The sequence below is a fragment of the Poromitra crassiceps genome (assembly GCF_964638095.1).
Source record: "Poromitra crassiceps genome assembly, chromosome: 4".
In the NCBI taxonomy this organism is placed as follows: Eukaryota; Metazoa; Chordata; class Actinopteri; order Beryciformes; family Melamphaidae; genus Poromitra; species Poromitra crassiceps.
The window spans coordinates 59,088,399-59,213,398 of NC_139626.1; the positions used below are offsets into that span (position 1 = coordinate 59,088,399).

Genomic DNA, 125,000 nt, shown 5'->3' on the forward strand with positions numbered 1-125,000 from the left:
GGCCAATTGAAGAGCCCTGCTCTAATATCATCATATCGCACCACAGCATGTCTGGGCTTTGGATGGGCGGAGCGCACAAGCGCGAGGGAAAGGGGTGCGCTGGATTTACAACACACGACAAAACGAGAGCAACATTGCAAAAACGGAATTCGGCACATTTGATCTCAATTTTTGATTCTCTTGTTTTCATGATTGTCGGAAGCCAAAATCTTGATCACGACGAGTAATATTCGATCAAATGTTCAGCCCTAAATAAGCGTGATATTGACTTGAGGTCATATCGCCCAGCCCCTACATCAGAGTCTGAATTACAGAGTCTGACTCTGAACTTATTAAGGAGAAAATGAAACGGCGACTCTTGCTTACTCGGACAGCGACAACACAGTTGCAGAGCTCCTCCATGTCCAGGTCGGTCTCTGTGTAGTTGCCCTCCTGGGTGAGGCTGGGCCAGAAGCGGGCGCTTCCCTCAGACGACACGGCCAGCACAGAGATGGACTGAACGGCTGCTGTGTCCAGAGGAGCAGAGGAGGCCAGCGCCACCAGGTCCGCTGTGTAGGCAAACTCACTGCCAGGCAGCTGCAGCTCCTTACACACCGACAACTGCAGACACACACACACACACACACACACACACACAGTTCGTTACACACTGACAACTGCAGAAACACACACACATAGATAGATAGATAGATAGATAGATAGATAGATAGATAGATAGATAGATAGATATAGTATATATATATATAGATAGATAGATAGATAGATAGATAGATAGATAGATAGATAGATAGATAGATAGATAGATAGATAGATAATAGATAGATAGATAGATAGATAGAGCACTATGGTGCCTCATGTGTCATCATAATGGTCGTGTGTTTGTCCCAGAACAGTAACAGAACTCATAAGGTGTTGCTGTGTCTAGCATTTGCCCTTAGACTAGACTAGTGATTCTCTTTTTAGAGAACTGCATATAAACTTGTATTGTCTTTCTCTCCAGGCATGAATGAATCTTTGATATGGTTTTGCTTTTATACAATAATCAAGCTTTCTGTACCTTGGCCACAGCAGTCTGGCAGATCTTCCAGATGATCAGTCTCTCTCCACAAACCATCCATGCCCAGCCGCTCTCATCCACCTTGACTGAGATCTGCTCATCGGCTGGAAGGACCAACACACACGCACACACGCGCACGCACACGCGCACGCACACACACACACACACACACACACACACACACGCAGGCAATATTATTGGAACAGCATGCTTTGGACAAATCCTCAGCAGCCATCAACATTGTCTGCCAAAAACGAAGCAGGGATGCAAACAGAAACAGAAAAAGCAGAGGGGGAAAAGTAATCATCTAATCCTTCTTTACCATCAGCCATGGTCAGCGCCTCCATCACTTTGACGGGGAGCGACGAGCCGAAGGTTTGCACGTCGAAGTTGACCGACTCCGCAGTCGTGTGGCTCTGCACCCGGGTGGGCGTCGACCTGGAGGACAGAATATCAGGATATCCAAATAGAGGTGCAACGATGAATCCATCAGTCGATTAACAGAAAATGAATCAACAACTATTTTGAATCGATTTATTTTTTCGACTTTTTTTTTTTTTTTTAGAAAAATAGGTTAAAATTCTCTGATTCCAGCGTAAATGTGAACATTTTCTGGTTTGTCTACTCCTCTATGACAACGAAGAAATCCTGCGGCAAAGTCTGATTGGCTGGGCTGCTGTAACGTAAGTTACACCACGAGGTCCGTGGTTGGTCAATTCATTTTCTCTCAATGCAGCGTTACACACCTTTTTTTTGTCTTAAGGGGCGGTCCTTAACCACTTTTAGTTGTGCTCCAGACATAGATGTATCCATGGCTGGCTACTGCGAGACTAGTTGCGGCCCTATAGAGACAGTCGGCATGCGCGGAACTGGGACCGCCCACAAAATGTTATACGGCTGGCGCGTGAGTGGGTGGGGTAAAACCGCCCATATATCTCAATGGGCTGACTCACCAAAGGTCAGTGCTGCGGCTCTAAACTACAGGTTTGGGGGTTCTAGAGCAGAACACAAGAGACGTCTGCTCAGATGTGCGTTTACTGCGGTGGTCAAATCCCCGATCGTGTCTGCCTGGGCTGGGCTAGCAGCTAAAATCTAACTTTGCTGAACGGATAGAACGAGGGATTTACCCCACGCTGACCACGCCCCCAGCCAGGCTGAGCCAGCTAAACCCAGCGTCTATTACGAGACATCGCCTCAACCTACACTGACTGAGCTGCTCTTCCCTCCGTCTAGAGATTCTAGAGGTGTTCTAGAGTTTAGAAAATTAAGCTCTCAGCGGTCACAGGTCTTGAAACTCCTTGAACCTGTCTCCTCTCCTTCCTTCATCTGCATCAGTGGAAGCCAACCATGTGCCATCGACAACCATCTGAACTAGGGATGTTCATCAATTATCGAAAATCGATAATTGATCGTTAAGGATTGGAATCGATCCTGTGGCATTTGGATCGATTTTTTTAATTATTAAAAAAAAAAAAAAAAAAAAAAAAATTGACTAGGTTTGGGTGGAATTCGTTCCTCCTCGCCCCACTCCATTGCACAGCCGACTAACGTGAGGTGGAGCTTCATATAGTCTCTAGTTTTCTGGCTGGGCACAGGCCTTTGTGCCAACAAAACTGTTTTAAACATGGGAAATTCACACCGGCATGCGCCGGGGACAGCAGTGTTGGAGAGGAGACACATTGAAATAAAGAGTTCATTGAGGAGAACACGTTGTCTTTCGTATTTTCTGCCATAGGCATTCATTTTGTAAAAAAAAATAAAAAATGAAAATTTTCTAAGTATTAATATGATCGATAATCGATAATTGATCGTTAATTTTCACCGATTATCGATTTTGGAAAATTTTCAAAATGAACATCCCTAATCTGAACGCAGATTTTCATTCCAACCAACTAACCAACCATATTTCTTCTATCAGCTAGTTATAATGGTCCTCCTCTATGGGAGAAGTTATCCTGTATTCATCCCCATGGGTCAGCTGATGTCGTGTTTAGTTGGAAAGAACACCTGAGGTTAGGATTAGACGATACTGTATTATCAGGACAATACTGGCCTGTTATTAAATACCACATATCAGCTGCTCATGTTGTCCACTAGGCCCATAACGTGAGGCCGCTTACTGTACTTACTGTACAGCAGTCGGCGCCACACAGCGTTAGAATCCTCAATAGGTGGGCAAGGCTGTTCAAAAAGCTCTCCTACCCGTATCCCACCTCCGATTGCAGATCCGAAGATATGATCGCCAGCCTAGTGAAGCCAGTAAGTTCGCCGGTGCGGTTAAATGATACTGCTGCGTGAAACAACCGTTTAGAAGCAGTCTTTGCACAGCCTGTGCCGTATTGAGGACAGGAGAAGCTTCCTAGTGCCGACAGGAACCTTGGGAGTTTGAGTATTTCATGACATGTTTTGCTTCCCAGGTGCGCTGGATTTGCGTTGATCACTGACAGCCGCATGTGTCCTTTGCTCGCAAGCGGTGCACCATGATGGTGAGATCAAACACACCCTGCTGTAAATTCAGTGCAGGCTGTGCAAAGACTGCTTCTAAACGGTTGTTTCACGCAGGCAGCAGTATCATTTAACCGCCCCGGCGAACTTACTGGCTTCACTAGGCTGGCGATCATATCTTCGGGTAGGAGAGCTTTTTGAACAGCCTTGCCCACCTATTGAGGATTCTAACGCTGTGTGGCGCCGACTGCTGTTACAGTAAGTACAGTGAGTGGCGTCACGTTATGGGGCTAGTTGTCCACCTCGTATGATGAAGGCATTTGGGGGCCATCTACTGTAGCTACGTACAGGGCCGTAGCCAGAGTTCCGAAATAGGGGAGGTCCAGCAAGGGGAGGCGGATTCGGCGGCGCCCGTTAGGGCGCCGCCGAAAAAAAATTTAGGTTTTTTTCCCCCCTTTTTAAGCCATATTTAGAGTAATATATCATTTTAAATCAACATTAGGATTATACTGTTGTGATGTCATTATTCAGCGTTTGAAGCTCAATTTGGGCTGTTTGAAGCCCAATTTGGGCCGTTTGAAGCCAGATTTGGGCCGTTTGAAGCCCTATTTGGGTCGTTTAAAGCCAGATTTGGGCCGTTTGAAGCCTGATTTGGGCCGTTTGAAGCCCAATTTGGGCCAAGTCCAATTTTACAATGAGATGCACCCACTTTAAACCTGAATAAAGTAATAAAACCACTAGTAAACCAGTAGGCGGCGCCTGGCCTGCTGTTCAGTGAGTGGCCTGGCCTGGCCTGCAAAAAAAAAAAAAAAAAAAAAAATTTTTTTTTTTTTTTTTTTTTGGCAGGCTGAAATATTAGGGGAGGTCCGGACCTCCCCGTCCTCATAGCTAGCTACGGCCCTGGCTACGTAGCTTTGGTCAAAATTAGACACCATAGTGTCGTTTTTAGGTGGCTAGGTTTTTAGGATCCTGGTGAAATCATTGCTTTTAAACATACTAATTCATCAATATTAAATCGGCATGCTCTTCAGGATGTAAGGTCTCGAGTTTTCACTAAACACCTATCAGAACCCGTTTGAAGTTCATCGAAACGTGACCCGCTGTCACACAGCTTTTCACCTGGACCGGCCTGGCTGTCAGTGTGTTAACGGTACCGGGCGGCTCACCTGCCGGGGCCCAGAGACGTCCTGCGCGGGGAGAAGAGCAGCCCGCTCTTCCTCCCGCTCCCCGACACCCTGGACTGCTGCCTGCGGCCCGAGCTGGCCGTGCTGCGCGGGGTAAACATCACTGCGGTGGCCCCGTGCTCTTCAACTGCCCACAAATATCCACAAAATCCACAAATTCGCCGTAAAAAATGCACCGTTTCTCTCCTCTCTCCTAAAACTGTGAAACCTCCTCCAAACAGCGCGCGGTGCTGTCGCCTGAAATATACGTCATAGCCCATCGACTGAATCACTGTTAAAGGGACAGTTCACTCCAAAATCAAACATGGTGCTGCTAGGTCTGAGACTGTGGGCCTCCCCGACCAGACAAAGCTTGGAAAAAGGCGCCCCCCCCCCCCGCCCCCTCACTCGGTTCCTGGAGGCCTAGATCATGATTAGTTATTTGATCTCATAGACACTCAACAATTAGGCCAAGATAGCCTGATATTGCTGTTTGATATACTTCTATTCAGACTACAATAAAAGTGTCTGTCTGATGTTTCATGGCATTTAAGTTGTGTGAAGGTGGGAAACACAGTAAAATTCCCCCAAACTACTGACTGTATCTGCTCTATCTTTAACCAAATCACACACATTTAAGGCTATTCTATGTGATCTCCTTTTGATAACTAATGTAATTTGTTAGTGAAGGTGGTTAATAACAGCAAGATGCCACTGCCTTCTAGTATCAATGGCATTACTGAACCTGAAAATATTGCAGAGCTCTGGAGGAAACACTATGAGAACATTTTTAACTGTGTCAAGAGTGATGCGTTTAATATTGGTGAAATATCTCACAGTGATGGAGTAGCTATCAGGCCAGATGAAGTGTGCTACGCCATTGAGAAACTTAAAATGAACAAAGCCTGTGGACAGGATCAAATAACAGCGGAACACCTGAAATATGCTAGCCATAGTATTTCTGTGCTACTTGCTTTATGCTTTTCTGGTTTAATGATGCATGGAATACTGCCTGGATCAATGTTATCTGTCCTGCTGGTACCTGTAATCAAGAACAAGACTGGTAAATTAACTAGCATAGATAACTATAGGCCTATTGCACTTGCAAGCATACTATCCAAGGTACTAGAAATTATCCTTATGGATAGGCTTAAAGAATACATAGAATCCACAGATAATCAGTTTGGTTTTAAGAATAAACATGGCACTGACCTGTGTATCTATGCACTTAAGGAAATTGTCCACAAGTACAGAACATGTAACAGCACAATATTTATGTGTTTCCTTGATGCGTCAAAAGCTTTTGACCGTATCAACCATGGGAAACTGTTTGTTAAGCTACAGGAGCGTGGTGTCCCCTCATACTTAATCAGAATACTACAGTTCTGGTACTCTCACCAAACTATGCAAGCTAGGTGGGGGAAGAGTATGTCCACACCTTTTCATGTGTCCAATGGGGTGCGCCAGGGTGGAATTCTTTCCCCGCAACTCTTCAATCTATACATGGATGACTTATCTAAAGAATTAAAGGAGTGTAGAACTGGCTGCTTGGTGGGGGATAGCCTCATTAATCATATGATATATGCTGATGATCTGGTGGTACTGTCTCCATACAGTGCTGGCCTACAGCAGCTACTCAGAGTATGCTCTAGATATGGCATGATGTATGACATCAAGTTTAACTCTAAAAAGAGTGTGGTGATGATTGCTCGAACCAAGGAGGACAGGAAGCTCATCTTTCCCTCATTCTCTCTGGCAGGTGAACTGCTAGATGTAGTGAGGAAGGTTAAATACCTGGGCCATGTGATAATGGATGATCTCTGTGATGATGACGATGTGCAGCGTCAGTCTGGTAAACTGTATGGCCAAGCCAACATGCTGGCACGCAAATTTCACATGTGTACAAATGATGTTAAAGTAGCTCTGTTCAGAACGTACTGTACTCCACTATATACGGCCCACCTGTGGTGCAACTATAGTAGTAAGAAAATGAAAAAACTTAATGTAGCATATAATGATGCTTTCAGGATACTACTCAAACTCCCCAGGTGGAGCAGTGCAAGTGAAATGTTTGTGACTAGAAATGTACCTACTTTTCATGCTGTTTTGAGGAATTTTATGCATAGATTCATGTGTAGACTCACTGGATCTAAAAAATAAAATTATTGTGTCCCTAACTGACATATCACAGAGTGACACAAGGTACTTGTCTTGCTTCTGGCACTGGACCCGCAGTCTATATGTTTTTTAAAAATACACTGTTTGGTTTTAATTTTAGCATAGGTGTCTGTGCTGATGCTTTGTCTGCATCTCTTTTGAATGTTTTTGTATTGCTTTTTATGTTTTGTATTGTTTTTCTATGGACCAATGTGTCTGAAATAAAAGGTGATTGATTGATTGATTGTTATATATTTTCACTCCCATTCACCGAGCCTCCCCTGAAACTGCTTGGAGCCCCCAGCGCTGCTGCTGCCCATTTGGGTGCCATATAAGCATAACTTTTTCGTGGTGCCCCCCCTCGTCCCGAGATATATATATATATATGTGTGTGTGTGTATATATATATATATAATATATATATATATGTGTGTGTGTGTGTGTGTGTGTGTGTGTGTGTGTGTGTGTGTGTGTGTGTGTTTGGGTGCCATATAAGCATAACTTTTTCGTGGTGCCCCCCCTCGTCCCAAGAAAAACTCACAAATGCATATATATATATATAGGCTATATATATATATATATATATATATATATATATATCAAACAAAAGAAGGTACCACCGCACACTGAAGTCAGGATTTACTGTGATTTATTCAGCAAACGACGCGTTTCACTGTAGCAGCTATCTTTCCACTGGCTGTGCGTGGGGACTCTCCTTTCTCTTCTTATATATATATATATATATATATATATATATATATATATATATATATATATATATATATATATATGTGTGTGTGTGTGTGTGTGTGTGTGTGTGTGTGTGTGTGTGTGTGTGTGTGTGAAAGTTAGTTACATTGTTGTCAGAAGTAGGATCTGTTGGTAGCGCGGTCATCGGAGTCTCAGGCCCCCCGGTTGCATGAGGGAGGGGAAGGGCGCCATGAACAGGATGATTGGCTGGAGAGCACGTCAAAGAGCAGGGGCTGTGCTGCCCACAGGGGGGCAGTGTAGCGATCCAGTCTCAATGGAAAAAGCGAGCACGTTGGTCCTCCTAGGCCAACGGGATTGTCCCTTTGATCTGATGGTTGCACTTGTAAATGATAGACCCGGGTTCAATTAATCATGACCCGGTTACTCAAGATAATCCACAGACCTTCTTGTGAGCAGTTTCATGTAGGGACTATTTTCTCTTGAGCTCGATTTTCGGGTCAACTGTCTCTTTAAGTAACCCCCCCCCTCTAATTAGCATTTATTGACCATTTACACCAGAATGTAACTAATCTGTTAAGCCTTTTCTCTACAAGAGGTGAACGTCTAAAATCTAAAGGTTTAAATGTAACCAGCTCAAAAGCATCACCTGCTTTAAATGGATTTGCACACCGATAAATCAAATCAGAGAAGTTTAGGATGAATGTTAAAACACAGATATAAAATATGGACACAAGCATAAGAAGAAGATATTTAATCAATAGCCTGTAATAGTCTACATGGATGTAGGTCTGTACAGGTGAGATGGAAAAAGTCCTGGTGAAAATATCTCACCAATGAAAAACAACAACAGAAAAATGCAACTGACATATGGAGACAACTGGGCAACCAGGGGGCGGGGCTGTGTGTTGTGTTGCTAGGGGTGACCAGGGGGGCTGTGTGTTGTGTTGCTAGGGATGACCAGGGGGCTGTGTGTTGTGTTGCTAGGGGTGACCAGGGGGCTGTGTGTTGTGTTGCTAGGGGTGACCAGGGGGGCTGTGTGTTGTGTTGCTAGGGGTGACCAGGGGGCTGTGTGTTGTGTTGCTAGGGGTGACCAGGGGGGCTGTGTGTTGTGTTGCTAGGGGTGCCCAGGGGGCTGTGTGTTGTGTTGCTAGGGGTGACCAGGGGGCCGTGTGTTGTGTTGCTAGGGGTGACCAGGGGGGCTGTGTGTTGTGTTGCTAGGGGTGACCAGGGGGGCTGTGTGTTGTGTTGCTAGTGGTGACCAGGGGGGCTGTGTGTTGTGTTGCTAGTGGTGACCAGGGGGCCGTGTGTTGTGTTGCTAGTGGTGACCAGGGGGCTGTGTGTTGTGTTGCTAGTGGTGACCAGGGGGGCTGTGTGTTGTGTTGCTAGTGGTGACCAGGGGGCCGTGTGTTGTGTTGCTAGGGGTGACCAGGGGGCTGTGTGTTGTGTTGCTAGTGGTGACCAGGGGGCCGTGTGTTGTGTTGCTAGTGGTGACCAGGGGGCCGTGTGTTGTGTTGCTAGGGGTGACCAGGGGGGCTGTGTGTTGTGTTGCTAGTGGTGACCAGGGGGGCTGTGTGTTGTGTTGCTAGTGGTGACCAGGGGGCCGTGTGTTGTGTTGCTAGGGGTGACCAGGGGGGCTGTGTGTTGTGTTGCTAGGGGTGACCAGGGGGCTGTGTGTTGTGTTGCTAGTGGTGACCAGGGGGCCGTGTGTTGTGTTGCTAGGGGTGACCAGGGGGCTGTGTGTTGTGTTGCTAGTGGTGACCAGGGGGCCGTGTGTTGTGTTGCTAGGGGTGACCAGGGGGGCTGTGTGTTGTGTTGCTAGGGGTGCCCAGGGGGCTGTGTGTTGTGTTGCTAGGGATGACCAGGGGGCTGTGTGTTGTGTTGCTAGGGATGACCAGGGGGCTGTGTGTTGTGTTGCTAGTGGTGACCAGGGGGCCGTGTGTTGTGTTGCTAGGGGTGACCAGGGGGGCTGTGTGTTGTGTTGCTAGGGGTGCCCAGGGGGCTGTGTGTTGTGTTGCTAGGGGTGACCAGGGGGGCTGTGTGTTGTGTTGCTAGGGGTGACCAGGGGGGCTGTGTGTTGTGTTGCTAGTGGTGACCAGGGGGCCGTGTGTTGTGTTGCTAGGGGTGACCAGGGGGGCTGTGTGTTGTGTTGCTAGGGGTGCCCAGGGGGCTGTGTGTTGTGTTGCTAGGGGTGACCAGGGGGCCGTGTGTTGTGTTGCTAGTGGTGACCAGGGGGCCGTGTGTTGTGTTGCTAGTGGTGACCAGGGGGGCTGTGTGTTGTGTTGCTAGGGGTGACCAGGGGGCTGTGTGTTGTGTTGCTAGTGGTGACCAGGGGGGCGTGTGTTGTGTTGCTAGTGGTGACCAGGGGGCTGTGTGTTGTGTTGCTAGTGGTGACCAGGGGGGCTGTGTGTTGTGTTGCTAGTGGTGACCAGGGGGCCGTGTGTTGTGTTGCTAGGGGTGACCAGGGGGCTGTGTGTTGTGTTGCTAGTGGTGACCAGGGGGCCGTGTGTTGTGTTGCTAGTGGTGACCAGGGGGCCGTGTGTTGTGTTGCTAGGGGTGACCAGGGGGCTGTGTGTTGTGTTGCTAGTGGTGACCAGGGGGCCGTGTGTTGTGTTGCTAGGGGTGACCAGGGGGGCTGTGTGTTGTGTTGCTAGGGGTGCCCAGGGGGCTGTGTGTTGTGTTGCTAGGGGTGACCAGGGGGCTGTGTGTTGTGTTGCTAGTGGTGACCAGGGGGCCGTGTGTTGTGTTGCTAGGGGTGACCAGGGGGGCTGTGTGTTGTGTTGCTAGGGGTGCCCAGGGGGCTGTGTGTTGCTAGTGGTGACCAGGGGGCCGTGTGTTGTGTTGCTAGGGGTGACCAGGGGGCTGTGTGTTGCTAGAGGTGACCAGGGGGGCTGTGTGTTGTGTTGCTAGTGGTGACCAGGGGGCTGTGTGTTGCTAGAGGTGACCAGGGGGGCTGTGTGTTGCTAGGGGTGACCAGGGGGCCGTGTGTTGCTAGAGGTGACCAGGGGGCTGTGTGTTGCTAGGGGTGACCAGGGGGCCGTGTGTTGTGTTGCTAGAGGTGACCAGGGGGCTGTGTGTTGCTAGGGGTGACCAGGGGGCCGTGTGTTGTGTTGCTAGGGGTGACCAGGGGGGCTGTGTGTTGTGTTGCTAGTGGTGACCAGGGGGCTGTGTGTTGCTAGAGGTGACCAGGGGGGCTGTGTGTTGCTAGTGGTGACCAGGGGGCCGTGTGTTGCTAGAGGTGACCAGGGGGCTGTGTGTTGCTAGGGGTGACCAGGGGGCCGTGTGTTGCTAGAGGTGACCAGGGGGACTGTGTGTTGCTAGTGGTGACCAGGGGGCTGTGTGTTGCTAGAGGTGACCAGGGGGACTGTGTGTTGCTAGTGGTGACCAGGGGGCCGTGTGTTGCTAGTGGTGACCAGGGGGGCTGTGTGTTGCTAGGGGTGACCAGGGGGCTGTGTGTTGCTAGCGGTGACCAGGGGGGCTGTGTGTTGCTAGGGGCGACCAGGGGCCTGTGTGTTGCTAGGGGTGACCAGGGGCCTGTGTGTTGCTAGGGGTGACCAGGGGGGCCGTGTGTTGCTAGGGGTGACCAGGGGGGCTGTGTGTTGCTAGGGGTGACCGGGGGGGCTGTGTGTTGCTAGGGGTGACCAGGGGGGCTGTGTGTTGCTAGCGGTGACCGGGGGGGCTGTGTGTTGCTAGCGGTGCCCAGGGGGGCTGTGTGTTGCTAGGGGTGACCAGGGGGGCTGTGTGTTGCTAGGGGTGCCCAGGGGGCTGTGTGTTGCTAGGGGTGCCCAGGGGGCTGTGTGTTGCTAGTGGTGACCAGGGGGGCTGTGTGTTGCTAGTGGTGACCAGGGGGCTGTGTGTTGCTAGCGGTGACCAGGGGGGCTGTGTGTTGCTAGGGGTGCCCAGGGGGCTGTGTGTTGCTAGCGGTGACCAGGGGGGCTGTGTGTTGCTAGGGGTGACCAGGGGGGCTGTGTGTTGCTAGCGGTGACCAGGGGGGCTGTGTGTTGCTAGGGGTGACCAGGGGGGCTGTGTGTTGCTAGAGGTGACCAGGGGGGCTGTGTGTTGCTAGAGGTGACCAGGGGGGCTGTGTGTTGCTAGGGGTGACCAGGGGGGCTGTGTGTTGCTAGGGGCGACCAGGGGGGCTGTGTGTTGCTAGGGGTGACCAGGGGGGCTGTGTGTTGCTAGGGGTGACCAGGGGGGCTGTGTGTTGCTAGGGGTGACCAGGGGGACTGTGTGTTGCTAGTGGTGACCAGGGGGCTGTGTGTTGCTAGGGGCGACCAGGGGGTTCCAGGGCTGTTTGCGAGATGCTCCCTCCCTGTCCTTCTTCTCCAGAGGTCTCAGATGGCAAGACAGAACTATGTCTCTGACAGCGCAGACACAGAGGCAGACAGACAGACAGACAGACAGACAGAAGACAGAGGTTAGCTTGTAGTATAACATTTGTCAGATGGATATAACAAGCTAAATAAATGTGCCTCACTTATGCTGCTATAAATAAAGAAGCCAACTAATTGAGCTCTGGATAACTATTTATTTCAAGACCTATAGTGCATCCAGAGGAGCTGAAAAAATAAAAGTCTGCACACTGAAAAGTCGGGCTCCCCGGTCAGTTTAGCCTATTGATGTTTCGACCAACTAAGGATTAGAGGTCGACCGATATGGGTTTTTCAATGGCCGAGGCCGATATTTCGAGAGCAGGGTGGCCGATGGCCGATATACAATCGATAAAATACGATTTAAATATAATAATGAATGAGAGTATTTGGGTAAAAAAAAACAAGGAGCCTATAACTCCCGTTGTATTTGGTATGAATGGATATTCATGCACATTGGAAATCTAATATAACAAATACATCTAATATAAGACGGTTATCTTAGCCAGTGACATGCTTTAGATTAATTCATTTATTAATGAAATATAAAAATACACTGGGTTATGCGGTAGATTTCAGAAGTGACTGATGCGCTGTTTAATTTTAGAGTCTGCTGAGTGTGAAGGGAGCCATGAGCAAAAACGTAAAAACAACAACAAAAAAACATAATTCCTCTGCATCATCTTTTTTGCAATACTCAGCCTTAATAATCTGCCTTACTAATTGCCATTGTGAGTGCAGGCAACAGCCAATGGCGATTAATTAAGAATGCCAATAATCGGTGCCGATTAATTGGTCGTCCCTCTACTAAGGATCTTCATCAGAATGAAGCAGGAAGTAGGAGGAGCACTCATATACAGCAGCCAGGATCCCAACCCAATTGGTGGAGAGAAAAAACAGGGCAGGTGAAAACACTTAACAATCAAGGATCAGACCAATATTACAAACATACATAATAAGTCTATATAAGTACAGAGTGTTTAGGCTTCACTGCAGAAGGCTGACCACAAAAAAATCCACAAATACAATCCCAAGATAGAAAAACAATCAGATAATTTCAATATACAGTAGATATACTATTAGATCATGTAGGAAATTGAATGGGGCAAATAGATTTTATTTATTTTTTAGAAATGTAAAGATATTTAGAAAAAATATATAGGCTATAAATATTATAAATCAAGATAATCAATTTCCCGGACCTCCTAAAGGAGACCCTTCGAAAGATGATCGAAACGTCAATAAACTGACCGGGAGCTTTGACTTTTCAGTGTGCGGACTTTATTTCTTTATTCTGGCTGCATAGGGTCCCGTTATAAAGGCTGTAAAAAACATAAAACATAAACTGCAATGTCTCAAACAGTACAAACGATAAATTAAAGTTGAATTAAGGTGATCAAGCCCTAAAAGCGGTGACTCGTTTCAAGTTTAAATGGAGTGTCTAGCTTAAAGTGTGAAGGAGCAGTTAGAGGTCAAAGAGGTCATGGTTTCACCCAGGCGCGGACTGCATAAGCGGGCACGTCGGGCAAATGCCCGGTGGCCTGGCCTGGCCTGGCCTGCAAAATTTTTTTTTTTTTTTTTTGGTGCCCGCAGTCAGGCCACTCACTGAACAGCAGGCCAGGCGCCGCCTACTGGTTTACTAGTGGTTTTATTACTTTATTCAGGGTTAAAGTGGGTGCATCTCATTGTAAAATTGGACTCGGCCCAAATTGGGCTTCAAACGACCCAAATTGGGCTTCAAACGGCCCAAATGTGGCTTCAAACGGCCCAAATTGGGCTTCAAACGGCTGAAATTGGGCTTCAAACGGCCCAAATCATGCTTCAAGCGACCCAAATTGGGCTTCAAACGGCCCAAATCTGGCTTCAAACGGCCCAAATTGGGCTTCAAACGGCCCAAATTTTTCAGCATTTGTGTGTGTATCCCTTTAAGACCCTTTAAAGGGATACACACACAAATGAGGGCTATACACGCAAATGCTGCATCAGGTATCAATGGGTTAAAACGAACAGCAGTTGCACCCGGAGGTCTGCTGACGCTGTTTCTTTACCAACATCCTGATCCCTCATATAAGCAATTTGCCTTTTTGGCTGGACTGCAATGGGGGGGGGGGGGGGGGCAGCCAGCCCTACAAACGTGAATGTCGCTGAGTGAGTGATGAAGTGACACCATTGGCCGGCCGGAACATGTGGCCGGCGCCGTCTGGGTGGGCCTTGAAACCCAGGCCCACTCAACCACAAAACTGAACCCATGTAGAATGACATCATGTAAACAGTCCACTAAGTTTTGGTTGGACTCTCTCCGCCTCATTCTGCACATGCTCATTTGACGTACTGTAAGTAACATCAATTAGGCCCACGTTTGCTACGTCCACAGCCAACGAGTGGAGAGAGTTCGTCAGCAGGCTCCGCCCCAGAGCAATTTGATTGGTGTTATGCATGATGACAGTTGACAGAGGCTCCGCCCTTCTCTAACCATCTATAGAGAGCCGCAGGAATGAGTCCGGAAAGCATCGATGCTAACACTCCTGGTTCTTCACTGTTTCTGCCTATGGGGATTTTTGAATGGGTCTTTGGCGCGATGCTTCAAATGAGGTCTGTGGTTAACGCAAGCTTATTCAAACGCGAACCAGTGTTCAGCAGGATAATCTTCACACTACTTTTATGAGTTTTGAAGCTTTTACGTGCCGTTAAACGGGCAGCTAGCTAGCAAACGGCTAAATGAGACTACACTGTTGAGTCGACGGGGATATTATACATCAATAACGTCATCACTTCAAAGGACGAACACGGAAATTCTCTTTCCCTCACCTGGTTCCGTTCAGCCCGGGGAAATCGGTGCACAGCAGCGCACACATCAACAACACTCCAGGTTGAGTGGTGACGTGACGTGGAAGCCTATGCGACACTGTGTGTAGTTCTGGATTAGCTTAGCACGAGCTTTTTACTTCTAGGGCTCGCATTTACGCTTCAAAACTCATGAAAGTGGTCCTCAGGTGTGAAGATTATCCCGCTGAACACTGGTTCGCGTTTGATTAAGCTTGCGTTGCCCAGAGACCTTATTTGAAGCGTCGCGCCAAAAACCCATTCAAAAATCCCATAGGCAGAAACAGTGAAGAAAAACCATGAAGTCCGGGACTTCCGCGTTCTGACTACAAAAATACGTCATCCCTGCGGCTCTCTATTCTTCTGGATCATTTCTCCACGCCTCCAACTGTTCAGAGGTCTGGGGCTACATCGGACTAAACATTAAAGCAAAGCTGATGCCACATAAAGCTAGCTCAATAACCAAAGCTACGGTGGTGCTAAACAAACACTAGCTAGCCAGCGGCAGCTCTGGTACCTGAACTCCTGGTAGGAGGCGACTCTCTGCCCCTGCACGGCTCTGAGCTTAGCTTCGTTTTCTCGCCGGCTCCTCCGGTCACCTTCCACGGCTGCCTGAAGCTCTCTCTCCAGCGCCGAGAAGTCGATCACATCGTCTGCCTCTGAGCTTGAAGCTGCCATTGCTTGTTGGATGTTTCCTTGTAAGATTAGGATTGATGTATTTAAATAGGTAGAGTGTATATTAAAGGAACACTCCGCCCATTTTCAACCAGCTTTGTATCATTAGAACATCAGTAGTATATCAGAAAACTGTAAACGGTTTTGAAGTCTGTCATTTAATTTGACAGTTATTGAGTGTTAAAGTGTGGACCAGTGACATCACTGGTCCACACTAACTCAAATTAATAACTCATTAACTCAAATCAACTCTCAATAACTGTCAAACTATTCATCATTCATCTAGTTTGACAGTTATTGAGAGTTGATTTGAGTTAATGAGTTATTAATTTGAGTTAGTGTGGACCAGTGATGTCACTGGTCCACACTTAACACTCAATAACTGTCAAATTAAATGACAGACTTCAAAACCATTTACAGTTTTCTGATATACTACTGATGTTCTAATGATACAAAGCTGGTTGAAAATGGGCAGAGTGTTCCTTTAATGAACATTACAATCAAATGTAAATGCCAGATTTAGCCACCTGGCTAATTTTCATGTTTTTCCTTGCCTTGGTATATAGGTTGATGCCACCAGAGATGGGAAATGCTTTGTTACTGTACTTAAATAGGATTTTCAGCTATCTGTATTTTACTGAGGATTTATTTTTCAGAGTTTTAGGCGGCGTTCACGCAGGACGTGTGTGAAAGCTTTGGAAATCATGTCGAGAGCGCTTCCATTGCGCACAAAACACAGCGGACGGAGCGTTTTGTGTGCGCTTTGTTTTGTTTCCCGCTGCCGTCGCGTGCAGTTTAGGACAACAACGACGACCCCACGGACAGTAGCCTGCTGGTTTTGTCTGTTTGATGTCGTTCACTGTCAACATGAAAGCCAGATTATTGCCAATTCTGGCAGCAGCGGAGGTTGAAGATCCCTCTGGGAGGAGAAGAGGTAGGAGGAGTGGAAAAGACGAGCAGGGCGCTTTTCCCTCCAAATGTTCAACTTTTTTCATCTTAAAGCGGCCAGAGCGCTACGCCAAAAACAAACGATGCCACCCAGCGTTTAAACGCCAGGTGCGTTCCTTGAAAGAGGAGCGCGCTTAGCGCGTCCGTACATAAGAGAATGAATTGCAGAAAGACGCCGGCGGCTCAAATGAGCGCGTTGTGTGTGAACGCCGCCGTACTCCCTAGGTTTGCAATTGTGATGTCATCTGTGATGTAACTCGAGCGATAGTGATGTGTCATCGGTGAGTGATGTCATCAGTGGTGTCACTCGATAAATGTGTCCCTTCATAAAGCCTTCCGTTTGCACGTCCTGGTGGTAGAGTGACAGCACTGAAGCGATGGCTGTTGGAGGAGGGCATGATGACTGGCAGCTCCATGAAGCCGCCTACGCAGGAGACCTGGACCAACTGAGCGCCCTGCTGCAGCGAGAGCACTCCAGGAGGCGGCTCAGGGCTGAGCGGAGGCCTGTGGAGGACGGACGTGGCTTCTCACCTGCTGGGTGTGGTGCTGTGGTTTTATACTCGATTACATTTCAGAGCTTGTCATTTGTTTACTTGTACTTGAGTACACAAGTTGAATCAGTACTTCTACGTTGACCTCGGGTTGTGGTGGTAGGTTCACTGTGTCACATGGTGTGAGCAAAACAAATCTGCAGCTCAACGTGACAAAGTCAAAGGAACTGGTTGTGGACCTGAGGACCTGTTTCCATCCATGCGGTCAGTGTGGACATTGTGGAGGACTACACGTACCTGGGAGTTCAGGTTTAAATAAATAATAAACTGGACTGGGCAAAGAACACTGAAGCCCCTCCCTACAAGGAAGGACAAAGCCGTCTCTACTTCCTGAGAAGGCTGTGAGGTCCTTCCAACATCTGCCGGACAAAGGTGAGGATGTTTTATGAGTCTGTGGTGGCCAGTGCCTTCCTGTTTGCTGTCGTGTGCTGGGACAGCAGGCTGAGGAGGGGCAGCGGACGCCGACAGACTCAACAAACTGATCCGCAAGGCCTGACAGCAGTGTCAGAGAGAAGGATGCTCTCTCTAAGTTACGTTCCATCATGGACAACATCTCCCGCCCCACTCCATGACGTGCTGGTCCAACACAGGAGCACCTTCAGGAAGTCATTCCTGCCTGTGGCCATCAAACTCTTTAACTCCTCCCTCAGAGCACCAGACACTCTGAGTCAGTCTGTTAGGTCGCCTGGGACTCACTCCCACCCGTCCATAAATCAAACCATGCAATAAAACTCAATATGCAATATTGTGTGCATGTAAGTTGTCAGTGTGAGCAACTGTGTAGCATGATTCAATTTCCTCTCGTGGATCAATAAAGTTATTGTGATTCTGTCTTCTACTTGAGTAAAGAATGTGTGTACTTTTCCCATCTCTGAATGCCACACACAAAAAATAATAAACTCTGCGTGCGTGCGTGCGTGCGTGCGTGCGTGTGTGTGATAATTTTGGCTATGCCATTTTATGTGCGATCGGGCTGAAACTTTCAGGATAAAGGGCAGCCCGTGCGGGTGACCTGATGGAACCGGATTTTTTAATTAGGTGATTGCCCGAATGATTTGATGTCATCAGTGATGATGTCATCCGTGACGATGTAATCACTGTGATGTCATAGAGCAGGCGAGGCCGCATAGTGGCTGAGCTGCGCATGCGACGCGCAGTGGACGAGCTGCAGGGCGGGCAGCCTAGGAATCGAGCATACGTGCACAGACACGTGCACACACACAAACGCGCGCGCACGCACACACACACACACACACACACACATCGGTTTTCCCCCACGGCCACGCTCACACACACACACACACAGGCTACCGGAAGTAACGTGACAGACTGTATTACAGACTGTGTTACACAGCACAACCTCTTCTAAAGCCACCTATTTCTGAAGAAAATGGTGAAAACGACATACCCAAACTAAAATGCTTACTGTGGCTGAACCGCTAGGGTTACAGACAACTGCCTGACCTTTTCTGAAAGGTAAGACTAAGTTTCTGTTCCAAGTGTCAGAATGACTCGATGTGTTACTGACCCTGAGTAACACCAGCTCAAACACAGTGGTTGATTCTCGCCTAGAATAAAAAAACACTTATAGAGTGTAAACAGTTACCTGTGGTTGTTGTATTTATGGCTAGAAACCCAATGGAGACATAGCCACAGGCCTTACCACATCCCAACTCAAAGAAGATGAAAGAATACCAAAACATATGAGTATTTGGCAGTGGTTTTTGTAGGGAGATACCTAGGTGGATTTCCAAAAAGCCATTTGAAAAAGCCAAATAATCTGAAATGTTGTCTTTGTCTTTGTACAAAGACAGCTATAACTTCTGCTGTGTTGATCTGATCTGAAAAAGGAAGACATGGTTCGATGCGCAAGATTCAGTCGGTTAATTTGGTATGTAGCATGAACAGTATTGTTCAGAATTAACTACCTAATTAATCACATAAATGACAGATGAACAGCAGAAAATCAGAAACGTAACGCCGGGGTTACGGTGCCACCAACACAGGCACTCACAAGAAATCATCATAACCACTCAAATGAATTGAGTAGGCCTACATCAAACAGCGCAGAGTAGCCTACCTGCAACGCACTCTCCCTCTTGGTTAGGTTTAGCTGGTATGGGATTTCAAGCAATAGAAGTAATAGAAGATCTATGGCTGGAACACTCTGCTTCATCTGGATAAAACAACAACAAACGTCTCCATAGCAACCAGCAGCTTGGGCGCGCTGCCGATGCGCGCACACGGCATATAGCAGATCAGTCTGTCCTTGTTTTCTGATTGCCGTAGGCTACAGGGAAATGCATGCAACAATTGTACATGCCCGAGAATCTAATTAAAACAGACATGCACAAGAAATTGCCACCAAAGAGAGAGGGCGAGAGAGATAGGGGCGGGGGCGGGGTAGATGGGATCATAACCACTGCCGATAAAGAAAGAGTTGAAGTGGTTCCTAGCTGCACCCAATCTGCACTGCACCCAAAATAAGTAGAACCTCCTTGGAATAAACCCTCACTATCACTGAAGTTATGAACCAAATCCATAACAAATTATGTACTATTCACTTTCAGGCAGAGGTAGTAGATCAACGATAGAATCACCACGATCCAGGCGGGTGTAGTTGATCATCGATAAATTAACCCACCAAGATGAAAGCGGTGTGAGCTTTAGAGCTAGCCCTAAAACCGTGTGATGGAGGTGGGTGCAAAACCACGATGGAGTGTGTGGACGAAAGGCAGCGGCGTAGCTTCAGCTCGAAACCAAGTGGTTGCATGAACATCTGATCATCTCGCCTGCAGTAACCGAGTGACCGCTGAGAGGAGAGGAGAGGACAGCACGGCATGCAGTGAGTAACCACTCTACACAACACAACCCGATTCACGCGCTAATCCCGCTAAAAGTTTGGACTGGCCAGGCCCATTCCACTGCCAGCTAGCTAGCTAGCTAGCTAGCTTAATGCAGCATCCTGCTCACGAAAGAAAGCTGACAGGCTGACATCACTTATGCCATGGTACCCGGGGGATTATGCCGTTGCATTAGCTGGCATATAGCGTTATATCTCAGGCCAGCAGGCGTTTCCCCATGCCTCTGCCTCAGTGAGACATTTAGCGTGTTAGCTTGCTAGCTAGTTAGCTGTAACGTTAGCTGCCTACTCGTGAGATATGTTGAGGTCTGTGACTGTGAGGGCTAAGTTTTCCATGGAGATCCTGAATCAGAATGTGAGAACTAGACTGTAATGGACCTCGGTGTTGTAATCATTTGTATGAATGAAGTCAGTGGAAAAGCTGTAGTGATCTCGTGAGTGACAAGATGAGAAAGCAGTTGTGTTCAGGTGTTCTGTCAGAAACCTCCACCGCTCGCTCGCTCAACTGTTTAACTGTGTTTTGGACCTCCTCCACCTCTCTCAGCTGTTTAACTGTGTGTTATGGACCTCCTCCACCTCTCTCAGCTGTTTAACTGTGTGTTATGGACCTCCTCCACCTCTCTCAGCTGTTTAACTCTGTGTTATGGACCTCCTCCACCTCTCTATCAGCTGTTTAACTGTGTTTTGGACCTCCTCCACCTCTCTATCAGCTGTTTAACTGTGTTTTGGACCTCCTCCACCTCTCTCAGCTGTTTAACTCTGTGTTATGGACCTCCTCCACCTCTCTCAACTGTTAACTCTGTGTTATGGACCTCCTCCACCTCTCTCAGCTGTTTAACTCTGTGTTTTGGACCTCCTCCACCTCTCTCAGCTGTTTAACTCTGTGTTATGGACCTCCTCCACCTCTCTCAGCTGTTAACTCTTGTGTTTTGGACCTCCTCCACCTCTCTCAGCTGTTTAACTCTGTGTTTTGGACCTCCTCCACCTCTCTCAGCTGTTAACTCTGTGTTATGGACCTCCTCCACCTCTCTCAGCTGTTTAATTGTGTTATGGACCTCCTCCACCTCTCTCAGCTGTTTAACTGTGTTATGGACCTCCTCCACCTTTCTCAGCTGTTTAACTGTGTTATGGACCTCCTCCACCTCTCTCAGCTGTTTAACTCTGTGTTTTGGACCTCCTCCACCTCTCTCAGCTGTTTAACTCTGTGTTTTGGTTCCTCAGGCCATGAAGCGTGGTCGCACAGAGCAGATCCAGTATGCCGTGACCCAGTACCTGAAGCGGAGGCAGTATGTGGACACTGACGGCTCCCTGAAAGGAGCCAAACTCTTCCAGTCAGCTGAGGAGATGGCCGCCAACCTCACAGGTCAGGAAGGGAAGATGATAGTTGCTCTAAATTGGTCAGATAGAGAAAGATGCACACGATGCGAAAGCATCCGATGTGCAACCCACTGAGAGCCAGGAGAGAATGCACTGTGTGCTGTGTTCCTAGGTTCAGTCATTCATATGAGTTGGACTTGGAGGCTGCCTTCATTTAGTGAAGGAACCAGAATATGTCTTGGTGACACTGGTGCCAGCGGTTCTCAAAAGCCAAAACGTGTTCACATCAAGGTCCCCTAAACTGATACAAAATAAATTACCACGGACCCCCATTTGATAAGATTTGTCCCAGGGTCCTCTATCTGATAATATTTTTGGTTTTAGATGTTTTATACAGAACGTGTATGAAACCCATGACCAAAACAGTCATACATTCTGTCATTGTGGTTTATGTGTCATCTGTAGGGCATCGCTATGGCGGGTCACATTTGCAACTTACATCTGCAGCAAATCACACATATCTTAATCCGTCAGTGGAGAAGCAATACCTCTCGTATAAAGTATTCTGTATGATTAAATGGGTCTTTCTCTCCTGAGAGCCCCCCTCGCTATAGAGACACTGCACGTAATAGGCCACGCCCATCACGGGGGAAGAGCTCCGTTCATTTCCACACACCAGCGTCATTTTCCTTGAATTAAACATAGCTAAAAGCTCTTGTGTGGTGGGCTGCGCAGAAAACAAATGTAAAAAATCGCCAGTTAAAGTTTTTTTGTACTCCTGAGCGAAACAAGGAAGCCATTGAGAATTGGCGAGAAGAAAAATGTGGATCTAACCGTCAAGAAGTAAGTTGGAGTGTTCATCTTCCGTATATACAATCTTTTGGTGCAACACGCAACCATGCACGTGACATAGGAGAACGCCAGGATTGGACAGGAGTTTGTGTTTTCCCCCGTCTTGGGCGTGGTTTCTGAATGATGACGCGTTACGCAGTGTCTCTATCCGACGGGCGGCTTCCTTGATAGGCTTTTCTTCCAGAAAGGGATTGGCCATTTCCAAACTGCTGATGTTCGAGGAAGCTCATTGGTTCGTGGGCGGTGCCTTTTTAGGTTTAATCTTATCCTTGAAATTTCACCTGCTCCAGACCAGAGGGCTGTACCACGAATGTTGTATAAGAAGATCCAGGATCTGTCCCTTGATCTGGTTTGGCTAAACCAGATAATTGCCAAGAAGCTCGATTGTAGTTAACTCGTACTACGAATGTAGTTCGCCACTCGTTAAGTGGATCCAGGTTTTTCTAATCAACTTGAGAGCGCGTGCACATAATTTTTTTTTTTTTTTTTTTTTTTTTTTTAAATATAATAATAATAATAAAATGCCCGTGCACAGGAGCTCGTGCCTGCAAAAGAGGCGTGGTTTAACAACTAGCCAATCACAATGCAATATGGACTGCTCCAGCTCAGAGCCGTAGCTTTTACAGCGCCAGACACGCCTATTTCCTCATTCATTCAAAGCGCAAATCGTGAAGCTTTACTACTGTATGTCAGAATCAAAATCCGCATTGGATATTATTAGTCTGTTCCCGAATGACTGTCTAAAGTTACCACTTTTATTCACATCAGTCATTTCTTTGAAGAGCGGTTTCTGCCTCCACGTAACCTACAACAGCTCTATTCACCCTCTCAATAAACTCAATAAAACCGGCATGTCTTTTTTGCGAGTGGAAGCAATGTGTAATCTATCGAAGTCCAAAATCCGTATGTATAGATCATTTAGGCTCAATGAATAATAATAATCTCATGATGTATTTAGTCGCACTGATGGAATAATTCCTATAGGCTATTAAAAAAAGAATTATAATAAAATAAAAAAAGGCTGCTGAACTGAATCGACACGGTACATGCGGGCATAGATTTCATTTATAAAAAATATACTATTTTGTGGTCACATATAGGCTATTGGCAGCAGTTGCATATCTCCATATTTCATACAATGACTATGCTGGAAATATGAAGTTCAATCACATCATACAGGCCATTTCCAACCCAACGTCAGCCTCTCCGTTGCGCACACGGCACCGTGCGCTTTGGAGACGTTTATGTAACTTTTTTTATGCCGGTTTAGTGATATTTCTCCACTCACCATTCAGCTGCAATCGATCAGTGGGGTCAAACCACGTATCTAGGCTACTTGAGAGCACAAAAATGAATATATAAAAACATATTCCAAAGTTGTAAGGCTTCAGTCCTTGATTAATTCAACAGGAGCCTTTTTTTTTCTTTTTTCTTTTTCATTTGAATGCAATCTATTTTTCATATGGGGACCATATGAATGGTGAAATAAATAAATAAAGGCCGCACACTGTAGCTCCCGTTTGCTTTTGTTTTATTCTTCCAGGTGTTACGTTTCGAGCTTACGCTCTTCTTCAGACATAAAACACACGTATACAGACGCCATCTTATATAACCCCTCACCTGTCACATGACTCACCAGGTCATCATGTGACATCTAGTGTTAGAAACACGTACTGCGTTGACATCAAAGCAGTGCTATACAAGTATGTACAAATATATACATTCATTCAAATATAGGACCGGGCCTCAGAGCACATAATGAAACTTCTCAGGCCAGAAGGCCGTCATATCTAAAGATGGTCAGATAAACCAGGAGGCATCTCTATATTTAAAATAAGTGGAAAATGTCACTAGGACATTTAGGAGGACAACAACATCCATGAGGACACAACTGAGCATCGACAGTGTAGGGAATAGCCATACAATCATCATATACATACATATATACAGTATATAAATATACATACATACACATATATATACATATACATACATATATATATACATACACATACACATACATGTCTCACAGAAACGGTCTAATCCTAAAGTCCTCATTCAGACCTCTGGGGGCGAGTGTGTTTAGTGTATAGATCCAAAACAGCTCTCTCCTCAGGAGTATGGCATCGACATCCCCTCCTCTCCAAGGGCATTTGATGGCCTCGATGCTTTTTAGGGATGGGCATCGAATTTCGAATTTTCGAATACCGTAAATTCCGGACTATAAGACGCACCGGTCTATAAGCCGCGGGACCAAAATTGACTATTTTTTTCTTCTATAAGCCGCACCGGACTATAAGCCGCGGGTGTTTTGATGTTTAATTACCATGTGAAAGGGTTCGTGCACAGAGAGGAATGTCGGGAAAGAGATCGCTGTTTGGGGAAGCTCCCATTTATTAACATTTCAACAAAACAAAACAAAAGTCAGGTCACTAATCCCCAGACAAAATCACACAACAATAGGCTACCGTATATGTGCAGCAAACCTGTAACCAGAGAAGTCAAGTCACTAATCCTCGTCTTCCTCTTCTTCCTGCGTACTGAAACCACCAAAGTCCTCATCTTCAGTGTCGGAAACGAACAGGTTCAGGGTGGCTTCGTCAACCACTCTCCTCTCTCCTTCATTGTCACTCAAAACCAACGAACTCCTCTTCATCACTGTCGGCATCGAACAGCCTCTGAAGCCTCTGACGGCCCTCAGCGCCAGCTGTGGCGGCGTCATCCTTTTCATCCCGCAGCAGTCCAGCGTTTTGGAACCCGTTGGTGATTGTGGATGTTTTCACACTCCTATAATATTCCGTGATCTTCCTTTGTGTGAATTCGCCGAAGTTTGTGATTTTCTCCTGGTAGTCGGGAGGGAGTTGTTCAGTAGTTCTCCCCCGGACGGACAGTCCCTTTCGTCTCATGAATCGGTAGCACCAAGATGGCCCACCTCTGAAATGTTCAATTTTCATCTCGGTGGCGATTGTTTTGGCCTTCAGTCGGATCTGCACCGTGGAAACGTCTCGGCCGTCTCCTCTCTGGGTCAACACCCAGTCCTCAAGGGAATCTTCAAGTTCCGGCCATCTGCTTTTGTGGCCTCTGAAGGACTTTTTTGTCTTATTACACTGAGACAGTTCCTGCTGCTGCTGCTTCCAACGTCTCACCATTGACTCATCGATGCCCAGGATACGCGCTGCTGCTCTGTTTGTTTCTTTTAGTGCGAGTTCGACTGCTTTCAGCTTGAAAGCTGCGTCGTGTGACTTTCTGCGTACCTTCCCCATGGTAAGTGAGAGAGAGACTGCTTGTCTTGTTGTGATTCCGGGCTGATGAACTTTGCTTACCGTAATTACCATATGTAAGGGTTCACGCACAGAGGGGATTGTTGGCTGTTTGAGGAAGCTCCCATTTACCGTATTAGCGTAACATTTCAACAAAACAACATAACACAACACCTTTGTTTATTTCGACAGTGCACACAGTGTCCGCGGTGTGGTGAAAAGAGGGCAACAGAGGAAATTAAAACAGAAGTGGATTTATAGGTAGAAAGAGTGCTAAAAAAGAGAGATTTTATTTGTAAATATAGTGCCAGAGGCCACTTACTTGTGCAGTGTGGTGGCCTCAAGCAAATCCAAGGCGACACTCGTTGAGGGAGGTAAGAGGAAGGAAAGTAGGAAAAAGAGAAAGTTGCCTACGCGTTTCGGCCGCTGTGGCCTTCGTCAGGGCAAATGTTGTGTGCTCAGGTGTGCACGTAACTTGTAGTGGTTTATGCTTCCGGTTAGGAAAATAAGTGTTTCCGGAATACGTGAAAAAATGATATCCAATTTCAAAATAAAAGTATGGAAAAAATTGCGTGAAAGAAATTAAAATTGAAAATATTTTTGGTAATGGGACAGTATTTATAAAAAAGGTCTATAATCGATCTCTTCATTTAAGCCAGGGAGAGCCATAGCATCAAATTTGAAGATCCAGAATGTTTCTCTCTGAAGAAGTTTCTTGAGGCGATCCTGCCCTCTTGTGGTCTGCTGTATATGTTCAATTCCCTCTGCTCTGAGTAAAGTGTCATTACTGTCATGTGAGTCACTGAAGTGCCTAGCCATAGGGTAGTCTGTGTTCTTGGATCTGATAGCATATTTATGCTCGCTGACGCGGTCTTTGAGTCTACGTTTTGTTCGTCCAATATAGAAAAAGCCACAAGGGCAGGTGAGACGGTAGACAACATAAGTAGTGTTACAGTTAAAGAAATGTCTATGTTGGTAGGTGTGGTTGGTTTTCAAGTCTGTGAAGGTTTTGTTACGTATGATGTTGTCACAGTGATTGCAATGTCCACATCTATAGTTGCCCATAGGTCTTCTGAGCCATGACTCTTTTTGTTCGGCCGGCAGGTAGCTGTGTACAAGTTTATCTCTGAGGGAGGGAGCTCTTCTGTAGGAAAAAATGGGAGGGGTGGGAAAAAGTTGTCTGAGCGTGCTGTCACAAGTGATGATGTTCCAATTGGATCTGATTATTTGGTTGATGTGAGGGGCCTGGGTGCTGTATGTTGTAGTGAAGAAGGTCCGGTTCTCATTCTCCTTGGTTGTTCTGGTGCTATATACTAGTGTGTCTCTGTTTAAGGTGGTAGCTGACACTCGTGCTCTTAACACATGGTGAGGTTTGTAATTGCGTTCAATAAAACGCTCTGCCATGTTGTGAGACTGTATAGTAAAATCTTGATCTTGATCACATATCCTTCTCAGTCTTAAGAACTGGCCCTGTGGAATATTTTTCTTGAGATGGGGAGGGTGGAAGCTGTCTGCATGTAGAATGGTGTTGCGGTCTGTAGGTTTTTTGTAGATGGTGGTGTGCAGCTGTTGATCTTCTCCCCTGGAGATAGTGAGGTCCAAGAAGTTAATCTTTTCTTTTGAGTATTCGAGGGACAGTCTGATGTTGTTGTTGGTGGAATTCAGGTATTTATGGAAATCTAGTAGATCAGACTCACTGCCTTTCCACAGGATAATGATATCGTCGATGTAACGTCCCCACCAAATAATGTTTTGAAAGTATTTGTTTTTAGCTGGATCCTGTATGTATTCCTTCTCCCAGAGGCCGAGAAAGAGGTTGGCGTAATTTGGGGCAAAGGCCGCCCCCATGGCTGTGCCTTTAAGTTGTTTGTAGTACTCGTCTCTGAAGAGGAAAACATTGTTGTAAAGAACCCAGCGGGTGAGGTCAATGATGAAGGAGTGAGGTGGGGAGGTTTCTTCATTCATGTTAAGGAAATGTTCCATAGCACGGAGGCCCTCGGTGTGTTCGATGTTGGTATAGAGGGAATTCACATCACAGGTAATGAGGAAGTCAAAGTTAACCGTTTTAAGGGAATGTATTTTCTGCAGAACCTGGTTTGTGTCTTTGATGTAAGACGGAAGGAGTGGGACCAGAGGTTTAATGAAGTGGTCAATGTACTGGGAGGCAGGTTCAGTGAGAGAGCCATTGGCGGAAATGATTGGCCGACCAGGAGGATTGTCTTTGGGTTCCTTGTGCACCTTGGGCAAGAGGTAGAAGGCAGCAGTGGTAGGGTGTTCACAGTTTAAAAAGGAGAATTCATGATCAGAAACCCAGCCCTCTTCTTTAGCTACTGTAAGAAAGTTGTTAAAGTCAGTTTTCATGGCTGGGAGGGGACTCACTGTTAGTTTCTGATAGTAGGTGTTGTCGTTGAGCTGACGGTGTGCCTCCAGTATGTATTTAGTTTTGTCCAATACAACTACTGCTCCTCCCTTGTCAGCTGGTCTTATGATGATGCTGTCATTCTTCTCCAAATCCTCAAGTAGGCTGCGTTCCTTGAGAGATAGGTTGTTGTGGGTGAGGGGCCTATTTTGTGTTTTAGCAAACAAAGTTTCAATTTCATGATCAACTTTCTTAGTAAAGGTAAGTAGTGTAGCATTGTTGCATAACGGACTGAAGGTTGATTTGGGTTTGAAAGGTGTAGCTGCTGGTGTATAACTGATGCTATTGGCTACTGTTGGCTGGGGTTGAGAAGCATACCATGTTCTTAAATGCAAATTACGGTAAAATCTGAAAAGGTCTATTTTGGTCTGAAAGAGGGTAGTTGAGTGCATGGGACAAAACGTTAAACCTTTAGACAGAACTAGTTCGGCATCTTTTGACAAATAGGTGGTAGAGAGGTTTATTACCTTTGATAGGTTTGGCTCCTGAGCCCCTCTCGGCGATTTAGATTTGCGCCGTCCTCTTCGTATTTTTTTCGACGTTGATTTTTGGGAGCTGGTTGTGACAGTTTGGGCCAATCGTCGCCTAAAAAATCGCTCCTTCCTCCGGTGTGTTCCGTGGATGTAGAGGACATGTTGTCGGTCTCCTCGCCACTCGAGAGGTTAAACGATACCGTTCTGGTGCGGCTGGGTGCTGGTGGTTGGAAACGGCCTCGGGGTTTAGCACCCCAGTGGTAAACTTTGCCTCGTGCATAGTCATCCTTGTCTCGGTTAAGTTTCCCCAGTTTGAGTTGTTTAGTAAGCATGACTAGTTTGTCTAAATCTTCCTTGAGTTTTCCTTCAAAGGGGAGGGTGTTTTGTTCATTACCAGCAGCGGCAGCTGTGATGGCAGACTGTACGTCCTTTATTTGTGTTTGTAAGGCCTCCTTCTGTTTTTTTGCGTTTTCGATTAACAGCAAAATCAAATCCATAGAGCATTTGTTTAGAATCGATTCCCATTTTTCTTTAAATGCGTCGTCGTCTGAGTGGAAAGCTGGGAATTTCTGTATTCTCAGGCCTCTCGGTATGTGGCTCTCACGCCAGTAATCAGAGAGAGATACGATGTCCCAGTGAAGTTTCACATCTTTTTCCATAAGTCTCCGTAGGTCAAAATAACGTTGGTTCAAGTCAGAAGAAGTGTGCGGGAGGCTAGCTGTGCCTCCGTATAGAGACTCGGAAGCAATGATATTTCTCCCTTCCTCGGCAGAGTAGGCGAAAGTAGACATATTGCAGGTGAAACAGACAAGTCAAAACACGACAAAAAACGCTCGAAAGCGGAGCGAACGCCAGAGGCAAACCTCCCCGTGGGTTTGCCGGCAAAACACTAGAGAAAATGGGGGAGCTGGCGTGCTCTGTCGTATGTGTCTGTTTGTTTGTTTATTTGTTTGAGGTGCTCTTGGTGAGGGAACTATTAATAAATATAGTGCCAGAGGCCACTTACTTGTGCAGTGTGGTGGCCTCAAGCAAATCCAAGGCGACACTCGTTGAGGGAGGTAAGAGGAAGGAAAGTAGGAAAAAGAGAAAGTTGCCTACGCGTTTCGGCCGCTGTGGCCTTCGTCAGGGCAAATGTTGTGTGCTCAGGTGTGCACGTAACTTGTAGTGGTTTATGCTTCCGGTTAGGAAAATAAGTGTTTCCGGAATACGTGAAAAAATGATATCCAATTTCAAAATAAAAGTATGGAAAAAATTGCGTGAAAGAAATTAAAATTGAAAATATTTTTGGTAATGGGACAGTATTTATAAAAAAGGTCTATAATCGATCTCTTCATTTAAGCCAGGGAGAGCCATAGCATCAAATTTGAAGATCCAGAATGTTTCTCTCTGAAGAAGTTTCTTGAGGCGATCCTGCCCTCTTGTGGTCTGCTGTATATGTTCAATTCCCTCTGCTCTGAGTAAAGTGTCATTACTGTCATGTGAGTCACTGAAGTGCCTAGCCATAGGGTAGTCTGTGTTCTTGGATCTGATAGCATATTTATGCTCGCTGACGCGGTCTTTGAGTCTACGTTTTGTTCGTCCAATATAGAAAAAGCCACAAGGGCAGGTGAGACGGTAGACAACATAAGTAGTGTTACAGTTAAAGAAATGTCTATGTTGGTAGGTGTGGTTGGTTTTCAAGTCTGTGAAGGTTTTGTTACGTATGATGTTGTCACAGTGATTGCAATGTCCACATCTATAGTTGCCCATAGGTCTTCTGAGCCATGACTCTTTTTGTTCGGCCGGCAGGTAGCTGTGTACAAGTTTATCTCTGAGGGAGGGAGCTCTTCTGTAGGAAAAAATGGGAGGGGTGGGAAAAAGTTGTCTGAGCGTGCTGTCACAAGTGATGATGTTCCAATTGGATCTGATTATTTGGTTGATGTGAGGGGCCTGGGTGCTGTATGTTGTAGTGAAGAAGGTCCGGTTCTCATTCTCCTTGGTTGTTCTGGTGCTATATACTAGTGTGTCTCTGTTTAAGGTGGTAGCTGACACTCGTGCTCTTAACACATGGTGAGGTTTGTAATTGCGTTCAATAAAACGCTCTGCCATGTTGTGAGACTGTATAGTAAAATCTTGATCTTGATCACATATCCTTCTCAGTCTTAAGAACTGGCCCTGTGGAATATTTTTCTTGAGATGGGGAGGGTGGAAGCTGTCTGCATGTAGAATGGTGTTGCGGTCTGTAGGTTTTTTGTAGATGGTGGTGTGCAGCTGTTGATCTTCTCCCCTGGAGATAGTGAGGTCCAAGAAGTTAATCTTTTCTTTTGAGTATTCGAGGGACAGTCTGATGTTGTTGTTGGTGGAATTCAGGTATTTATGGAAATCTAGTAGATCAGACTCACTGCCTTTCCACAGGATAATGATATCGTCGATGTAACGTCCCCACCAAATAATGTTTTGAAAGTATTTGTTTTTAGCTGGATCCTGTATGTATTCCTTCTCCCAGAGGCCGAGAAAGAGGTTGGCGTAATTTGGGGCAAAGGCCGCCCCCATGGCTGTGCCTTTAAGTTGTTTGTAGTACTCGTCTCTGAAGAGGAAAACATTGTTGTAAAGAACCCAGCGGGTGAGGTCAATGATGAAGGAGTGAGGTGGGGAGGTTTCTTCATTCATGTTAAGGAAATGTTCCATAGCACGGAGGCCCTCGGTGTGTTCGATGTTGGTATAGAGGGAATTCACATCACAGGTAATGAGGAAGTCAAAGTTAACCGTTTTAAGGGAATGTATTTTCTGCAGAACCTGGTTTGTGTCTTTGATGTAAGACGGAAGGAGTGGGACCAGAGGTTTAATGAAGTGGTCAATGTACTGGGAGGCAGGTTCAGTGAGAGAGCCATTGGCGGAAATGATTGGCCGACCAGGAGGATTGTCTTTGGGTTCCTTGTGCACCTTGGGCAAGAGGTAGAAGGCAGCAGTGGTAGGGTGTTCACAGTTTAAAAAGGAGAATTCATGATCAGAAACCCAGCCCTCTTCTTTAGCTACTGTAAGAAAGTTGTTAAAGTCAGTTTTCATGGCTGGGAGGGGACTCACTGTTAGTTTCTGATAGTAGGTGTTGTCGTTGAGCTGACGGTGTGCCTCCAGTATGTATTTAGTTTTGTCCAATACAACTACTGCTCCTCCCTTGTCAGCTGGTCTTATGATGATGCTGTCATTCTTCTCCAAATCCTCAAGTAGGCTGCGTTCCTTGAGAGATAGGTTGTTGTGGGTGAGGGGCCTATTTTGTGTTTTAGCAAACAAAGTTTCAATTTCATGATCAACTTTCTTAGTAAAGGTAAGTAGTGTAGCATTGTTGCATAACGGACTGAAGGTTGATTTGGGTTTGAAAGGTGTAGCTGCTGGTGTATAACTGATGCTATTGGCTACTGTTGGCTGGGGTTGAGAAGCATACCATGTTCTTAAATGCAAATTACGGTAAAATCTGAAAAGGTCTATTTTGGTCTGAAAGAGGGTAGTTGAGTGCATGGGACAAAACGTTAAACCTTTAGACAGAACTAGTTCGGCATCTTTTGACAAATAGGTGGTAGAGAGGTTTATTACCTTTGATAGGTTTGGCTCCTGAGCCCCTCTCGGCGATTTAGATTTGCGCCGTCCTCTTCGTATTTTTTTCGACGTTGATTTTTGGGAGCTGGTTGTGACAGTTTGGGCCAATCGTCGCCTAAAAAATCGCTCCTTCCTCCGGTGTGTTCCGTGGATGTAGAGGACATGTTGTCGGTCTCCTCGCCACTCGAGAGGTTAAACGATACCGTTCTGGTGCGGCTGGGTGCTGGTGGTTGGAAACGGCCTCGGGGTTTAGCACCCCAGTGGTAAACTTTGCCTCGTGCATAGTCATCCTTGTCTCGGTTAAGTTTCCCCAGTTTGAGTTGTTTAGTAAGCATGACTAGTTTGTCTAAATCTTCCTTGAGTTTTCCTTCAAAGGGGAGGGTGTTTTGTTCATTACCAGCAGCGGCAGCTGTGATGGCAGACTGTACGTCCTTTATTTGTGTTTGTAAGGCCTCCTTCTGTTTTTTTGCGTTTTCGATTAACAGCAAAATCAAATCCATAGAGCATTTGTTTAGAATCGATTCCCATTTTTCTTTAAATGCGTCGTCGTCTGAGTGGAAAGCTGGGAATTTCTGTATTCTCAGGCCTCTCGGTATGTGGCTCTCACGCCAGTAATCAGAGAGAGATACGATGTCCCAGTGAAGTTTCACATCTTTTTCCATAAGTCTCCGTAGGTCAAAATAACGTTGGTTCAAGTCAGAAGAAGTGTGCGGGAGGCTAGCTGTGCCTCCGTATAGAGACTCGGAAGCAATGATATTTCTCCCTTCCTCGGCAGAGTAGGCGAAAGTAGACATATTGCAGGTGAAACAGACAAGTCAAAACACGACAAAAAACGCTCGAAAGCGGAGCGAACGCCAGAGGCAAACCTCCCCGTGGGTTTGCCGGCAAAACACTAGAGAAAATGGGGGAGCTGGCGTGCTCTGTCGTATGTGTCTGTTTGTTTGTTTATTTGTTTGAGGTGCTCTTGGTGAGGGAACTATTAATAAATATAGTGCCAGAGGCCACTTACTTGTGCAGTGTGGTGGCCTCAAGCAAATCCAAGGCGACACTCGTTGAGGGAGGTAAGAGGAAGGAAAGTAGGAAAAAGAGAAAGTTGCCTACGCGTTTCGGCCGCTGTGGCCTTCGTCAGGGCAAATGTTGTGTGCTCAGGTGTGCACGTAACTTGTAGTGGTTTATGCTTCCGGTTAGGAAAATAAGTGTTTCCGGAATACGTGAAAAAATGATATCCAATTTCAAAATAAAAGTATGGAAAAAATTGCGTGAAAGAAATTAAAATTGAAAATATTTTTGGTAATGGGACAGTATTTATAAAAAAGGTCTATAATCGATCTCTTCATTTAAGCCAGGGAGAGCCATAGCATCAAATTTGAAGATCCAGAATGTTTCTCTCTGAAGAAGTTTCTTGAGGCGATCCTGCCCTCTTGTGGTCTGCTGTATATGTTCAATTCCCTCTGCTCTGAGTAAAGTGTCATTACTGTCATGTGAGTCACTGAAGTGCCTAGCCATAGGGTAGTCTGTGTTCTTGGATCTGATAGCATATTTATGCTCGCTGACGCGGTCTTTGAGTCTACGTTTTGTTCGTCCAATATAGAAAAAGCCACAAGGGCAGGTGAGACGGTAGACAACATAAGTAGTGTTACAGTTAAAGAAATGTCTATGTTGGTAGGTGTGGTTGGTTTTCAAGTCTGTGAAGGTTTTGTTACGTATGATGTTGTCACAGTGATTGCAATGTCCACATCTATAGTTGCCCATAGGTCTTCTGAGCCATGACTCTTTTTGTTCGGCCGGCAGGTAGCTGTGTACAAGTTTATCTCTGAGGGAGGGAGCTCTTCTGTAGGAAAAAATGGGAGGGGTGGGAAAAAGTTGTCTGAGCGTGCTGTCACAAGTGATGATGTTCCAATTGGATCTGATTATTTGGTTGATGTGAGGGGCCTGGGTGCTGTATGTTGTAGTGAAGAAGGTCCGGTTCTCATTCTCCTTGGTTGTTCTGGTGCTATATACTAGTGTGTCTCTGTTTAAGGTGGTAGCTGACACTCGTGCTCTTAACACATGGTGAGGTTTGTAATTGCGTTCAATAAAACGCTCTGCCATGTTGTGAGACTGTATAGTAAAATCTTGATCTTGATCACATATCCTTCTCAGTCTTAAGAACTGGCCCTGTGGAATATTTTTCTTGAGATGGGGAGGGTGGAAGCTGTCTGCATGTAGAATGGTGTTGCGGTCTGTAGGTTTTTTGTAGATGGTGGTGTGCAGCTGTTGATCTTCTCCCCTGGAGATAGTGAGGTCCAAGAAGTTAATCTTTTCTTTTGAGTATTCGAGGGACAGTCTGATGTTGTTGTTGGTGGAATTCAGGTATTTATGGAAATCTAGTAGATCAGACTCACTGCCTTTCCACAGGATAATGATATCGTCGATGTAACGTCCCCACCAAATAATGTTTTGAAAGTATTTGTTTTTAGCTGGATCCTGTATGTATTCCTTCTCCCAGAGGCCGAGAAAGAGGTTGGCGTAATTTGGGGCAAAGGCCGCCCCCATGGCTGTGCCTTTAAGTTGTTTGTAGTACTCGTCTCTGAAGAGGAAAACATTGTTGTAAAGAACCCAGCGGGTGAGGTCAATGATGAAGGAGTGAGGTGGGGAGGTTTCTTCATTCATGTTAAGGAAATGTTCCATAGCACGGAGGCCCTCGGTGTGTTCGATGTTGGTATAGAGGGAATTCACATCACAGGTAATGAGGAAGTCAAAGTTAACCGTTTTAAGGGAATGTATTTTCTGCAGAACCTGGTTTGTGTCTTTGATGTAAGACGGAAGGAGTGGGACCAGAGGTTTAATGAAGTGGTCAATGTACTGGGAGGCAGGTTCAGTGAGAGAGCCATTGGCGGAAATGATTGGCCGACCAGGAGGATTGTCTTTGGGTTCCTTGTGCACCTTGGGCAAGAGGTAGAAGGCAGCAGTGGTAGGGTGTTCACAGTTTAAAAAGGAGAATTCATGATCAGAAACCCAGCCCTCTTCTTTAGCTACTGTAAGAAAGTTGTTAAAGTCAGTTTTCATGGCTGGGAGGGGACTCACTGTTAGTTTCTGATAGTAGGTGTTGTCGTTGAGCTGACGGTGTGCCTCCAGTATGTATTTAGTTTTGTCCAATACAACTACTGCTCCTCCCTTGTCAGCTGGTCTTATGATGATGCTGTCATTCTTCTCCAAATCCTCAAGTAGGCTGCGTTCCTTGAGAGATAGGTTGTTGTGGGTGAGGGGCCTATTTTGTGTTTTAGCAAACAAAGTTTCAATTTCATGATCAACTTTCTTAGTAAAGGTAAGTAGTGTAGCATTGTTGCATAACGGACTGAAGGTTGATTTGGGTTTGAAAGGTGTAGCTGCTGGTGTATAACTGATGCTATTGGCTACTGTTGGCTGGGGTTGAGAAGCATACCATGTTCTTAAATGCAAATTACGGTAAAATCTGAAAAGGTCTATTTTGGTCTGAAAGAGGGTAGTTGAGTGCATGGGACAAAACGTTAAACCTTTAGACAGAACTAGTTCGGCATCTTTTGACAAATAGGTGGTAGAGAGGTTTATTACCTTTGATAGGTTTGGCTCCTGAGCCCCTCTCGGCGATTTAGATTTGCGCCGTCCTCTTCGTATTTTTTTCGACGTTGATTTTTGGGAGCTGGTTGTGACAGTTTGGGCCAATCGTCGCCTAAAAAATCGCTCCTTCCTCCGGTGTGTTCCGTGGATGTAGAGGACATGTTGTCGGTCTCCTCGCCACTCGAGAGGTTAAACGATACCGTTCTGGTGCGGCTGGGTGCTGGTGGTTGGAAACGGCCTCGGGGTTTAGCACCCCAGTGGTAAACTTTGCCTCGTGCATAGTCATCCTTGTCTCGGTTAAGTTTCCCCAGTTTGAGTTGTTTAGTAAGCATGACTAGTTTGTCTAAATCTTCCTTGAGTTTTCCTTCAAAGGGGAGGGTGTTTTGTTCATTACCAGCAGCGGCAGCTGTGATGGCAGACTGTACGTCCTTTATTTGTGTTTGTAAGGCCTCCTTCTGTTTTTTTGCGTTTTCGATTAACAGCAAAATCAAATCCATAGAGCATTTGTTTAGAATCGATTCCCATTTTTCTTTAAATGCGTCGTCGTCTGAGTGGAAAGCTGGGAATTTCTGTATTCTCAGGCCTCTCGGTATGTGGCTCTCACGCCAGTAATCAGAGAGAGATACGATGTCCCAGTGAAGTTTCACATCTTTTTCCATAAGTCTCCGTAGGTCAAAATAACGTTGGTTCAAGTCAGAAGAAGTGTGCGGGAGGCTAGCTGTGCCTCCGTATAGAGACTCGGAAGCAATGATATTTCTCCCTTCCTCGGCAGAGTAGGCGAAAGTAGACATATTGCAGGTGAAACAGACAAGTCAAAACACGACAAAAAACGCTCGAAAGCGGAGCGAACGCCAGAGGCAAACCTCCCCGTGGGTTTGCCGGCAAAACACTAGAGAAAATGGGGGAGCTGGCGTGCTCTGTCGTATGTGTCTGTTTGTTTGTTTATTTGTTTGAGGTGCTCTTGGTGAGGGAACTATTAATAAATATAGTGCCAGAGGCCACTTACTTGTGCAGTGTGGTGGCCTCAAGCAAATCCAAGGCGACACTCGTTGAGGGAGGTAAGAGGAAGGAAAGTAGGAAAAAGAGAAAGTTGCCTACGCGTTTCGGCCGCTGTGGCCTTCGTCAGGGCAAATGTTGTGTGCTCAGGTGTGCACGTAACTTGTAGTGGTTTATGCTTCCGGTTAGGAAAATAAGTGTTTCCGGAATACGTGAAAAAATGATATCCAATTTCAAAATAAAAGTATGGAAAAAATTGCGTGAAAGAAATTAAAATTGAAAATATTTTTGGTAATGGGACAGTATTTATAAAAAAGGTCTATAATCGATCTCTTCATTTAAGCCAGGGAGAGCCATAGCATCAAATTTGAAGATCCAGAATGTTTCTCTCTGAAGAAGTTTCTTGAGGCGATCCTGCCCTCTTGTGGTCTGCTGTATATGTTCAATTCCCTCTGCTCTGAGTAAAGTGTCATTACTGTCATGTGAGTCACTGAAGTGCCTAGCCATAGGGTAGTCTGTGTTCTTGGATCTGATAGCATATTTATGCTCGCTGACGCGGTCTTTGAGTCTACGTTTTGTTCGTCCAATATAGAAAAAGCCACAAGGGCAGGTGAGACGGTAGACAACATAAGTAGTGTTACAGTTAAAGAAATGTCTATGTTGGTAGGTGTGGTTGGTTTTCAAGTCTGTGAAGGTTTTGTTACGTATGATGTTGTCACAGTGATTGCAATGTCCACATCTATAGTTGCCCATAGGTCTTCTGAGCCATGACTCTTTTTGTTCGGCCGGCAGGTAGCTGTGTACAAGTTTATCTCTGAGGGAGGGAGCTCTTCTGTAGGAAAAAATGGGAGGGGTGGGAAAAAGTTGTCTGAGCGTGCTGTCACAAGTGATGATGTTCCAATTGGATCTGATTATTTGGTTGATGTGAGGGGCCTGGGTGCTGTATGTTGTAGTGAAGAAGGTCCGGTTCTCATTCTCCTTGGTTGTTCTGGTGCTATATACTAGTGTGTCTCTGTTTAAGGTGGTAGCTGACACTCGTGCTCTTAACACATGGTGAGGTTTGTAATTGCGTTCAATAAAACGCTCTGCCATGTTGTGAGACTGTATAGTAAAATCTTGATCTTGATCACATATCCTTCTCAGTCTTAAGAACTGGCCCTGTGGAATATTTTTCTTGAGATGGGGAGGGTGGAAGCTGTCTGCATGTAGAATGGTGTTGCGGTCTGTAGGTTTTTTGTAGATGGTGGTGTGCAGCTGTTGATCTTCTCCCCTGGAGATAGTGAGGTCCAAGAAGTTAATCTTTTCTTTTGAGTATTCGAGGGACAGTCTGATGTTGTTGTTGGTGGAATTCAGGTATTTATGGAAATCTAGTAGATCAGACTCACTGCCTTTCCACAGGATAATGATATCGTCGATGTAACGTCCCCACCAAATAATGTTTTGAAAGTATTTGTTTTTAGCTGGATCCTGTATGTATTCCTTCTCCCAGAGGCCGAGAAAGAGGTTGGCGTAATTTGGGGCAAAGGCCGCCCCCATGGCTGTGCCTTTAAGTTGTTTGTAGTACTCGTCTCTGAAGAGGAAAACATTGTTGTAAAGAACCCAGCGGGTGAGGTCAATGATGAAGGAGTGAGGTGGGGAGGTTTCTTCATTCATGTTAAGGAAATGTTCCATAGCACGGAGGCCCTCGGTGTGTTCGATGTTGGTATAGAGGGAATTCACATCACAGGTAATGAGGAAGTCAAAGTTAACCGTTTTAAGGGAATGTATTTTCTGCAGAACCTGGTTTGTGTCTTTGATGTAAGACGGAAGGAGTGGGACCAGAGGTTTAATGAAGTGGTCAATGTACTGGGAGGCAGGTTCAGTGAGAGAGCCATTGGCGGAAATGATTGGCCGACCAGGAGGATTGTCTTTGGGTTCCTTGTGCACCTTGGGCAAGAGGTAGAAGGCAGCAGTGGTAGGGTGTTCACAGTTTAAAAAGGAGAATTCATGATCAGAAACCCAGCCCTCTTCTTTAGCTACTGTAAGAAAGTTGTTAAAGTCAGTTTTCATGGCTGGGAGGGGACTCACTGTTAGTTTCTGATAGTAGGTGTTGTCGTTGAGCTGACGGTGTGCCTCCAGTATGTATTTAGTTTTGTCCAATACAACTACTGCTCCTCCCTTGTCAGCTGGTCTTATGATGATGCTGTCATTCTTCTCCAAATCCTCAAGTAGGCTGCGTTCCTTGAGAGATAGGTTGTTGTGGGTGAGGGGCCTATTTTGTGTTTTAGCAAACAAAGTTTCAATTTCATGATCAACTTTCTTAGTAAAGGTAAGTAGTGTAGCATTGTTGCATAACGGACTGAAGGTTGATTTGGGTTTGAAAGGTGTAGCTGCTGGTGTATAACTGATGCTATTGGCTACTGTTGGCTGGGGTTGAGAAGCATACCATGTTCTTAAATGCAAATTACGGTAAAATCTGAAAAGGTCTATTTTGGTCTGAAAGAGGGTAGTTGAGTGCATGGGACAAAACGTTAAACCTTTAGACAGAACTAGTTCGGCATCTTTTGACAAATAGGTGGTAGAGAGGTTTATTACCTTTGATAGGTTTGGCTCCTGAGCCCCTCTCGGCGATTTAGATTTGCGCCGTCCTCTTCGTATTTTTTTCGACGTTGATTTTTGGGAGCTGGTTGTGACAGTTTGGGCCAATCGTCGCCTAAAAAATCGCTCCTTCCTCCGGTGTGTTCCGTGGATGTAGAGGACATGTTGTCGGTCTCCTCGCCACTCGAGAGGTTAAACGATACCGTTCTGGTGCGGCTGGGTGCTGGTGGTTGGAAACGGCCTCGGGGTTTAGCACCCCAGTGGTAAACTTTGCCTCGTGCATAGTCATCCTTGTCTCGGTTAAGTTTCCCCAGTTTGAGAACCATGTTTGAGAACCCCAGTTTGAGAACCCCAAATTAAGAACCATGTTCTTAATTTGCATTTAAGAACATGGTATGCTTCTCAACCCCAGCCAACAGTAGCCAATAGCATCAGTTATACACCAGCAGCTACACCTTTCAAACCCAAATCAACCTTCAGTCCGTTATGCAACAATGCTACACTACTTACCTTTACTAAGAAAGTTGATCATGAAATTGAAACTTTGTTTGCTAAAACACAAAATAGGCCCCTCACCCACAACAACCTATCTCTCAAGGAACGCAGCCTACTTGAGGATTTGGAGAAGAATGACAGCATCATCATAAGACCAGCTGACAAGGGAGGAGCAGTAGTTGTATTGGACAAAACTAAATACATACTGGAGGCACACCGTCAGCTCAACGACAACACCTACTATCAGAAACTAACAGTGAGTCCCCTCCCAGCCATGAAAACTGACTTTAACAACTTTCTTACAGTAGCTAAAGAAGAGGGCTGGGTTTCTGATCATGAATTCTCCTTTTTAAACTGTGAACACCCTACCACTGCTGCCTTCTACCTCTTGCCCAAGGTGCACAAGGAACCCAAAGACAATCCTCCTGGTCGGCCAATCATTTCCGCCAATGGCTCTCTCACTGAACCTGCCTCCCAGTACATTGACCACTTCATTAAACCTCTGGTCCCACTCCTTCCGTCTTACATCAAAGACACAAACCAGGTTCTGCAGAAAATACATTCCCTTAAAACGGTTAACTTTGACTTCCTCATTACCTGTGATGTGAATTCCCTCTATACCAACATCGAACACACCGAGGGCCTCCGTGCTATGGAACATTTCCTTAACATGAATGAAGAAACCTCCCCACCTCACTCCTTCATCATTGACCTCACCCGCTGGGTTCTTTACAACAATGTTTTCCTCTTCAGAGACGAGTACTACAAACAACTTAAAGGCACAGCCATGGGGGCGGCCTTTGCCCCAAATTACGCCAACCTCTTTCTCGGCCTCTGGGAGAAGGAATACATACAGGATCCAGCTAAAAACAAATACTTTCAAAACATTATTTGGTGGGGACGTTACATCGACGATATCATTATCCTGTGGAAAGGCAGTGAGTCTGATCTACTAGATTTCCATAAATACCTGAATTCCACCAACAACAACATCAGACTGTCCCTCGAATACTCAAAAGAAAAGATTAACTTCTTGGACCTCACTATCTCCAGGGGAGAAGATCAACAGCTGCACACCACCATCTACAAAAAACCTACAGACCGCAACACCATTCTACATGCAGACAGCTTCCACCCTCCCCATCTCAAGAAAAATATTCCACAGGGCCAGTTCTTAAGACTGAGAAGGATATGTGATCAAGATCAAGATTTTACTATACAGTCTCACAACATGGCAGAGCGTTTTATTGAACGCAATTACAAACCTCACCATGTGTTAAGAGCACGAGTGTCAGCTACCACCTTAAACAGAGACACACTAGTATATAGCACCAGAACAACCAAGGAGAATGAGAACCGGACCTTCTTCACTACAACATACAGCACCCAGGCCCCTCACATCAACCAAATAATCAGATCCAATTGGAACATCATCACTTGTGACAGCACGCTCAGACAACTTTTTCCCACCCCTCCCATTTTTTCCTACAGAAGAGCTCCCTCCCTCAGAGATAAACTTGTACACAGCTACCTGCCGGCCGAACAAAAAGAGTCATGGCTCAGAAGACCTATGGGCAACTATAGATGTGGACATTGCAATCACTGTGACAACATCATACGTAACAAAACCTTCACAGACTTGAAAACCAACCACACCTACCAACATAGACATTTCTTTAACTGTAACACTACTTATGTTGTCTACCGTCTCACCTGCCCTTGTGGCTTTTTCTATATTGGACGAACAAAACGTAGACTCAAAGACCGCGTCAGCGAGCATAAATATGCTATCAGATCCAAGAACACAGACTACCCTATGGCTAGGCACTTCAGTGACTCACATGACAGTAATGACACTTTACTCAGAGCAGAGGGAATTGAACATATACAGCAGACCACAAGAGGGCAGGATCGCCTCAAGAAACTTCTTCAGAGAGAAACATTCTGGATCTTCAAATTTGATGCTATGGCTCTCCCTGGCTTAAATGAAGAGATCGATTATAGACCTTTTTTATAAATACTGTCCCATTACCAAAAATATTTTCAATTTTAATTTCTTTCACGCAATTTTTTCCATACTTTTATTTTGAAATTGGATATCATTTTTTCACGTATTCCGGAAACACTTATTTTCCTAACCGGAAGCATAAACCACTACAAGTTACGTGCACACCTGAGCACACAACATTTGCCCTGACGAAGGCCACAGCGGCCGAAACGCGTAGGCAACTTTCTCTTTTTCCTACTTTCCTTCCTCTTACCTCCCTCAACGAGTGTCGCCTTGGATTTGCTTGAGGCCACCACACTGCACAAGTAAGTGGCCTCTGGCACTATATTTATTAATAGTTCCCTCACCAAGAGCACCTCAAACAAATAAACAAACAAACAGACACATACGACAGAGCACGCCAGCTCCCCCATTTTCTCTAGTGTTTTGCCGGCAAACCCACGGGGAGGTTTGCCTCTGGCGTTCGCTCCGCTTTCGAGCGTTTTTTGTCGTGTTTTGACTTGTCTGTTTCACCTGCAATATGTCTACTTTCGCCTACTCTGCCGAGGAAGGGAGAAATATCATTGCTTCCGAGTCTCTATACGGAGGCACAGCTAGCCTCCCGCACACTTCTTCTGACTTGAACCAACGTTATTTTGACCTACGGAGACTTATGGAAAAAGATGTGAAACTTCACTGGGACATCGTATCTCTCTCTGATTACTGGCGTGAGAGCCACATACCGAGAGGCCTGAGAATACAGAAATTCCCAGCTTTCCACTCAGACGACGACGCATTTAAAGAAAAATGGGAATCGATTCTAAACAAATGCTCTATGGATTTGATTTTGCTGTTAATCGAAAACGCAAAAAAACAGAAGGAGGCCTTACAAACACAAATAAAGGACGTACAGTCTGCCATCACAGCTGCCGCTGCTGGTAATGAACAAAACACCCTCCCCTTTGAAGGAAAACTCAAGGAAGATTTAGACAAACTAGTCATGCTTACTAAACAACTCAAACTGGGGAAACTTAACCGAGACAAGGATGACTATGCACGAGGCAAAGTTTACCACTGGGGTGCTAAACCCCGAGGCCGTTTCCAACCACCAGCACCCAGCCGCACCAGAACGGTATCGTTTAACCTCTCGAGTGGCGAGGAGACCGACAACATGTCCTCTACATCCACGGAACACACCGGAGGAAGGAGCGATTTTTTAGGCGACGATTGGCCCAAACTGTCACAACCAGCTCCCAAAAATCAACGTCGAAAAAAATACGAAGAGGACGGCGCAAATCTAAATCGCCGAGAGGGGCTCAGGAGCCAAACCTATCAAAGGTAATAAACCTCTCTACCACCTATTTGTCAAAAGATGCCGAACTAGTTCTGTCTAAAGGTTTAACGTTTTGTCCCATGCACTCAACTACCCTCTTTCAGACCAAAATAGACCTTTTCAGATTTTACCGTAATTTGCATTTAAGAACATGGTATGCTTCTCAACCCCAGCCAACAGTAGCCAATAGCATCAGTTATACACCAGCAGCTACACCTTTCAAACCCAAATCAACCTTCAGTCCGTTATGCAACAATGCTACACTACTTACCTTTACTAAGAAAGTTGATCATGAAATTGAAACTTTGTTTGCTAAAACACAAAATAGGCCCCTCACCCACAACAACCTATCTCTCAAGGAACGCAGCCTACTTGAGGATTTGGAGAAGAATGACAGCATCATCATAAGACCAGCTGACAAGGGAGGAGCAGTAGTTGTATTGGACAAAACTAAATACATACTGGAGGCACACCGTCAGCTCAACGACAACACCTACTATCAGAAACTAACAGTGAGTCCCCTCCCAGCCATGAAAACTGACTTTAACAACTTTCTTACAGTAGCTAAAGAAGAGGGCTGGGTTTCTGATCATGAATTCTCCTTTTTAAACTGTGAACACCCTACCACTGCTGCCTTCTACCTCTTGCCCAAGGTGCACAAGGAACCCAAAGACAATCCTCCTGGTCGGCCAATCATTTCCGCCAATGGCTCTCTCACTGAACCTGCCTCCCAGTACATTGACCACTTCATTAAACCTCTGGTCCCACTCCTTCCGTCTTACATCAAAGACACAAACCAGGTTCTGCAGAAAATACATTCCCTTAAAACGGTTAACTTTGACTTCCTCATTACCTGTGATGTGAATTCCCTCTATACCAACATCGAACACACCGAGGGCCTCCGTGCTATGGAACATTTCCTTAACATGAATGAAGAAACCTCCCCACCTCACTCCTTCATCATTGACCTCACCCGCTGGGTTCTTTACAACAATGTTTTCCTCTTCAGAGACGAGTACTACAAACAACTTAAAGGCACAGCCATGGGGGCGGCCTTTGCCCCAAATTACGCCAACCTCTTTCTCGGCCTCTGGGAGAAGGAATACATACAGGATCCAGCTAAAAACAAATACTTTCAAAACATTATTTGGTGGGGACGTTACATCGACGATATCATTATCCTGTGGAAAGGCAGTGAGTCTGATCTACTAGATTTCCATAAATACCTGAATTCCACCAACAACAACATCAGACTGTCCCTCGAATACTCAAAAGAAAAGATTAACTTCTTGGACCTCACTATCTCCAGGGGAGAAGATCAACAGCTGCACACCACCATCTACAAAAAACCTACAGACCGCAACACCATTCTACATGCAGACAGCTTCCACCCTCCCCATCTCAAGAAAAATATTCCACAGGGCCAGTTCTTAAGACTGAGAAGGATATGTGATCAAGATCAAGATTTTACTATACAGTCTCACAACATGGCAGAGCGTTTTATTGAACGCAATTACAAACCTCACCATGTGTTAAGAGCACGAGTGTCAGCTACCACCTTAAACAGAGACACACTAGTATATAGCACCAGAACAACCAAGGAGAATGAGAACCGGACCTTCTTCACTACAACATACAGCACCCAGGCCCCTCACATCAACCAAATAATCAGATCCAATTGGAACATCATCACTTGTGACAGCACGCTCAGACAACTTTTTCCCACCCCTCCCATTTTTTCCTACAGAAGAGCTCCCTCCCTCAGAGATAAACTTGTACACAGCTACCTGCCGGCCGAACAAAAAGAGTCATGGCTCAGAAGACCTATGGGCAACTATAGATGTGGACATTGCAATCACTGTGACAACATCATACGTAACAAAACCTTCACAGACTTGAAAACCAACCACACCTACCAACATAGACATTTCTTTAACTGTAACACTACTTATGTTGTCTACCGTCTCACCTGCCCTTGTGGCTTTTTCTATATTGGACGAACAAAACGTAGACTCAAAGACCGCGTCAGCGAGCATAAATATGCTATCAGATCCAAGAACACAGACTACCCTATGGCTAGGCACTTCAGTGACTCACATGACAGTAATGACACTTTACTCAGAGCAGAGGGAATTGAACATATACAGCAGACCACAAGAGGGCAGGATCGCCTCAAGAAACTTCTTCAGAGAGAAACATTCTGGATCTTCAAATTTGATGCTATGGCTCTCCCTGGCTTAAATGAAGAGATCGATTATAGACCTTTTTTATAAATACTGTCCCATTACCAAAAATATTTTCAATTTTAATTTCTTTCACGCAATTTTTTCCATACTTTTATTTTGAAATTGGATATCATTTTTTCACGTATTCCGGAAACACTTATTTTCCTAACCGGAAGCATAAACCACTACAAGTTACGTGCACACCTGAGCACACAACATTTGCCCTGACGAAGGCCACAGCGGCCGAAACGCGTAGGCAACTTTCTCTTTTTCCTACTTTCCTTCCTCTTACCTCCCTCAACGAGTGTCGCCTTGGATTTGCTTGAGGCCACCACACTGCACAAGTAAGTGGCCTCTGGCACTATATTTATTAATAGTTCCCTCACCAAGAGCACCTCAAACAAATAAACAAACAAACAGACACATACGACAGAGCACGCCAGCTCCCCCATTTTCTCTAGATTTTATTTGTATTTGAAATTTTTTTTCTGAAAAAATCCATAGATAAGACGCACCGTTATATAAGCCGCAGGGGCCAAAAAACGGGAAAAAAGCCGCGGCTTATAGTCCGGAATTTACGGTAATCGTTGTTATTATCAAGGTCGACTTTTATTATTGAAATTCGAAATTCGATTTTTTTTTTTTTTTTTTTTTTTTTTGAGTGAAATGTTGCATTGTCTCCCCTGATTCTAAGTATAGTCAAATCGCTTGGTTTGAGCAAGTAAAACAATTTTTATAAGCATTTTAAGCAAGGTTTATGGAAAAATGAATGGCGGATGAAATCCCATGAAGAGGGAGAGGGGGTGACTTTGGCACTCAGACCTGAGCCTACTAAATATTTAATGAACCACTCATGATTGTCAAAACTGTTTTTTATTTTCGAAAATGTCAATGTCATGTAACATGTTGTTTACTTCAGTGGTGCAATGCTTGTTTGAGCTAAAAATCCACAGCAGAAGCTTTTTATATTAATTAATAAAGCCGTAGACTTAGAATCAGGGGAGACAATGCAACATTTCACTCACAAAAAAAAAATACATTTTTAATTTTTTTTACATTTTTATTTTTATTTTCGAATTTCGAATTAAATTCGAATTTGGCCAGCGAATTTCGAATAGTGTTTTTGCTAGAAATGCCCATCCCTAATGCTTTTAGGGTCCTGGTTGCGGATAGCACTCCTGTGTTTTGTAATCCTGGTTTTGAGAGCTCTAGATGTTTTCCCAATGTACGCGAGTCCGCAGGGACACTTGATCATATATATTACATTACCGTAGTTGTTTTACAGGAGATAAAGCTCTTGATGTCAAACGATTTGCCTGAGTGAGGATGGTTAAAAGTCTTAGTTTTGTAGGTGAAATGGCATTGCTGGCAATTCCCACATTTAAAGTTCCCAGAAGGGGGCCGACTGAGAAAATGTGAAGGGGTAGGAGGAGGGAGGTCTGCTCTCACTAACATGTTACGAAGATTTGGTGGTCGTTTATATATGAATGGTGACTCGCTGTTTCCAGAGAGCTGATTGGTAAGCAGGTGGGTCTTTCATGGGTTTTGATCTTAGCCTCTGAACGTAACCTGCTACAAAGCAGGTTAGCCGTAGAGCATAAGTTGCTATGGTGATCTATCTCGGTAAGAAGTTAACTAGCTTCGTGGTACGGCAAACCCAGGGTTAAACCTGAAGTTACCTCGCTAAGCCGCTAATCTTGCATCGTGGTATAGGCCTCAGAAGTAGCTCAACGGTCTGATGTATAATATCTGTATGTATAGTGTTAAAAGTTGTGTGAACTGTTGCAGTTTTTAAAACAAAGTGAATTTAGATAAAAGCACAGCCTGCTAGAGTGAGACACTCGAGGCTGGCTCCATAGGGTCACTAGTCAAGTCAAGTCAAGTCAAGTTTATTTGTATAGCACATTTCATACACAGAGGCAATTCAAAGTGCTTCACATAAAATGGTTGACAGGAAAATAAAAGAATAGAAGAGAATAACATGGACATTTAAAAGCATCACCACAACAAAACTTAAAAAAAAATAAATAAAATAAAATAAAAGTGCATTAAGCAACAGGCGCAGCAGTTGCAAAAAGAGCTAAAACTTAGAGGAATAGACTATATAAGAAACATGACTAGACACACATATGATAGTGATTGAGAAATAGCTGTCAGCAGTTAAAAGCGACGGTAAACATAAAAGTCTCTTTAGTCTATTTTTAAAAATAAGTAAGGTTGGGGCAGATCTGAGGTTTTCAGGCAATTTGTTCCAGCTAGCAGAAGCATAGTGGGTAAATGCGGCCTTCCCATGATTTGATTTGATTCTAGGGACAGTTAATAAGCTGGACCCTGCTGACCTAAGAGTTCTAGACGGTTCGTAGCGTGGGAGCAATTCAGCTATGTATTTAGGGCCTAGGCCATTAAGTGATTTATAGACTAATAACAGTATTTTGAAATCTATTCTATGACACACTGGCAACCAGTGTAAGGACTTAAGAACTGGAGTGATAGTGTATGATCAGCTTTCTTAGTCTTCGTTAGAACTCTAGCAGCAACATTACAGGACATTAAAGCTGTGTGTTTGTTCAGTTGCACCATGGAGACTTATGCTACATTAGTATGGTACATCTCTGGTTAAGTAGCAGAGTGGGAAGTTACCACTACCTAGAACATTGTTGCAGACTTTGATGTTTTCACCTTCCGTTTCCAATAATGTGCATGCTAAATGATTATTTTTTCATGATGTAATTGTTTGCCAAATCAACATTAGGTAACCTGCGTGATAGCGATAAATAAGGATAAATCTTATGATTATTTTAACTATCAAATGTTAACAAATGAACAATTATGTTATGTACGTAGTAGGAAGATTAATTTGTACTTTGTCTCCCCTACCACTACACCACAGACATGAATCTCTGTTACTAATTTAGATGTCACTGAAACGGACGATAGTGACATCAACTGGTTTAACTTTCAGCAGTCTTATTATTAGTTGTGGATGATACATGTGTTCTCACCAGCTAATGCACCTGATCGCTCTCCTGTGTCTCTGTCTGTGAGCAGTGCACCTGATCTCTCTCCTGTGTCTCTGTCTGAGCAGTGCACCTGATCTCTCTCCTGTGTCTCTGTCTGTGAGCAGTGCACCTGATCTCTCTCCTGTGTCTCTGTCTGTGAGCAGTGCACCTGATCTCTCTCCTGTGTCTCTGTCTGTGAGCAGTGCACCTGATCTCTCTCCTGTGTCTCTGTCTGTGAGCAGTGCAGACGGAGTCGGGCTGTACCAACATCGTCTCTGCAGCGCCGTGCCAGTCTGACCCGCAGCAGTATGAGACGCAGTACTCCAGACTGTGCACCTTTCTCTCAGGTACTACGTCCACATCTCTGTTGCATCGTTATTTCATGTCTGGCAGAACCTGAGATTATTGCATCATTATTTCATGCCTGGCAGAACCTGAGATTATTGCATCATTATTTCATGCCTGGCAGAACCTGAGATTATTGCATCATTATTTCATGCCTTGCAGAACCTGAGATTATTGCATCATTATTTCATGCCTGGCAGAACCTGAGATTATTGCATCATTATTTCATGCCTGGCAGAACCTGAGATTATTGCATCATTATTTCATGCCTTGCAGAACCTGAGATTATTGCATCATTATTTCATGCCTGGCAGAACCTGAGATTATTGCATCATTATTTCATGCCTGGCAGAACCTGAGATTATTGCATCATTATTTCATGCCTTGCAGAACCTGAGATTATTGCATCATTATTTCATGCCTGGCAGAACCTGAGATTATTGCATCATTATTTCATGCCTGGCAGAACCTGAGATTATTGCATCATTATTTCATGCCTTGCAGAACCTGAGATTATTGCATCATTATTTCATGCCTGGCAGAACCTGAGATTATTGCATCATTATTTCATGCCTTGCAGAACCTGAGATTATTGCATCATTATTTCATGCCTGGCAGAACCTGAGATTATTGCATCATTATTTCATGTCTGGCGGAACCTGAGATTATTGCATCATTATTTCATGCCTTGCAGAACCTGAGATTATTGCATCATTATTTCATGCCTGGCAGAACCTGAGATTATTGCATCATTATTTCATGCCTTGCAGAACCTGAGATTATTGCATCATTATTTCATGCCTGGCAGAACCTGAGATTATTGCATCATTATTTCATGTCTGGCAGAACCTGAGATTATTGCATCATTATTTCATGCCTGGCAGAACCTGAGATTATTGCATCATTATTTCATGTCTGGCAGAACCTGAGATTATTGCATCATTATTTCATGCCTGGCAGAACCTGAGATTATTGCATCATTATTTCATGTCTGGCAGAACCTGAGATTATTGCATCATTATTTCATGCCTTGCAGAACCTGAGATTATTGCATCATTATTTCATGCCTGGCAGAACCTGAGATTATTGCATCATTATTTCATGCCTTGCAGAACCTGAGATTATTGCATCATTATTTCATGCCTGGCAGAACCTGAGATTATTGCATCATTATTTCATGTCTGGCAGAACCTGAGATTATTGCATCATTATTTCATGCCTGGCAGAACCTGAGATTATTGCATCATTATTTCATGTCTGGCAGAACCTGAGATTATTGCATCATTATTTCATGCCTTGCAGAACCTGAGATTATTGCATCATTATTTCATGCCTGGCAGAACCTGAGATTATTGCATCATTATTTCATGCCTTGCAGAACCTGAGATTATTGCATCATTATTTCATGCCTGGCAGAACCTGAGATTATTGCATCATTATTTCATGTCTGGCAGAACCTGAGATTATTGCATCAATATTTCATGCCTGGCAGAACCTGAGATTATTGCATCAATATTTCATGTCTGGCAGAACCTGAGATTATTGCATCATTATTTCATGCCTGGCAGAACCTGAGATTATTGCATCATTATTTCATGCCTGGCTAGGGCTGGGTATCGTTCAAAATTTTTCGATATCGATACCGTTTCGATACTTGGATTTCGATACCGGTTCCTGAACGATACTTTTTTCGATACCAATTTTTAGAAAAATCCATTTTAACAAAAATAAAACTGCATTACACATTGAAATTATTTTACAAATCTTTAGTTTTCCCCCCATCTTAAGTTTTACAGCAGAAAAAAATAAAACCTACTGTATATAACATAACTTTAAGTTCTCTAAACGTATTGCCGTCCCTACAAAAAATATTGGAGTACTACAAAGGAAAGAAATGTAGCTAAAACAAATAAATCAGTGGAATAGTTTTCAGTGCAAAACGGAGAGTTGCAAATCAGGGTTTAATGCTCACTGATGCAACAGAACTCTATTCTTGTCCAAACTGGTGGCTCCACTTCATGCATGGAAGACTAGTTGAGCATTGACTAGCCTATCAATATAGCCAATGGCACAAAGTGAATCCCATTTATATTCAACAAACTATCATGACATCAGCGTTTGTTAACGAGTTGCTAAAAATACATGGGCGATAACTGCCCGCTTGCATATAACGTTAACACTAATTAATTAAACATTAACGCTAGCGTTGCAGATCAGTGTGCTCACTGCTGCAACAGAACGTCATTCTTGTCAAATCTGACGAGACAGCTCAACTTCACTGACTAGCCAATCAATATAAATGAATCGCATTTACATTCAACAAACTATCATGACATCAGCGTTTGTTAACGAGTTGCTAAAAATACACAATGCCCGCTTGCGCATAACGTTACGGCGGCAATTAATTAAACGATCTAATGCTACAACTCACAGCCAGATGCATGGATTTGTCAGACTGAGGGATCTGATAACCGCTAACTTGCGGTAAGCTGAGCTGACCCACCTCTCAATTATTTCTCTTGTCTGTGGAAACCAGTCCGTGTTGTTTCTGTTTCTTTTCCTGCTTTTCATCATCTTCGCCATATGGTACTCCAGGATAGGAGTAGCTTGAGTGGCTAACTTCTTGTATACTATCCGCACCGCACGCCTGGCTCACAGTCACAACAAACACACCGGCTGTGGGCGTAACGTTTCCTGCATGCCTCTACATGACAGCCAATCACCAGCCGTATTAGAGCGCGGCGTGCAAGCATGTCGCATGCTTATAGGCTCAATGACGCTGTTTTGTTTTGGTATCGAAAATTGGTATCGATTGACAAGGGAGGCTTCGATACCCCTTAGTATCGATGTTTCCATTTCGGTGCCAAGTAAGTATCGAAACTCGATACCCAGCCCTATGCCTGGCAGAACCTGAGATTATTGCATCATTATTTCATGCCTGGCAGAACCTGAGATTATTGCATCATTATTTCATGTCTGGCAGAACCTGAGATTATTGCATCATTATTTCATGTCTGGCAGAACCTGAGATTATTGCATCATTATTTCATGCCTGGCAGAACCTGAGATTATTGCATCATTATTTCATGTCTGGCAGAACCTGAGATTATTGCATCATTATTTAATGTCTGGCAGAACCTGAGATTATTGCATCATTATTTCATGTCTGGCAGAACCTGAGATTATTGCATCAATATTTCATGCCTGGCAGAACCTGAGATTATTGCATCAATATTTCATGTCTGGCAGAACCTGAGATTATTGCATCATTATTTCATGCCTGGCAGAACCTGAGATTATTGCATCATTATTTCATCCCTGGCAGAACCTGAGATTATTGCATCATTATTTCATGCCTTGCAGAACCTGAGATTATTGCATCATTATTTCATGCCTTGCAGAACCTGAGATTATTGCATCATTATTTCATGCCTGGCAGAATTTGAGATTATTGCATCATTATTTCATGCCTGGCAGAATTTGAGATTATGTGTGGATTTTCACGCATGAGTGTGGTTCTGTGTAGTTCAACGAGTAGAGCAAGGTGCCAACATTATCACGATTGACAGTTTGTCGCTGGGGATTGTTAATTTCGTTCACGACTGATGACAAAAAATGTTCGTCAACAACCTTTTTTTCCATGACTAAGCCTTTTTTCCATGACCAAGCTAAAACTAGCACTTTGACGAAATGCATGTTTTGTTTTCGTTGACGAGATGAGACGGGACTAAAATGTCAGTGATGGACTATCGGACATTCCAAATGCATAATATCTTCCCTCAATTGTGCGTCTACATCATAGTATAGTTATTACATAACCACTTCCATGCTCTTGGAAGCGGTAAAAAAAAATATTCTTCTGCGTTATTTATTTGTTAGCTACTAGCTTGACAAGTTGGTCCACCGTCCATGTCTGCAGGGAGGTTTGTTCACTTTCACCCGTCACTCATTTCTTTCCTCCGTGGCAGAAAAACAAGTTAAACGGGGCTAACAACGCCCGGCCGCTGCGTGGCGCTCGGCATACAAGTGTTCACCAAACTGCAGAATGCTAGGCCTTCTCGGATGCTATTAGGGGTGTCGGAAAGAATCGATTCACCTAAGTATCGCGATTTTTAATGTCACAATTTTTTGAATCGATCTTTTATTCCAGAATCGATAATCGCCAAAAAAAAAAAAAAAAATTTGGATGCCCGCAGTCGGGCCACTCACTGAACAGCAGGCCAGGCGCTGCCTATTGGTTTACTAGTGGTTTTATTACTTTATTAGTTAGTCTGAAGTAATAATTACACTTCAGGGTTAAAGTGGGTGCATCTCATTGTAAAATTGGACTTCAAACGGCCCAAATCCGGCTTCAAACGGCCCAAATTGGGCTTCAAACGGCCCAAATTTCACGCGCGTCGGCCCATATCGGCCTGGCCTGCTTGGTATCTAATGCCCGGCCTGAATTATGATCCCAGTCCGCCCCTGTTTTTAACTATATCGCCCAGCCCTACTCATGATATATAATATACAGTCTCTAGTGTATGATTCAACTTTTCCCATGTTCTAATCTAGTGTAAAAAACCAAACAAACTGAAAAAAGAAAAGAAAAAAAGAAACAAAAATCGCAATAAATCGTAATATCGAATCGCAATAATCGTAGAATCGCAATACTTAAGAATCGCAATATAAATCGAATCGGCACCCAAGACTCGTGATAGTATCGAATCGGGAGATAAGTGAATCGCCACAGCCCTAGATGCTATAGATGTTGTTGATTATCACAAAACGTCTATTTGTATTTCCTGTAGAAACGGAGGTGCCCTGGGCGAAGGAGGTGAGCGGCATCCTGTACCCGCTCTTTGTGTACCTCCACCTGGACATGGTGCGCTGCGGCCTGAAGGGGGCAGTGGATGGTTTCTACAGTCGTTTCCACAGCGCCTTCCTCCAGGACGGCGAGCGGCGGGCCACTGTGGAACAGCTCCGCCACGTCCTGACGGCGCAGGACGTCGCGGCCAACGCCAAGCTCAGCGCCTTCCTGGACCACAAGTACGTGGTCCACCTGACGGAGCCCGCCTACAGCTACCTGCTGCGCTTCCTGCAGAGCGAGGACAGCAGCGCCCTCTGCAGGGCGCTCAGCGCCCACGTGCAGGTAGGGGTGCGCAATCGCACAGTAACTCACGATACGATACTCTCACGATAACCATGACATCGCGATGAAGCAATTCTGCGGTACGCGATGCATTACAATACAATATCAAGACAGTTCACCTAGGCTCCGTCACAGTGTTTGTGTAACTGAAGACGAAATAATACCCCTAAAAAGGCAAAAAGCAGGCATCATGCAATTATTCACTGCATCGTGGTGTCAGTTTCACAGAATTTGACAACTGAGATGTAACAATTCACAATAATGTGCATAGGGTCTTAGCTTAGTTAAGTGGTTCCCAACCTTAGGGTCGTGACCCTAAAGGTGCGTTCACACCGACCTATTAAAGTTTTTCGCTGGCGTCGAGTTTACATACAAAGTCAATGCAAACGAGCGATTGAGCGTATATTCGCCTGGGAGAAAAATCGCTGGGCGTCCGAGCGACAGAGACAGAGCGATAGGGAGAAAATACGCTCGTCGCTCGAGATGAAATATCCCAACTCGAGCCAAAATACGCTGGCATCAGTCGCTCGCTGTTCAACACCGATTGGCTGCCGTGTGAGAGTGAGTCAAGGATCACACTGGCTTGGAACAAACCGCTGGTTTATTGTGTGGCAACAAACCGCATTGACAGGCTGACAGCTGACATGAAGTGAAGTCTGTACTACCGGTATGGAGCTGGCATTAGGAGCACGCTGATAGGCTTTAGCTTGTAAACAATGACGGTGGCTCGTAGTGGACAAATATCATGACATTGCGTAACGTTATATCCCCCACATGTCCGTCAATTGGTGTGCCTGTTGATGAGTGATTTAAACAGAGCGACAGAGCGATTCCAAAGGGTTGAATCAAGCGACAGAGCGAAAAATAAATATCTTGGTGTGAACACAGCTTAACACGTTAAGTGCCATAGCCGAGATAATTCGTCTTACATAATCCAACGCTTGAGTGCCAGAGCCGAGATATCTCGTCTTACATAAACATTTTTTTTTTTTGACGGTGGGACATCAATCAACAACTTTTACATCTTCGAGATCACTATTGGAGCAAGAGAATGTGTATAATCTATTTTACCGACCCACTAAGTGTTGACAGTGCTCCCCCAGACGAGCGAAATCAAAGAAAAAACTACCGCGGGAGCAAGCCATTCAAGGAAATGGCGAGGCGATTTTACAGTAATCCATTCCACACTTGTCTTGCCCGAGAGCGGCCGCGCAGGCAGCCGCACACAGAGAGCGGTGAGCGATTTGCAAAATAGATTATAGGTGAAACACACTTTGAAACACCTCAGAAAGGCCAGAATCAACATCTGCCCATCGCCCACGCATTCCCCGGCCCATCTTGACTCGCACAAGGAGCGTCCGCACGCAGGCAAGCAGGCAGGCAGGCACGCAGGCAGGCAGGCAGGCAGCAGCAACGCGCTTCTGACACGCCCGCTGTAGAGCCAGGAGGAAGGAGGAGAAGACACACGGAGGGAGGAGTTTGAATGAGAGGGGTGTTTCCTGTTGTTATGGAGGAAATTACTGTTCAAAACTATTGTTTAGAATGTCTGACGGTCTTACTGATGCCAAAAATGAATGGTTAAAGTGACTGTTCTGTCGAATTTCACAAAAAGCCATTTATCTCTGAATAAATTTCCAGACGCTGAAACCATGCTGTACTCAACGGCTAATATCTACATAACTACTAACTCTGCAAACTAACTCTTTTAGACAGAGAAAGCACACATTCTATTAGTTATTTTTAGATGATTGGTGTTCATGAATTCTTAACAGAAAATAATCCTCGGCTCTTGTAAAATGAGCCAGAATCCTCAAAAAAAAACCTGGCACAACTTACCTACAGGATGAAAAAATGGCTGGCACTCAATGTGTTAAGTGGGGTCGCCTGGAATTCAAATATGGTCGCCGGAAATTTCTATATTTTATTTAAACTGTTTACACCACACAATTTAATACTACCGAAGATGATGAGGGTCACTTGCAATTTTTTAATTTTTTTTGTTCTGAGTTTAAAGGAGAACTTACCTCCAAAACACTTTTTTTCAGCTTTTAACCAATATATATGACTTTGGGGGTGATGTGTGAAGAATGCTCGTCAAAATTTCCACATTTGTGACCAAACTGTTGCCATTCTGCCATTTGTATCATTTTTCAGCAGCATAACTGGCATAAGCGCCCTCTAAGGGTAGTAATATATATATACATATACATACATATATATATATACGGTATATATACATACTAGAGATGTCCGATATTATCGGCCTACCGATATTATCGGCCGATATTAGCATAAAAAAATCGATATCGGAAAATATCGGTATCGGTTTTCATGCCGATATTTTTTTTTTTTTTTTAAATACAGGGGGAGTCTCACTGAGAGCAATGCTCTCTTTTTCAGGAGTGCCCTGTTCACATTCACACACACACATTCATACCTGGAAGCTGACCAGTACAACCACAGTCTGATCTGTTGGCCACTGAGCAGCTCCACTGGAGCGGTTGGGGTTAAGGGCCTTGCTCAAGGGCACCTCAGTGGTGGTAATGAGGGAGGGGCAAGCGCTGCCTTTTCACTTTCCCCACCCAGATTTATTCTGCCGGTCCCGGGGATTGAACCGACGACCTTCTGGTCACAAGCTCGCTTCTCTAACACTTAGAACTTTAACACAACATGCATATTATATATTAAACTCTTCAGCTACATTAAGCTACATTATGTAACTTGTTACGTGAAATTTTGGTGGAAAAAAAGCCCACTTATATCGGTATCGGTTGATATCGGTATCGGAAATTAAGAGTTGGACATTATCGGATATCGGATATCGGTAAAAAAGCCAATATCGAACATCCCTAATACATACACATACACATACACACACGTCTCACAGAAACGGTCTAATCCTAAAGTCCTCATTCAGACCTCTGGGGGCGAGTGTGTTTAGTGTATAGATCCAAAACAGCTCTCTCCTCAGGAGTATGGCGTCGACATCCCCTCCTCTCCTAGGGCATTTGATGGCCTCGATGCCAATATATTTGAGAGAGGTTAGGCTATGGTGGGCTTCTGCAAAATGCACAGCCACTGGGCTTTTAGGGTCCTGGTTGCGGATAGCACTCCTGTGTTATCTGTCGCTGGCCTGACAAGTAATGGCTGCCTCCTTGCCTGATCGTCTCGAGGAGTCATGTCGGCGTTTGTCTAGTTTAAACAGCCATAAAGTGCAGTTATTGCAGAAATAGACTCGATAACAACAATTAAACAAGTGCAAGAGTATCGCCGCAACCGCGGAGTTTCTCGGCTTTTGTTTTTGCCATTCTCCCGAGTGGATTTGGGTTTGACTGTATCCGACCCTGATTGGCTGAAGGAGTTGTCTGTCAAGGCAACCACGCCCGCCCATGCTCCCGCCCCTGCTAAGGACTGGGTGAAGAGTTGGGGCCAGACCGTCACGCAGAACCAAATGAAATGTGAGTTTGCGTGACGGGCTGGTTTACCAGGCCTAATAGGTGTCACCCAAGAGAACAAAACTGAAATCTTAAGAGATGATCACTTTTAACGAGCATAACCAACTTGTTTTGTAAACCTGGTCACATTTCAGTGCTTTACCAACTTGTTTTATGTTATAAAAAATGTAATTTTAATGATGGTGTATCGATTATTCCAGTATGGATATTTTGTCCCACCCCGACATGCAGGTGGAGGTCACCGCCTGCAGGCGCACAGACTACCAGCTATACGGGCCGTCCGGCGGACCGCCCGGCCCCAGCTGCACCTCCTCCTGGGCGGGGGTGGACGGGGCGGAGGGAGGGGAGGGCGTGGAGGTGCCGGCGGGCATCCCGCAGAGCCAGGCGGCCCTGGAGGCCCTGCAGGACTGCATCAAGAAGGTGGGCAGTGTTGGGAGGGTTACTTTTCAAACGTATTCCACTACAGATGACTGAATACATGCCCTAAAATGTAGAGTGTTTCTATTTAATTCCATTATGGCTCATTTCCACCACATTTTACAGCTCGTCACCACTCGGCTCTACTTGTTTCAACCCGATGGACGTTTTGCTTCCACCGCTGGTCATCTGCCCCCGCCCACACCTAGTCGTCATAGCGACCGCATATCTGCCCTCCGCCCATATTCCGAAGTAGGCTATAACATAAGGTTACAATTAAATCCATACACAGAACTTTTAAACTGTTTATGAAATACTGGTGCCTCTAAATGACCTACAGTGTACATGGGCAAATGTGACAATCGGCCAGGAGAATGGATATCACTTTGTTGTTAGTCAAAACTCACATGCGCTGCGCGAGGGACGGGCGCGAGGGACCGGGGTTGCGCTAGAGTGAAGCCTCTACCCCGGCGGCCTCACCAGGCAAGACCGCGGCTTCACCAGAGCCCCGCCTGCGGTAGGGATGGGCATTTCTAGCAAAAACACTATTCGAAATTCGCTGGCCAAAGTCGACTTTTAATCGAAATTCGAAAATAATAATAAAAAATGTAAAAAAAAAAAAAAAAAAATTACGTAGTGAGTGAAATGTTGCATTGTCTCCCCTGATTCTAAGTAAGGCTTTATTAATTAATAGAAAAAGCTTCTGCTGTGGCTTTTTAGCTCAAACAAGCATTGCACCACTGAAGTAAAGAACATGTTACATGACATTGACATTTTTGAAAATAAAAAACAGTTTTGACAATCATGAGTGGTTCATTAAATATTTAGTAGGCTCAGGTCTGAGTGCCAAAGGGGTGCCAAAGTCACCCTCTCTCCCTCTTCATGGGATTTCATCCGCCATTCATTTTTCCATAAACCTTGCTTAAAATGCTTATAAAAATTGTTTTACTTGCTCAAACCAAGCGATTCGACTATACTTAGAATCAGGAGAGACAATGCAACATTTCACTCACAAAAAAAATTTTTTTTTTTTTTTTTTTTTTTTTTTCGAATTTCGACTTTCAATAATAAAAGTCGACCTTGATAATAACAACGATTATTCGAAAATTCGAAATTCGATGCCCATCCCTAGCCTGCGGCCTAGCGGAGCCGACACACCACTCACAACTACAAGCGCTTCCTGAGCAGCGGACTTTTGGACAATTGAAACCACCGCCACGATTTTATTTCACCAGAGGCGAAGGCAGCAACACAAAAGACTGATGGAAAAGCATAACAGAAGAGAAGGTAAGCCCCACTGACTAAACTGGTATGCAGCGCTGCATTGACAGTCAGTAGGATAGACAGAGTAAACACGATTCTGCCTGGCCAATCAGTCGTCTACAATGTTTTCACGTCACCGTATGAACCCGGGTTCACAGAATAGAACCTCGACGAGGCAGGTACGAAAAGTAGCACGACTCGACCCCAATACAACCCGGGCTGTCCCCGTTTTTGATCGGTGGAATGAGACAAAAAAGCGAGACAAGCTGGGCGGGGCCGCGTTGATACCAGCGGTGGAAATGGGCCATAAGATTACTCAAGTTAAGTCATGTATCCTAAATACTTTGGATTACTTTTGGAATATACTTTAAAATCGTCTTGCTGAGCCCATTTTGTCTAGGTCACAACATGAAGGCAATGCAGGGAGGTACGGTGGTGCAGTGGTAAGCACTATCGCCTCACAGCTCGAAGGTCGTGGGTTTGATTCCCACCTGGGACGATGTGAACGCTGAAGGAATGCGTGCCCGTCCGCATGTCCTCGAGTGTCCACCGCCCGGGTGGGGTCGTCAAAAGGGCCTTTCTGTGTGGAGTTTGCATTGTTCTCCCCGTGCCTCCCGGGGGTTTCCTTCATATAGGAACCCCCTTCACCAAAACATGCAATATCCTGGTTGCTAATGTGGTTCCTCCTCTGGTCGTTAAGGGCGCCTGTTCAGAGGGAGGGGAACTGGTTGGAATAGCGTGAACCTCCCACGTGCTATGTCCTACCGGTGAAGCTTCCCCTGTCAGGTGAAAATAAGCTGCTGGCTGACTGCCCATGTCTCGGAGGAAGCATGGAGCCAGTCTTGGCTCTCCCCAGATCGGCAGAGGATGGAGTAGCAACCAGGATTGAGAAATCAAGCGAGCACTAATGGGGAATAAAATGGGATAAAAAATCGGGGGGGGGGGGGGGGGGGGAACATGAAGGCAATGCGTCACGATGTGCACAGATGTAATGTTGTGACCTTCAGCGTGTTTGTCATGTGACCTTCAGCGTGTTTGTCATGTGACCTTCAGCGTGTTTGTCATGTGACCTTCAGCGGGTTTGTCATGTGACCTTCAGCGGGTTTGTCATGTGACCTTCAGCGTGTTTGTCATGTGACCTTCAGCGTGTTTGTCATGTGACCTTCAGCGGGTTTGTCATGTGACCTTCAGCGGGTTTGTCATGTGACCTTCAGCGGGTTTGTCATGTGACCTTCAGCGGGTTTGTCATGTGACCTTCAGCGGGTTTGTCATGTGACCTTCAGCGGGTTTGTCATGTGACCTTCAGCGGGTTTGTCATGTGACCTTCAGCGGGTTTGTCATGTGACCTTCAGCGGGTTTGTCATGTGACCTTCAGCGTGTTTGTCATGTGACCTTCAGCGGGTTTGTCATGTGACCTTCAGCGGGTTTGTCATGTGACCTTCAGCGGGTTTGTCATGTGACCTTCAGCGGGTTTGTCATGTGACCTTCAGCGGGTTTGTCATGTGACCTTCAGCGGGTTTGTCATGTGACCTTCAGCGTGTTTGTCATGTGACCTTCAGCGGGTTTGTCATGTGACCTTCAGCGGGTTTGTCATGTGACCTTCAGCGGGTTTGTCATGTGACCTTCAGCGGGTTTGTCATGTGACCTTCAGCGGGTTTGTCATGTGACCTTCAGCGGGTTTGTCATGTGACCTTCAGTGTGTTTGTCATGTGATCTTCTTCAGTGCGTTTTTCAGTAGAATGTGATATTTCGATGTGAAAAACACATTCCTGAAAGTGTCCTTGGTGTGTGGCAGGTGCACTCGCTCGCACACAAATTGTTGATTTTTAAAAAATCTGTTCATGAATTTTAGAGCAAACAAAACTGTAATCTCTTGAAGTATTTTTTTTAAGAAGACTAAGTAAGTATTCAGAATACCTCAAAATGTAAACTATAAATGTAATGGAATATAGTTAGTCATATTGTTTGTTCTCTGGAATGCTCAAGACAGCATTTCTCCCGAGGGAGACCATACAGGCTCATCTAATCTTAACAATCCAATCTAAATACTGTATTTCTGAATGCATGCATTCCGTTACTCCCCCCCCAACCCTGAAGGTGCGCGAAGGCCCGCCCTCGCTCACCACCGTGTGCTTCTACGCCTTCCACCACACGGAGGCGCTGCTGAACGCGGCCGAGGTGTCGGCCGACAGCCGGCTGCTGGCGGCCGGCTTCGACAGCTCCACCGTCAAGCTGTGGAGCCTGAGAGCCAGCAAGCTGAAGGCCAGGCCGCACCCGGCCGACGTGTCGCACATCCGCCTGGCCTGTGACTTGCTGGAGGACCAAGTGAGTGACTGGAGGGGCCTGGTGGGCTGGAGGGACCTGGTGGGCTGGAGGGACCTGGTGGGCTGGAGGGACCTGGTGGGCTGGAGGGACCTGGTGGGCTGGAGGGACCTGGTGGGCTGGAGGGACCTGGTGGGCTGGAGGGACCTGGTGGGCTGCTCGCTGAGTCAAATCAGAGCACTGACTGAGCAGGTTGACATGCAAAAAAGGGGAATAATTAATCAATTAAAATGTTCCGTTTCTTTTCACTATAATCCATAAGTAACACAATGACAGAATGACGGGCTGTTTTTGGTCATGGGTAGGGATGTTCATTTTGAACAATTTCCATAATCGAAATTTGGGAAAATTAACGATCAATTATCGATAGCGTAATAATAATAATAATATATATCTTTTTTACTCTGGTCTGGTAATAACGTTGTGCGTACTCGGCCAGCTATAATGGCGATGCCGCTGTGTAGTAATAATATCAGACACTAGCGCTGCGGCCAGGTAAACAAACATACACTTTCTGTAATAAAACTTCTTATCAGACGGAGGACCCTGGGATAAAAGATCAAATGGCGGGTCCGTGGTCTGATTTCTATCCGTTTTTTGAGAACCACTGGTTTAATGTAAAGTTATGAATTCGGGAGGCACCGATTGCCAAATTCTGGGCCGATACCGATGTTTAAAATAACAATTTGGCCGATAGCCAATACCAATTAGGGATGTGCGCGACTAGTCGTTTAATCGTTTAACCGCCTACTCGTTTATTAACTGTTTAGTATTTTACTGGTCGGTTAAACGCTGCATCTTGTTCTTCACGCCTCCGCCTCGTTGTAAACAGGCTGAGCAGCATCTAACTCTGAATTAACTAATAATTTAGCCAATTGTTTGTAACATACCAAATAAAAGCAAACGGCAATGTATAAGAATGCAACGCCATGTAACTGGCTCGTTAAGTCTCGCATTCCAGGGAATTACATTAACGTCTGCGGGTCTTATTGAGGCTAGTGGCTCGAGCGCAACTCGGAGGAGAGAAAACCATCTGGAGCTTTCTTTGTTGGAGTCCAGGTATGTTTTACAAGAAAGTGCTCGTCATTGTCGACGATAACGTTATCTGACCTGGCTAACAGTGGATACGTCGCTTGCTTGCTGTGTACCGGCTCAAAGTAGTAGGCTACATTCTTTATTTTACCCCCTTCACTGTCCGCTCCAAAAACAACTCTTATTTTGCGCCGTGACCGCCGGAAGTGTTAAAAGGACCCGGAAGAATTTGGCCCACTGTAAGGTCTGAACATAAAGTGAATACTTTGATATAAAAACCAATAAACGGGGCAACTCCAATCTTGAACAATCTCAGCATGAGACGCCAGCTCTATTATTCTTCCGCTTCCAGCATAACCTAGCGTCAAGCGCCCCCACAACAACAACACACACACTTCCGTTTCCTGTCTTCAACATAAGAGCCTACAGTGCATTGGCTGTCTAGAACGTAAACATAAATGATATAGCACCTTCATAAAAATAGCTTACACAATCATGCAAGACACGCTGGAACTCCGTCCTACAACATTATTCATAATAAATGCCATGCATTGCATTGGCAAACGTATCAGAAATGTATTTCTCTTTAATTTGTTCACCTTTACTCAGTCAGTTGTTGTTACATCAATAGAACAATTGAACAATTAAATTAACAGCTTGTACTGAATGTTTGGGCTAAAATAGCTCCTAAAATACAAATTTGAGACTAGTCGACGGGGAAATTAGTCGAAATTCCCATCCCTAATACCAATACGTTTTTTTTAGGCCTTTTTTGAGAGGGAAATAAATACATCTTTATTATAAACAAATACAGGGATGCAAACTAGTCACCTTTAGGTGACAGTCACCTTTTTGATCCCAAAATAGGGCACTTAACTGAATGATTTTGAGCGGTTTTGTATCCGCCCTGGTATCTGTCCCCTTTTTCACTCTCCATGAGTTTGCATCCCTGCAAATAACTGAGGTGTTTGAAAGTCTTTTGAGCCCTTCATCACACTATCTTTGAAAGAGCACAAATTCAACCATATTATAATGTAATTATGAAGCAAACAACAAATTATGTGACCCAACTGATAGGCTAAATATCGGCCACTGCAATCGGTGAACGGCATCTTTTTTTGCCGCTAGGCGACTGCAGTCAACGAGGGCAATATCGGACGATACCGATATACAGCCGATATATCGGTGCATCCAAGTCAAAGTCAAAGTCAATTTTATTGTCAATCACTACCACATGTACAAGACATACAGAGCATCGAAATTCCGTATCTCACGATCCACGGTGCACTCAAAATACAGATAGGAGACAACACACGACATAAAATACGAAGACAAAATAGATAAAAAACATGCAATAAAATACTACCGTAGGGGTCATAATAAGGTCCTTGTAATCACTGTAATAAAAGTCAGATAGTGCAAATAGTGATGGCAGAAAAGTGCAATAAAATGAACAAATAGTAATTTGTGAATAATTGATTGAAACGGAAAGACGAAACCAAACATGTTTTCTGCTAAAACACTGAATTGACAGCTTAGCAGCTGTCCTGTAAGACGAGGAGACGTGATGTTGGATAACATGTTACAGACGACCTTTTCCTTTTCACCGACACCTGTGGTCTCAGCAGGACGAGGAGGAGGAGGGCTCGGGCAGCGAGATCAAGACGCTGCGCGGCCACAGCGGCCCGGTGTTCCGCACCGCCTTCCTGACGGACAGCTCGGGCCTGCTCTCCTGCTCCGAGGACGCCTCCATCCGCTACTGGGACCTGGGCAGCTTCAGCAACACGGCGCTGTACCAGGGCCACGCCTACCCGGTGTGGGACGTGGACGTCAGCCCCTGCAGCCTCTACTTCGCCAGCGGCTCGCACGACCGCACCGCCCGCCTCTGGACCTTCTCCCGCACCTACCCGCTGCGGCTGTACGCCGGCCACCTGGCCGACGTGGACTGCGTCCGGTTCCACCCCAACTCCAACTACCTGGCCACCGGCTCCGCGGACAAGACCGTCCGCCTGTGGAGCGCCCAGCAGGGGGCGTCCGTGCGCCTCTTCACGGGCCACCGCGGCCCGGTGCTGTCGCTGGCCTTCTCGCCGAACGGCAAGCACCTGGCGTCCGCCGGCGAGGACCAGAGGGTGAAGCTGTGGGACTTGGCGTCGGGGACGCTGGTCAAAGACCTGCGGGGCCACACGGACAGCGTGACCAGCTTGTCCTTCAGCCCCGACAGCAGCCTGGTGGCCTCGTCCTCCATGGACAACTCTGTCCGCGTGTGGGACATCCAGGGCTGCCACGGCGGCGGGGCGCCGGCGGACGGCTCGTCCGGCGAACTCGTGGGCCTTTACACGGGAAACACCAGCAACGTGCTGAACGTGCAGTTCATGGCCTGCAACCTGCTCCTGGTGACGGGAACCGCGCAAGAAAAAGCAGAACCCTAGCGTAGCGCGACGGCCATCTTGTTTTGTGTGTTCACGTGTAGAAGAAACACTTTCACGTCGCCACTGTTTTCTTGTTTGTTTGAAGAAACGGCTCCATGCAGACAGACCTGTCCTGTCTTTCTCACGCGCTTTCTCCCCATGGCCAACCCCCAAGAGCTTCCATTGGTCATTTACCAGACTGAAGTGCAGGTCACCACTCACCAAAACTACAATTAGTATTGTTATTTTCACGATGTTATTTGCATATGGGGGGGGGGGGGAACAAGGTTTAGTATCACTTTACTTTTAACGCATAATTAGAATAAATTAGAATTTAGATTATCGTTTGTAGAAAAAGCATCATTTTGACATGGTTGGTGTTCTCTAGTTGGCAGAAGTGCTCCACACTAGATCTCAGTATTGAAGATGTCATGGCTTCCTCCTGTCCCTGGTGTTAAATAGGGTTCACCGCCTGTCCCTGATGTTAAATAGGGGTAACCTCCTGTCCCTGATGTTAAATAGGGGTAACCTCCTGTCCCTGATGTTAAATAGGGGTAACCTCCTGTCCCTGATGTTAAATAGGGGTAACCTCCTGTCCCTGATGTTAAATAGGGGTAACCTCCTGTCCCTGATGTTAAATAGGGGTAACCTCCTGTCCCTGATGTTAAATAGGGGTAACCTCCTGTCCCTGGTGTTAAATAGGGGTAACCTCCTGTCCCTGATGTTAAATAGGGGTAACCTCCTGTCCCTGATGTTAAATAGGGGTAACCTCCTGTCCCTGATGTTAAATAGGGGTAACCTCCTGTCCCTGATGTTAAATAGGGGTAACCTCCTGTCCCTGATGTTAAATAGGGGTAACCTCCTGTCCCTGGTGTTAAATAGGGGTAACCTCCTGTCCCTGATGTTAAATAGGGGTAACCTCCTGTCCCTGATGTTAAATAGGGGTAACCTCCTGTCCCTGGTGTTAAATAGGGGTAAACTGCAGATGGGCATGACTGGGATGATGAGAGGGTGTTAGAATATAGGTGTAGTGCCTTAGTGGTTGACAGCCGTTTACCCTTCTCATACTCGCACGTTTTGATCGATGAAAAGCACTTAGAAATGTGTCTGCGATCACTACTGGGTAAAAACACAATCCCATATCTGCAAATTAAAATATGTTTATCAGGTATGGGTTAAATTAAAATATGTTGATCAGGTGGTTTTGGGGGGAAATGCATATTATATTCAACTGATCACTCTTTTGTTGGGTCATACGATGGTGTTGTGAAAAGTCACTCAACACAGAACGTGACCATGGAAACATTCAATTTGAATAAGAAAAGAGCAAAAAAAAGCCACAGAGTCCAGTTGTTTTGTTGCTGGTGGATGCTGAACTGTCAGATGTTGATCAATTTGCCCGAAATAGAAATGTGATTGGATATAAAGCAATATTCTTGGGTAAAACAACTGTTTGTATGCGGAGTGTAAAGACGTTTGGAAACGGCACATAAATATTGATTTGCATGATATTTTACACAATTCATGTCTCCCACCCTTCAGCTAGCCTACATCTCTTCCCCCTGATTGGAAGTGTAGGTAACAAGTGAGATCATTAGTGCTGCAAATAACTTATTTTCTATCATCGAGGAATCGTTTGATTATTGTCTCGATTAATCGATCAGTTATTTATCTATAAAAGGTCAGAAAACGGTGAAAAATGTCAGTGTTTCCCAAGCCCAAGATGACGTCCTCCTCAAATGTCTTGCTTTGTCCACCACAACCACAACCCAAAGAGATTTAATTTACTGTCATAGAGGAGTAAAGAAACCAGAAAATATTCACATTTAAGAAGCTGGAATCAGAGATTTTTGACGTAAAAAAAGAGAAGAGAAGTTGCTCAAAGTGATTAAGCGATTACCAAAATAGTTGTCGATTAATTCATTAATTAATCGATTAATTTTCTGTCGATCGAGTCGATTAATCAAGGCAGCTCTAGAGATCATTGAGGCTTGATCGAAATGTCTGGACTTCACCGCACTTGCAGACTCGCACACTAGAGGGCACCGCAGGAATGAGTGGAAGACCTGGATGTTGGCACTATGGCTCTTACGTCGAAAAGTAAATGGGATTTTTGTATGGTGATTTTGGTTAAAGGGGGGGGGGGCAGGGCAGAGTGGAGTTTTCTCTGTTGCCTCAGTGCCGAAATGCATTCTGGGCAGTGTTGAATTATCGTACCAGAGGGTCAAATTGATCTTTGTTGGAGGTAAATTATCATACAAATATATTAATTATCGTACGTCTGGTGTTTTGGAAAGTTTTCTGTTGTACACTTTGACTGTTATTATTAGTATTACAGTAAGTACAGTAGCCCAAGTGTGGTCACAGGTGTTATCTGTAGAGATGGCTTTTTTTTTTAACATGTGCATTATAATGCCACCTTTTTCTCCATATTTCTTTTTTTACCTGCACCACGCTCTTTAAATGCTTGAAATAAGGTTTGTGGTTAACAAGTTTATGAAACGGCAAAGTTTGTGTTGAGCAAGATAATCTTCACAAATGAGGACCACTTTTATGATTTCCGAAGCATAATTGCATTTTTGCCCCAGAAGTGAGTTTCCCATTCATTTTCTCCATAGACATTTCGTTTAATCCTTGTATGACAAGTTTTAAGGCTGGAACCAAGCCAACCTTTGACCTACTGAATCGGGAGTGACCATAAAACATTTCAGTTGGAGCAAGAATAAATCAGACATCGGGGGGGGAGGGGGTCTACAAAGTTCCCTGCTTCATAAACTTTTGTTAACCACAGACCTTATTTCGAGCATTTAATACAAAAAATCTCATTGACTTTTACACTTAAGACCCTGAGGTTCAGGGACTTCTGGGTAAGCCTACAAAAATACATCATGCCTGTGGTACTCTCTTTGCGGATGTGTTCCCGGAAAGTTCCTCTAGTGGAATTTCTGCAGACTTCCAGAGAGTCCGCTTGCGGTGCAGACATCACCACACTTCACTGATTTAATTAGCCACAATTCATTGCAATACGGACGCAACGACATTCCACTTGTCGAACAAAAAAAACACCAAATTAACTTATCATGAATGTGTAAAACAATTACTTTATTAAAATCATGTCGGCCAGAAATAATATCCAACCATCATGACAAATATGTAGTACAGCTAAATGTATTTTATTATTGTCTTTAGGCCTGTCTATCAGTGGCTTCTTTATAGCCTTGCAGTCTGTCACCCACGCAGACTTGACGCGACGACATTGAACACATCACCGTACGCACGACTTTATTCTGAGAGTGCAATGCTTTACGACTGTTAATAAATGCAGCTTGAAGTTCATGGAGAAATTCATATTCAGTGGTAATTTTCAGTGGTCTAAAGAGCATTATATATATATATATATATATATATATATATATATACACATGTATGTGTGTGGACAGGAAGTGTGGGTGGAAAGTGTAAATAGCCTTGTCAATGACATTTCTAAAAATTGGTGGCTGTATTTTCTCACTGTTCCGCCAGTGGCATTATTTGTATAATGCAAAAAAGAAGAAAAAGTGTAAATATATTTTTGTAATATGTTGGCTACCTTTTTGTTTTTCTATGTCAGGAGGAGAGGGTTGACACCTGGTGCATGTTTTTTTAATGGGCGACAAAGCAGTGAAGTTGATTTGGTTTGATACTGAAGGTCTGGATGCCACCAGCCAGTCTTTCATGTCCTTTTTTGTTGGTCAGCGAACTTGTGATCCCCCCTGAAGCCCAAGACGAGAAATAAATAACATCTATCTGAACAGGTGCTTCAGTCGGTTGATTTCTTTAAAGTGATGATAATCTCTTAAGGTTTCAGTTTTGTTCTCTTTGGTGACACCTATGGTGATGAGTGGTAATTGCAGGTGAGATCCAAACTGTTGCATTATGTGACAGTTTCTTCTGCCATAGTAATGCTAGCAGACCGGGAAAAAAGTCGCTTCTTATCCTACTTCAGATAAGAGTTGTTGGGAAGCTACAGTGAGTCTATTGTGTTAGCTCCGCCCACCCTGTGTCATCAGAGACACCCAAGTCCATACTGTAAATGCTACAATAGTGAAACTGCAGGCTCAATCACCATTGTGTTAACAACACAAGTGAAAAAAGAGGATCTGGAGCACACGGTCAAAGTTAGGGCAATTTAATAAGTGCAGCAAACAAGGAAGACTGACGTTTCAACACACAAAGGTGTCTTCTTTAACCCATTGATACCTGATGCAGCATTTGTGTGTGTATCCCTTTAAGACCGAGAACCGCGTTAACGCGGTCTTAAAGGGATACACACACAAATGAGGGATATACACGCAAATGCTGCATCAGGTATCAATGGGTTAAGAGTAAAACCTTTACCACAGACTGAGCAATTAAATTGTTTTTCACCTGTGTGGATTATCATGTGACGTTTCAAGGCTGATTTGTGACCAACTCTTTTACCACAAACTTCTCTGTTTTTCTGTGAGTCTAAAACTGACTCAGGTTCACTAGTTTCCATCCATTCATCACTGTTTTCAGTCTCAGGTTCAGAAGAGTCTGAAGTCTTATCAGTTGGTTGTAAATTACTAGCTGGATAAAAGTTCCTGACTGATTCTGATGCTCCACAGTCCTCTCCATCAGCTGCTGTTTTCATCTGTTCAGTTGAGCTGTTGGCTAGAGGCTCTGCCTCTCCTCCTCAATTTGGCTTTGATGAAGCTGTGAGGACTGGGGTTTCTCTTCATCATCTTCACTCTTCACAGGGACAGCAGTGAATTGGAACTTGGTGATATCAGCCTCCTCCAGCCCTTGACGCTGCTCTCCCTCCTGACTGATCCAGGGTTCCTCCTGTTCCTCTTTAATGTGTGGGGGCTCAGGGTCATCCTGAAGCTGCTCTCCCTCCTGACTGGTCCAGAGTTCCTCCTGTTCCTCTTTAATGTATGGGGGCTCAGGGTCCTCCTGGTCCAGACTGGTGCTCCACTCCTGCAGCTCAGGGGGAACTTCTCGACCAACAGCTGCTGGAGGTCTGGAGGTACGGCTGCTCTGTGTAACCGCACTACAGGATTTAAATCAGTGTCCAGCAGCTTTCGTTGTTGCTCGTTCTTTTTGGAAGGAGAAGATTCTAGCCTGATATCAGACTGAATGGTTACCTCGTTACACTCCATTTCCTTCATCAGAAGCAGTCAACTCAGTGACGCGGGAAGATCTGAAGGTCTGCTGCCAGCAGACAAAGAAGCTTCCTCCTCGTACTCTATCCTTCTTTCAAACAGCCCAAATATATCCTTAACAGCCACAGTTAGTCGCTAGTTCATTGTTCATTTGGTCAGTTTTTAAACATATCAGCCAGCTTCTGTTCTGATCCAGACAAACAAGATCAACATGACAGAATCCAGTCTGTCTCGCCACCTGTTGGACAAAATAATGTTACAACAGGGGGCGTCCTGGTGGGCGGTGGCTCACCTGGTAGAACGGGTAGAACGGACGGTACCACAAAGGCCGACCCGGATTCGAATGCGACCCGTGGTTTTTGCTACATAGCATCCCCTCTCTCTCTCTCTCTCTCCCCCCACCTTTCCTGTCTGCCTTACTGTCCTAGCTAAAGGCAAAATGCCCCAAAAATAATAATCGTACAAAAAAAAAGCTACAACAGCCAGTGGCGATTCTAGGGTGTGTTGGGGCTCCAAGCAATAATTCCCAGAGGGCCCTTCCAACCCACGTGCATTGCCAATATGTTGTAAAAACAAATCACACCGACACCAACAAAAATATACAAAATATATTTTTTTATTTATTCCAAATGTGCACATTAGTATCACTTTCAAAATATAAAAGCAATAAAAAAAAAAACATGAGTAAATAAGTAAACATCAACATAGAGAGCCGCAGGGATGACGTATTTTTGTAGGCTGAATGCGGAAGTCCCAAACTTCCTGGTTCAACACTGTTTCTGTCTATGGGATTTTTGAATGGGTTTTTGCCGCGATGCTTCAAATAAGGTCTCTGGGCAAGGCAAGATTAATCAAACGCGAACCAGAGTTCCGTCGGTATAATCTTCACACATGAGGACCACTTTCATGAGTTTTGTAGCGTAAATGCGAGCCCTAGAAGTAAAATGCTCGAGCTAAGCTAATCCAGAACTACACACTGTCGCATAGGCTTCCACGTCACGTCAGCACTCAACCTGGACTGTTGTTGATGTGTGCACTGATTACCCCGGGCTGAACGGGGCTGAACCAGGTGAGGGAAAGAGAATTTCCGTGTTCGCCCTTTGAAGTGGTGACGTTATTGACGTATATATCCCCATCGACTCAAAAGTGTAGTCTCATTTAGCCGTTTGCTAGCTAGCCACCCTTTTAACGGCACATAAAAGCTTCAAAACTCATAAAAGTGGTCTTCATGTGTGAAGATGATGTTACTACCATCTGGTTCGCGTTTGATTAAGCCAGCGTTGCCCAGAGAGCTTATTAGAAGCATCGCGCCAAAAACCCATTCAAAACTCCCATAGGCGAAAACTGTGTTGAACCAGGGCTGTTAGCATCGATGATTTCCGGACTCGTTACTGCGGCTCTCTATTGTGTCACATTAAAGGATAGTTTTACCGGTAGTGTGACTGGGTGGAAGCAGCATGGTGGACTTAGCTCTCTCATTGGTGCCGACCATTTCAGTCGGTGCCGGATGGAAATCCCATTCCGCTCCCTGCAAGCTCTGCATAGAGAGGAAAAGTGACCGCCTACTTCCTGCTTCAGCACTGGACCAGAGATTTTCATCTGCCATTTATTTTCCCATAGACATTTCGTAAAACAGCTGTGCAACAGTCTCTGACACTGGGGACAACTGTTGCAAAAAAAAACTCATCCTGAAAGAATGGAAGTCCCCCTCTTCACCTTCTTTCCAACTGTGGCTGACGGACATGATCTCTGTCATAAGGATGGAGAGGCTCAGATCCCTGAGAGCCAATTCAATTAAAAAGTTTCAAACTATTTGGAACCCATTTCTGGCATACCTCGACGAGGTTGGGGGCAGTAGGTGACTTGCCCGATTGGTTTCCCTTGGACCCCCTGAGTGGGACCCCATGTGCAACGTTTCTTACAAGCACACAATGGACTGTAGCACTATATTATAATTGTTTATTATGTTTTTGTTTTTCTTTCTTTTCTTTTCTGTGTCTGAGCTTGTTCGTTTGTTTTGTTTGTATATTGTTAAAATTGAAAATTGAAAAAAAAAAAAAAAATATATATATATATATAGTTTTCCTGGTTCAAACCAAACGGTACAGATATATTTAGAAACAGGAGAGATTGCACAACATTTCACTGGGACCAAAATGTAAAATAAATGCAGGGTTAAAGAACATATCTTTTCTATGTTTTGAAGTTTTGGTCCGAGTGAAATGTTCTATGCTCTCTCCCGATTATAGCGTTAGCTGAACCGTTTGGTTCGACGAAGTACAACTATTTTATAAGCATGTTACGAAATGTCTATGGGAAAATAAATGGCGGATGAAAAGCTCTGGTACAGTGATGAAGCAGGAAGCGACGTTCCACTTTGCCTCTCTATTGGGTGCAACCCGCTCCGACTGCGGCTGCGACCATATTTGGATTTCCTTTCCACACCCCCGTGTCAAATCTGTATGCCTCTGCTGCTGTATGTGTCCAATCTGCCGTGCTCAAATGCCTGCGCCGCTGCCTTTGAAACAACAGCAGCGCTAGTCGCTAGCTCGTTGCTACACGCTGATAACGATTGATGTGGATTATGCAATGAAGCAGCCTGCATGCCATGGTACGTTCGGTGGATGGCTGCCTCTACCCCCCCCCCCCCCCCCCGCTAGTCCACTATAGAAAGCGTCCCCAGCCAGACTCTCCCAGCCCCTTTGCTGGGAGAGTCTGGCAAGCGAGACTACTTTAGCGGTAATCAACCCACTTTGTATCATATATAAATCTTGCTAATATAAGCACATGGACAGTGTATTTCCTTCTCTCTCCGTTTACCTCACGGATAAAATGCTCACTGCTGCTCCTGCTGCCTGCAGAAACTCCGCCCTCACCAGCTGCAAGTCATTAAAGGAACACATCGCCCATTTTCAACCAGCTTTGTATCATTAGAACATCAGTAGTATATCAGAAAACTGTAAACGCTTTTGAAGTCTTGTCATTTAATTGGACAATTATTCAGTGTTAAAGTGTGGACCAGTGACATCACTGGTCCACACTAACTCAAATTAATAACTCATTAACTCAAATCAACTCTCAATAACTGTCAAACTAGATGAATGATGAATAGTTTGACAGTTATTGAGAGTTGATTTGAGTTAATGAGTTATTAATTTGAGTTAGTGTGGACCAGTGATGTCACTGGTCCACATTAACACTCAATAACTGTCCAATTAAATGACAGACTTCAAAACCGTTTACAGTTTTCTGATGTACTACTGATGTTCTAATGATACAAAGCTGGTTGAAAATGGGCGGAGTGTTCCTTTAAGGCTCGTTAAGGCTCTCCATGTTTTCTCCTGGATGTGCCCATACTTAAAAAATTAAAATAAACAATAACAGCCGCGCTTGGAGCAGAACTTCTGCAGCGCCGTTGTGACGTAAAACGCATCAGAACGGAGCGCTTTGCCAGAGGAGGACATGGGAGATCTCTGTGAGCAAAACAGAGAGAGAAGGTAAACACAAGCCCATGTGCTTATATCACAAAGATGATTAATGATACAAAGTGGGTTGATTACCGGTAAAGCCGTCAAGAAAAAAGCTTAAAAAACAGCTTGTTTGGGACAAAAAGCTGTTAAATTAGAGCGTTCTTTCTTCACGAAGACTTGATTACATTTGAGTCTTATTCTCTGGCCTAGCTAAACTAACTCCAAAATGCTGCTACCATACTAGTCTCAGCTCCCACAGCCTCCCAGGAGAGCTCCGCCTCCCAATTTAGTTGATTATTCTTAAGCAGATACAAGTAGTGTTTTTATTATTTAGAAACAATATTTTAGATGGTATTTTAGAATGTAAATTGTACAATATAATACAATTTCACATAAAATCAACATTTATTTTCGACCCAGGGCCCTACATCCAGATATTTTTGGACCTTCATCATAGGAAAGAATTTGGTCACCTTTGTCCAAGAGGAGGCTGCTCATCTCACCCGAGACTCCCTCTTTGCCTATCCAAAGGTGGAATACTGACAAATCCTAATCAAGTACAATCTTGTTATTTTAGTGAAAATGAAGTACAAGTAGAAGTAAAACTAGTCCAGGAAATTACCAAAGTAAGAGTAAAAAAAGAAAGTTGCATACTTAAAAGTACTCAAGTAAAACTAAATTTGCATTACTTTTAAAAATGTTCAATACTTCAATTATTTACGATAATAATTACATCTCAGGCATCCAGCACATTACTAGTGGTACCTAGGCTAGTAGGTCTCTTGGTCAAGGACCCCTAAACTAAAATCAGACCATGGATCCCATTTCCTAAGATTTTGTCCCAGTGATGAACCCTCCCACTCTCCTGGCCCTGTCTTGCAGGAGCCTGGTGTTGGGAGTTGTTGACCTTCAGACCATTCGGTCTCTCTCCCTCCTCACTGATGCACATTTTGTTTGTGTTGTGTAGTTATTTTCCCATAGTTTCAGTTAGTGCATTTGTGTTTTAACTTGCACTTTGGTGTATGACTCAGACTCCCCTTAATTCCTTGAGCCAGGTTCTAATATGAGGGGAGTCACACACAAAAGTAAAAGTTAAAACAATATTTTATTAAATGTAGTTCTCAACGTAAGTTCAAGCCAGGAAGACTATAATATCTTTTACACTTCCTTAATTCACTTTATATCTCCACTCTTCAATCTACTCACAAGATCATAATAAGCTGTCAATTTCCGGGTTTCAATGAACAATCAGCTGATTGCGCCCAGTCTTTGTTAACCAATAGCATAGTGTCACATCACTGCTCTCATCACCTCTCACCCCACACACCTCCAGTGTAAGCCTATCACATTGCTCCTCCGCCCTGTCGTAAGCCAATTGCTTGGAGGCGGGTTCCTTAAATATGCTTTTTTCTGTCTCATTCAGCCTCTCAATCACCGCTGCCGTCAGGCTCGCACCCTCCTCCTCCCGGTCATCGCAGACCTATCCCATTCTTCAGTCAGAAGAGTCTCATCATGAGTCTCAGCAGGAGATCACCAGCACCACCAGTATCTAGACACTGCAGGGGGATATATCTGGATGCTGATCTGGGCTGGTGCAGCTCTCTCAAGATCTCCCTGCGGTGTCTAACCGCCAAAGACTAATAACAATACTTTATTCTCATCATTCTTTCTGTAGTAAATTATTCACTTTATTGTAAATAAATATCACTTTATTCATCCTTTGGTCTCTAGTCTCTCCTGATTGAACTAAAACTCGTGGAAAAGAACTAGATAACACAAAGTAAACTAAACAAAACAAGAAAGGGGCAGGAGTGAGAGGGTGATCACTCTGATATGTTTGATTACAGAAAGTGTATGAAAGCATGACCAAAATAGTCATACATTTTGTCAGTGTTACTGGAATTCTAGTGAACATAGATGATTACCCTTTTTGCTGGGGGGGCCCTGGAACCCCCTCAAGGACCCCTGGGGGTCCCTCGACCCTTGAACCATTGACCTAGTTCCTAGGCCATCCCAATGCAATGTCATTGACCAGGAAGCGCAATGGTATTCAGAAAGAAACACCTTTAATACAATTTTCTCAAGACAAATCTTTACGTAAAATACATAAAAATACATAGCCTACTATTTACAAACAAAATCAAGCTAGAGCTGCTAGCGGCAGCAATATCAGAAGAATATGCGTCCATTTTCCTATGACTATCAACAGTGTCAAATGAAACGGTGATTTCTGAACTAATGTGATGATGGGGATCAATCCAATTCTCTGGATCGTCTATGCCCGTCTAACTCTGGGAGTGGTGGCGTAAATCAGTGGTTCTCAACTGGTCTAGCCTCTTGACCCACAGTTTCCCTTAGCCATTAAGTAGCTTTGTAGCTCAGTGGAGCTGCTCAGTGGCCAGCAGATCAGACTGGTTGTACTGGTCAGCTTCCATGTATGTGTGTGTGTGTGTGTGTGAATGTGAACAGGGCGCTCCTGAAAAAGACAGCATTGCTGTATTAAAAAAAAACAAAAATCCATTGGTCAATCTTGACTGCACTAACGAGACACCAGTTCGGGCGCCCTAAATGCGGAAGTGTTAGCGAGCAGTCCAGTGCTGTGTGCTGTATTCATAGTGTGGTGTGCAAAACAGAATTCACTCCATAACGCAATGCACACAAAATGGTGAAAAATGTCGAATCAGTGTTTTCCAAAGCCCAAGATATCATCCTCAAATGTCTTTTGTCCACAACCCAAAGTTATATTCAGTTTATTGTCATAGAGGAGTAAAGAAACCAGATAATAGTCACATTTAAGAAGCTGGAATCAAAGAATTCTTCCTTTTTTCGTAAAGAAAAATGACTCAAAACGATTATCAAAATAGTTGGCAAACTTCGTTGCTTCTCACACACCGATCCTAATCGCCAACCTCAAAACCTTCCTCATCTCCAACCTCAAAACCGTCCTAATCTCCAACCTCAAAACCTTCCTCATCTACAACCTCAAAACCTTCCCCATCTCCAATCTCAAAACCTTCCTCATCTACAACCTCAAAACCTTCTTCGTCTCCAACCTCAAATCCTTCGTCATCGCCAACCTCAAAACCTACCTCCTCTTCTCCAGCCTCAGGACCTGCCTCATTTTCTCCAACCTCAGGACCTGCCGCCTTGCCTCCAACCTCAAAACCTTCATCATCTCCAGCCTCAGGACCTGCCGCCTTTTCTCCAACCTCAAAACCTGCCTCATCTCCAACCTCAGGACCTGCCTCCTTTTCTCCAACCTCAAAGCCTTCCTCATCTCCAACCCCGGGATCTGCCTCCTTTTCTCCAACCTCAAAGCCTTCCTCATCTCCAACCCCAGGACCTGCCGGATTTTCTCCAACCTCAAAACCTGCCTCATCTCCAACCTCAGGACCTGCCTCCTTTTCTCCAACCTCAAAGCCCTCCTCATCTCCAACCCCGGGATCTGCCTCCTTTTCTCCAACCTCAAAGCCTTCCTCATCTCCAACCCCAGGACCTGCCGGATTTTCTCCAACCTCAAAACCTGCCTCATCTCCAACCCCAGGACCTGCCTCCTTTTCTCCAACCTCAAAGCCTTCATCATCTCCAACCCCAGAACGTGGCGCCTTTTGTCCAACCTCAAATCCTGCCTCATCTCCAACCCCAGGACCTGCCTCCTTTTCTCCAACGACAGGACCTGCCTCATCTCCAACCTCAGGACCTGCCGCCTTTTCTCCAACCTCAGAACCTTCCCCCTCGTCTGCAACCTCAAAGCCTTCCTCGTCTCCAACCTCGAAACCTGCCTCATCTCCAACCTCAGGACCTGCCTCCTTTTCTCCAATGTCAGAGCCTGCCTCCTCGTCTCCAACCTCAGAACCTGCCTCCTCTTCTCCAACCTCAGAACCTTCCTCCGGCTCGTCCTCAGCAGGCTTGTCTTGGCTACTGGTGAAGGGGTTCTCGCCCTTGAGGTAGCGCTCCAGCTTCGCGCGAATGGGTTCGGCTTTGAGGATGCTGCGAGCGACCGACACACCGGCCCTCCTCGACTCTGCCAGCCAACTCTTGAGGTTGTTGTTGTGGTCGGCAGATTTGATGTGTTTCTGAATCCGCCGGGGTGGTTGCATGGGAATGAAGAGGTCACACGCTGCACAGTGGGCCGCCTCCACTTTGCTCATGGAGTGCTCCATGAGCTCTCCGGTGAGGTCCTGTTCCTTGTACACCTGGCAGGAGGGATGAAACCGGATGAAAATTACATATCACAATTATACTGACCAAAATATCACTTATCAGTACAGTGTTTCCCATTCATTGATAGATTGATGGCGCACCGCCACAGCGGGATTATTGACCGCTACAACAGATGTTGACGGAGTTTCTTTGTTTTCGTTTTCCCCTTGCAAAACTCCCCATCGGCCCGCCGTCTCTTTCTCTCAAACACACTGGACAGCGGAGTGATGATTGAGTGACATCCGGGCCAATCAGAGGCAGAGTGGCACGGGTTAGATGTCGTTTTCAAGACACGCGATCGATTCAATGCATCGCGATTCGTCGTGGGGGCGGCGGCCGCCTCTCCTCGGAAAGTCCGCTGGCCGCAGCCAGGAAGATCACACATCAGCTTCTCGCTGTGATGTCACGCCACGGCGAGAAGCTGATGGCAATAACACCCCGCGACGTCTGCAGCGGTCGTCAGACTGACAAAATAGCTTTGTGGTATGCGTGCTACCAGGTGAGCTACCAGGATGCACCAAGTCCGCCTTCTGCTTGACTACCTGGAACTCTGTGCATTCTTCTGCTTGACTGCCTGGAACTCTGTGCATTCTTCTGCTCGACTACCTGGAACTCTGTGCATTCTTCTGCTTGACTACCTGGAACTCTGTGCATTCTTCTGCTCGACTGCCTGGAACTCTGTGCATTCTTCTGCTCGACTGCCTGGAACTCTGTGCATTCTTCTGCTCGACTACCTGGAACTCTGTGCATTCTTCTGCTTGACTACCTGGAACTCTGTGCATTCTTCTGCTCGACTGCCTGGAACTCTGTGCATTCTTCTGCTCGACTACCTGGAACTCTGTGCATTCTTCTGCTTGACTACCTGGAACTCTGTGCATTCTTCTGCTCGACTGCCTGGAACTCTGTGCATTCTTCTGCTCGACTACCTGGAACTCTGTGCATTCTTCTGCTTGACTACCTGGAACTCTGTGCATTCTTCTGCTCGACTACCTGGAACTCTGTGCATTCTTCTGCTTGACTGCCTGGAACTCTGTGCATTCTTCTGCTCGACTGCCTGGAACTCTGTGCATTCTTCTGCTCGACTACCTGGAACTCTGTGCATTCTTCTGCTTGACTGCCTGGAACTCTGTGCGTTCTTCTGCTTGACTGCCTGGAACTCTGTGCATTCTTCTGCTTGACTGCCTGGAACTCTGTGCGTTCTTCTGCTTGACTGCCTGGAACTCTGTGCATTCTTCTGCTTGACTGCCTGGAACTCTGTGCATTCTTCTGCTTTACTGCCTGGAACTCTGTACATTTTTCTGCTTGACTGCCTGGAACTCTTCTTCTGCCTATTTCGCGTAAAGCGCATTTCGGGGCGTAAAGCCATGTTGCTATCTTCCCGAGGCAGGCGTAAGGCGCGTTTTTTTTGCGTTTAAGGCCAGTTTCTGCGCGTAAGGCCTGTGGGAAAATAGAGCCCTATTACACCGGAAGCGGAAGAAGCACCCATCAGGCATCATGCCAGCTAGAAATAAGGTGGATAGATAGATACAGTAGATAAGACACATAGATAGGCACATCCACTCGAAGTCAGTAAAGGGTCTTGCCTTCCTGCCAGTGGCATGTACAGTCCTAAACATCTTCAACGTCATGCTGGTCTGCTCTGACATCGCCAGTACAGTGCAGCCACAGATGGTCTTGGCAGGAGGCTCCGATTGAGAGCGGTCCCGGTCCGGGACACAGACATGCAGCCAAAGTGACACTTGCTCTGTCACCAATGGTTTCCCCGCTTCATTGATTTACTACCGATGACAAACGTGTTTTTCGTTTGTGTTTTTCTCTTTGGCGTACTCGCGACACACGGAACAACTCATCAAAACAGCCCCAGCATCATACTGTAGCCGGTCTCTTGAAACGCCGCATCTCCAAACTTCCACTCCTCAGTCCTCACCAAACTTCCTTTTGTGAGGTGGTCCCGCTCACGCCGTTTAATCGGCGGCGTGGCGGCCGCGGTGGGTTTCCTTTTCAACGGCTGGCTTATTCCTGCGATATAGTTCCACATAATTGTCAACCATTCAACGTTAAGCTAACGTTAGCTTCAGCAGGCAGACATAGGTGCACAATGCAATGCGGATGGCAAATGGACGGCGGACTGCATGTAGCGGTTGTGACATCGGTAAAACAACGCCGAAAATGAGGCCGAAGATGTCGCCAAAGGAGAGCTTGGGGGCTGCCAAAGAGCGACTGTCGTAAGACCAAAACACACCCCAGTTTAAATGATTTGACACGACTATTTTGTCACCTGCCACGTGGCGGACAGACCTCTCAGTGTTAACACGCCAAACATAAAATCTGGTTGCCAATGGAGCTTGGCGGGTGTTAATTTCGGGCCCTGCCTTCACCGCATATGAAACGTTTTCTCTTTTAGAAGAACGGAGTTTAGCCAAAGTCACTCCCTCTTCAGGCATATGCAGCATACAGAACAAAGGGATTCCATCCACCATTCATTTTCCCATCTACATTTCATAAAATGCTTGTAAAAATTGTTTTACTTGGTCAAACCAAGCGATTCAGCTATATTTAGAATCAGAGACCATTATAACATTTCACTGTGGTCAAACATAAAAATGACCAATTTTATTTATTTTTTAGTTTTGGTCCAAATGAAACGTGATCATGAAATTCTGTTCTCCCTATAATGCAGCAATCCTCCAAGTCCTATCCGGACCGAGCCCTATAACCTACAAATCATTGAGAGGGGTTACATTTCACGGAGCTTTTCTCTTTTAACCGGCACATGCTTTTCTAGCCTTTACGGTACTGGTTTATCTGCCAGGAAGCTCACAGACCAATGCATGCGTAAATCATCACACGTGATGCTACTCAGCCAATCAAATATCCGATTTGATTCTGCCTGCTACTTCTCAGTGCTGCAGGCGAGAGCGTGTCAGTCTGACACACGGACGGAGGAGAGGCGAGAGATAGAAGTCATTTCACATGGCGTGCTCAAAAGAAACGAGCAGACCGCAAAAACAAAGATATAGTTTTAATCCGGAGCAGGCAGACTCTTAGATGTTCATTCATTGGTCTCACGGGCAGCTCAAAACCAGGCAGTATGTCTCGTGTGAAGTGCGATGCGATCCTGACCTGTCTATGAAAGCGCCACACGAGCAAACACACTCAAATCCAGACTGAGGGAACACTCACACATTCACTGCCCAACGGCATGTGACGTTTGCATTGCCAACGATCGACAGACAGACTGACAGACAGACAGACAGACAGACAGACAGGCAGGCAGGCAGGCAGGCAGACCGACAGACAGACAGACAGACAGGCAGACAGACAGACAGACAGGCAGACAGACAGACAGACAGACAGATAGGGAGCTCACTTCTCTCAAGAGAAAAGGGAAGAAAAGGTTTTTTTTCTCTCAAATTAAAGCACATTTAAGATGCACATTTTTCCAAAGCACTCTGTTGTATGTTATTTTTAAATGCAGCCATTATTTTACGTGAAATGAGAAAAGAACATGTATTTATTATCAGTGTAGGCTAGTTATTTATAATTAATCCAGTTAAATATGAAAACTGTAAATAAACATTGTTGATGTTTGTTTTGATTTAACAGTCAGTCGTTGACTACACACAGACGTACCATTAGGCTACTGCAATCACTGAAGTAGCCTATGTTCAAAAAGTACACGATACACTCGCTGAAATCATTTCACCAAGTTTTATATTGAAGACTCAGACCCAGTGAGAGACTGTTGCTAACTTTGGTTGATGATGGATGGTATTTACCATAGGGCTGGGCGATAGAGCAACAAAAATGTATCGATATAAAAGATTTCATATCAGTCAATATTAGGGGTGTCACAATATATCGTCCCACGAAATTTCGCGATAGTAAAACGTCACGATATGTATCGTTGAGATGAAATCTCATATCGCGATTTTTTTTTTTTATATATATATATATTTTTTTTTTTTCAAAAATAGACTAAGAAACATCTTTGTTTGTTGAAGTTCAATGTGTGGAAAGTAGTTCAGTTGAACAAGTCTCTGAAGAGACACGAGAAGTTATACAGGAGAGAAACCATTCAATTGAGTTTCTGGCAAAACTGTTTACTTGACAGGAAAAACTGAAGATGCATAAAAAATAGACTAAGAAAAGTCTTGTTGTTTGAGTTTGAAGAAAAACTGAAGATGCATAATGAGAATTTATACTGCTGAGAAACCTTTTAGTTCAAAGTAAATCTAAGTGACGGTGTAACTCATTCTATTTCAAGATAAGCCTTATCTCCAATCTCATGTTTTTTCTAGTTGTTATTGTAATAACAATTTCCCACAACAGCATGTTTTGTATTTGTGCATTTCAAATAAAATACTACTTTTCCAGTCATATATTGTCATTATTCAAGTTTAAAAAAATATTGTTAAAATCGTATCGTATCGTTATCGTGAACCCAGTATCGTGATACGTATCGTATCGTGAACTGAGTGTATCGTGACACCCCTAGTCAATATCGATAGATATTTATCATTTTTAATTACCAATTTGACCACGAGAAAAAAGGTCAAATTTAACCACTTTATTTTGAACCAGCTCATTTATCAAAGCACAAAGGTAATACTTTTAATGACGCAACAATTAAAAAAACACACAAATTGAGTTTTGCAACTGTCTAATAAATATACTCGGTGGGGAACTTTAGGATTTGTCTTGTTTGATTGGAGTTTGAGTGTCACTTGTACCACGCTCCGTTATCAAGGGGACATATCGATATATATTGAACTATTTTCTTATTGTATTGTAGCGAATCAGCAGTACACATACAGGGGTGAGCATTGGTAGTGTCTCGACTGCAGATAGGAACTGATGTGTGGGAGTGTTGTATTGGGGGAACACTATGCGGTGGGGATACTTCTGGAGTGAACTGAGCATGCGCGTCAGTCCTCACACACTACTTGGAGGGAAAGCAGCTAGCTTTGAGCGTGACAACCGCTGAGAGTTGTAATATAACTAACTGTGAATAAAGACCCTTGTACCATCAAGAAGCCTCTGCCTCATGAGATAACGGATACGTTACACTGGCGTCAGAAGTTTAAACGGTGAATATTGCCTCCAGATTAGCGAAATGGTTAACAAGTTCCTGAAGAAAGAGCGCAAGCGGCTCAACCGAGAGGCGGGAGAGGCGAGAGCCGGGGCAGACTACCAGCCGGCCGAGGAGGATGATGTCTGGGTAGACGCAGCTGCTACCACAGGGGTCCAAGAAAGAAAAACAACAGAAAGCCTGGGGTTGGTGAAAATAAAATCCGAGCCAGACAGAGCTAGCACCGTAGCCACGGAAGCTAACCCGCAGCCCAAGGGAGCTAGCAGGCAAGCTAGCGAGGCGGGAGAAGGAGCGGAAGAACCGGGACCGGTGAGAGTGAAGATCGAGCGGGTTGACACTGCCGCTGTAGCCATGGAGGCTGTGCCACAGACCAGCGGAGCCAGCCTACGGCCCGAGGACAAAGACGGGGCACGGGTCGAGGCGGCAAAAGACGGCGAGCGGCGGGGAAGAAAGGAAATCACCCCGCCAAAATTCAACGGTAAAGTCGAATGGGAGGCGTACTGCAAGCAGTTTACAGAGGCTGCAGATTGGAATGGCTGGACGAGAAAGGAGAGAGCCAGCTACCTCGTCATGGCCCTCGAGGGCGAAGCTACGGCGTGCGTGTCGGCAATAGCTGATACAAAGGACTGGGATGTGGTGATGGGGGTCCTGCAGAGACGTTTCGGCCGATGCGAGGAGCAGGCCATCGTAGCCGCAGAACTGTGTAACAGACGCAGACGACAGGGTGAGTCACTACGTGCACTGGCAACGGACATTGAGACTCTCAGCCGGCGCGCATACAGCCAGCTACCGACGGAGACGCTGGATGGACTAGCCCTAAGCTACTTTGTCCAGGCCATCGAGCCACGGAGCCTAAGCCAGAAAGTAACGCTGGGACACCCGAAAACATTGGGAGCAGCGCTGGGGCTGGCACTGGAGATAGAGACAGTAGAAGGCTGGGACAAGAGCAGCAGCATAATGGAGGCCGCCCCAGTGGTCAGAATGGCCGCGGAGAGCCAGTTACAAGAAGAACCAGCGTGGAAGACGGCCTGGGCAGAGCAAAGCAACACGGTGAGAGAGCAGGGCGACAGGGTGAAAGAACTGTCCGAGTCAGTACAACAGCTGACAGAACAACTGCTCCGCAGAGCGACCCTGCAGCCCAACCCCGCTCGACAGCCCACTCAGCGGAACAACAGCTGGGCCAGAGGGAACATGATCTGCTGGGGATGCGGACGCCCCGGACATCGGGAAGCAGACTGCCGCCGGAGAGCGTGGAACCAGGGAAACGGCACAGGGCCCGTCCAGATGGGGCGAGACGGGTCTACGATGCCACAGTCCCCGTAGCCACATCATCGCAGGAGGGGGCCCACCGACAGCAACGGAGAGGTGGGGCTCCGCCGGGCCCCGAAGTAGACGACATCGCCGGAGCTGTCAGCATGCAGAGCGGGCCGCGCGCGATGAACGGCTGCCATGTTCCAGTCTACATACAGGGGAGATACTGCGCCGCCCTGGTGGACACGGGGTGTACGGCAACGCTGGTGAACGTCAACATGATGCCCGAGGGGACGCGCCTGGAGCAGCCAGCAGCACAACTGCTAAGAACAGTATCCGGTGAGTTGATGCCAATGAGGGGGAGGGGGCACGTAATGATAACAGTGGGAGAACAGACAGTGGACTTTCCGGTGTGGGTGGTAGAAATGACGGGACCCTGCATCCTAGGGGAAGACTACTTGACGCTAAACAAATGCACAGTAGACCTAGGAAAAAGCACATTGACATTTGCAGGGGGGCCAGTAGTCCAGATGGGCCACCCTCCCACCGTTGCAGAGGAGAGAGCTAATGTAAATAATATCACTGTATATCGCGTCACCGTAGTGCATGAGCCCCACCCAGCAGACCAAGCCCCTCCACAAAGCCCCACCCCTAGCCCACCTCCAAACACTTGCCCTCAGCCAGCGCAACAGGCAGAGGGGGAGAGAGAGAGGTTAGAGATGCTCAGGGGATTGCACAAACGCCAAAGCGAAGGGTTAGAGACCCAGCAGAGCGATGAACTGTGGAGGGTACTAGAGGAATATAAAGACATTTTCGCCATGTCAGATGATGAGCTAGGATGTACCCACCTGGTGGAACACGAAATAGACACGGAGGGGGCGCGACCCGTCAGGTCATATCCCCGTCGGATCCCAGCGGCGAGGAGAGAGATAGCGAACGAAGCTGTAGAGAACATGCTGCGGGCGGGGATCATTGAGCCATCAGACAGCCCGTGGGCGTCGGGGGTAGTGCTGGTAAAAAAGAAAAATAGCACCAAAATGCGATTTTGTGTAGACTATAGGGGGCTGAACAAAGTAACAAAAAAAGACGCATACCCGATGCCCATCATAGAGGAACTGTTAGACGCCGCGGGAGAGTCATCCTGGTTCTCATCCCTAGACCTCCGTAGCGGGTACTGGCAGGTGCCCCTCCGCGACGATGCCAAGCAAAAGACCGCCTTCCGCACAGAGAAGGGGCTGTGGCAGTTTCGAGTACTCAGCTTCGGGCTGTGCAACGCACCAGCAACGTTCGAGAGGTTAATGGAGAAGTTGCTGGGAGACATTCCCCGCTCCGAATGCGTCGTGTATTTAGATGACATCTTGACACACGGGGGCACGTTCCAGGCCGCAGTGGGGGCGTTACGAAAAGTCCTGCAGAAGATAGCAGAGGCGGGTCTAAAGTTACACCCAGACAAGTGCCACTTCCTGAAGAGGAGGGTGGAGTTCTTAGGGCATGGCATCGGCGCGGGGGGCATTCGCACCCTAGAAGAGAAGACTCAGGCGGTCATGGAGTGGCCCACCCCCAGAAACAAAGGCGAACTCGAGAGCTTCGTAGGGCTAGCCGCATACTACAGGAAATTCGTGAACGGGTTTTCTAAAATAGCGGAACCGCTGTTCAGGTTAAAAGAGAAGAACGCAGACTTCCACTGGACGACAGAATGCCACCTAGCATTCAAAGCCCTCAAGAAAGCACTGACCGAGTCTCCAGTGCTTAGAGCACCAGACCCCGCCCTGCCGTTCCTACTAGACACTAGGGATGGGCATTTCTAGCAAAAACACTATTCGAAATTCGCTGGCCAAATTCGAATTTAATTCGAATTTCGAAAATAAAAAATAAAATGTAAATTTTTTTTTTTTTTTTTTTTTTTTGTGTGAGTGAAATGTTGCATTGTCTCCCCTGATTCTAAGTCTACGGCTTTATTAATTAATATAAAAAGCTTCTGCTGTGGATTTTTAGCTCAAACAAGCATTGCACCACTGAAGTAAAGAACATGTTACATGACATTGACATTTTCGAAAATAAAAAACAGTTTTGACAATCATGAGTGGTTCATTAAATATTTAGTAGGCTCAGGTCTGAGTGCCAAAGGGGTGCCAAAGTCACCCCCTCTCCCTCTTCATGGGATTTCATCTGCCATTAATTTTTCCATAAACCTTGCTTAAAATGCTTATAAAAATTGTTTTACTTGCTCAAACCAAGCGATTTGACTATACTTAGAATCAGGGGAGACAATGCAACATTTCACTCAAATTTTTTTTTTTTTTTTTTTTTTTTTTTTTTTTTCGAATTTCGAATTTCAATAATAAAAGTCGACCTTGATAATAACAACGATTATTCGAAAATTCGAAATTCGATGCCCATCCCTACTAGACACTGATGCCAGCAATGGGGGTATGGGAGCCGTGCTGTCCCAGGCGGGGCCGGACGGGGAGCGGGTGGTGGCGTACTATAGCAAGACTTTCGATAAAGCAGAACGTAACTACTGCGTCACCCGCCGGGAGCTCCTCGCCGTAGTAGAAGCACTAAGACACTTTAGATATTACCTCCTGGGACAGCCACGGTTCACCATACGGACCGACCACTCGGCGCTGCAGTGGCTATGGTCCTTCAGAGAGCCGGAGGGACAAGTGTGCCGCTGGTTAGAGAAAATGGCAGACTACAACTTCACGATAGAACACAGGGCAGGGGCGCGCCACGTCAACGCAGACGCCCTGTCAAGACGACCCTGTGCAGAGAGAGGGTGTACATACTGCGAAAAGAGAGAAGGAAGAGAGAGAGAGCTCCAAGAGGAAGCTAGGATCTGCCCTAACCACACAGGGGATGGGCCAGTGTGCAGGACGCTGCGGGTAGCAGAGGCAGCGGATTGGAGGGGCCACCAAGAAAACGACAGAGAGCTGTCACCAGTACTGCAATGGGTAGAAGAGGGCCAGAAGCCGCCCTGGGAAGAGGTGGCAGGGGCCACCGACACAACCAAAGGGCTGTGGGCGGGGTTCGACACCCTGAGTTTGAGTAACGGAGTGCTGATGAAGTCCTGGAAGGAGCCAGCGACAGGAGAGCATAAGTGGCGGAAAGTAGTGCCGACAACGTTGAGGGAGGTGTGCAGGAGCTGCCATGGAACTGTAGGGGCTGGGCACTTCGGGGTAAACAAAACGCTCCGCCGTATCAGACAAGGGTTTTATTGGGGGAGGATGGGGAGAGACGTACAGGACTTCTGTCGACGCTGCGACCTCTGCGCAGCGTACAAAGGGCCGTTAGATCAGTCTCGCGCCCCGCTTCAACAGCTAGCAGCAGGAGCCCCCATGGAGAGGGTAGGGGTAGACGTGATGGGACCTTTTCCCTGCTCAGACAGTGGAAACAAGTACGTCCTGGTCGCCATGGACTATTTCACAAAATGGCCAGAAGCGTACGCACTACCCGACCAGGAGGCGGGGACGGTGGTCGATGCACTAGTAACCGGCATGTTCAGTAGGTTCGGAGCACCAGAGACCCTACACAGTGACCAAGGGAGAAACTTTGAGTCACGAGTGTTCGCCACCATGTGCGAGAAACTGAACATTAAAAAGACACGGACCACAGCATTGCACCCCCAGAGCGATGGCCTTGTAGAAAGATTCAATAGAACGCTGAAAAAGCAGTTGGCCATCCTCACGGAGGAACACCAGAGGGACTGGGACACGCACCTGCCGCTCATCCTCATGGCCTACAGATCCGCCACACACGAGTCCACCTCCTGCACCCCAGCTCTGCTCATGTTAGGTCGAGAACTGCGGACACCAGCAGAAATAGCGTTCGGTAAGCCACCAGATGCACTGGACGCTCCCCCAGGGCGAGAGTACGCCAGGAGGCTACAAGATCGCTTAGAGTCCGCTCACCACTTCGCGCGGGACCAGCTAGAGAAAGCAGGCATGAAACAAAAGAGAAACTATGATGTGAGGGCAAAAGGAAAGCATTTCCAGGGGGGGGAGTTGGTCTGGGTGTACACACCCCAGAGAAAAAAAGGGCGTAGCCCTAAACTGGACTGTCACTGGACAGGCCCATGCAGGGTCATGGAGAGAATGGGGGAAGTGGTGTACCGAGTGCAGATGCCACTTGGTGGCAGGAAGGTACTCCACAGAGACAGGTTGGCCCCATACCGGGGGGGGTGCACCTTTCCCCCAGATCTCGGCCGCCCGGCGGTTTCAACTAGACCGGCTGAAAGAAGGACTCTGTTCCCACAGAGAGGGGCGTCCGGCTATGACCGGGCGGGCCCCACCCAGGGGCGTGAAAGCCCAGAGACACTGCAGGTGGGATCAGCCCCGCAGACAGATTCACAGAGACTAACACGGCCACGGAGAGAGCCAAGGGCTCCAGGACGATTCCACAACTTTGAGTTGTACTAAAAAAAAAAAAAAAAAAAAAAAAAAAAAAGAGAGAGGAGATGGTGGTTGGAGATGTTGTATTGTTGTAACAGAAGGTAAAAAAAAAGGTGCATGACATGAGATATTGTGGGGGAGATGATGTGGGGAAGTCTGAGAGTGCAACATGCTGTGATTGAAAAAAAAAGAAGCTGTTAAAGAAAAAAAATATGTTTTGGTACAAGGGGGTGTGTGATGTGTTATCAACGTGGGCGTTGACCTTATTGTTGGGCGGGGAGTATGTAGCGAATCAGCAGTACACATACAGGGGTGAGCATTGGTAGTGTCTCGACTGCAGATAGGAACTGATGTGTGGGAGTGTTGTATTGGGGGAACACTATGCGGTGGGGATACTTCTGGAGTGAACTGAGCATGCGCGTCAGTCCTCACACACTACTTAGAGGGAAAGCAGCTAGCTTTGAGCGTGACAACCGCTGAGAGTTGTAATATAACTAACTGTGAATAAAGACCCTTGTACCATCAAGAAGCCTCTGCCTCATGAGATAACGGATACGTTACAGTATTAATGAATTGTCTATCGCCGATAGGCGTGGGGGGAAAAATCGATTCACCTAAGTATCGCGATTTTTAATGTCACGATTTTTTGGATCGATCTTTTATTCCAGAATCGATAATCGCAAAAAAAAAAAAAAAAAAAAAAATTGGGGTGCTTGCAGTCAGGCCACTCACTGAACAGCAGGCCAGGCGCCGCCTACTGGTTTACTAGTGGTTTTATTATTTTATTAGTTAGTCTGAAGTAATAATTACACTTCAGGGTTAAAGTGGGTGCATCTCATTGTAAAATTGGACTTCAAACGGCCCAAATCTAGCTTCAAACGCCCCAAATTGGGCTTCAAACGCCCAAATTTCACGCGCGTCGGCCCATATCGGCCTGGCCTGCTTGGTATCTAATGGCTCATTTCCACCGCAGGTAGTAGCGCGATCCCGCTCCGCTCGACTCGATAAATTGTCTCATCCCACCGGTTTAAACTGTCCCAGCCCGGGTTGTATTGGAGTCGAGTCGTGCTACTTTTCGTACCTGCCTCGTCGGGGTTCTATTCTGTCAACCCGGGTTCATACGGTGACGTGAAAACATTGTAGACGACTGATTGGCCAGGCAGAATCGTGTTTACTCTATCTACTGACTGTCAATGCGCTGCATACCAGTTTAGTGGGCTTACATTCTCTTCTGTTATGTTATTTCCATCAGTCTTTGTGTTGCTGCCTTCGCCTTTGTGAAATAAAGTCGTGGCGGTGGTTTAAATTGTTTTCAGAGTGAAAAAAGTCCGCTGCTCAGCAAGCTCCTGTAGTTAGTTGAGCTGCAGCGCTCCGCTAGGCCGCAGCGGGTGTTTGGTGAAGCCGCGGTCTTGCCTGAGAGGCCGCGGGGTACAGGGCAGGCTTCACTCTGTTGCGCCTCTTCCTAGAGCTGTGCATCTTCACTGATCTCACGATTCGATACGATTCGATTATACAAGTCTACGATTCGATTATACGATGCATCTCGATGCATCTCCGATGCATCGCGATGCATCTTAAATCGATACATCACTTTTTCCGCAATACATGATTTATTTTTTCTCACTTTCTTTTTTCTCACTGTGTGGCTACTTTTAAAATAAAAGTGCATTTGGAATTGCATTGTATTATGATCCATAATTAAAATAAACAACTGCATGTACTTACATTCTATTTTATTTGATTATAAAAAAAAATAAAAAATAATAATAATTAAATAATCGATTTTTGATATTTGTTAATCGATTCAGAATCGTCCTATTAAGCATCGCGATGCATCTCTGAATCGATTATTTTCGGCAGCTCTACCTCTTCCGTCCGCGCGCAGCGCAGCGCATGCCTGAGTTTGACTAACTACAAAGTGATATCCATTTTCCTGGCCGATTGTCACATTCGCCCATGTCCACTGTAGGTCATTTAGAGGCACCAGTATTTCATAAACAGTTCTTCTTTCGTAAAAAGTTCTGTGGATGGATTTAATTGTAACGTTATGTCTACTTCGGCTATAAGCGAAGGACAGATATGCGGGGGCGGGGGTGGGTGGGGGCAGATGATCCGCGGTGGAAGCAAAACGTCCATCGAGCCGAAACGATTAGAGCCGAGTGGGGACGAGCTGTGCAGGGCTGTTAAATGTGGTGGAATTGAGCCATAATGCCCGGCCTGAATTATGATCCCAGTCCGCCCCTGTTTTTAACTATATCGCCCAGCCCTACTCATGATATATAATATACAGTCTCTAGTGTATGATTCAACTTTTCCCATGTTCTAATCTAGTGTAAAAAAGCAAACAAACTGAAAAAATAAAAGAAAAAAATAAACAAAAATCGCAATAAATCGTAATATCGAATCGCAATAATCGTAGAATCGCAATACTTAAGAATCGCAATATAAATCGAATCGACACCCAAGAATCGTGATAGTATCGAATCGGGAGATAAGTGAATCGCCACAGCCCTAATCGCCGATATATATTGCTATTGTTTTATCGCCCAGCCCTAATTTACCATGTTTTAATGATGATTACAAATTTTTGAAAACGGTAATAGTAACAGCCAGGAATTCCATCGCATCCCTACCTGGCAGATGAAAGCGCTGTGGTTTTCCATCTGAGTGATCCTCTGCTCAGTCGTCTTCCTCCTGTGCAGCAAGTACTCCTGTAGGAAGTCTATGGTGGCCTTGGACAGCTGGGTGTCCAGGAAACTCATGTGGTTCTTGTGGAACTGACTCTCAAGGTGAAGGTCCATGTCTTCCTTGTAGAACGAGCGGAACTTACACACAGGGCAGGAGAGCAGGATTAGTTTTTGGGGGATTTTTCGGGGCGTTTTCCCTCTGGGGTGCTGCTCGTCCTGTTGCTTCTCCTTCACCTGAGAGTTGTCCTCCCGTGTGCGTGGAGCTCTCTCGCCATCTGGTTCAGGTTTCGCCTGAGTAGGGATGCAAATCTCAAATCAATTTCCTTAATCGATTGTCAGTCACGTTAACGATCAATTAATCATTATATGTAAAAAAAAAAAAAAAATGCTTTTAGGCATAGAAAATAGACAATGCGGGTTTTTATACCCGTCTTTAGGACTAGTCATCAACAGGTTAATCAACCAAGCAAACCTCGAGTTGTGCTGTATTCATGGCCGTAACTAGCTATGAGGACGGGGAGGTCCGGACCTCCCCTAATATTTCAGAGAAAAAAATAAAACAATCTGCATGGAAAAGCATGAAAAACACGGGATCGCTTTTATTTTGAAACGAAAGGCAGGTCAGGCAGGAAGTCATCTGACGCCGCGTCCGCGGTAACTTGATTCCGAGAGAGCAGCAGCATGGTGGTGAGTGATGACTGTCTGTCTGCCTGGCGAGATAATTGAAGGTGAGCGAGCTGCGAGACAGTGAGCGAGTGAACGACAGACAGTGAGTGACACTGACAGATGTTTTAGCAACAACCAAAAAGTAAGTGTCTAGTCTGTCTCTTAAGTAATGTTACCTGTGTGACACGTTGGGATGCTACTGGCTAATCATGCATGATGCCAATGGCCAAGCTCCCGAAGTCAGGTATGCAGGTGGCTATATGCATGGTTTCAGTTTCATGACCCAATAAGTAACAAAAAGAGGTGGTGTAAAGTTAAAAACAACATAATATATTTTATTTTATTTTTCAATCGTTCCTATCAGGAATAAATAAATGTCCCTCTGTATGTTTTCTTTATTATCGATGATGACTTTGTGTGTTGTGTACGGCTTGGGTTGTGTACCTGTGTTTGTAGGTGTCATTTTGATATGAATTTGGCTAAAACAGTTTGTGTTTGTTAGTTACAATTATGTTGACAGCAGAGCTGAGCAGGTGGTGACATGAAAGAGAATATACTGAATAATGACATCACAAAAGTATAATCCTAATGTTGATTTAAAATGATATATTACTCTAAATATGGCTAAAAAAGGGGGGGGAAAACCCTCAAATCTTCGCCGAATCCGCCTCCCCTTGCTGGACCTCCCCTATTTCGGAACCCTGGTTACGGCCCTGGCTGTATTTCAACATTGTATGATCACAATGTTTAAATACTGAGCTAACGTTAACTTTCACATGATCATAGCTGACCTGTCAGGTGCCTGATGAAGTTTGATGTGGTCGATTCAGCATCCTTTATTGTGATACTGCAGACATTGCATTTATTGATTGTTATTTGGGCCTTGTGTGAAGTTATTATAGCCAAAAGTTATGACAAATGCCACAGCAGCTGCAGGTGTGTTTCTCACCATAGTGTAACATCACAGCAGCTGCAGGTGCAGGTGTGCTGCTCACCATAGTGTAACATCAGAGTCGCTGCACCATTACTGCATGCAGTGTATGAAGTTTATTTTGGGGGCATCTTTTGCTCCACTGTCTAAAAAATGGGGGCATTTACAAAATTCCAGGGGCACTGAGAAAAATAGTAATTAGTGCATAAAGTTCAGGGTTGCCACGGGTCTGGAAAGTACTTGAAAGTGACAACTATTAGTGCACCCGAAAGATAAAATCGACCAAAACAACCAATGCAACGCCCCTGTCACTCTTGCAATAAATCCTACATTGGGGAAACAGGACGGTCATTCAACATTCGCAAAAAAGAACAGCAAAAGGAATGTGAAAAAGAAACCACAAAAAGACAGACAGGAGCAATAAAAGAACAGGCCGTACAAGAGAAGCTCAAATCAGCTATCACGGACCATTGGAAAAGAGAGAATCACATCATGGACTGGGATGAGGCCAAAGTCATCCGCACTAGGGATGTTCATCAATTATCGAAAATCGATAATTTATCGTTAAGGAATTGAATCGATCATGTGGAATTTGGATCGATTATTGTTATTATTAAAAAATAAAAATACAAAAAAAAAATGTGCGGACTAGGTTTGGGTGGAATTCGTTCCTCCTCGCCCCACTCCATTGCACAGCCGACTAACGTGAGGTGGAGCTTGATATAGTCTCTAGTTTTCTGGCTGGGCACGGGCACAAACTGTTTTAAACATGGGGAATTCACACCGGCATGCGCCGGGGACACAAACAAACGCACCCAGCGGTCTGGCTCAGGCCTGTTGATTTGACTCTTGTGCTGTCAGCTAAGCTGGAAGACGCCGATTGACTTACATCATGTAACCTGACATGTAACATGTTTGTTTACCTGGCCACAGCGCTAGTGTCTGATATTCTTACTACACAGCGGCATCGCCATTATAGCTGGCCGAGAACGCGCAACGTTATTACCAGACCAGAGTTTAAAAAATAATTATTATTATTATTATTATTATTATTATTACGCTATCGATAATCGATTATGGAATTTGTTCAAAATGAACATCCCTAATCCGCACCGAAAACAACAGACATCAACGCTGGATTATGGAGGCAGTGGAAATTAGAAAGCGAGCATAAACGACGATGAACCGGGACGAGGGGCTTTCATGCTTTCCAACATCTGGAGCGCCGTTCTCAAACAACGAACTGACAGCGGGGGGCGTGGTCGTCCTGTCAAATCTGACAGGACGACCACGCCTCTGTAAACAACATCAGCTGTTTAAGACACGTCACACACCATCTAGTGACGCCTCTGATGAAGACGGAAGTGTTACCGTCGAAACATGTCAGGTAGGAATGACTAGTCTGTGTCTGATATATAAGAAATTCTAAATTCTAACTTACATTTATAATGAGCTCCTTAAAAGTGGTTGTCAAAGCACTTCCCTGAGATATCTATATAAAAACGTTTATGGCTTTACTACCAAAAATAAAACCTCCAGTGTCTGTATACGCTAACGCTAACCTGTTAGTGATTAGCTAATGGCTAGTGGTTGTGTACACTTGTGTAGGCCCCATGTTATACCCGGGAGTTAACATTATAAAAACACATTTCCTGGCATATGCAGGCAGTTGGAAAACCTGGTAAGTTCTGAAAATATGTCTCTATTATTGTGTTATTCCAGCTATCGTTATCGGTTGTTAGGTTATAGTAATATTAAGCTGACAAATAATGCAAAACAGCACGTTTACACAAGCAGCTAATGCAAGCCTGTGTCCATTAAAACCATTGTGTATAAAATAACCGATAACGTAGCTGGAGTATAATAAAACACACATTTTCTGAACTTACTACTTCAGTCCACAACCAACGTTAATTCCTTGCGCACCTTTCTCAAAACAATGTCCTTTTTATTGCGGTCCATCGATATGTCTGGTAGATAGCAGATCAAGCCGTGTGTCTTGTCTATGACGCGATCTATAATATGAAGAGCCTGTCCAGCCAATGACGGCTTGAGACTGGCTGCCACAGCTGTCAATCATCCCTTTTTATATGTCAAATAACTACTTAAAAACAAACTGATCAGAAAAATGACCACTTGCACAGGCATTAGCATGATAATAACTATCTAAAATGATACAAACCACCTTTGGAAAAAAATTATCTGACGTGTACTGTGATTATTTCGGTTGTCCATTTCCCCATCCACTAACATGGGGAGGCGGGCCTTGTGACCTATACTGGCACCTGCCGCCAGAGCGGCGATCTAACATGCAGCGGCTTCACTAAAGGGGACCAGAGCTGCACCCTTGGTTAGCACGGGCAGAACATGCTCCACACAGAAAGGCCCTTTCGACGAGATAGCCCACCTGGGCAGTAGGCACTGAAGACATGGGGGGGAACACACCTTCAGCGACCACAGCGTCCCACGCGGGAATCAAACCCAGGACCTTCTAGCTGTAACGCGACAGCGCTACCACTCCGTCACCGTGCCATATCTATCTATCTATCTATCTATCTATCTATCTATCTATCTATCTATCTATCTATCTATCTATCTATGTCCACATTATATAAACATACATATATATTAGGGGTGGGGGAAAAAATCGATTCACCCAAGTATCGCGATTTTTTATGTCACGATTTTTTGAATCGATCTTTTATTCCAGAATCGATAATCGCAAAAAAAAAAAAAAATTGTGCTTGCAGTCAGGCCACTCACTGAACAGCAGGCCAGGCGCCGCCTACTGGTTTACTAGTGGTTTTATTACTTTATTAGTTAGTCTGAAGTAATAATTACACTTCAGGGTTAAAGTGGGTGCATCTCATTGTAAAATTGGACTTCAAACGGCCCAAATCTGGCTTCAAACGGCCCAAATTGGGCTTCAAACGGCCCAAATTTCACGCGCGTCGGCCCATATCGGCCTGGCCTGCTTGGTATCTAATGCCCGGCCTGAATTATGATCCCAGTCCGCCCCTGTTTTCAACTATATCGCCCAGCCCTACTCATGATATATAATATACAGTCTCTAGTGTATGATTAAACTTTTCCCATGTTCTAATCTAGTGTAAAAAAGCAAACAAACTGAAAAAAGAAAAGAAAAAAAGAAACAAAAATCGCAAGAAATCGTAATATCGAATCGCAATAATCGTAGAATCGCAATACTTAAGAATCGCAATATAAATCGAATCGGCACCCAAGAATCGTGATAGTATCGAATCGGGAGATAAGTGAATCGCCACAGCCCTAGTATATATTAAAATGGGCGAGAGTGTACATTGCCTATGAGCGGTGAAAGCTAAATTGCGCCCTTGTGGTGGTAAATCATTTCAACAACAAAAACGGGAAAATAGCACATAGCCTACCTACAATGACGATTCACCGGTTAATATACTGTATGTTGTGATCGATTACATTATTTCTTAACGGTGATTGTTGATGAATCATTAACATCCCTACCTGTATGGGCGGAGCTTTCTTCCCGTCTGGTTGAGGCTTCGCCTCAGCAGCGGCGGCCTTTGGTTTGTTGCCATCGCCGTTTTTCTCTGCTGGCTTTTTGACCGATTCTGTCCTCGGGATCTCTTTCTTATTCCTCTTGGAGTGCGGCTGATCGGCTGCAGCCGCTGTTTGCGTTCTCTTCACGCTGCCGCCCGATCTGTGGGGATCTCGGGAGGAGGTGCGAGAGTCGTAGGAGGAGGAGGTGCGAGAGTCGTAGGAGGAGGAGGTGCGAGACTCGTATGAAGAGGTGCGAGAGTCGTAGGAGGAGGTGCGAGAGTCGTATGAAGGCCGCGGGTTGAATGAAGGGCGCAAGTCGAAGTCACCGCGGCCCCCTTTCATTCCTCTGTGTGAGCGCGTGAGCTTGTGCAGGCTCTGGTTAATCTTGGCAATGAAGGGATCTTTATCTGCGCCTGTGGATGAGAGCAGGGGTGGGTATAGTAACACATTTATAAAAAGGTAAAAAAAAAAAAAAAAAATTTGATTAACAAGTTCTTTTCACATTCCTTTTGTCAAACTGTACTGTGTCTACTAGGGGTGGGCGATATGGCCCTAAAATAATATCATGATATTTCAGGGTATTTCTACGGTAACAATATTCTTGACGATGTGACAAAATACTGAGTTATAGTTTTGTATGCCAGGATAAGTGCCCGTTCACACTAGGCATGGGTCGGTTTGAACATTTTGAAACCGGTTCGATATTCCCCCAAAAACCGTATCAAACTGGTATTTACCAAAAAAAAAAAATTATATATATATATATATATATATATATATATATATATATATGACTGTAATGCGACTGCAGTTGGTGGCGATAATGCACCTCTAAGCTGGTATGCCAACCAGCACTAACACTGAATAAAAATAAGCAGAACCATTTAACTGTAACGACACTGTTTTTATTTCTCATAACTATTCAGCTTAACTTTTCTTCAAACATCAACATAATAAACAAAATAAGACTTTTCCCTACTAGTGCAACTTAAGAGGCTAATACGAAAAATCCCTAACCCTTTTTTTATTTTTTATTATTAGTCTTTAGTTTTTTTCGGTTTCCGTTTTTTTCCGGTGATCAAACCGGTTTGGGCTCGTACACCGTGACCGAACCGAAGCGGTAAAACCGGAAATCGCCCCATGCCTAGTTCACACTATACGCCAATGCAAAGCTCAACCTAAGCTGAACCTACGCTGAACCTTCCTTTTGTCAAACTGTATTATTTTCACCTGACAGGGGAAGCTTCACCCGTAGGACATAGCACGTGGGAGGGTCACGCTATTCCAACCAGTTCCCCTCCCTCCGAACAGAGTAGGCACCACTTCAGCAACCAGGATATTGCATGTTTTGGTGAAGGGGGTTCCTATATGAAGGAAACTCCCGGGAGGCACGGGGAGAACATGCAAACTCCACACAGAAAGGTCCTTTTGACGACCCCACCCGGGCGGTGGGCACTCGAGGACATGCAGACGGGCACGCACTCCTTCAGTGCTCACAGCGTCCCAGGTGGGAATCGAACCCAGGACCTCCTAGCTGTGAGGCGACAGCGCATACTACTGCACCACCATGCCCCCCCTAAAATAATATCATGATATTTCAGGGTATTTCTACGATAACGGTATTCTTGACGATGTGACAAGTTTGTATGCCAGGATAAGTGCCCGTTCACTTCACACTATACGTCGCCAATGCAAAGCTCAACCTAAGCTGAACCTACGCTGAACCTAAGCTGAACCTACGCTGAACGCACAAGTTTCATTTAGATGTTAACAGGCTGTTCACACCAGCGTGTCACGCTCAAGCGATCGTTCAGGATTCAGTCCTATTTTCCAAGCGTGATGCGTGAAGCTGTCAGGCATGAATTCAATGGAAGTTGTGAGCGGGGGGAGGGGCCGGTGGAGCAGCTCCGAGCGAGGCGCTGAGGAAACGAGAGGGCTTCTGGTGTGACCGGTTAAGCGTGAGCTCAGGTTCAGCGTGCCTCAAGCTTCAGCTCTGCTTATGTTAAAGGTCCCATTCCGTGCAAAAGCTGTTTTTACTTGTAAATGCATATATACTGCTGTCATCCCTCCCTGTAATGAGTGGTCACAAGCTCAGAACTGCCACAGTTGGATTTGTCCCTATCCAGCTTCCCCCTGCAGTCTCCTTCAAGCCACACCCCCAAATGCTCTGTTCCCCCAGACGGGGTATCGGGACGTCACGATGGCATCCTCATCCTCGATCCTCAAGCATACTGCGCGGGTCTCTCTCACACAAGCTACCTGCACCATTTTGTCGATAGCCACAAAATTAACACTTCTAGGTGGAGCGACGCCAACTGTACGTGATCCAGCAACTGCGGAGGTGCATTCGGTAAGTCTAGGCATTTTGAGATGTCCTCTTTAGCGTAGCAACGTTAAGTTAGCGATAGCGTTAGTTGTGGACACAACCCAGCGTGCTGGTCCACAGACGCTAATCTGATTGGCCGCTGGGAGCCTGGGGCGGGCTCTCCCTCAGCGGCCAATGGGAACTGTTAGTTCTGAATATATTATAGAAACAGACCATTCTTGGGATGCAACGAGATGAGGAAGCGACAACTCCGTCACAACAAACGGGGTTGCTATATTTTCGACAAATTAATCCACAATCATGTTTTATGGACCAGAGACACACGTTTTTAAGAGGTTACAGCTGCACGAATTGGGACCTTTAAGCGCCTGGGGCCGGTTGCACCAAGCGGTCTTAACTATGCCTGGTCGTAGCTCCTACATCGGTCTTAGTTAAGACCAGTCTTCAGAGTGGATTTATGCCTGTTGCACCAACACGGCTTACGTCTGGTCTTAACTATGCTGGTCGTAGCAATGCGCGTCCATGTGAATTGCCAGGGAATGCACCCTGATTGGATGATGTTGCAAAAATGTGCCTCGCGACCTGCTTGGAGCGTCACTGTGCCACTACGCTCTCTCAGCCACTACTGTACCTCCCACCCTCCCTCGCTCCGGGGGAAAAATGGCGGCGATTGAGCCAGACAGACAGTCTGAATGAAATTGAACGTTCCCAATTCTATGTATTAAATTCAAAAAAATTAACGGCAACATTTGGGAAGGCTAAGCCACACAACTAGTTAGTTATAATCTAACATCGTGCTTTCAAAGACGGAGAACTGGCTGTGTTACGACGATGACGGTAAGGACTCAAAAAGGTCTCCGCGGAGACAGGCAGGCTCTACGCCTCCTCCTGACCAGGCGTAAGAGTTACGCCTGGTCGTAGTGAAAAGAAGGCTTAAGCCGTCTTGGTGCAACCGGCGTAGCTGTTAGGTCGTAAAGTTACGACCGACTTAGCTTAAGACCAGTCGTAAGACCAGTTGGTGCAACTGGCCCCTGGTGTGAACAAAGGCTAAGTTTGCCAGTTTACCTTAATTTTTTTTAATAGGCCTTCATATCACCGTGGTTTGTCGTAGTGTAGGAAGTTAGCCAGGGGCAAGGGCAAAAATGCCCCAAGAATGATCAGAATGCCCCTAAAAGCCAGGATCCAGGGGCAAAAATTGCCCCCAAGATTTCTAAAATTTTCTTTTCACTCAATTCATTTCATTTCCATTTCCATCTCTAACACACACTAAAGCATCTGTCGTTTGCCAGAAAATGACGATGAAGAACACCCTCACACAAACAGCGCGCTGTTGTCCACACACTAAACTCTAGCAACTTAATGCAGTATAGGGATGCCACGGTGTGGACATTTTCCCACCGGGTAATAAACACGTGACAACGCCGGTGTTACCGGTGACACCGTACAAACAGAAGAAGAAAAAAAGCTCTGTAACAATAGGATTGTTAGTTCCTACTAGAGATTTAACGATATGAAAATTTCACATCACGATTATCGTGACCAAAATTATCGCGGAAAGAATTGCTGAAAATTTTCAAAAAGTACAGAGACTCACTGAAATCATTTTACGAGTTTTATATTGAAAACTCAGACCCAAAAAGGATTGATACACTCACTGAAATCATTTCTCCAAGGCTGCACGTTTGCATCTGGGAGAAGGTTGCCAACTTTGGTTGATGATGGTGGACAGTATTTCTATTTACCATGTTTTTCAACGCAGTGTAATCACGGTACCACGGTTTTAACGATAATCACAGTCACAACACTGCCTCACAAACTTGGCTGCATCCAACTCGAGACAACTTTTCAGACCCTGGAGACAATCTTTCTCAGAAGAGACTAACGCGACAAATCTGGAGACTTTTTCTGACATGGGATTAACATTACATGGTCTTTGTCAGACATATTATTTGTCAATATTTCTATCAGACAATGTCAGCAGCAATTCGGCCCGATTGTAACTCAACTTCTGCGGACTTGGCGCTCAGCAGAACGATTCTGTAAAGTTTCTTGCAAATGGCATCTGCACACTCCGATTTTTAATAATAGGGATTTGCTAATTGGGGGGAAACCGGTCTTTTTTCCTCTGTGGCAAAACAGGGGTGTTCATCTCCTGGGTGACATCTATGACATAAATGGGTTACACACCTTTCAGGATATTAAACGCAATTTTAATTTACCAAATACAACCCTTTTTTTCTTTTTTCAGTTGAGATCTGCTCTCCAAACACAAGGTATAGCGCAGCAACTCCCTTTACGTTCACATCCATTCCGCGAGATGATTATCAAAAAGAAGGCATCGAAAGGCGCGGTGACCTCTCTATACCAATATTTCATTGAAATGTCATACAAAAATCTTTCTTTAGAAAGAATTTGGAGGGGGGATGTACCCGAATTGGTGCACGACTTTGATTGGGGCATGGTATGGAGGAACATTAAATTAGCTTCTCGAAATCCCAACCATCAACAGATCCATTATAATTTCATACATAGGACTTATTTAACCCCCCGTAAGGTTTTTCTTATGGGGGCTATTGATGATCCCTCGTGCACCCTATGCTCGTTAAAGAGCCTTGGCACTTTTTTACACATGACATGGGAGTGTCCTCCAGTCGCTCGTTTTTGGCAGGATGTCGCCTCTAAGTTGTCGGCGCTGATTGCGGACACAGTGCCTGTGACCATCCCATTTTTGTTGTTGAACGACATTTCTTCACTTCATATTCCTAAATATCAGAAACGTTTAGTGCTCGCAGGTCTAACGGCCGCAAAGAAAATGATAGCAGTACGTTGGAAGCCCCCTTACATTCTGACCATCAGACATTGGTTGTTAACCTTTCTTGATGTAATCTACTTGGAATTATCAACAGCTCGAACAAATGGGGCTAAGGAGGTGAATTTGAATATGTGGCTCGCGGCAGCTGAAGCTTTGAAAGAGCTGTTATAATGTTTTTTAGTTTGTGATCTTTGAGTCTGTTTTTGTTTTTGTTTCTCTTTGTTTACCTTTGTTGTTGAACGACATTTCTTCACTTCATATTCCTAAACATCAGAAATGTTTAGTGCTTGCAGGTCTAACGGTCGCAAAGAAAATGATAGCAGTATGTTGGAAGCCCTTTTATATTTTGACCATTAGACATTGGTTGTTAACCTTTCTTGATGTAATCTATTTGAATTATCAACAGCTCGAACAAATGGGGCTAAGGAGGTGAATTTGAATATGTGGCTCGCGGCAGCTGAAGCTTTGAAAGAGCTGTTATGTCTTTATTTTGTGATCTTTGAGTCCGTTTTTGTTTTTCTTTGTTTACCCTTGTGGGGAGGGGGGGGGTGTCTTATTTGTTTTCTATGTCTGGCGTATTGTGTATTGTTTGTGTTTAATGTTTTGAAAATAAAAAGATTTGATCACAAAAAAAAAGAAAATGTGAAACGGTACGGTTATCGTAAGGAATTTTATCACGGTTATCATTAAAACCGGTTATCGAATGAATGAATGAAACAAACTCCTCCGCTGTCCTCACAGTCCAGACGTACTTCTAACGTTAGCTTGGACGCTCAGTCACAGCACTGGCTGCCTCACAACTCATGGCTGCATCCGACTCGAGACAACTTTTCAGACGCCCGTGGAGACAATCTTTCTCAAAAGAAACTAACGTTAGCGACACATCTGGAGACATTTTCTGACATGGGATTTAACATTACCAGCAAGCAGCAGTAAGCAGGCAATGACTGAATGCTGGGTAAGTCCCTCCCTCCCGCTAGCATTGATGCTAAATTAGCATCAACTTTTTGCTGTGGTAAAAAAAAAAAAAGCACATTTCCAGAGATGGCCCGCAGTAGGGCTGTCACTTTTTCCCAAAATAAAATTCGAACGAACTCTAATTGCCCGAAATTCGTTCGAATATATTTGAAGTTTTTTGGGTTTTTTTTTTTTTTTTTTCCCAGTCCAGCAGCCTGTTGCACCAGCTGAACGTAAGTTCTGTCTTAAGTTAGGGTGTAAAGTCCACACTAACTGCTACGTTCAAACTAGTTAGTTTGACACTAAAGTTGTGTCTTTGTTTGGTTGCACCACGGAGACGTAAGGTACATCTTAACTAGTAGACCCTAAAGTCCATACTAACCAAAATAGTGTCGCAGACAATGACGTGTACAGTATCTGTGACCAATCAGTGAAAAGCACGGTGGAAACGGTGTTTATTTACGGTTGTTTAAGTGGAGTGAAAACAGGACATGTTGCCCACCGCAAATTAGTGCTTTCATATTTCATCAACACTAATCAAATGAGAACGTTATTGAGTAACGTTCGTTTAGGTTCATATTACTGTTAACGTTTATCTGTGAGCTCTTCATCAGTATTGTAGGCTATACCACCATCCTGCCTCACTAAATTGTTGCGGTTATTTTAATTTGTATGCAGTGCTGCAGCTTGTGGGAAACAAAAGCGTGAGTCATAAATATCAAAGGGTGTAATTTATCACGGAGAGCGCGTTGCGGACGCAAAACAACGATGCGCCACGGTGCCAAGTTGCAATCCGTGCCAACTGCTATTTTACGGAGGACTTTACACCTAGTAAGACGTAGGTGTACATTTTAAGTTCTAACTTATGCCTACGTTGTAACTATTTCACTTGGTGCAACCCAAATATTTTTAGTAGTGCGTAAACTCGGACTTAGTGAGACTTTACGTTCAAACTACCGGTAGCTTACGTTTCAACTTACGCACAGCTGGTGCAACCCACTGCAGGCCACCGGGCATCAGCCCGACGTGTTAGCTTGGACGCTCACAGTCACAACACTGCCTCACAAACTTGGCTGCATCCAACTCGAGACAACTTTTCAGACCCTGGAGACAATCTTTCTCAGAAGAGACTAACGCGACAAATCTGGAGACTTTTTCTGACATGGGATTAACATTACCAGCAAGCAGCAGTTGGTAAATTTTGGTTAATAAAAAAAAAAAAAAAAAAAAAAAAAAAAATCGAACATTCAAATTACATTTCGAAAACGAACCCCCTCCCCCACATTCGAAGTTGCATTCGAATTTCGAATGAAAAGTGACAGCCCTAGCCCGCAGTCAGTAGGCTCTTTCACACCGGCCTTGAACGCCGAAAAATGCACGGAAAATAGGATTCGCGCCTCCGATGTGAAAGTCGTGAACGTGCGTTGGTGGATAATTGTTTTACGCCTTTTGTCCCGCCACGGTAGGTAGTCACAACGCCGGGTTACCTGGCAACCCGCCTCCATTTGAAAGCGTTGTCACAGCGAGCCGGAAAAGGTGCGAATGGTCAGCTCATTCATAAAAAAATTACAGGGGAAATCACCTCATGTAGCAAGAAAGTAGCCTATACAATCATGACTGCACGGACGCCAGGAGGAATGCTCCGTGCGGTTAGGCTTTATGCTCAAACGATGTTGACATTAGTAGGTAAAATTAACGGATATAATAATAAGCTTCAGAGGGCTATAGCTGTCTGTGGCGAGTTGGTCTGAGGATATTCCCTCTCGAAATCAGTTAATCATACAGTAGGCTAGGCTACACTAACCTATGAAAATATTAATTTGAGCGTGGAGCTGAGTGGAAATGCCTCCAGCGGCTCGCCTTTCAATCCGGGAGCAGTGGCTGTCGCCTGAAAGGACACGGCGGGACGGGAATGTGGCCGTCCTGCTGGCCTGTGTGTGAAAGCAATTTCTGTGGCGAGGCTGCCAGGCTTTGCAGGCTTTCTGCAAAGCCTTTTTGCGCGATCTGTGTGTGAAAGAGCCTAGTGACAACAGAATGCACACGCAGGCTTAGCTAAGGGTCTTACCTACATGTGTATGAGGAGGGCATCATTTGTTTAGTTTAGTTTATTAGGATGCTAGCAGGATGCTACGGCTATTCTTCCTGGGGTTTGTGTTCATAAGATGTACAGTATAGCGATAGCTAACGTCAGTTGCTGGTCTAACCAGAACAGCGGAGCCACACTGCAGCCCAGAGGGAGCGCTTGTAATTTACCCCGGCGCACGCTGAAACTGCGGAGTTTTCCTTTCATTTCTTCCTCCATGAAAACAAAAGGTGTTACTGGTGGACACATGTTATGTAATCGGTGTATCCCCCAACACCGTGTAACACCGGTAACACAGACAACTACAAGCCTATCCCCCACTACTGTGTAACACCGGTAACACCGACTACTACAACTACAACTGCAGTGTTAATTTAAATTTAAAATTTAATTAAACTCGTGTTTGAATGAGCTTGCGTTAACCACAGATCTCATTTGAAGCATCGTGACCAAAAACCCATTCAAAAATCCCATAGGCAGAAACAGTGAAGAACCAGGAAGTGTTAGCATCAATGTTTTCCGGACTCATTCCTGCGGCTCTCTATTAAGTAGCGAGTAGCGAGGCAGGATAATGGTGAATTACAATGCATGATGATGAAGCTCTCACCACAGATAAACGTCAACAGTCTAACGAATGCTAACGTCCTCATTTGGTTAGTGTTAATGAAATATGAATGCACTAATTTGCGGTGGGCAACATGTCCCAGACTAACACTATTAATTGTTATTTGGGTAGTATTGACGCGCCGCCCTAAACCAGCCAAATACCACGATTGAAGATATTGTCACTCCGTTGTTCAAGTATGCAGGTGTGAAATTATTGTGCTGGGGGGCATCATTACAAGACATACTGTAGGTAGGTACAAAGTCACAACATTATGATTATTTTCAGTCTCTTTTGCTATGAACGGTCCTGGGCGGAAACAGGCAACCGGTGTGACAGCCTAACTGGTCGCTCCACTATCCTCCATACGCGTGCGTGTGATTGTTGTTTACTTCCTGCAGCAGCTGTTGTGCACTTCTGTCCACAGATTCACCACAACTCCACAATGAAACGCTGAAGTCTCCGGCGGATGAAAACTACCCTTCTTTGCTTTTTACCATCTTTTAATCTCCACTGTGCCTGTCCAACAAATAAATAAACTCATAAACACAGGATAGGCGAGCATGTGTGTCTGCCAAATATCTCGGTGGGTGTGACTGACTGTGGTGTTGGAATGAAACCTGCCTACTCTCTTCCTACTACTTCCTGGTGTTAAAATATTGAATTAAATTACATTAAAATGTTAAAATTCGCTTTCATAGCGATCGACACGAGTATATTGGTGATCTGCATGATTACACCTTTTCAAAGCAGTGATCACCGCTAAAATAATAATAAATAAATAAAACAACTCACCTGCGGGTTTCGATCCGCAAATACAAAAGGATTCAGCACAGTAAACCATGCACCTATTGCTCCAATCTACGCCACCAGTCCATTCACGGTTGCGCAGTTCACCTCATAACTGAGCAACATCGGCGACCGGTTGAACTGAAGCTTGTTAAACTATCTTGTTGCTCATGAAAATATTGAACTGAATTCGCTGCATGCTGATAGTTGGGACTGCACGGTTTACAAGAACTGGCAATGGCAGTGATCTCTGGAATTTGACAAGGATTATATTATCAAATGAACATTAAAATCCCATTTTCAAAAGACTAATAGCCTATTGTGTCATTGTATTCTGTATAGTTGTACATGTTTATCTCCTATTGTATAGCCCTATGGCTTTATTGTATTCATCACTGCTATCAAATAGCATTTCTGCTTTATTGCATATAACATTGAAACTGTGCCACTGCAATAAGGACTTTGCCTATGTTAGCCTACATATTGTAGCCTGATTGAGCCACCCCTCTAACTCTTAAAAGGGCACATGGAAATCAGTTAAACAATGGTTGGAGAACCATGCAATTTTATTCATTCATTAGGTAGCCTATAAGGCAGAGACAAGAGAGACAGATCCAAATATATTAAGTGGCTCAATAACATAAACTCTAAAATAATGCAATATCTATCAAGGTAATTGATATGGCCAAGTAGGCTTTGTTAAATAAAGAAACAGGGGTGACATGATAAACAAAATAAGATCAGACTGACCGGGCATGTAATCGCATCACAATACACACACCCACTAGCTGAGCTCTGTAGAGCGATGTAAAGCAGAGGTGAGCAGTTGTGATGAAGCTGAATGTTTTGAATGTTTGCAAAACCCTAATCCAAAATAAATGAAAAACCACAACACCACAGTCAGTCACACCCACCGAGAGATTTGGCAGACACACATGCTCGCCTATCCTGTGTTTATGAGTTTATTTATTTGTTGGACAGGCACAGTGGAGATTAAAAGATGGTAAAAAGCAAAGAAGGGTAGTTTTCATCCGCCGGAGACTTCAGTGTTTCATTGTGGAGTTGTGGTGAATCTGCGGACAGAAGTGCACAACAGCTGCTGCAGGACGTAAACAACAATCACACGCACGCGTATGGAGACAGGATAGTGGAGCGACCAGTTACCAGGCTGTCACACTGGCAGCTGGCAACAGGGAGGGAGGGTGTCATCATGGAAGCGCCCACTGTCTCACCAGGAAACTCGTGAAATAGTGAGTTGAAAAGGAGTTTGTAGCCTATCTCAGCGTGGTAGACTAGATAGTGACATGAGATTAGAAATTATAACTAAAGCTGCTGGGTTTTTCTATTTGATTTTTATTAGATTTTAAGATTACAATAATTGTCAAGTTGCTCAAATCTAAAATATATATATTTAGATTTTTTCTTTTGCACAGGATTGTATTTTGTATTTTGAAGGCTAAGAAATTTGACCGGAAGTGAGTTTACTTATTGTGGCTAGTTTGTGCTAGCTTCAGGTTGAGACGCTCCTTTTGTTTTTCTCTTCCTTTTCGTGCTGTAGTACTACGTAATAACGTAATACTCACCTTTGGGTGGACGCATGGAGCCCCCGGAGAACCCTCTCTGCATCTGCCGACCATCATAGTCCCCGTGCCCCGACACGGAGTCCGTATAACGTCCTCCAGACCGGTCAAAGCTAGCAGAGCCCGAGCCACCCTCACCCCAACCACCACCACCTCCGTAACCACCGCCAGACCCACTACTGTCTCGCTCCCCGCCTCGCCACCCAGCGCCCGACCCACCGTCTCCCCACTCACCGCCCAGCCCACCACCGTCTCCCCAACCAGGACCTGACCCACCACGGCCTCCCCAACTGGAGTCCCTCAGCCTCATGGACCCAGATCCGTAATGGCCGTTCATGGTTTCAGTGCGCTCTTCCAATAGTCTCGCTCTCTCGCTCTCGAGCCAGACAATCTCTTCCACAACCTGCGAATGTTCCATAAAATACCACCGGACCGCCGGCGGGAGTCAACGCGTCTGTTTTCACCACCACAGTACACGAATCGACTGGTCTGCGCAGTGGTCTGCGCCAACGACAAAGAGAGAGAGAGCGTTTGCGCATGACAGGAAGCAAACTGTTTAGCTGTCAAGCTACAACAACAAAGTAATCAGTTACATTACTTTTATAGTGTGCTACTTGGATTACGTTACGAGTTCCAATTTGAACAGGTAACTAGCAGTGTTGGGCAAGCTACTTGGAAAATGTAGCAAGCTAAGCTACCAGCGAAATGTAGCAAGCTAAGCTGCACACTACATGTCAAAATAAAAGTAGCTTTCTACTTTAAATCAAAGCTACCTTTTTTCTTTTTTTTTTGCCAAATCAATTTGATCTCAGTGGTCAAGAAAAGGGAATTCCAGCACATCTGGAATAGGCTGATGATATTCATGGGGACAAACTACTTGGGAGAGGGATCATATGTGTAGGAAAACACTTTTTGAACGGAACTTATTTCTATTGTAGCCTATACATTTTTAAAGTAACCTTCCAATAGAGTAAGATATATATTGCGATATCTTTTTATGGCCCACGATACGTATTGTCACATCGTTGTATTGCGGTAATATTGAATTTCAATATATTGTTGTCCCATCCCTAGGCCATCTGATCTGATGGACCAGCAGGTAGGCTACGATCACATCAGTGATCAGGCTTCAGCTCGCCCTGTCACTCCAGACCACCCTGAGAAGGTTGAGCACCCAGCAGTCCTGAGACTAGAATCCAGGAACCACGTCCGTATGTATGAACGTCCGGGTGAAGGTGATTGATTAAATGTATTATTATTATTTTTTTTATTTTTATTTTATTATTATTATTATTATTTGTCCACAACTCAAACATGTTAAGAGACGTATGTTGTACCCAGAGGATGGCACATGAACAGGTTACACTATTTTCTTATTTCTATTGTGGTCTGAGGTGGGGGCGGTGGCTTCCATGTGGTCTCCCCAGTCTACTGCCCTGAGAGAGGGAAGCTGGAAGGTCAGTGGAGGCCGGGTGACTGACTAAGGCTACGTTCACACAGCAAACCTTAGTGCTCGCATCTGATCTTTTCTCCCCTAAGTGACTCATGTCAGTCTTTTTCATGACTGTGTGAACAGTACAAGTCACATTAAAAGTGATATTTTTTTAAAGACGACCTGGGCTACTTTCAAATGTGGAAAAACATCAGATAGACCAGAACTGCGTCGCGTCTTCAAGCGCCCAGCTCCAAGGCCGCGCCCCTTTTTAGGGGAAACCCACCATAGTAAACGACGGTACAAGAAGCCGAAACCACTTCAAACAAACTATTTAAAACGGTTTAATTTGATAGAGATATGCCGAAGAGTTGCTGTGTTGTTATAGTTTCATTAACAATTAAAAAAAAAAAAAGAAAAAAGGTCTGCGATAGGGTAGGCGCATAGGCGTGACACCGTCAATGTGGACGATGCATGTAACCTGGTGGAAACTGGATACAGTGTTCATATAAGGCAAGTACCTCGTGTCGATGTATCTAGCGCATTCTATGGCCGGCCGAGTTGAAATATATTGTCATGTCATGGTGTCTTTGGGTCATTTATAAAGGAAATGAATTCTGTTATTTTTCTATAGATGTTTTGGGTACTGCTATTTTACATTGAAGTCAACGCGAGTGGCTTGTGTTATCCCCTAAAAAGGGGCGCGGCCTTCAAGTTTTGCAAATTACCCGGATGTGCTGTTCTGGTCTATTCGAATCTGATGTTTTGGAATGTGACTTCGGTGTGAAGAGACATCTGGCCCGTATCAGACTTCAATGTGACTTTTACATCATTCCAGAGCGACATTCGTCACTATTCTGCGCTGGCGGGAGGAGGGAGGACCAACAAGCAGGCAGATTGTGATTACAAGCATGGAGGACAGCTGCGAGGGAGCTAATCAGTGGAGGGACAGTGAGGTTTTAGTATTAGCAAGAAGTAGCAGCTATTGCTCCACAGAAAGCCATCATTAAAATGTTGGCTCTCTTTCTCCTCCTCCTCCTCGCTATCATCTGCTCCTGTATTCGCTGGCTTCCACTGCACAATAACTTGTAAATTAAACCGTAAACAACAGATGAAACAACATAGTCAGCTCCCACCATGTTTACTGCTGTCTTCTTCCGGGTTTACGTAGAACAGCAGTGTGCTGTGTGTGACATTATAGTCGTTCTTCTGCGCACGTGGGTCACTTCAGGTCCGCAATCTGTTCACTGGAGTCTGATATGGGCCACTTTTAAAAAATCTGTGTGACCAGCCACAAAAGAAAATCTGATCTGATCAAAAAATCTGATTCGAGCACTGAGGTTTGTTGTGTGAACATAGCCTATGTCCAGACGGCCACATGTGGATGTTCGTCTTTTGCACCTTCCCCAGGTTTGATTGTTTGCTGATACAATTTGACTTCTGATCTGCTGAATATAATAATAATAATAATAATTGATTGGATTTATATAGCGCCTTTCTAGACACTCAAAGCGCTTCACATATCAGGGGAGGGAGGGGGAGGGAACTCAACTCAACCACCACCGAGGTGTAGCACCCACCTGGGTGATGCACGGCAGCCAGTTTGCGCCAGAACGCTCACCACACATCAGCTATCACGGTGGAGAGCTGAGGACTGAATGTGCCAATTAAGTAACGAGGGATGATTAGCTGGCCATGATTGAAGGAAGGCCTGTTTGGGAATTTAGCCATGTAGGGCACCGGGGTTACACCCCTACTCTTGCGAAGAGTGCCGATGGGATCTTTAATGACCACAGAGAGTCAGGACCTCGGTTTAACGTCTCATCCGAAGGACGGTGCTCACTAACAGGACAGAGTCTCTGTCTCTGTCCTGGGGCATCAGAATCAGAATCAGAATCACTTTTATTGCCACAGTATGCAAGTTACATACGAGGAATTTGTCTTAGTGTCTGTATGCAGCGTAGCGGTCACATCAATATACAGAGATAAGAAGTAGGAAGATAACTAAAGAGAATCGCAAAGTTGCAAGTGCAATCAAATCGAGTAAATATATACAATATGTACATGAGTGGTGAAGTGTTCTGTGGATGATAAATATGAATTTACGTTGGATTTACATGAGATTTACAGACTGAGTTAAATAGATGTTAAATAGGCAGTGGATTTACATGAATTTACAGTCGGAGTTAAATAAGAGTTTACATTGACTGTACATGAAATTTACAGGCTAAGTTAAATAGGCATTAATGTGCAGGGAATTTACATGAATTTACAGTCCCAGGTAGACAGGCATTAAATTAGATATGAGTTCCAGTTTTACGGGGGGGGCGGGGGGGGGTTCAGTTGAGTTTAGGAGGAGGTAGTGAGTTTGTGTGTGTGTGTGTGTGTGTGTGTGTGTGTGTGTGGGGGGGGGGGGGGTTGTTGGTGAGGTCCTTGGCGGAAGGGGTTTCTGGGCCTTGTTGGTGAGGCTGATGGTGGTTGGGAAGAAGCTGGTCTTGTGGCGGGTGGTTCTGGTCTTGGCAGTCTCTTGTCGTGGGGGAGTGTCTTAAAGAGTTTGTGGCCAGGGTGGGAGGGGTCGACCATGATCTTGCGAGACCGCTTCAGTGTCCTGGCTGCATGCAGGTCCTGGAGGGATGGCAGGTTACATCCGATTATCTTCTCAGCGCAGCGAATGATGCACTGAAGTCTGTTGATGTCTTTGAGAGTGGCAGCAGCATACCAGACGCTGATGGAGGAGGTGAGGATGGACTCAACGATGGAGGCGTAGAAGTGCACCATCGTGGCCTTTGGCACTTTGAATTCCTTCAGCTGCTGCACAAAGTACATCCTCTGCTGTGCCTTCTTGGTGAGAGCTCTGATGTTCAGCTCCCATTTTAGGTCCTGGCTGATGATGGTACCCCAGGAAGCGGAAGAAGGACTCCACAGTGTTGACTGGGGAGTCACACAGGGTGATGGGGGAAGGTGGGGCTGGGTTCCTCCTGTAATCCACAATCATCTCCATTGTCTTTTGAGCATTTAAAACCAGGTTGTTTTGACTGCACCAAGTCACCAGATGGTCAACTTCCTGTCTGTATTCCGACTCATCTCCGTCAGTGATGAGCCCTATGAGGGCGGTATCATCTGCATTGGGGAGTTTATTCATCAGATCAGATTATTCATCAGACCAGAGGGGAAGAGCACCTCCTACTGGTCCTCCAACACCACTTCCAGCACCAGTCTCCCATCCAAGGAGTATCCTAGGCCAGGCCTGCTTAGCCTCCCAAGGAAAGCCAGTAATGTAATGCAGGAGCCACTGGTGCTGAGTGGGCTGCACAAGCCAGCACAGTTGTAAAAAGGCTCACTTTGATGCTTGAATACCAGCTTCTTGTTGGTCAGCATTTTTGTCTACATCCAGCAGGTGGCGCCTTATGACAGGAGACAATACCAGGCCCAGTCAGACACAGAGCTCGACAGCGCACAGTAAAGTCTCTCCACTGGCTACCGGTTGATTTTAGAATCGATGTTAAGGTGCTCTTAGTGGTTTTTAAAGTTTTACATGGACTTGCCCCCCCGTATCTTAATGACCTTTTGTCAGTTTACGCTCCTGTCAGAGCCCTTAGGTCCTCAGAGTCGTCACCACTTCATATTCCGCCGTCCAGAACGAAAAGATACGGAGAGGCTGCTTTTAGCTCTTATGCCCCTATAGGCTGTGGAATACCCTTCCTCTAGAGTTGCAGAACTCCTCTTCCATTAATGTTTTTAAGAAAAATCTTAAGACCTATCTTTTTACAAGGGCATTCTCTTAACATTTATCTTCTTTTTATTTTAATCTGTATCTTGTTTTATTATATCTATCCTGGGCCCCATTTGTTCTCATTTTATTCAACTGTTTATTTTACTGTTTTATCTTTATCCAACTGTTTTATCTTTCTGTAAAGCACTTTGAATGGCATATTATGTTTGAATTGTGCTATATAAATAAAGTTTATTATTATTATTATTATTATTATTATTATTATTATTATTATTATTATTATTATTATTATTATTATTATTATAAAGCCAGTACCAAATTAAGCGTGTGAATTAAATTAATAGTTGTTATTTTTTCAGATTGCTGTTTTAAAGCTGAACAAGAACCAAACTTCACCCTGGAGGGAATACGCACTCTCTCGTAATGGGACAAGCCCGTCTTTTATTGTCACACGAACACCACAATACATGCATGCGGCCACAACACACTCATGCTGACGGTGGCCGGTGAAAAGTGTCCTCTGCATTTAACCCATCCAGGCATGTCCTTTCCTCCGGGGGGCAGGCCAGGAGCAGTGGTCGCTTTCTCGTACAGCGCCCGGGGACCAACTGCGGATGTTGTCGTCACTGGTCGGATGACGATGACGATCTGATCTTCTGCATGTTTTTTAGTGGGGGGGGTTATATACGGAGGAACCCCCTGGGGGAGCACGGGGAGAACATGCAAACTCCACACAGAGAGAAAGGCCCTTACGACGAGATACCCCACCTGGGCAGTAGGCACTGAAGATATGGGGGGGAACACAACCACAGCGCCCACAGTGTCCCAGGCGAGAATCGAACTCAGGACCTTCTGACTGTGAGGCGACAGCTCTACCACTGAGCCATCGTGCCCCACTGATGTAGGCTACACTACACATGGGAGGCATATTACGCAGGAGGTGTTACTTTTACTAGACTCTCCTTAATCAGCTATCATCACTAATCATCCACATGTACCTTTTTGCTGATGTATCTCCTCTCCGTTAGAAACCGGTGGAGTCAATGTGCACTGGAAGGCCCAGAGAGCGGTGAGCAGCAGATGCAATGTGGGGAGCATCCTCCACGGCACACCGGTGGCCACCGAGGTGAAAATCATCGTTCCGTGGTGACCTCTACCAGGGGCGGACTGGGATCATAATTCAGGCCGGGCATTAGATACCAAGCAGGCCAGGCCGATACGGGCCGACGCGCGTGCCGACTTGTAGCCCAATTTGGGCCATTTGAAGCCAGATTTGGGCCGTTTGAAGCCCAATTTGGGTCGTTTGTAGCCAGATTTGGGCCGTTTGAAGCCCAATTTGGGCTGTTTGAAGCCCAATTTGGGCCATTTGAAGTCCAATTTGGGCCAAGTCCAATTTTACAATGAGATGTACCCACTTTAACCCTGAATAAAGTAATAAAACCACTAGTAAACCAGTAGGCGGTGCCAGGCCTGCTGTTCAGTGAGTGGTCTGACTGCGGGCACACAAAAAAAAAAAAAAATGTTTTTTTTCAGGCCAGGCCAGGCCACCGGGCATTTGCCCGACGTGCCCGATTATGCAGTCCGCGCCTGACCTCTACATGCCAGTGCTTATTCAGGACCTGACCCAACAACCCCCCCCCCCCCCACCCCACCCACTCTCAGAATCCTCACTTTAATAATATCAGAATTCAGACATTAAAACTCAGAATTCTATTTTCAGTACATTCATATTTTGACTTCATTCTCAGAATCCTGACTTAAAGCAGCTACGAGCAAGATTTTCGAACAGTCTAAATTTAATATCGATGCATCACATCTTGCCTAATAGCAGACGAGACCAACGCCGAGTAGTCTCGCTTGAACCCCGAGTGAATCGGCCAGTGTTGTCTTGACGAAATAGTCTGTCTGCGGCCGGGGCAGATCAGGAAGTGAAATGAAACGGTATGCGGCAGCCACATTCGGCCATAACCACAAAATAACAAAATCACTTCCAAACAAACTGTTAGAATATAACGAGAGATGTTCGCGAGAGTAGCAAGCCCCTGCATGGCGTTCTCCGTGTTTATGGTCTGTTGCTAGGCAGAGCGAAGCGGTTGAAGGCAGGCAGCTGCCGTAAACCGTTTCGTTTCACTTCCGGGTTTATCCGGCCCGCCGGTAGACAGATAGAGAGAGAGAGCCTGGTGACGCGAGGTTAGTAGACAGACACAGACTCTATAATCATCAAGAGAGCAATCTCCGATTCACACGGCTTTGGTCTCAGCTACTATTATAGGTAAGATGTGATGCATCAATATTATAATTATACTGTTTAATAACAATCGAAGATCTTGCTCGTAGCTGCTTTAAAGTGATAATCTCACAGATTCTCATGTAAATAAATGTCTGTTAAGTCACTATTCATCTGTTAGTTAACACAATGGTGATTGAGCCTATACCCATTGATGGAAGCCTTTGCATGTTCAGCATTGCAGCATTTGTGAACTTGGTGTCTCATGGTGACACAGGGTGGGCGGAGCCAACACAATGCAGGGATCAGCCGAGCAGCATTTTGGTAAACAAACCGCGTCACTGGGTGGCAATGGCAATGGAACCCTATGGAGCGTGAGCTTTGGGAGGCTTGAGTGTCTGACTCTAGCCGGCTGACCCTGTTTTACATTTTTTTTAACTACGACAGTTCACACAACTTTAACACGACGTGCATATATTATACATCAAAGTCTTGAGCTACTACTTCTGCTCTCTCTCAGAATGTCAAAATATAAGCGATGCGATAATCACTGATGTACCCCATCGCATTAGTCGCGGAGGCTCCTATAGCCACTCACTAAGGATACACTGTGCCCATCTTGTAGCTGTTGTGATGTAATTGTTTTGTTATTGCAGCTCAGAATTAAGCAGTTTCAGGGGAGGCTCAGTGAATGAAGTGAAGTGAAAAATAAACATTATTCCATTAGTTCTCAAAATTAGATCTCATAGAATAGTCTAAATGTGTGTGATTTTGTTAAAGAGATTGTTTAGAGATAGTATAGTTTTGGGAAATGTTACAGGTTTTTGTTTTTTTTCACTTTCCCAGAGTCAGAAACAAATAAATGCCTTCAGACAAACCTTTTTTTCTCTGAGAATATCTATCTATCTATCTATCTATCTATCTATCTATCTATCTATCTATCTATCTATCTATCTATCTATCTATCTATCTGTCTGTCTGTCTGTCTGTCTGTCTGTCCCTCCATCCATCAATCCATCTATGAGGAGTGCAATGATCCAGTCTATTTCTTTCTGCCTGGTCCGCACAAGTTGCTAAATGCTAGTGTCATAAACACCGTTGCAAATTGACGTACTGTATATCAAACTAGTCACAGAGAGCACACCCTTGGAAGTGGCTGGCAGCAAGCATGCACTGCGCATCTACTAGGTAGGTACCGGTCATAGCAAACAAACGGAGAGATTTATGCATTGCAAGCTGCGTTAGCAGCACGTCAACTTAATGTTACGTTGCTGTCAACAAACCATTGACAGTGTAACAGAGGCGACTGAGTGAACACGTTCCGCCTACCTGACTGCTGTTGTCGCAGTTCACTTTCACACATTTTTTTCTTCTCGTTTTTTTCGTTGCCAGAGGGATAAATCCACTCCATCTTTCAGCAGTCAGTCAGCAAACTTGACTTTAAGTAGCCTCCTGTATTTACATTGATGCATGCGAAACTAAACACTTTGGGGGAGGCGAGGGCGGCCAAAGAGTGTTGAAGGCAAGAGTTGACAACATTTACCTTTTGACAGCGCCGCTTTTGCCGATGGGACAACACCAGTTCCAGCACAGAACCGTGGCAGCCAATCAGAGGTGTCTCCTCCAAGACAAAATGCTGTGTGCTGGTGTTGCAATGGAACGATGGATTAGCTGTCACTTCTGTTCTGATCAATATGCAGTGTTGGGGGTAACTCATTACAAAAGTAACATATTACATGTAATATATTACTTTTAGCAGTAACCCAGTAATATAACTTATTACTCATAGGATTTCAGTAATATTATACCAGTTACTTTGTCAAGTAACTCAAGTTACAAATTGAGTAAAAAATTTTTTTTAATCAAAGCACGAGATACAGTACAATCATTTCCTAATCAAACTGTGTTTTTATGCAAATAACCACTACAGATGACAATAACAAAGTAAAAGAATAACATTTAGAATTTTGGATTGTTTACACTGACTTGAAGGCAGTTGAAATTATTTTTCGGGATGGTTCGGGGGCAGCGATGTCATTCTGCTGCTGCTGTTGTTTTGGTGAAAGTAATGCAAAAGTAGTGTAATAACTCATGAGTTATTCTACACAGACAGTAATATTGTAAAGTAACATTACTTTCAAATGAAAGTAACTAGTAATATGTAGTATATTACATTTTGAAAGTAACTCAACACTGTCAATATGTAAGTTCTGTTGTGCAATTTGCGGGGCCTTTTCCAGTGTGGGGGCCTTACGCTAGCTGCGTAGTGAGCGTATAGGGCAGACCGGCTCTGATTGTAGCCTATATAGGTAGGCTAGGTATATAGGTAAAAAAAGAATGATGCTTTCTGAAAATATAACAGATGTTTGTTTTATATTGGTAGCTTAAAAAATGTATAAGAATGCACATCCCCCAAAACTTTTTCAACCCGTCAACAGCAACGTTTAATGTGGATGAATGTTGATTGTATGTTCAATAAGCATATCATTTTCGTATAGACTGCTACTGACTATTTAAAAAAGAGAAAAGAAAACCAGGACAGAGATGGCTTTATCTTTCGAGGGCATATCATTTATATGGCAAATGGCACCACTTTAAATCTAATATGTGTTCTTATTTCAACACAGGCGTAATTTCTGGGGTGGCAATTTGAGTCATTTGCAAGGGCCCGGTGTCCGCCCAGTACGTTGATGGAGAGTCCGCTTTCTCCACGGGTCCCTCTAGCCCACTGCCTACACTGTCTATATTTACCACTGATTCCAAATGAACTAATACATTTATTAAGAGCATTCACAAAAATACAGTATTTTTTTAATTCAAATTCAAGATTCACTTTAATAGCCACAGTAAGTAATTAGATTACAAACGAGGAGTTTGACTTAGTGCAAGTATGCAGTGCAGCGTTCACATCAAGAGGAGAAGATGAAGCGATAAAGAAAAACCTAAGTAAAAAAGTGATATATGATTGGAAGGGGGAGGGGGGTGTACAGTAGGATAGTGTCCATGGGGGAGACCCCGGCCCGTTACTGAGCCGGTTGTGCTCAGGGCGGGTGATGATAAGGTCACCCGTGTGGGGGGGCTTTCGGGTCTCGTTGAAGAGGCAGATGGCAGTTGGGAAGAAGCTGTTCACTTTCAAATATCTTGATTGCGTTTTCAATGATGAGTACAAATAATACAAACGTACACCGCTTTACAATTTTTTAAAAAGAAATTAAAAAGAAAAAGACAGGACAATCAGATCAGCAACCAGTACTGTAACTTAACATGCATGTGACACGCCCCAGGAGAAGGTACCACATGTCGGCCGATTGTAATTCCCAGGAAAATTAGAAAATAGTTTCTTTTTTTGAAAAACAGTTTTTTCGTTTTTTCCATTAATACACACGTTTAGGTCTTGAACATAAAATGCAGCCGTAAAAAAGTCCAGTCCCCCCTTACCTGGCTGCCCAGGTGTGAAAAGCTTCTCCAACTTTGAGGGCCGTTATCTCTGAATGTTGCTTTTAGGAGTGTGAACGTTCAAATAAGCATATCTATATCATAGTTTATAATCTGCACTTTCATAATCTGTAAAAAACTGAAAAATGACCTCCGCCTACAAGTGGGTTGAAATAGCAGCAGCTGACATGTTATATTATAACATGGGAAGATAACAAGAGTTGGGGCGGGATATCTTGTGCATGGACGGGAAATTCTTTATCGAAATAAACCATGAATGGATGCCACACCGTAGAATTCTTTCATAGAGCCGCACGGGAGGAGGATCTCAATTTCTCTCATTTCAGATGAGCCATTACTTCCTCCGCCCAACGTTGTTTGTGTTGAAACTTTAACTGCTTTCCAATTAGTGAGGATCAGTCGTCTGACTGGGAGGGTAATAAAAGCAACTGCATCTGATTGATTTGTTGAAAGTGTGATCTCCTCAGGTGTGGTACCGACCGAATATTGCCATCATTGGGTTAGAGATAATCTCTTTGTTACAAACATATTAGAGATGTCAAAGATAGACTTTGAACAAGACCAAAACATATGACAGACAGCGGCCTCAGTCTGGTGGCATCCTTGACAGGTTGGATCCACATCTGGTAAGAAGTTGGGAAGACCAGAGGTTCTGGTTACTGGCAGACATCTGTCTTCTGTCAAGGGGGAGGGCTTTAAAGAGGTTATGACCTGGGTGGGAGGGGTCAGCCATGATTTCTTCGAGACCGCGTTTTGCGTCCTGGCAGTGTGTAGGTCCTGAAGGGATGGCAGGCTGCATCCGACCACCTTTTCAGCATGGCGGATGATGTCCATGCAGTCTGGAGATGTCCTTGTGGGCAGCAGCAGCATACCAGACGGTGATGGAGGAGGTTGAGGATGGACTCGACGGTGGAGTTGTAGGAAAGTACCAACGCTGTCTTTGGCACCTGGTGGCCTAAGTGGCTGCCTGATAATCTAGTTCTTTTTCTAAATGAAATAATTATGAAGTTTAACAATCCAGCAATTTGCTGGGGAAACCCACCAAAGACCCCTGGTGGTTCCCGGACACCACGTTGAGGAACCACTGTATTAGATAGATAAATAAAGTAATGCAAGAGACATTTATTTGTATGAAGATGTCACTTTTTTTATGTAGCACAAGTTGGGCTGGACTGGGACAAAAGAATTGGCCCTGCGTGAAATTTTGGCCCCCAGACTGGCCCATCACAATCAACCATACATACATGACACCACCCATCTTCATGCTCCCCTGAATACCAACCGTGCCACTCCCTAAAAACACTCTACCTGTTTTACGGGCGGCTCACACAATTATTTCCTCCTCTCCCCCCCTCCCCCCCCCCACACTTCCCTCCTTTTCTATTTATTTTTTATTTATTTATTTTTATTTTATTTGCCTGACCCGGCCGGGCACAGGGCACGTCAGGCAAATGTCCTGCATGCCGGTCCAGCCCGGTGCACAACCAACTGACCCGAAAGGACTGGAAATACCTCTCTGACAGCAGATCATCATGCAGGAATGAATTCCTGCAGGCCAAACCCAGAGAGAGAGACAGAGAGAGAGAGAGAGAGAGAGAGAGAGAGGCACCAGGAGAAGGGGCGAGGTCCACGGCCGAGGAGGACAAACCTGTTTCTGTCTGGAGGGCGTGTCCCGACCAACCCTACCAACCTGAGGGGCTTGTCCGTCCATCACACCTCAGACACACTGACTCATTCACTCATACGCTCACTCTCACTCCATCTCCCCCACGCTGAGGTCTCTCTCTCTCTCTCTCTGGGAAGATGCCTCTCCAGTCCACCCTGTCCGGCGGGAGCTTCAAGGCGTTGCGGGCCGTGGACACGCAGGCGGACGGCAGGTCGTTTGAGCAGCTGAGGCAGGAGTGTCTGCAGAGGGGCGTCCTGTTCGAGGACCCCGACTTCCCCGCAGAGGACGCCTCGCTCTTCTACAGCCAGAGTGTCCCCCTGCAGTTCGAATGGAAGAGGCCCGGGGTACGTACGGCCCACGGCCCCACACGCACGCGCACGCATGCGCACACACACACACACACACACACACACACGCCGCAGTTCACACTACAGGTGTTTAGGTGATGCTCCCCCCTAGAGGGAATGTCCAGTGGCTGAACGAGTGGGAGATCTGGAAATGTGAATGGATTTGAACCTGTGAGCTTTCAGTGACGGCACGCAGGCTCTGACAAATCACGGCCTGAACACGTTTAACCTGAGAGGAACACTGACATCATGAAGTAGACTATAAGATGTTCTTTAACCTGAGAGGAACACTGACATCATGAAGTAGACTATACGATGTTCTTTAACCTGAGAGGAACACTGACATCATGAAGTAGACTATAAGATGTTATTTAACCTGAGAGGAACACTGTCATCATGAAGTAGACTAAGATGTTATTTAACCTGAGAGGAACACTGACATCATGAAGTAGACTATAAGATGTTATTTAACCTGAGAGGAACACTGTCATCATGAAGTAGACTATAAGATGTTCTTTAACCTGAGAGGAACACTCACATCATGAAGTAGACTATAAGATGTTCTTTAACCTGAGAGGAACACTGTCATCATGAAGTAGACTATAAGATGTTCTTTAACCTGAGAGGAACACTGTCATCATGAAGTAGACTATAAGATGTTCTTTAACCTGAGAGGAACACTCACATCATGAAGTAGACTATAAGATGTTATTTAACCTGAGAGGAACACTGTCATCATGAAGTAGACTATAAGATGTTCTTTAACCTGAGAGGAACACTCACATCATGAAGTAGACTATAAGATGTTCTTTAACCTGAGAGGAACACTGTCATCATGAAGTAGACTATAAGATGTTCTTTAACCTGAGAGGAACACTGTCATCATGAAGTAGACTATAAGATGTTCTTTAACCTGAGAGGAACACTGTCATCATGAAGTAGACTATAAGATGTTCTTTAACCTGAGAGGAACACTGACATCATGAAGTAGACTATAAGATGTTCTTTAACCTGAGAGGAACACTGTCATCATGAAGTAGACTATAAGATGTTCTTTAACCTGAGAGGAACACTCACATCATGAAGTAGACTATAAGATGTTATTTAACCTGAGAGGAACACTCACATCATGAAGTAGACTATAAGATGTTATTTAACCTGAGAGGAACACTGACATCATGAAGTAGACTATAAGATGTTCTTTAACCTGAGAGGAACACTGTCATCATGAAGTAGACTATAAGATGTTCTTTAACCTGAGAGGAACACTCACATCATGAAGTAGACTATAAGATGTTATTTAACCTGAGAGGAACACTGTCATCATGAAGTAGACTATAAGATGTTCTTTAACCTGAGAGGAACACTGTCATCATGAAGTAGACTATAAGATGTTCTTTAACCTGAGAGGAACACTCACATCATGAAGTAGACTATAAGATGTTCTTTAACCTGAGAGGAACACTCACATCATGAAGTAGACTATAAGATGTTCTTTAACCTGAGAGGAACACTCACATCATGAAGTAGACTATAAGATGTTCTTTAACCTGAGAGGAACACTCACATCATGAAGTAGACTATAAGATGTTCTTTAACCTGAGAGGAACACTGACATCATGAAGTAGACTATAAGATGTTATTTAACCTGAGAGGAACACTCACATCATGAAGTAGACTATAAGATGTTCTTTAACCTGAGAGGAACACTCACATCATGAAGTAGACTATAAGATGTTATTTAACCTGAGAGGAACACTGTCATCATGAAGTAGACTATAAGATGTTCTTTAACCTGAGAGGAACACTGACATCATGAAGTAGACTATAAGATGTTCTTTACCCTGAGAGGAACACTGACATCATGAAGTAGACTATAAGATGTTATTTAACCTGAGAGGAACACTGTCATCATGAAGTAGACTATAAGATGTTCTTTAACCTGAGAGGAACACTGTCATCATGAAGTAGACTATAAGATGTTCTATTAACCTGAGAGGAACACTGACATCATGAAGTAGACTATAAGATGTTCTTTAACCTGAGAGGAACACTGACATCATGAAGTAGACTATAAGATGTTCTTTAACCTGAGAGGAACACTGACATCATGAAGTAGACTATAAGATGTTATTTAACCTGAGAGGAACACTCACATCATGAAGTAGACTATAAGATGTTATTTAACCTGAGAGGAACACTGACATCATGAAGTAGACTATAAGATGTTCTATTAACCTGAGAGGAACACTCACATCATGAAGTAGACTATAAGATGTTATTTAACCTGAGAGGAACACTGACATCATGAAGTAGACTATAAGATGTTATTTAACCTGAGAGGAACACTGACATCATGAAGTAGACTATAAGATGTTATTTAACCTGAGAGGAACACTGTCATCATGAAGTAGACTATAAGATGTTATTTAACCTGAGAGGAACACTCACATCATGAAGTAGACTATAAGATGTTATTTAACCTGAGAGGAACACTGACATCATGAAGTAGACTATAAGATGTTCTTTAACCTGAGAGGAACACTGACATCATGAAGTAGACTATAAGATGTTCTTTAACCTGAGAGGAACACTGACATCATGAAGTAGACTATAAGATGTTCTTTAACCTGAGAGGAACACTGACATCATGAAGTAGACTATAAGATGTTCTTTAACCTGAGAGGAACACTGACATCATGAAGTAGACTATAAGATGTTCTTTAACCTGAGAGGAACACTGTCATCATGAAGTAGACTATAAGATGTTATTTAACCTGAGAGGAACACTCACATCATGAAGTAGACTATAAGATGTTCTTTAACCTGAGAGGAACACTGACATCATGAAGTAGACTATAAGATGTTCTTTAACCTGAGAGGAACACTCACATCATGAAGTAGACTATAAGATGTTATTTAACCTGAGAGGAACACTGACATCATGAAGTAGACTATAAGATGTTCTTTAACCTGAGAGGAACACTGTCATCATGAAGTAGACTATAAGATGTTATTTAACCTGAGAGGAACACTGACATCATGAAGTAGACTATAAGATGTTCTTTAACCTGAGAGGAACACTCACATCATGAAGTAGACTATAAGATGTTCTATTAACCTGAGAGGAACACTGTCATCATGAAGTAGACTATAAGATGTTATTTAACCTGAGAGGAACACTGACATCATGAAGTAGACTATAAGATGTTGTTTAGCCTGAGAGGAACACTCACATCATGAAGTAGACTATAAGATGTTCTTTAACCTGAGAGGAACACTCACATCATGAAGTAGACTATAAGATGTTATTTAACCTGAGAGGAACACTGTCATCATGAAGTAGACTATAAGATGTTATTTAACCTGAGAGGAACACTCACATCATGAAGTAGACTATAAGATGTTCTTTAACCTGAGAGGAACACTGACATCATGAAGTAGACTATAAGATGTTGTTTAACCTGAGAGGAACACTGACATCATGAAGTAGACTATAAGATGTTCTTTAACCTGAGAGGAACACTGACATCATGAAGTAGACTATAAGATGTTATTTAACCTGAGAGGAACACTGACATCATGAAGTAGACTATAAGATGTTCTTTAACCTGAGAGGAACACTCACATCATGAAGTAGACTATAAGATGTTCTTTAACCTGAGAGGAACACTCACATCATGAAGTAGACTATAAGATGTTATTTAACCTGAGAGGAACACTGCAAGGAAGTAGACAAGATGAGATGGCTATCCACCTTATTTTTGAATGCCCCACTGTAAAAAATAATCGTGGGTACAAGTTCCGGTTTAACGTGACTCATTGTGGCAGCTTGCCATTTCCTTTGTTATACTCTTTGGCTGCAGACCCCAATTATAAACCGGAAGCTGCAGTCCGTTATAAAAGTTATAAATATAGTCACGTTATAAACAACTAACCAACGCTGCGGAGTCCGTATGGAAACAGTGTTACTCGAAATGGTTAAAAGTGAAATCAATTTGGTCATTCAGTGGCGTTTTGCTGCCATGTAAAGTAACTATTACGCTAGCCGTTAGCGTTAGCCACAGTAGCCGACTACCCACAATGCATTACGTTATCCCAGCACCCGAACGACACGGCTGTAGAGCAGAATGGCTCTGCTGTAAAATCCTCATAGACGTTTTTTTCTGTCAAGTTAAAACAGTCTATTACACCGGAAGCGGAAGAAGCACCCATCAGGCATCATGGCAGCTAGAAATAAGGTGGATAAGAGGGCTATAAAAGGAATACAGTAAAAAGACGTCTTTATTGTACTTCTGCTGTACTTTTTGGTAACACTATTTGGATAGTCCACCTACAGAGAGTCTACAGAGTACTTGTAACCTTTCAACAACTCATTAGTTGACATTCAATAATTCAACAGATTAGAGTAGGCTATTCATGAACATACTAGATATTACACTAGGTGCAGTACCTACACATGACACTAGGTGCAGGTGTGTGGAACGAGCAGCAAGTAGCAAACAATCTGCTGAATCTCAACTAATACTGTAAACTGTTGAAATGTTACCAATACTCTGTAGGTGGATGAGCCAAATCAAGTATTACCGTTTATTGTAGCCTTGGTCTAAACAGTTTCACAGTTACAGTTATAGTTTACACAACAATGATTTAATTAAAAAAGCAATAGTCATTTCAATAATGAGAGACTAATAGAAAGTATAACAAGCTTTAATGATACAACAAATTAATTTTGGCGTATGACTCCATGATATGATGACGCTCTCCTGAGATGATGAGAGGGCGTCATCAGTGAAGAATAGGATAGGAAATCCCCCATAGGGAATTCTTCAATCAGGAGTCATGACGATGGTGGTGGTCAGGGGAGGAGGTGGGGCGAAAACAACTGCTTCAGTGATGATGATCAGCAACTGAGAATGACACATGGCACATACACAGCACATAGCAAACAGAGTAAAACATGGACCCTGATATACTACGCTGATTAGGTGATTGGGATCAGCTGGAGAGGAATACCTTGGGCTGATTGGTTATTGCCACATGTGTGGTAAACTGTGAATGGGTGAGGAGACAGCATCAGAGAAAGGGGGCGAGCCTAACAATGAATGGGTTATACAACCTCAAAGAAAGGGGGCGTGCACTGTGATATGACCTGAACTGGGCATTGGCTGTTAAGTAGTCTTCATTATTGAAAATAGTCCAAGACATCATAAGTTGCTGTACTAATTTAAAGTGTTCTTTGACAGGTATGAAATGAATACTGATAGTATTAATAAACTAGTAGGCCTAATGAATGACCACTGTATTAGAGTTATTACTGTATTACTCTATAGTGTTAATAACTATAGGCTTAATGAATGACCACTGTATTAGAGTT

General features: G+C 44.9%; 4 protein-coding genes across 4 annotated transcripts in view; 2 read left to right on the forward strand and 2 right to left on the reverse strand.

The window, feature by feature from the left end:
- Positions 1-4,888, reverse strand: part of nup133 (nucleoporin 133) — an 81,733-nt gene extending 76,845 nt beyond the window's left edge. Inside the window, exons 1-4 of the mRNA XM_083634946.1 lie at positions 4,669-4,888; positions 1,380-1,495; positions 1,058-1,161; positions 367-600 (exon numbers count right to left, since the gene is read on the reverse strand). Of these exons, the coding sequence (XP_083491072.1) occupies positions 367-600; positions 1,058-1,161; positions 1,380-1,495; positions 4,669-4,787 (573 nt within the window). The 5' untranslated portion in view covers positions 4,788-4,888. The remainder of the gene's footprint in view (positions 1-366; positions 601-1,057; positions 1,162-1,379; positions 1,496-4,668) is intronic.
- A 14,744-nt stretch (positions 4,889-19,632) lies between these two features.
- Positions 19,633-64,290, forward strand: taf5l (TAF5-like RNA polymerase II, p300/CBP-associated factor (PCAF)-associated factor). The gene is made up of 7 exons (XM_083634941.1): positions 19,633-19,742; positions 20,982-21,123; positions 48,088-48,192; positions 52,981-53,321; positions 57,008-57,196; positions 60,554-60,781; positions 63,436-64,290. The coding sequence occupies exons 2-7, from the start codon at positions 20,985-20,987 to the stop codon at positions 64,237-64,239; spliced, it is 1,806 nt and encodes a 601-aa protein (XP_083491067.1). The 5' UTR covers positions 19,633-19,742; positions 20,982-20,984; the 3' UTR covers positions 64,240-64,290.
- A 10,607-nt stretch (positions 64,291-74,897) lies between these two features.
- Positions 74,898-107,099, reverse strand: LOC310775877 (uncharacterized protein; the record flags this gene model as incomplete). Its single annotated transcript, XM_083636003.1, has 4 exons — positions 74,898-77,049; positions 90,424-90,768; positions 95,576-96,024; positions 106,766-107,099. The coding sequence occupies 4 exons, from the start codon at positions 107,097-107,099 to the stop codon at positions 75,799-75,801; spliced, it is 2,379 nt and encodes a 792-aa protein (XP_083492129.1). The 3' UTR covers positions 74,898-75,798.
- A 12,206-nt stretch (positions 107,100-119,305) lies between these two features.
- Positions 119,306-125,000, forward strand: part of capn9 (calpain 9) — a 34,151-nt gene continuing 28,456 nt past the window's right edge. Inside the window, exon 1 of the mRNA XM_083635193.1 lies at positions 119,306-119,620. Within this exon, the coding sequence (XP_083491319.1) occupies positions 119,414-119,620 (207 nt within the window). The 5' untranslated portion in view covers positions 119,306-119,413. The remainder of the gene's footprint in view (positions 119,621-125,000) is intronic.

Bases quoted from the DNA above. Each gene is read 5' to 3' on its own strand.
- taf5l (XM_083634941.1), top strand. From the start codon at position 20,985: ATGAAGCGTGGTCGCACAGAGCAGATCCAGTATGCCGTGACCCAGTAC. The intron at 53,322-57,007 runs GTAGGGGTGCGC...CCCGACATGCAG, and splicing joins CGCTCAGCGCCCACGTGCAG to GTGGAGGTCACCGCCTGCAG. The intron at 57,197-60,553 runs GTGGGCAGTGTT...CCAACCCTGAAG, and splicing joins TGCAGGACTGCATCAAGAAG to GTGCGCGAAGGCCCGCCCTC.